This window comes from Monodelphis domestica, chromosome 4 (genome assembly GCF_027887165.1).
Source record: "Monodelphis domestica isolate mMonDom1 chromosome 4, mMonDom1.pri, whole genome shotgun sequence".
NCBI lineage: Eukaryota > Metazoa > Chordata > Mammalia > Didelphimorphia > Didelphidae > Monodelphis > Monodelphis domestica.
This window is the reverse complement of record NC_077230.1, coordinates 146,718,211-146,862,389: the sequence shown is the minus strand read 5'-3', so window position 1 is coordinate 146,862,389 and position 144,179 is coordinate 146,718,211. Positions and strand designations below refer to the sequence as shown.

The following is a 144,179-nucleotide window of genomic DNA, read 5'->3' as shown; positions in this document are numbered from 1 at the left end:
AATTCAACAAATACTTATTAAGTGCCTACTCTGTTAAAAGTCATCATGCTATGCATTTGGGATACAATATAGAAAAACAAAAATGATTCCTGCTTTCAGGAAGTATATGCTTTGCCAAGGAGGACTAGGCTTTGCTTAGATAAATGTAATATAAAGTAACATGGTATATGAGCAACAGAGAGATCCAAGCAAAGTGTTCTGGGGAAATATGAGAAAGAAGATAATTTTAGCTAGCAGGATCAAGAAAGGTTTCATGAGAAAGAGGGCACTACCACCTCTGTAGTAGGAACAGAAAGAGTCTAAATGCAGATTGAAACATTCCACTCAACTTTATTTCCTCCAAGAATTTTTCTCTCATGTAAACATTAGGTGTCTCGTTTCACAATATGACAAACGTGGAAATACGTCTTATGTGATAATATATGTACAAGTTACATCATATTACCTGCCTTCTTGGGGAGATGGGAGGGAGGGAGGAAACATGAATTGCAAAATGTCAGAAAACAAATATTAAATATTGTATCAACAAGTAAAAAAAAGAAGAAGAAAAGAAAGGGGCACTTGATCTAAATCTTTTAAGAAGGAAGAAACTGTAACTGGTGGAGCTGGAGACAGAGTGAGTTCCAGGCACAAGAGACTAGCAAAAATAAGCTGATATATTCCTATCTCATCCTTTGCTTCTCTCTTCTTTACATTCACATAGACTCTAGGGTACACATTCACATTTACTCTAGGATGGCCAAATGCTTCTGAAATATCAAGAACATGAAAACTAAAAAAAGGTAACTGAATTTAGCAATCGAGCAGTTGTTAGTAACTTGGAAAGATTATGAGTAATGGGATCAAGCAGTAAGTGAGTAGTGCACAAATGAAGTCACTGGAAACAATTCTTACTTGAAGAGAAAGAAGGAAAAAAATATATATATATATATATATTTATAGATGGGAGAATCAAAGGTTTGTCTTAGCAAAGAGTAAATCTGAGTTTGCTCAGAGGCAAAAAGGAATCATCAGATGATGTTCAAGGTCAATTCAATTCAACAAAAAATTCATTAAGCATGCAGTAGGTGCCACGTGGGTGAGGGCATAGTTGATTCAGCAAGATAGCAGTGAAAAGGGGGGCGAGTCTGGGTGGCTCAGTGGATTGAGAGCTAGGCCTAGAAATGGGAGGTCCTAGGTTCAAATATGACCTCAGATACTTCCTAGCCCTGTGACTCTGGGCAAGTCACTTAACCCTCATTGCCTGGTCCTTACCATTCTTCTGCCTTGGAACCAATATACAGTATTGATTCTAAGACTGACGGAAAGGATTATATTAAAAAAAAAAACAAAAACATAGCAGTGAAAACAGAAGTAGGGAGAGGGATCAAACTAAGGAGTTGAGCCTAGAGAGAAGCTGGAAGTAAATGACCTTTCCTGTTCAGATATTCTTTTTGAAAGGGTTCTAATGTTCTCTACATCTTATTTTGCCTTTTAGTCTGGGAATTCCTGGAAAACCTTGACATGTGTATGGATGTCCATGTGTGTGTGTGCATGTATATCTGTGTTTGTAAATCATTAAAGCCCTTTCGTAGCAATGTGACTATATTATTTGAGCCAGAATATGGCATATTTAAGTGGCTCCAGCTTCTAAAGGGTGAATTTTCCCAGTGGCTCTTGAATTAGTATATGTTTTTTGATATTTGTAAAGAAAAAATATTTTTGCATTTGGAAGCAGGAAATTTAGATTAAAATTGGTTCCAATACTTATAATTTGACTATGGTCTCCTTTTGCTACAGTTTCTCTCTATATGAAATTGGAATGAAAATAATTGAATTGCCAGTGTCAAAGGTAATGAGGAATATATAATATAAAAATTAGGGGGCTATAGAAACTTGGGCACTAGTTGGCACAGTGGATAGAATGCCAAACCTAAAGTTAGGAAGACTTATCTTCATGAGTTCATTTCTGACCCAGCTATTTACTAGCTATATGACCCTGGACAGGTCCCTTAACCCTGTTTTCCTCAGTTTCCTCATTTGTGAAATGAGCTGGAGAAGGAAATGGCCAACCATGGCAGTATCTCTGCTAAGAAAGTCTCAAGTGGAGTCATGAAGAGTCAGATGAAACTGAACAATAGAAATAAGATATTATCAATTATGCTAAAACTATTCCTTCTTTCCATTTTCATATTCTTCCACCATATCCTAGCTTTGTTATATATAGAATATAATTTCCCCCAAGCCTCATTGCCCTAAACAAGCAGCTAAAGAAGCTAGAAAAGACTTTTTTTGAACATAAAAAGACAAAGTTTGCCTTGGTACAAATAGAATGTAAGGAAGTAAAGGGCCCAAAGTGGGGAAGTAAAGGAAGAGGAACTGAAAAAATAAAACAAACTATTAAGAAGCAATTTGTTCATGTAGTAAGATTCCTTGAGTCTTTTTTGCCATTCATTTTCATTAACAGTGGTGTTGTTTATTATATTATGTCATAGTCTAGAAAAGGAAAAATATTTTTATCATTTCAATCTTAAAGCAGATTTTAAATCAAACTGGATAAAAGAGAAATTAAATTGCATTTTTTAAAGTTGCCACAGAAAAGGGCATTGAATGCTTACTTAGAATATGTTGTCCATGCTTTATAGATGAAAGCATACCCAAAATATCCTAGACACAAAAAATTCCATCAGTATAACAGCCTCATCTATTCCATTCATTATCACTAATAATATTTATTATAGTTCTCAGGGACTATGAAGACAACATAGAATAGATGTTAGGTTTCAGGATTGGAATCTGGATAATCATTCAAATATAAAACTGAATGAAGAATTGATAGCTTGGATTCACTTTTAGCTTTTATTAATTCAATGCAAAGCTATGAAAGATTTCTGGTGATTTTTATGGCTAAAAGGCAAAATGCATAAAACTTTCCCAGTTGTTGGTCTATTCCTCATGGTATTTTAATTTAGAACAGGTTTATAAAAATACAGATAACATGTTGTTCTGTAAAATTATAGAATAAAATTGTTCAGAAAAACAATAAGGGCAAACCTATTCATGTTGGATCTGTATTAAAATTAATGGCACACTGAGAACTTGGACTGAGCCTTTACTCATCCACTGGTAATTTTCTTTCCTTTTCTTCCACTTCTTCTTTATAAGAAATGTTCAATTCAAATGACAATGTCAGCACAAATTTTTAGATCTTTTATTTTTAAGATTGGTGTATATGTATGTATTCATGCATATGTGTAAATATGTAACACATCTATTTTATATTTGAAACACTACTTATTTATCTTTTACTATGACAGAATGATATTTATAAAGACCCAGACAATAATACTGGACTTCTTTGGAAGCATTAAAACAATCCACTGTACCTTTAAGACCAGTTGTTTGTCTGAAACCTTAGCAATATTTATACAGAGAGATGCCTCAATTCTCCAAGTTTGCATATATTCCTATGCCCATAGAACCATAAAGCATTGGTTATATGAGTTATTCCATTTCACTGTGAATAGAGACTTTTTCTTTTCTTCCCCCAAAGCATACTACTATAGCCGACATTTGGTCAAGCATCAGTGAGCTGCTCTTAAGCTATGCCCAGTTAATCACTATTCATAACCGGCTCAATTCTCATTCCCTCCTCATAGCAGCAGATCCTCTCTATATGTAGAACTCCTGCTGATCTCAAAAGGAGTTCCCTTATGCAGAGAGCAGGGAAATCAGGTCATATATTCATAAGTAGTGCGTTTCAAAAAACTTGGCACATATTAACCTGCTTGCTCACTCATTTGTCATCCTGCATTTTTTTTTGGTTGTTGTTGTTGCAATTACTGCTTCTTTCCTTCCTTTTAGCAAAAAACTACATTTAATCCTGCAAAAGTATTTTTAGGAGCCACATAGTTCTTTCAGTTCTTTTAAAAAGGGAAGTGAGGATGTATAAACAGGAATGTAACCTGTAGGAACCAGAGATAAACAAAGTTAGAAAGCATGTTACATTATATCAAGTTTAAGCCATACCACTCTAGAGAAATGGAGAATTCCAGCATTCAAATAGTAGGATCAAGAGGAGAAAACTAATCTGATTAGAAAGTTGGTAAATAAGACTCCTGAAGGAAGAAGCTAGCTACCATTGCTTTTATCTAGGGATGAAAATGTTCAATGGATAGTATAACAGTTATAGCAAGAGAAGTATTATTATATAAATAATTATGGCCAGTTCCTGTGTATGCTCTATGAAGATAAATGAGCTGAGTGTTTTATGTTAAATCTTGAGACTTCAAAGACTTAACCTACAGTTGAAATACTCTATCAAGAGAGGGGATTCGATGATCTCTAAAGGCCTTTCTAACTCTAGTTTTGATCCCAAATGATGAGGTATTTCAGAGGGTCAAAAAGACAAAATGATTTTAGAAAGAAGAGTTAAATTTTTTTATCATAATATTGCTGATACGATTAAAACCAAAGGTCAGGAAAATAATTTAGTTTAATATATCAATGTATTATAAAATAACAGAATATTACTATTATCATGTAATAGTATTTCTATAGTGTTAAACATTTTACAATGTATTTTATGCAGGTAGGTAGATATTATTATTGTCCTCCTTTTCCAGATGAGGAAACTGAGCTAGACAGAGGTTAAATGACTTGTTCAGTGTCATACGACTAAGCAAATGGCTAAAGTCAAATTTGAACTTGTCTTCCTGACTCTAGGATTGATTCTATCCACTACACCATCTAGCTGCCTCCACAAGCATCTTATAGATGATCTATGACATCTCCATTTTACAAATTATTACCTAAAATGCAGAAAAAATTAAAATGTATATTGCTCAAAGCAATACAATTGCTCAAAAATTGACTTATGAATCATATCCAGGTCCCCTGATGCAGCATCTGATACTCTTTTTGTCCTATCCTACTACTTTTTCAATTTCTTTCTTTTACCATCACACCTGAAATTTCACATCTGGATCCTTGGGAATGGGATATTTCCCCATCAAATACAAATGTTTCTGGAAGGGATTACATTAAAATATTACCAGTTATTAACATTTTTATTTATTGGATGAATTCATTTGTCATTCCTTCAACTGATATTGAGAACAATAAATATTAAGAGAATGGAAGTTTAAGACCAAGATCAAGAGCAAAAGGATATTAACTGTTCAGGCCAGACTTAAATTGTAAGACCATCTATTAAAGGACTTAGAACTGCATATTACCTAGCTGTTTTCTTTTTCCAAGGAGGAAAATGAGGCTCAAATAGGATAAATAATTAGAACACAGTAATCTAGATAGTAACGATGGAGATATGGTATTTAAAATCAAGTCTTCTTATTCCAAATCCCCTCTGTATCAAGGCAAAGAAAGAGTGCCATTAATAGGGAGAATATAGAAAGAAATCAAAGTGTTTATATGTCTCATTTTACATATTCATAGGGATTCCATAAAGGACGAAGCAAAACCTTTAAAAGGGATTATATTCAGGGGAGGTCACATAAGCAAAGAGAACTTTGAAGACAAAGGTCTATGGTGGAGAAAAAGGGTGTTCACCTTTGTGAACCTTAAAATCTCTCAGACTTGTGAATGTTAAAAATTTCCCCATCAGGGAATTCTTAATTGGAACAAATTCCCTACTGAGAAACATTTCCCATTTTGATGTGAGAACTCGCCAGGATCAGAAATGGGAGGACCTCTACTCCACCCGTACTTAAGACTGCTTTAGGGGAGAAAACTCCTTGCTAAACAAAGAAAGTACTTTGATCCATGCTTATGGTGGGGCAAGGAGTTCTTTGAGCCAGGCCTGTTTTTAGAATTGATACAATGGGATGCTAGGTACCTAAAAGGGTCGGGCAAGTTTTCTCTTAATGAGATTAGTTGACTCAGCTTTGTTTTCTCTTGTTCAGACTTACTGAGGATCTTAGTCAACTTAGCAGGAATTTAGATGGGCAGTCCTTTGGAAAGCATCTACAGTGATTGGTAGATGTAGGGACTTAGGGGAGGTGACATGGGAGAAAAACCCCTATATAAGAAAAAGCAGAATCTCTTGAGGAGATAGATTCCTTTTGGAGAATTCCTTTTGGAGGCTCTCTGATGAGGACTGCTTGGGAAGAATCTCTTGAGAGAGGCTCTGGAGAAGGGAAACTCTTGGAGGACAATCTCTAAGGAGGTCTCCCTGGGGCTCCTCTAAGGGGACTCTGTCCCTCTGGAGGCTTTGGAGAGAGGCCCATTGGAACAGTCTCTGGCTGGAAGGCTCTCTGGTGAAGTCAGCTGAGATGGAACTAGCCTGGTGTTACTAGAATCCTTGTTTAGACAGACCTTGTGGTGAGTGTTAAAAAAAACTGACTGATTTTTCTTTTAAGACTCAGGTCTAGGCCATATTGGCTTGAGGCCCTTCATACTTATTCCTTTCTTACTCTCTCTCTCTCTTTCTTTGATTACTCATTGTATTGTTAATTAAAATCTCTATAAAACCCAATTGACTTGGGTATTTGAATAATTGGGAATATTTCCCTGGCGACCACCTTATATTTGATTTAAAACCCGAGACACTGTAGTGAAACATATTTCTGCGGTCAAAATTTACTCACCCTCTCTTATATCTAACACAATTTATATCTTCCATCATTTTTAACTCACTGCAGTTTAAAACCTCAGCCATTTTAAATCTCACACCTTCTTCCTCATTTTTACCAACTCATTTTCCCCAATCCCTAACTACTACTAAAACAAAAAAAAAACAACAAAAAACAAAAAACTTCCTTTTTAGCCCACCCAAAGTCATGTAATTTGGAGGCCACACCAGTTGCTGACTTACTTCCCTTTCCTTGAACTTGGCATTCAGGTTTTTACTTCATGTCTTTGCACAGGTTATTCCCATAGACCTTAGATGTATTCCCATTTCACTTGTGTCTCTTAAAATCTTTCAATTCTGGAGGCAGTTGGGTGGCTAAGTGGACTGAGAGCCAGGCCTAGAGATGGGATGTCCTAGGTTCAAATCTTGCCTCAGACACTTCCTAGCTGTGTGACCCATGGCAAGTCACTCGACCCCCATTGCCTAGCCCTTACCATTCTTCTGTCTTAGAGCCAATACACAGTATTGATTCCAAGACAGAAGGTAAGGGTTTAAAAAGAATTTCTCTAATCTGATAATAAAAATGATTACAACCTTAAGAATTTATAAAGTACCTATTATATACCAGGTATTTTGCTAGATATTTTATAATTATTATCTCAGTTGATCTTTATAACAACCCCTGGAAGGTAAGTTAAGTATCTCCTCTTAACAGATAAGGAAACTGATTATAAGTGATATATATCACTTTAAATTATATATATATATACATATATATATATATATATATGTATATATATATAATTGTTGTTCAGTCATTCAGTCACATCTGACTCTGACCCCATGGACTATATCACATAAATACTGTCTATTTGGTTTGCTTGGCAAAGATACTGTAGTGGTTTTCTATTTCCTTCTTCAGTGGACTAAGGCAAAAAGAGATTAAATGATTTCCCCAGGGTCACACAGATCGTGTCTAAGCCTGGAATTGGACTTAGGTCTTTCTGACTCTAGACCTGTGTGTGTGTGTGTGTGTGTGTGTGTGTGTGTGTGTGTGTGTGTGTAATCTGTGCCCCATCCTTTCAAGAAGAATAGACTCACTATTTTGATAGATGCTGATTTTGATTATTCCTTTGTATATTAGGTCATTCTTGTTGCCTTTCATAGGGTAGGTGTTAATTAGATTGGACTTTTAAAAAATCATTTTAACTATAACAATGTAATTTTTGAAAGTAAAAATTATTAGAATTTATAATAATGTTTTAGGATCCCAATAGAAGAAAAAGAGTAAATCTTAACATATAAACATTTATGTGTGCATGTATGAATTAATGTCCAGTGAATATATTGTTTTATATGCCAATATGTATAAACTAACTTCCAATGAATAGAAGATAATTTTTAAATTGGAAGGATTGAGCTGACCCAATATTTTATCTATGAGATACAAAAGAGTGAAATACATAAAAGTACAAATGCATTTTATATTTTTCTTGTTATTTGGCATTAGAAAAGATAAAGGCTATAATTCACTTATCTCTTTAAAATGAATATGTTTACATCTTTCTTAATAAAGGTGATGTGTTTTCAAATCAAATATGTCAACTTCCTATGAATTGCTTTTGACTTTGTAAGAAATTATTATTCTTGATCCCAAGGTCTCTCTTAAACCTCAAATTCTAGGAAATCAGTGTCTTTCTAATCCTTAGCATAGATTAGTAGAGTATCCCAAATTTACAAAGGTTGATCATTTGTAGAAGGTGTGCTTGGTGACAAAAGTTCCTCTGAATAAATCCAAAATGGATGTTATAGTTCCATTGTTATGCCTCTGCTTAGGTCAATCAATGCCAGCACCATCCAGTTCTTGTGGCGTTATCACCTTAGCTTAGTCATGGAGGGCTTGAATTGAGAGCTGGAGGTGCCATGCTCAACTTCCTACACCAACCATCAATAGCAATTCCTATGATAAATACTTAAACAAAGCAGAGTCTACAACCCCTGCAGCAATGTCATCTCTAGCAGAAAACAGGAGTAGAGCCACAGACGACATTGAGAGTCTGACAACTGACATTTACAACAATGTTAATGATTCACAGTTTTCAGATCTACACCATCATGAGACTCTCCAGTGATGCTGCCACCTGCACAACTCATATGTTGTCTGCCCTAAGCACTATATATGGAATAATGTTGCTTCATGTTGTTTGAAGATCAGTAATTATTTACTCTGACATTTCCTTTTGATTGGCAATTGTCTATCAAAAATTGGACAGAAATAACAAATTTACAATTGTTTTGCACCTTCCTTCTTGTAATAGAACACAAAAAGCATTGTGTAAGTGTGTGTGTATGTTTGCATTTCTATATATGAACATTTGTATGTGTGTTTAGGAGAACGAACATTTAGAGTGATGAAATTAGAAAATAATGTGGCTTGGAGCCATGAGCTTTTTAATGTGAAATGATTTGCATTCTGTTGAATGTTTTGTATAGTTTTGGGGAAGAGTTGCTTTGCATTAAGGGTACATTTCTGGGCATTGTCTCACTCCACTCCCAATTTCTCCCAGAAGGGAAATGATACTGAAATAATATGCCAGAGTTTCTAGGCTACAACTAAAAGGGTTCTGTTGGGGGTAAAATCCCCAAAATATAATTACAGAAATAGAAGAGAGTATTGATTAATTTAATATGCATTTAGAAATCAGAAAGCCAACAGCTAAGGAAATCCAAAATAAATACAAAAGAGGAGATACTGAGACTTAAAGAAATAAATTAAGACCCCCAAAAGCCTAGAGAAAATGTAAACAATAAAGTTATTTTCTTGTATGCTTGTATCTATTTTTGAATGTTCCTTTTAAAGATTATGGAAATTGATAAATATTCAGCCAACCTTATTAAAAAAGTGAATAAAATAAAAATTACAAAAGATCAAATGAACAAAGTGAAAATGCAACTAAACCAGAAGAATAAAAAGAATGATCAGAATATTATACACAGTTAAATAATAGCAAAACTGAAAACATAAAACATATCTAAATCATAACTTCAAAATTTAAAATGTCCAGTCTAACAGTAGATGAAATAGGAATATTATATAAACTCATCTGGGAAAAGAAAATTGAACTAGTTATAAGAGAACTAAAAAAAGGTGTTGTAGAGTAGGGGGGATTCCTTGTTCTGATGAGACTTCTAACAAATTTTTAAGGAAAAATTAATTTAAATACTCCATTAACTAGTTTCAAAACTAAGAAAGCATATCATCAAATTCCTTTTCTGAGATAAATGTAATCCTAATCTCTAAACCAGAGAAGGATAATGCAGAGAACTATAGACTAATATTATTAACTAATATCCATTTCACATTTTTAAATAATGTTCTCTTAAATAGTCTAAGCAATTGATTTAAAAAACATTAAGTTTGAGCAAATTTTTATGGCAATCAGGTAAGAATGGTTCAACATTAAAAATACTGTAAATACAATTAATCACATTAAAAACAAAAATATTATCTCAAATCACATAGTTATCACAACAGAAGTAAAAATATCTTAGGCACAGCACAATACTCATTATGCTAATAATCTCTATGAAGTATAGCCACAGAAGGATCTTTTTCATATCAATAAAAATCTATATTAAATCAATATAAAACAGCTTAGGCAATGAAGATTCATCAAAGGATTTTTCAATAAATATACAAGAAATACAAGAATACTTACTCTCTGGCTTGTATTTGATAGTCTAGAAATTCTAGCAATGGCAATAAGTGAAGAACAAGAAATTAAAGGTGTAAATTTGAGCAAAGGAGAAATAAAACTGCCCTTATTTGTTTAATGAATGATTATTTATTTAGAGAATTCTAGACAATCAACAAAAATACACTTTTAGATAATAGATTCACTAAAGTAAGTTATAGTCTACAAATTAAAGTGAAAAATAAATAATATTTCTGTACTATAATATCCAAGTTCAAGAAGCAAAAATAAAAAACTGAATCCTATTCAAAATAATGATAAAAATGCATAAAATATTTGGAGGTCACATTACAAAAATACTAGTATAATTTAAAGACCAAAAATTCCTTTTAGAAATGAAAAGTTTAAATAGCTAAACAACTTGAGAAATATTCAGTGTTTATGACTGGATCATGCCAACATAATAAAATACTTCAAAATTAATAACAATGTAATTGCTAAGTAGATAATTTATCATCTCTATAAAATAATAAATTAATTTGAGAAACCAAAGATCTTACATATCATGTAAAATAATAAAAATGGTGTCAATGAATAGGTAGAGAGTACTTTCAATCTTTATAATGAAGCAACATCAAAAGTATCTAATATTAGTTAAAAACATAAAGAATGTACAATAGAATAATCTAGGAAAGGGAAAACAAGTAACAATTGAACTCAATAACCCAATGTGCAATAAACCACAGAACATGTGATATCTAGGAAAGAGGTTCTTTCTTATAAAAATGCTTGGAAAAATGGAGAATCTGTAAGAAATTATACATAGACCAACATTTGATTCCATGTTCCAAAATGAATATCTATAGTGAAAAAGAAAGATAGATATGATTATAAAAGAAAATATTACTAATTTTGTTACCTGAAACTGAAAAATTTCTTCACAAAGCTGGTTAAAAATGGAGTTGGGTCCATAGTAAAAGTAAATTTCCTATCAATTTTCTCAAATAAAACTTTTACATAAGATGTAGAGATATCTAATGGACAGTCACAAAACACAAAGAGAAATTCACATGTATGTGTCTGTGTGTGTACATATGCAAAAGCCATTTCATTTCCCAATAGATAGTGGGTAAAAGGATATGACCAGTTTTCAAAAATTTTGAACTATTGATAATACTATGAAAAAATTGCCCAAATTGCTAATGATATCAATTAAACTAAAAAGAAAAAGACCTCCCAATTTTCAACTCATATGCAGCAAATTGATAGAGATAATGAAAAGATGGCAATAGTCATTATTAAAGGGCTGTGGGGTAAAGATTGGCACACTATTACATTGTTGGTGAAGCTGTGAGTTCATATAAAAATTTGGAAAAGAAATGTATAATTATGCAAAATAAAATGACTAAAAGATCTATAGCTTTTGACCCAGAAATACCACAACTATCTCATTTACAAGGAGAAAACACATATCCACCAAAATATTTATAACAGCATTTTTTTGTGGCAGCAAAGGCCATGAAATTAAAATAGATAGCTATTGATTAGAAAATTGCCAAACAATTTATGTAATATGATGGTAGTAGAGTATAGTGGTATATAAGAAATAAACAATATGATTAAATCAGAGAAGCATGGAGAATACTTGCACAAACTGATACAGAAAGAAGTAGCAGAGTTAATAAAATAACATAAAATATCTACAACAATGTAAATGGAAAGAAACATAACCACAAGACCATTGCAATATTATCAAGAACAGATATAGAATCGATATAGAGATGTTAGAAGACACATCTACCAAACTTATTTGTAGAGATATAACATTACAATTGCTGAAAACCTTTATTTAAGGGAATAATGGGACTCCTGAAATGCCTTTGGTATTCAAATTTGCACTGTATATATTTCCATTGGTCTGGAGCCAATTATCTTATTTTGCATAATTATAGCTTCAAATAGTGCAAATCTGAATATATGCCATCACTTCCCAGGGGTAAATATTCACACTAATCAGTACCTTATTATATTTTCAGTCTTTAAAAATATTATTGGTCAAATGGAATCATTGTCTAGAATGGAGAAAGGGAAAGGATACTATGAGTATGTTAGCCCATGAAAAAAAAGCAAAAAAATTATAACATTAAGATTTTATTTTTTAAAAATAAGTCATTGGTGACCTTTGAGAGGACAGTTTAAATAGAGCAGTAGAATCATTAAGTAATTTAGATTAGCTAATTAGGTGTTAAATAGTGAATTCAGTGAAGTGGAAATGGAGGTAATGAGTTTCTATCTACTCTTTCTTTAAATTTGGCAGAGAAAAGAATATTAAGATAGCTTGAAGTGATAACAGGTCATTGGAAGGTTTTTGGTTTGTTTTTGTTTTGTTTTTAAAGCATAATGGAAACACAAGTTTCTAAGCATCTAGGATGGCTTTAGATGAAAAGGGAAAGTTTCAAATGCAAAATAGACCTAAAATAACATATTGCAACCTTCTGAATATGTATATGAATCATATAAAGGAAAAATAGAGGGCTTAACTTTATAAAGGGGATAGGCCAACTTATCCTGAACCTAGAACAAGAGGTGAGGCTAAATGTAAATATAAAAGAGTTTTGTAGTTGGCTTAGAGAGAGAATATTGGAATAAAGCTGTAGACTTGATAGAGGAGTTTTCAAAAGTTACCAGAGTTAGAAATAAAGTAATTCAGTTAAAAATAAAAGGATTGCTCTGCATCTCTGAGAGCCCAGTTGAGGTTAGCCAACATGAATTTCTTATGGACCCATTTCTTTTTTTTCCCTATAGGTCTGGAAGGGGCTATAGAGGCTAGCCAGCCAAAATCCTAATTAAAAAAAAATCTCTCTCCCAAATCTTTATTTATTTATTATGTAACCATATTTTATTTTTACCAATTACATGTAATGGCAATTTTTTGTACAAGTTTTCCAAGTTATATGATCTTAATTGTCTCCCTCCTTCCCTTCTCTCCCCCTTTCCAGAGATGGCAATTTGAAATGGGATATATATGTATTATAATGCAAAACATTTTCCATATTGTTCATTTTTGAAAGAGAATAATCACATAAAACCAAAATCCCCAAATAAAACTCAAATAAAATAACGTAAAAAATCTTATTCTTTGATCTATATTCCAACTCTAACAGTTCTTTCTCTGGAGGTGAATAGTATTCTTTACCAGGAGTCCTTCAGAATTGTTCTGTATCATTGTATTGCTAAGAGTAATTAAGTCTTTCACAGTAATCATTCCACAATACTGCTGTTACTGTGTACAATGTTCTTCTGTTTCTGTTTATTTCATGCTGCATCAGTTCTAAAATTCTTTCCAGCCCTTTCTGAAATCATCCTGTTCATTATTCTTTTGAGCACAAGAGTATTCCATCACTAGCATATACCACAATTTGTTCAGTCATTCCTCAAATGGGGGACTTCCTCTCAACTTCTAGTTCTTTGCCACCACAAAAAAAGAACTGCTATAAATATGATCATATAAATCAGCTTCTGACTCATTTCTAATGATTTTTATATCTTAATTCAATAGCATTCAGTGGTTTACAAATAGAAATAGGAAAGATTTATATTTAAAGGCTAGAAGCACAAAATCAGAAGGACACTGCACAAGAGATTCAAAATTAATGGCAATTGCATTGTTGAAAATAGAAAATATATATAAATATATATATATACACACATATATGTATACTTTGAAAAATTTAAGGTATATTAATAAGAAGCTATTTTGTTGTATTTGTTATTCTTAATAGCATAACTTTAGAGAGAAAGTTGACCATGAAGCTAATACAATCTCTGTTCACATATTTCTGACACATGGTGGCTGTGTGACCCTGAGAAAGTCACTTTATGTTTCTTAGGCTACTAAGATAGAAAGTTGAAGAGAAGATGCTAATCTGCATAGAGTAATAAATGGTCTCACCCATAAAACATATGTACCAAATAAATCACAGGTTCTAATCCTATCCCAACATCATCAGTTAGAGCATTAGTAGCATTGGTAGTGGTGATGGTAGTTATGGTAATAGTATTAAAATCGAAATAAACTTTAAATGTATTATTAAATTATTATTATTACTTCTTACAGACTATGAACAAAGAAAGTGAAGCCAGAATTTGCCAGGATAAGAAGTAAGAATTCCATGACTAGAAGATTCGTTTTAAGAGAATTGAGGGAAAAAGAGTGCAAAGAACAGGGAATATATTCAATATATATTTCAGAAGGTGGGTTCTGAATTCAAGACCTTAGAGGTAGAAAAATTTGAGGAGATAGTAAGATTTGTAGTGTGATCATTTAATTTAAGGAGAGTCCAGAGGTCTTGGGAGTTAAAGAAGTTGATGATGCAGGAAATTAAGATGTGGAAGGGGTATCAGTGTGACTATATGAAAGTCACTAAGGTTAATGGCAAAGGGTGAGGTGGAGAGGAAATCTGAATCAAGGAATAGCCTTCTAATTGGTCTCTCTGCTTCAAGTCTCTCCCCAATCTGATTTATTCTCTACTTAGCTGCCAAAGTGATTTTCCTAAAGCATACATCTAACTATATCACTCTCCTATTTAATAACCTCCAGTTGTTCCCTATTGCCTCTAAGATCAAATATAACTTCCTCTACTTGGCTTTTAAAGCTCTGCACTACCTGCCACCTTTTTCCCTTCTCAGTCTCATTATGCTATATATTTCTTTACATACTCTGTGATCCAATTACATAGCTGGATTTGTGCTAAACAAAGTCCAGATCATTCATAATCTTAATTATAGATACCTTCTGGTTTATCCCTTACCTCAATAAAAATTCCCTATGTAAAAATTTTGGAATAAGTTTATGAAGTGATACCCAGGGAACTAACCACAAGGAAAAGATGGTATGGCCACAATGAGGTATAGTGAAAGTCTTCAGAATATTCTAGGAAGAAACATCTCCTTTCTTTTGGCAGAAAGAGGTAGGCAATAAATTATATATATTGTACATCCCACACACATATAGAGAAGACAGACAGAGAGACATGCAGAGAGAAAGAGATGGCCAATGTATTGATTTGTTTTATTTGATAGTACTTAGTTTTTATAAGAAAGGGTTCAATGTGTGGAAGAGAGGGACAATAAAGGGTAGTCATGGAAAGTGACTCATACTCACATGTAATATGTATATACGTGTGAATCTTTATATACACATGTATACATGCATATGTAAATATATATATATACACACATATATAGTGTGCTATGTGGTTACCATTTTGTTTTTTTTTTCCTCTGTAAGTTATGTATGTCTGCATGAACCTTTCTAGAGGTAGTTCACAGAAAGGCAAGAATAGACATCTCAAGCATTTCCTCCGTCTCTCCTTTTCCAAAGGAGACTTTATTTCTCTCCAGGAGGTATGATAAGAGGTTGAGTTCAGAAGCTGGCCACTCTGCTTTTTTCAGAGAGAAGGAGCATCAGATTAGAAATGTGTCTATGTGTATTATCCGTCTAAAGAAGAATTTTTTTAGGCTCTAGTTAAGCTCTTGATTACTGTTCTTTAATGAAGGCATGTACCAAACTTGATCCCTTTCCCACCAAAGACCAGATTCATAATGAACACACAAATCAAATGGCAAAGAAACCCATTTATATAAATTGATAAGCAAACATAAATCAGAAAAAGTATACATAGTAGAATATGTATTAGACAACATGAAAAGAAAATGAACTCTTGGATGGAGAGTAAGATTATTCAGTTATATCAAGAGAGGGCCTCATAGCTTGCCGGATGGGAAATTCTTCTAAGGATATGATAAACTGATTACTTCTCTCTACATGTTGACCTCTTCAGATAATTTTTTCCCCTTTAATGACCAGATGAGATCTTATAATCATTTTATCTCCAAGCTAGAAGCCAAAATAACTGGGATATCTCTTCTCTCCCACTCCCACCAATTCTGACCCCCATCAAATTGTGGAGAATTTAATAATCAACCTTCCCTAATGAGGAGAGAATGTCATGTAATTAGCCCTTTTGGATAAGGGATATATGGTGTTATCCTGATAAATGCAGAGGAATAGGTAGAGACATATTTAATAAAATATTTAAAAGGTGAGACCCTCTCTACAATATAACCAAAATGTGAGCTACTACTCACCAAAACAAACCATTCCACTTTGAGACATCAAACTCAGATCTGGCTCTCGGGAATTTCCATTCATTGTCTTCAGTCCTGATATCTGGTTTGAAGCATAACACATTTATCCTCTCCTCAGTTACTCACCAATTTTTTTCATTAAATGATGGTATCACTGAGCCAGCAAAGAGCAAAAATAAAATGGTCTTGTCTTTTAAAAATAGCACCTTTTAAAACCTGTTGTCCAGAATAATAAGGACGGAGTCAAGATGGCAGCTTAGCAAGCAACAAAAGTTCAGACCTCAGTGGAAGACCCTTCCTTACCGATACAGACTGAATGCTCCTAGGGCACTGAAATTCAATCTGAACAACAGGACAGAAGCAGGGAACTCTCCTTCTAGACTCAAATCAAAAGGTAAGCTCCCCAAAAGGCGGAATCTGAGAATACTCAGGGCTAAAGGGAAGGCAGAGGGTAGGTCCCAGGACACCTCCCCCACAACCCAGAGGGCTGAGCCCCCAGCAGCAGTGGGAACCTCTGAGTGGGCAAAGGTGCTGGTTTGCAGGGTCTACTTTGTGAGCAGAGGGGTGCCAGGCTCAGAGCATCCACCTTGGACAGCAGGGAGGAAGCCAGGGAGAAATGGGCTGTGGCTGGGGCCCTCCATTGGGTTCTAGTCTCACCATTGCCTTGGGGCACGTCCAGACTAATCCAGTTAAATCTAATCCCATCAGAACTCCTCAGAGTTTAGGGAGGTGGGCAAAGGCACTTGCGGACAGCAGAGAAGCAGCTGGAGAGAACTGGAGAGAGCCTGGGCGGCCCAGCCTTCCAGGAGTCTTCAGAGCCTCAGAGCTTCATATCACATACAGCCCAGCCCAGTTGAACTCAATCCAATCAAAAGCCCCCAGAGGACAGGGAAGCTAACATTCCTCCCCTAGAGACTGTACCAAAAGATCTGACAAAGCTCCAAGAGGGGAGACTGACAGCTCCAAAACCAAAACAAAATGAGAGGAGCAAGAGCGCAGCCAAATACGGGGAGCAAAGAAGGGGTAAACTCGAGCAAACAACAGAAAAAGAAGAAAAATTACAATAGACAGCTTCTGCACAGGTAATGAGCAAAGAGCAAATGAAACAGAGGGGGAAGACCCAGCAAAGGAAAAATCAGAAATCCCAGCAAATTGGATACAGGCTTTGGAAGAACTCAAAATGCAATTCAAAACACAATTAAGAGAAGCTGAAGACAATTAGGAAAAGAACTTAAAAACTAAGATAAGTCATCTGGAAACAGAAAATAGTGTCTTGAAAGCCAAAATCAACCAGCTGGAAAATGAGGCAAAGGAGATGAAAGATGAGGCAAAGCAGATGAAAGATGAAGTGAAGATGAAAGATGACCTCCAAAGAAAATCCGACCAAAAGGAAAAGGACAACCAAAAAACTAAGGATGAAATCCAGTCTTTAAGAACCAGAATACAACAGCTAGAATCGAGTGACCTCACAAGGCAGCAGGACACTATAAATCAAAACCAAAAGAATGAAAAAATTGAGGAAAATATGAAGCATCTCATTCACAAAACAGAGGATTTAGAAAATCGTTCAAGGAGAGACAATTTAAGAATTATTGACCTATCAGAAGACCATGACAAAAGAAAAAGCCTGGACATTATATTACAGGAAATTATTAAAGAAAACTGCCCTGAAATCCTTGAACAAGAGGGAAAAGTGGAGATTGATAGAATCCACAGATCACCTGCTGTACTTAATCCCCAACTAGCAACACCCAGGAATGTTATCGCCAAATTCAAGAACTATCAGACCAAAGAAAAGATATTACAAGCTGACAAGAAGAAGTCATTCAGATACCAAGGAATCACAGTGAGGATAACTCAGGATCTGGCTGCATCCACACTGAAAAAAAGAAAGGAATGGAATATGATATTCTGGAAGCAAGGGAACTAGGTCTACAACCAAGAATCAACTACCCAGCAAAACTGACTATATTCTTACAGGGGAAAGTATGGTCATTTAACAAAATAGAAAAATTTCAAGAATTCTTAAAGAAAAGACCAGACCTGAACAGAAAATTTGATGTCCAAGCACAGAACTCAAGAGAATCATCGAAAGGTAATTAAAAAAGAGGGAAAAAGAAAAAACAAAAATAAAAAAAAAATTTTAAGAGACTCAATAAGTTAAAATGATATGTATCCCTATAAGAAAAGAGGTCATTGGTAACTCTTAAAAACTGTTGTTATTACCTGGGCAGTAAAAAGAAGTATACTTAGAGGGAACAGCAACAAACTGTATAGGATGAAAGGACAAGACATAAATAGGTATATAGATATATGCATGCAAAAATACATATGCATGAGTATGCATATTGCATATATATAACTAGAGCTTAAAAATAGGTTAATATGAAAAGAAATGGGAAAAGAAACAAATGGGGGTAAATTTATATGTCATAAAGAAGCTCATGGTGGGAGGGGGGAAAACTTCAATACACTGGAAGGGTAAAGAGGTCAGAGACAGGAAATACTCAACTTTTACATGCTTTGAAAGTGACTCAAAGAGGGAAAAACAATCCAATCCATTGGGGGCAGAGAATAGATTTGCACCCTATAGGGCAGTAGAAGGGTAACAAACAGTCTGGTGGGGAGGGAAGCAGTACAAGAGAGGGAGGGGGCGGGGGGTTAATTTTAGAAAGAATACAGGGAAAATAAGGGGGGGATAAATAGGGAGGGGGGTATAAAGGGAAGTAAAATAAGGGTGGGAACAAGGGGGACTGTTCAAAAGCAAACATTGGTGTAGAAGGAAATAGTGAAAGAAGAAAAGGCAGGAAAAGGAGCAGAAATCAAAATACTGGGAAATACACAGCTAGTAATCATAACTCTGAATGTAAATGGAATGAACTCGCCCATAAAACACAAGCAATTGGCAGAGTGGATTAGAGTCCAAAACCCTACCATATGCTGTCTACAAGAAACACATATGAGAAAGGTAGATACACACAGGGTGAAAGTAAAAGGGTGGAGCCAAATCTATTGGGCATCAACTGAAAAAAGAAGGCAGGAGTCACAATCATGATATCCCACAAAGCCAAAGTAAAAATAAATCTAGTTAAAAGAGATAGGGAATGTAATTACATCCTGATAAAAGGTAGTATAGACAGTGAGGAAATATCTGTACTCAACATTTATGCACCAAATGGCATAGCATCCAAATTTCTAAAGGAGAAACTAGAGGAACTCAAGGACGAAATAGATAGAAAAACTATGCTAATGGGAGACCTGAACCTTCCTCTATCCGAAATAGATAAATTAAACCAAAAAATAAATAAGAAAGAGGTAAGAGAAGTGAATAAAATCTTGGAAAAATTAGAGTTAGTAGACATATGGAGAAAAATAAATAGGGACAAAAAGGAATATACCTTCTTTTCTGCAGCACATTCACAAAAATTGACCATGTATTAGGGCATAGAAACATTGCAAACAAGTGCAAAAGAGAAAAAATAATAAATGCAACTTTCTCAGATCACAATGCAATGAAAATAATAATTAGTAAGGGAACATGGAGAGGTAAATCGAAAATTAATTGGAAATTAAACAATATGATTCTCCAAAACCAGTTAGTTAAAGAACAAATCATAGAAACAATAACTTCATTGAAGAAAATGACAATGGTGAGACATCCTTTCAAACCCTATGGGATGCAGCCAAAGCAGTACTCAGGGGGAAATTTATATCCTTGAGTTCATATATTAACAAATTAAGAAGGGCAGAGGTCAATGAATTGGGCATGAAAATTAAAAAATTAGAAAGTGAACAAATTAAAAATCCTCAGATGAAGACTAAATTAGAGATCCTAAAACTCAAAGGAGAAATTAATAAAATTGAAAGTCAAAGAACTATTGATTTAATAAATAAGACTAGAAGCTGGTACTTTGAAAAAACAAATAAAATAGACAAAGTACTAGTCAGTTTAATTAAAAAAAGGAAAGAAATAAACCAAATTGACAGTATCCAAGATGAAAAAGGAGACCTCACCTCTAATGAATTGGAAATTAAGGCAATCATTAAAAACTACTATGCCTAATTATATGGCAACAAATATGGCAATCTAGGTGATATCGATGAATACTTACAACAATATAAATTGCCTAGACTAAAAGAAGAAGAAATAAATTACCTTAACAACCCCATTTCAGAAAAAGAAATTGAACAAGCCATCAAAGAACTCCCTAAGAAAAAATCCCCAGGTTCAGATGGATTCACAAATGAATTCTATCAAACATTCAAAGAACAACTAATCCCAATATTAAACAAACTATTTGACAAAATAGGCCAAGAAGGAGTTCTACCAAATTCATTCTACGACACAAACATGGTACTGATCCCAAAGCCAGGCAGGTCAAAAACAGAGAAAGAAAACTATAGACCAATCTCCCTAATGAATATAGATGTAAAAATCTTAAATAGGATACTAGCAAAAAGACTCCAGCAAGTCATCACAAGGGTCATCCACTATGACCAGGCAGGATTCATACGAGGAATGCAAGGATGGTTCAATGTTAGGCAAACCATCCACATAATTGACCATATTAACAAGCAAACTGACCAAAATCACTTGATTATCTCAATAGATGCAGAAAAAGCCTTTGACAAAATACAACACCATTCCTATTGAAAACACTAGAAAGTATCAGAATAGAAGGGCCTTTCCTAAAAATAATAAACAGTATATACCTAAACCATCAGCAAACATCATCTGCAATGGGGATAAACTAGAAGCCTTTCCAATAAGATCATGAGTAAAACAAGGATGCCCATTATCACCTCTATTATTTAACATTGTACTAGAAACACTAGCAGTAGCAATTAGAGAAGAAAAAGAAATTGAAGGTATTAAAATTGGCAATGAGGAGACCAAGCTATCTCTCTTTGCAGATGATATGATGGTTTACTTAAGGAATCCTAGAGAATCAACCAAAAAGTTACTCAAAATAATCAACAACTTTAGCAAAGTTGCAGGATACAAAATAAACCCGCATAAGTCATCAGCATTTCTATATATCTCGAACCCATTTCAGCAGCAAGAATTAGAAAGTGAAATACCTTTCAAAATCACCCTAGACAATATAAAATACTTAGGAATCTATCTGGAAAGACAAACACAGGAACTATATGAACTCAACTACAAAACACTTTCCACACAGCTAAAACTAGATCTAAACAATTGGAAAAATATTGATTGCTCATGGGTGGGATGAGCTAACATAATAAAAATGACAATCCTACCCAAATTAATTTACTTATTTAGTGCCATACCCATTGAACTACCAAAAAGTTCTTTACTGAATTAGAAAAAACCATAACTAAGTTCATTTGGAAGAACAAAAGATCAAGGATATCCAGGGAAATCATGAAAAAAAAAATGCAAAGGAAGGAGGACTTGCAGTCCCAGATCTCAAACTATACTATAAAACAGTGGTTATCAAAACAATTTGGTACTGGCTAAGAGACAGAAAGGAGGATCAGTGGAATTGACTTGGCTTAAATGATCTCAGCAAGACAGTCTATGACAAACCCAAAGATCCCAGCTTTTGGATCAAAAATCCATTAGTTGATAAAAACTGCTGGGAAAATTGGAATTCAGTGCAGGAGAGATTAGATTTGGATCAACACCTCACACCCCACACCAAGATAAATTCAGAATGGGTGAATGACTTGAACATAAAGAAGGAAACTATAAGTAAATTAGGTGAACACAGAATAGGATACATGTCAGACCTTTGGGAAGGGAAAGATTTTAAAACCAAGCAAGACTTAGAAAGTGCCACAAAATGTAAAATAAATAATTTTGACTACATCAAATTAAAAAGGTTTTGTACAAACAAAACCAATGTGACTAAAATCAGAAGGGTAGCAACAAATTGGTAAACAATATTCATAAAAACCTCTGTCAAAGGTTTAATTACTCAAATTTACAAAGAGCTAAATCAATTGTACAAAAAATCAAGCCATTCTCCAATTGATAAATGGGCAAGGGACATGAACAGGCAGTTCTCAGCCAAAGAAATCAAAACTATTAGTAAGCACATGAAAAAATGTTCTACATCTCTTATAATCAGAGAGATGCAAATCAAAACAACTCTGAGGTATCACCTCACACCTAGCAGATTGGCTAACATAACAGCTATGGGAAGTAATGAATGCTGGAGGGGATGTGGCAAAGTAGGGACACTAATTCATTGCTGGTGGAGTTGTGAATTGATCCAACTATTCTGGAGGGCAATTTGGAACTATGCCCAAAGGGTGATAAAAGACTGTCTGCCCTTTGATCTAGCCATAGCACTACTGGGCTTGTACCCCAAAGAGATAATAAGGAAAAAGACTTGTACAAGAATATTCATAGCTGCACTCTTTGTGGTGGCCAAAAATTGGAAAATGAGTGGATGCCCTTCAATTGGGGAATGGCTGAACAAATTGTGGTATATGTTGGTGATGGAATACTATTGTGCTAAAAGGAATAATAAAGTGGAGGAATTCCATGGAGACTGGAACAACCTCCAGGAAGTGATATAGAACGAAAGGAGCAGAACCAGGAAAACATTATACACAGAGACTGATACATTGTTGTACAATCGAAGGTGATGGACTTCTCCATTAGTGGCAATGCAATGTCCCTGAACAATCTGCAGGGATCTAAAAAACACTATCCACAAGCAGAAGATAAACCGTGGGAGTAAAAACACTGATGAAAAGCAACTGCTTGAATACAGGGGTGGAGGGGATATGACTGAGGAGAGACTCTAAATGAACACTCTAATGCAAATACCAACAACATGGAAATGGGTTTGAATCAAGAACACATGTGATACCCAGTGGAATTATGCGTGGGCTGTGGGAGAGGTGGTGGGAGGAGGGGGAGGGAAGAAAAGAAAATGATCTTTGTTTCCAATGAATAATGTTTGGAAATGACCAAATAAAAATTAAAAATTAAAATAAATAAATAAATAAATAAATTAAATTTTAAAAAAGTAATAATAATTAAAAAAAAAAACCTGTTGTCCATAATGAGACCTGATAGGTTTTGAGCAGGGAAATGACATTATTAGATCTGTGTCACAGGAATATTATTTTTGAAATAGTGTAGATGATGTATGACAGAGGGAAGAGGTTAGATACATGATGACTAATTATGAAATTATTATAATAGGCCCAGTGAGAAATTATTTGGATTTAAACTAGAGTAGAAGGTAGAAGTGCAGAAGAAAGGAATGTCAGAGCTGCTGTTGAGGCAGGAGTGAGGAGACTTGTCAACTGATTGAAAATGAAGTATTAGATAAAGAGAAGAATTAAAGATAACTGAAGTTATAAACTTGGTATTTTTTGTAAAATCAAACCAAATTTTAAAAAATCTTGGATATTGACTCAAAATAATTTGACTTGCCAATATATCCTCAACATTGTAATTAATAGCATCTTGACTTTCTCCACTAAAGTCCTCAGATGTGTAAAGCTTACATTTAATGGTTGCATTTAATTTATACGAAATAATGTGGTCACCAAAATTATTATATCTCAGGTCAGAAGTTTATTTACCAAAATAGAGGGGAAACAATAAAGTAGAGAAATGGGAGAGAAGTTAGAGAAAATACCTATACTAGTCCTCAGCCAGAAGGGCTAGTAGTGAGTTACTATGAGACCTCCTCCAAGATGGAAGCTAGGTTCTTAGGAAAATAGGAAAGGGGTCATTTCACTCACCCAAAAAAGTAGTCCAGGAGTCAGAATCTAAGTTGAAGCCCAGCTCCAATCCCATGATCCAAGCAACAGTCTCTAGTGAAGCTCCCTCAAAGACTCTCCTCAGTCAGAAGACTATCTCCAGAAGATAATCTATTCAGACAATCTTCTCAAGGACCATCATTCAGACTGAGTTTAGGGCTTGCTTTTATGGTGAATCCTTGTCCCTGACCCTCTTCATAGGTGCCAATCACAGTTTCCAAAATTGTCTAGCACTGCCCAGGAGGTTCACAGTTTCCTGACTGAACAGTTTTTGAGGGTGTGAACTCTTGTATGAATCCTTAAAAGAATTTCCAAGTTTCTGACTGATTGAGTTAAAAAAGGGGCGGAGCTCTTCCAAGTATCTTGCTGGCTTCTCACCTAGCATTAAGTACAATGTGAATTCACTAAATGGGTCCTGAGCTCCTCCACTGGCTCAAGCTTGTTTTGATTCAATCAAAAGGTAGACAAAAGAGAGTTTAATCCTGTCTTCACAATCTTGTGAGGTACTTAAATTAGTGTTAACTCAGGATAGATAATAAAGAAATCTCTTTCACAAAAAAAAAAAAATCCCCTGTGATCCTTTGGGAGACTAGTCTCCCCAATGGATAATTAAAACTAAAATAGTTAGAGATAAGAGGGAAATGAAAGAGATAGAAAGAAATGGAGAAAGTGCATGTGTGAGAGAACAAACCAATATTTACTCCATGCACTGACAATAAATCAATTAGGAGACAATTCCCTGTGGCATACATGTTTACATTCAAAATACTTGTGTTCAATCCCACAAAGTTCAATCAGTTATGCTCCAAAGTTTATGCTGGATCTTCTAATGCTGTGGAGGTTTCTTCAGGCATCTTCATGGCATCTTCTTCAAACAATTCAAAGAGTTATTGAGCTCTCTTTCCTGAAATGCTTTTTTCTCAAAATATTTTTTTTTAGTTTTATGGCAATTATACAATCCCTCTGGCAATTATACAGATGCCTTTTTGTGGAGTGGAAGAGACCTAGAATTCTGTCTTAGAATGTGCAAGAAGTGGAAATAATTTGATAGAAGACATCAATCTGGAAAAGCACAGACTAACCTAACATCAGCCTTTTTAAATTTAGAGAGATTAGGTCAGAAGGTAGGTCAACAGACAATGAATTTTTTAATTACAGCAACTTAGGAAGTCCTTTTTACTTAAAGATAATCTGATGATTCCATATCTTTTTCAGTGGAGAAAATACTCATATTAATATAATCTCTGATCACAAAGAAAATTTTCAATCCCACAAATGTTTAAGTACCTACTATGTCCAAGTTATGAACACAAAGAAAATAAAAGGGGAATGTATCCTTGTTGCAAGAACTCCCTGCCAATAAGTGAACAATCAAATGCAAGTTATCCTGAGAAGGGAGAGATCACTGAAGACTAGGGCATCAGGAAAGACTTAGAAGTGACACATGATGTGAGTCTCGAAGATAGAAAAGGAGCCTCAAATGAAAAGATGAAGACAGTGTGTAGTGCTCCACAAATGGAAAAAAAGCCTGTGCAGAGGAGGGAAGAGATGACATTCAATGAAACAATGGCTGCAAAGTGTGTGTATGTATATATGCATATACAGTGTGTATACACATACATACAGACATATATACTTTACACTTATTCATATAAGAGTACATGTTTTATACATTAGCTAAAGCACATATAAAACAATGCACACATGTATATGTACGTAAATGCACGTGAAGGTATATATATATATATATATGTCTATGTATACATATTTATATATACTTAATATTTGATATTAAGTATATACATTTGACTATAAGCAAAACTTGTTTTTAAATATATATAATACAATGCACATGCATAATATACACATAATATAACATATGCATATTATTCTATAAACATGTCTTTGTGTACATATACATACATAAAGTATATATATTATATGAATAATATAAATTGGGTGTTTGTGTGTGTAAGATTAACCTTAATACAGGGTCAGAACTTGGAGTTATTACCTTTCTATCTGAGACATAGAGAGCCTTCCTGCATCCTTTTGTTCCTCCTTCCCAACCACCTTATTATTGTCGTTTCATCTAAATCTCACTCTTTATGACCACTTATGGAGTTTGCTTAGCAAAGATATTAGAGTGGTTTGAAATATCCTTTTCCAGCTCATTCTACAGATGCAGAAATTGAGACAAAGAGTATTAAGTGACTAGCCCAGGGCCACACAGCTAGTAAGAGTTTAAAGCCAGATACAATCTCAGGACAGTGAATCTCAGAGCTCTATCCACTTCATCAAATAGTGCATTCTATCCCTCCATCCCTCTCCTCTCCCAGGGCACAGCAAATAGTAACTCAGCACTAATCAAGTCTCATCCGTGTCTCCCTAGACCCTCAATCTCTGTTTTTGTCAAAGGATTCTCTGCTCTAGTTTTTCCATTTTTTCTTTGGACACCATCTGTATATTCAGATTGGTTTCTGGGTTCCTGAATCTGATGAATAAAGTGTTTTCACAAAATGAAATTCCATTTGGGGCCAAGGTTAAACTCTTATGTTTCAACATTCTTAATTGTGTCAGATTTTCAAAGCATATTCCTTTCAACATGTGATAGAATCATTAGTAAATATAGATTTAGGACTGCTGTGGAAAGTTAAGCTAAATTACCTATCACAGTACAGCTGCTTGAAGAACCTCTCTAAATGAAAGCCTTTAAACCTGACTACAGCCCTGACATGAGCTAATGATGCTGTTATCACCTGATAATGCATTTCTAGGTGAGCTAAGTTGTCCGAAGGCCATTGTTTCCTGTGGTGATGATGGCCTTCAGTAGCACAGCCCAATGGGTAGTCTTCAGAGAAATTGGCCTATACTTAGAAAGAGGACCGCAATTAATGTGCACTGTTGCTGAAAGGCAAAGAAAATGTGGATAGTCGATGGTTTTACAAAAGATACATTTCCCGGGGCTAAACATTTGTTCTATAGTCAAGTTTTTTTCCCCTTATTCCTTAAAGCCTTGAACCAAATTATTCCTTTTATAAGTACAGAATCAGAAAGTAAACCATGAGAAACCAGATCAAGGAGAAAGAGAGTAGGATAGGCATACATGATGTCATCCTGGGTCTCTCCCACCTGTTTATTGACTTGGAAACACACTTCATTGTCTTTACCATTGCCCAAATTTTGCTTCATCTTCTATTTTTCTTGGCTGCCTTGTTTTGCTATCTTCTCACTGGGTTTTGTATGACTGTTGCTGGAATTCTGATGGCTCTCATTTTATGTCCAAACAGTTCTAGTTTCCCCTCACCATATGGTCATCCTGATGTTACCATTTGCCTCAATCATCCTTTTTGTAGCTGCTTGAACATCTTAATTGATCTCATGAGCTATGTTAGGGATTTATAACGGGCATCTGTGTAATTCATCTCACACACAAGTCCAGAGTCCTTTTTATTCCTGATTGGATGTGTATTTCTTATGTACACATATATATGTTCCCTGAACTAGATTTCACCATGGTGATAACATAAATTAATTTTGGTATATCACAACCTCCAGGATCTTAGCATGGTCTAGGTAGATATCTGTTTTCTGTTATTGGCTAACGTGATACCTTCTAGCTCTCTAAACTATTGAAAGCCATTTATTTAAAAAAAGAAGTAATCAATGGAGAACTTAACTGTACATTGTAAGGTCACAGGGAGGAAGGTATAAAGGAATTTCTTAAAAATAATGCAAAGAAGGTGAACAGAAAAATCCACAATCCTCTCAGTCTTCAAAAACATTGACTATTTGGAGTAGGGCCAATATATTCTGACTTTGAAGAGTTTGGCATTTGGGGGTGATGCAACAAATCCTGGGTTCTCCCCTCAGATTGCAATAGGGGTAAGGAAGGGGCCTTGAAAGTCACTGAATTTGTCTTTCTGTCACTTTGTCTGTATCTTCTTCACTTTTTCCTTTCCTCCCTTCCTCCATCTCTCCCTTCCCTCCTTCCTTTTTTCTATCCTTGCCTTCGTTCCTTTGTTCCTTCGTTCCTTCGTTCCTTCGTTCCTTCCTTCCTTCTTCCTTCCTTCCTTCCTTCGTTCCTTCGTTCCTTCGTTCCTTTCTTCCTTCCTTCCTTCCTTCCTTCCTTCCTTCCTTGCTTCCTTCTTCCTTCCTTCCTTCCTTCCTTCCTTCCTTCCTTCCTTCCTTCCTTCCTTCCTTCCTTCCTTCCTTCCTTCCTTCCTTCCTTCCTTCCTTCCTTCTTTCCTTCTTTCTTTCTTCCTTTTCTGCTTTGGCTTCTTTCCAAGCCTTCTGAAAATGAGGAGGAATTCACCTTCTTTTTGTCTTCCTGTGAGATGCCTCCTCCCACATCCCTAGTAATTTGGAGGCCTTTGAACACATAGGCTGCCTAAGCCTGGACTTTGGACCCCTGGATGTATCACTTTGCTTTGTATTTCTTACCCTGAGAACAGGTGACCAAATAATAATCAAAAGGGATAGTTTGAGTGCATGGATACCTTGGGAATTTGAGAGGTCAGGAAATTCTGGGTCCCTCAATTGGTACCAGATGTGGTAAGATTTAGGTGTCTACTATAGCTACTGCAGTTTTTTCTTGATGAAGATGATCACTGACAGAAAGAGGAGAAAAATCCCTGGTCTGTCTTGCCAGAAGTCATTTATTTACCTTGAGGTATCTATCCAGACAGTGAAACCCCAAGGTAAAATGCTTATTCTGTAGTCTCACAAATTTTGATGTTTTATGTATCGACTTCAGTGGAAAGTATATCATCGTTTTACTGCTTCATTTTTTAACCTTTATCAAAGCAAAATTATTACTCTTGTGTTTTAAGTGTGTTTTTTGTGAGGGAGAAATAAGTAGCTGTCCTATACCTGAGCTACATTTTATGTCAAATACTTTTTCTACTCTACTTTTTGGGAAGACTTTCACTTGAGACAAAGATAAAGTGTCTTTCCCTTGGGCCCCAGATTGAGTTTGTGAAGGGGCAAAATTAAACATATGGAGACTAACTATTCTCTCCAGGAACCTGGAACTAATACTTGGCCTTCCAGGACTAAATTCAGTCTCTTATCCAGGCCCAGATAAAGAGGATCCTTTGGATGAAAAATGAAAATACTTTAACCCCAGGGGATCAACAGTGGTTCTCATGTTACAATTATCTAATGGTATCAATTTGTACCACTCTCTGCCCATTCCATCCTAATTCCTACCTTATTCATTTTATAATGCCAGGAATATACTAAAACGATCACACAATGGCTGTTATAGATTTTATTCCTCTCCCATTATGTTTCACTAAGAATAATAATCCATCTTTCCATATATATTAATATATCTTTGTTTTTTCTATTGTAGGCCTGTTTTATTTATACTCAGAAATCTACCACTGCATCTCAGCAAATGCAAAGCAAACATCCTGAGCCAATTGCCTTAGGGGAAAGGGGAAGAGTCCATAGTAGTATTTTCTGGACAAGGGCCACCATGTCTGGAAAGAACTATAGGAAGCAATATTATTCTGTACTATTTTACATTGCTATCACTTGAATATCTTAGAATGTGGGCACAATGTAATATGTACATTTATTTATCTAGTACATATATGGTTACCTCTTGAAATTTTGCTCAGGAAAGCCTTACCATGGCATAGAAGAGACACTGGAGTGTTATAAGCAATGCCAGCAGGGGCACAGGCTCTGACAGACCCCACAACCTGGTGGGGTTTAAGTAGAAGCCTGGAGAATAGACTTCATTACTATTTTCTGAAATCTTGCCTAGCCAAGTTTAGAGCAGCTCATCACCAGGTTGGCTAAAAAGGAATGACATTTTTTTGGCCCAAGCAATTCACAAAGCTTGGGCCAAAAAAAATGCTAGCTATTATAAAATGGGAAAGATTTAGAAGGAACAATGAATGAATGAAAAGTATCTATTAAGTAGTTACTATACGGGAATTAATGTCCTAAACCTAGGATGCAAACAAAAATGAAACAATCTCTGCTCTCAAGGAGCCTCCCTTCTAACTGGAGAAATGTTTCCATTTGAAAAGTCACGGGGATGGTTACTAGTACCATAGAGGTCTTAGTTAGCTCACTCGTTTCAGAAACAATGGAAGCATCAGTTTGATTTTGGACCCCAGATGAAATGGGGATATATGTGAGAGAAACAGGCATTGGAGAGTGGATTTCATATACTCCTTGGGGCTGTTTTCATTTAGTCAGTTATGTCAGTATGTACTTACTTACTAATCTGGGTGACAGTCTGGATCCAGGGCAAGAGTTTAATTAAAGTCAAGTTGCAAAGTTTACTCCTCAGCCCTCTGGAATTATATTTTCAAAAGTATATATAATAATCTTCATATATATGGATAAAGCTATTTCTGACTAACATGATATGAAGTTATAGGCTTCCATTAAGGAAAAATAGAATGTACTGTGGCTAATAAAATACCTGTTTTTCAAAGAAAGGGTTGTTTCATTTTTAAAAAAATGTGAAGCCCTAATAACTAGCTAGTGTCTGCCACATAATTAATGCTTGTTGGTTAGGCTAATTTAGTCTCCTTTGAACTCATTCAGTGAAGGATATGGAATGGCAATGGGGAGAAGAAGACTAGAGAATGGGATGAAAAGTATTGAGTGATACAAGCCTCTACCCAAAGTGCTGTAGGCAATCCTCTCTCATATTTTGCAGAGAAGATACCCATTTGTGTTTCTAAAGGGATTTTCTTCATGTTGTTGTTCCTAATAGCATTGAGATGACAGCTATAGTTTCTTTCCCAATCCTATCAGAGGTTATTGCCAATTATTCCTTTAAAAAGGCTCTGCCTACTTAATAAAAAAGAAAAAAAATTGAAATATAACAGAAAATTAACTGTGGAAAATAAAGAAAAAGGAGCTTCCTTCTTAGAAGGAAACTCTAGATTCCCCCCAAAAAACACTTAGAAAAAATGGGGCTCTTCACACAAGTATTAGGGAATTGGGTTTGACTGAAAGTCACCTCATCAGCTTCAGCTGAAAAAAGAAACCTATCCTGGCTGAAAATTCCTGCATACATTCCCTGAGTACATAGGATGATCCAATCAGAGATTCTGATAAAACTCTTTAAGTATCTCTTCATATCCAGGCACATTAACATTTCTTTCAGGATAATAATATTCATTGGGTGATGCCACTGGAGATACAGATCAAAAATGAATTTAAAAAAAATAAAATCTTCTGGGTCCTTGCAAACATCAGATCCAAAGCTTCTTCAATGAACCTTTGATAATTCTCTAATGATAGGACAAATACTCTTGGTTCAAAAGAAAATAAAAGAAGTCTCATGAGTTCCAAACCAATGTGGAGACTGCAAAGGGAATTAAGCACCTGGAATTGATTGGACTCAGCCCTGCAAATCTCTCACAATTAACATTTAGAAAACACTGAGGGGCCTAAGAGCAGAGGTGCCCTCAAAGAAGGACCAATCTATTCTGAACCTAGGTGCACTGTTCAACTGCCCAGACAAGAGGATCCAAACATATGGAAAGACCAGATGCAATCCATAGCCATCCTGACAATGGCCCAAAACCAGATTAAAATGCAATAGGAAAAAATAAACTACCAAAAAAAATAGATCATGTGACATCTTAAAACTAAAGTAATATGTGGCCTACACAGATCCTTTTTTTAGGTTAGTGGCCTCCATTTGTATTTGAGTTTGACACTACTGGTCCAGATCATGTTCAGTCTTGAGGGAGCCTGACCTCTAATGAGAGGGTTTAGTTTGCCTTTTTCTCATACTCTCTGGTACATTCTACTTCTACCCAGAACTCTAGGGATAAATGGCCTAAAGATCAGATTTTTGGCCTATGTCTAGATCTCCTCAAATAAGGAAGTGAGAAATTATTTAAGGTACAGTGTAAATAATGTAAGGGACCGGTATGTATTTCCTTCACACAAAAGGAAACTGAAGCAGGAAAGACTCCCACATGTATGCATTGATACAATTTAAACAAAACAGGATTTAGTAATTTAAATGATAGGAAATTGGCTACTTAGATCTCATCAGAACCTTAGGTAATATATGAAGTTGCTGATGAAGCATTTCTCATTTCACCTAGATTCTATATTGTCCAAACAACTCTGGTGTGTCTACTGTTAAAACTAAACAGGCTCAGTCGAATCTTCACATTGGAGGTTGTCTTCTTTGATGAAAAAGTTTACTTTATGATATGCAATCTTGACAAGAGGTTAATTTTAAAAGGGTTGGACTGGATTATTTATGAATGTGGTTGCCAAGAATTTAATTTTTTCCAAAGAGATTTATTTATAATTCATTTACAAAATGTAGAAAGAGTGAAATAAGAAAATCAGAACTGCCAGTCAAACTCACTCAGGAAGTTATAACTCCCTTTTAAAGACACTTTCTCTAGCATCACTTTCTGTCTTCCTCTAATTTTATGCCTACCAATCACAGTTGAAGCTTTGCTTTAAGACTGCCCAGGGGCAGTTAGTTTAATTCTGATTTGTCACCCACTATTGTACATGTGGGTCACAGACCTCCCACTTAATGATTAAGTGGGATGTTTACACTTTTGGTGATTAGATCTAAAAATGGGCAGGGGTTACAATTTTAATCTTCACAATCAGGGGAGAGTTAATTATTTTCATTTTCACAATCAGGGGAAAGTTAAATTTAATCTTCACAATTCATTGGACCTAGGACCTCCAGGTCTCTCAAATGAAGTGGCCTTCAAACCTTTACATAACTACCTAGAAAATATTTTGGATAATCTAATCAAGAATGGAAATAAAAAAGCCAAAAAAGTAACTGAAGACCTAAGCACAATTGATTTCCTATTCTAAACAGGTTTATTGTTGGTCAAGAGGTTAAAGAACTGGACCCATAACATTAAACTACCCTTGGGAAGTTTGTAGAATGGGCACATAACTTGTCACATAGGAGAGTAGAAGCAATACACTGACATTTTTATTTTTTTAAAGTCTACCAAATTGTTGAATCCTCCATGCAACTCAGCAACTAAAAGGTTCTCACTTTGTCTTTTGAAAAAGCCTATTACTAACTATTATGGGACCAGCAGCTAAGGAGTTTCTCATTTTTTATAAGATAGAAACAGGAAATGCAATTCTGAGAATCATTCAAGGAATGGCCTTCATTACATTAATAATATTAATGTGAATCTAAGGCCTGTAGAAAGCTAGATTTCTTCCTTTACTCTAGTCCATTTGGGTATTTTATAAAATGCTTAATAATTAAGTTTTCATATTAGATTGAATTCATCAATAAAAAGGCATTTATTGCTATATTATAGTAGTCACTATAATGGTCACTATTTTAGCTATTATGGATTCAAAAACAAAGTGATATTAAATATATAATGAAAATATAAAACATATATTGTTTACATATACAATTATAAATACATATAATTCCTCATGTTGGAATTTGAGATTTTGGTCATGAATTCATTCTGTAATTGTTATTTATTTATTGTCATATATATTTACACACATATATGTTTAATGTCTACTATAAGTATCCTCATTAATCTATTCTATCAGTCTAGATAGAATAGACATTAAAAATATACACATTCCATATATTCACATATATATGTATGCATGAATGAATATATACACATGAATAAATGGAAATATATATGAATATATATAATGTCCCTATATACAATGGACATGAAAGGTACTTGGAAAAATTGAAGCCAACAGTAGATCAATTGTTTTCTCTTCCATCAGACAAAGGAAAAGCACATAGATATATGGTATATAAATAAAACAGGTAAATGGGTAGTAACTGAAAATTATGAACATTTTTTTCATCTGATGTCTAGCATATCTAGGGTAGATAAATGGTGCAGTGATAATGCACTAAGTTTGGAATCAGGAAAACGCATCTTTATGAGTTCAAATCTGGCCTCATATACTTATTAGCTGTGTGACCCCAGGCAAGTCACTTGACCTTGTTTGCCACAGTTTCCTCATGTGTAAAATATACTGTAGAAGAAAATGGTAAAACACTCCATTATCTTGACTAAAATATCTCCAAGTGACATCACAAAGAGTTGGACATGACTGAAACATTTCAACAACATGTAGGATTGAGAAACAAATTATGTTTTCCCTGTTGCAGAGGATTTGCATTAAAAACAAGAACAAGAAACAAGTCCAAGAAGGAAATGGGAATCCCAGTATAATTATCAATATGAAATTTAGTTTGAGAAAGAAAATGGTCATTGTAAAGAAGGGAGTATAAAACCTTACACTGACTTCTAAGGTGGGGTTTGGTGTGGGAGATATATAATAATCCAAGCAAAAAGAAAACAAATTAACCAAATGAAAAAGAAAGTGATATGGCCTAAAGGAATAAAGAACATTTGCTGCACATTTGATTTAGTGCTATCATATGACAACACTTGCAATTAGATAAATTGTTCTTTATAAGGCAGCCATGCTTTGTTCTCTCCTCAACAGTTTTTGCCACAGGTGAAAACATTTCTAGTCATACTTCTGTTTCCTGTAGTTTATTAGTGATTTATTTATTATGTACTTAGACTTATCATTTCTAGTTTCTTTCATGGACTTTCTTCATTCCCTTACTGCCTCTCTTCTTATCTGTTTTAATATTTTCGCTTCCACTAGAGCCCGTTTTTGACCAAGGTAACCTGTCCTTGACTCTATTCTAAGCAACCTGAGTAAAGAGTTGTCTTCACAACTCCAATTCGGAAGCTGAGGCATGGAGATATTCCAAATGAGGCATGTGAACTTTTCTCTTCTTGCTCTTGATTAATATTCTTGGTAGCTAACCCAATATATTTTCAGACACCTCTCTTTTGGTTAAGTGAGGGGGTCTTTTTTTTTATTGCATTTTCTCTTACTCATCCTAAAATTAGTAGTGGTAGTCTCTCCGTGACCGAGAATGACGATTGTCTTTGTGCATTATCATCTATTGATATACCCTCATGTGGCTTTGGAGTCCAAAGGCTGAGGCGCACAGTGTGTGGCACATGGGGCCTGGGACGCCAGTTGTTACGGGAGGTGCGGCTGTGGCCTGGTGTCGGCGTTCATGCGCAGCAGCGAGACGTCGACGTCGCTCATCCTCAAAGGTGGTGGCGGCATGGTGAATGTGGGCTCGCCAGCTGCTTCTGTCAGAGGCAGCGAGTTCTAGTTGCTTTGGTGTCATGCTGGCCCACTTCAAGTTGGACTTTAGCTGATCCTTGAATCTCTTCTTTGGTCGGCCTTGTTTCCTGAGTCCAGCTGACAGCTCACCATAGAATACCTGTCTTGGTATTCGCTGTGGGTCCATGCGGATGACGTGTCCAGACCATCGTAGCTGGGTTCTGAGGACCAGGACTTCGATGCTGGTGGAGTTGGCTCTGTCGAGGACTTCCTGGTTGGTGATTCGGTCCTGCCATCGGATCCTCATGATTGACCGGAGGGAGCGTTGGTGGAATTGCTCCAGCTGTTTCATGTGCTTCCGGTACAGTGTCCATGTCTCACAACCGTACAGGAGCGAGCTGAGGACCCCTGCGTTGTACACTTTGGGCTTCATCACAGTGCTTACACTGCTGTGTTGGAGGACTTTGGAGCGCAGCCGCCCGAGTGCCTGGCTGGCCTTTTGGATCCTGGCATTGATCTCGTGGTCTAGGGACCCGTCGTTGGTGATGGTGCTGCCCAGGTACTTGAAAGTGTTGGCGTTAGAAAGCTGCGTGCCGTCGATTGTAATGCACGGCTGGTTCATTAGCCTCCCTGGTGCAGATTGGAACAGCACCTCTGTTTTGCTGAGGCTGATAGTCAGGCCAAACAGTTTTGTTGCGGTGGAGAACCTGTCCACAATGGTTTGGAGATGATTTTCTTGGTGGGCCATGAGAGCACAGTCATCTGCAAAGAGAGCTTCCAGGATGAGTCTCTCTGTTGTCTTTGTTTTTGCAGTCATGTGGCGAAGGTAGAATAGTGAGCCATCCAGTCAGTATTTGATGTAGACGCCCAGGTCTAGATCCATCACAGCATGTCGTAATACTTGGGTGAAGTATAGGTTGAATAGTACCGGAGCAAGGATACAGCCTTGTTTCACGCCATTGGAGATGTTGAAGTGATTGGAAGTCTCTCCACCAGATAGGACTTCCCCTGTCATGTCGACATGAAAGAGCTGGATCACTTTGACAAATTTTGCTGGGCAACCGAGCTTGCTGAGGATCACCCACAATGAGTCCCTGTTCACTGTGTCGAATGCCTTTGTCATGAAGACAATGTAGAGACTCAGGTTCTGCTCAAGCCATTTTTCCTGCATTTGCCTCACCGTGAAGACCATGTCGATGGTGCTGTGATCTGGTTGGAAGCCACATTGTGATTCAGGCAGGTTCTGCTCTGAAACAGATGACAGGAGTCTATTGAGTATAACATGGGCAAGGATCTTTCCAGCAGTGGAGAGTAGTGAGATGCCTCTGTAGTTGTCACAGGCTGCTCGTGAGCCTTTGTTCCTGTATAGGGCTACGATGGAGGCATCTCTGAGTTCTGGGGGCATGTCTTCCTCTTCCCATATGCTGGTCAGCACTATGTGGAATGCCTGGAGCGCCTTTCCATTTAAGGCCTTGTACACCTCTGTTGGGATCCCATCTTTACCGGGTGCCTTGCCTGCACTCATTTGTTTAATGGCCTTTTGGACTTCTTCTATTGAAGGAGGGACGTCAAGTTGTTTGATAGTGTGGTTTTGGGGGATCTGGTCAAGGGTGCTTTGGTCGACTGAGAAGGGTAGGTTGAGAAGCTGACTGAAGTGTTCTTTCCACCTGTTGCTGATGCCTTTTTTGTCTTTTATGAGAGTTAAAATTATATATATATAAATATATATATATATATATTATATACAGATAGATAACAACTTCAACCTTGATTGATTCAATCTTGTTTTGACTTGCAAATGAATTGAAGTGAGAAAGAATTGCACCAAATTAAGTCTTACTCTCTTTTAGAGGCATAGAAAGTCAGTGGAAAGACAAAAATCAAGAAGACTGTCAATGGCCTGGGGATGTAGAGGATGGAAATATATAGGAATATTCCCTGAGATTTAAATTAGATGCCCAGGTATCCATAATATTTTGTTTGAATTATCTGATTGCTGAAGGATGAGATAAAAACAACTTTTGAACAACCTTTTGTGGCTCATTATAAACTATATCTTAAGTATCGAAACAAGGTACCCAGTTCAATTTGTGAGGTAGAGTTCACATCATAGTCTGTCAAGGGCCAAGGATTTCATTGGTGTGAAGACTTCTTCAATGGGGGAAATGGTAATCTGCCTATAATTTATAGTTTTAGAGAGTTGCCCCAGGCTCGGAGAGGTTAGATAACTTACCTAATGGTCACAACACTAATAACTTCCAAAGAAAAGATTTATATCTTGGTTTTCTACTCTAGCACCTTTCAGCAATGAAATGTTGTCTTTAATTAAGGTATAAAGCACATTGTGGCCATATTTATAAGATAGTTACAAAGTGCAATTGGTTATTTCTTGAATACTACAAATATTTTCCACCTGGTTTTGTCTATTGAACTCTTATTCAGGAACTCAGAAGAGCAAAATATTGCACACATGAATGATTTGGAGAAAAGAACCAAACAAAGGACCTCCTACTTCAGGCCAAGAATTGTCAGAGTTGGAAAAAAAAATACTGGAACATAACAGAAGGGGCCAGGAAAGATCAGTGGGTGGATTCTGGGGCCAAGAAATCATCCTTCTTTTGGAGGAGGAAGACAAGGAAGATGGTTTGATATAATACATGCTACAAGTATTATTTTTATTAAAAAGCCTTAAGTAAAAAAAAAAATGAAAGCAGCCAGGGACATGCTTCATGGTTTGGGTCGGTCTCAGGAACTTAAAGCAAGAAGACTCAAAAGATAATTTCTGTCATTTATTATGTTCAGGATAAAAAGCCAGGACTAGTGATAGACAAATTTGGCAAATATTGAATATAAAATGCACAGGAATTCACAAGGGACACTTTTATTTCTTTAAATAATAATACAAATACATTTGATCTGAAAAAATATACTCCTCTAAGGTATATTTGATAATTTGATAATTATTTTATAACACATTAAGTCACCTGGATTGAGATAGGAGTATGAGAGTTTGGGGTAGGAAGAGTCTCTTAATTGAGACAACATATAGACTCTCATCTTTATTAATATACTAACTACATGAGATTATGCTTTATCAAGTACAATGAGTATCAGACTTTAAAGGAATGGTCTTCAGCATGCTAGAGCACTAAACTTCCTCTTCTCCTCTTTCTATCCATTGGGACATAATTAGACCTCTGCTCCTTCCTGTGGGAGGAGTGTATATGCATGAATGAAGATGAAGCAACCCAAAATGACTAATTCCTCATTCACAGTGACCTATGGTGATCAAACTTGCTCACATGGAGTTCAATTTTTAGCCCTGTATATATTATTCCCTAATTTTTATGTCTAATAAATCTGTCAATGCATGCTCAACATATCTACCCTATGTAAAGGAGAGTATATACATGCATGCAAAGGACATCATATGTCAGTCAAAATGAAAGCTCCTTTTGGAATGTTACCAGGAAAAACAGTTGGAGTTAAGCCAGTGGTTGAACAGGGCTGAAAGGCTTTTGGCTTTGGCTTGGTGTGGCTGATGGTGGTGAAGACACTAATTTATATCTCTGATACTTACCTGGCTGATTGGCAGAAGAAGAAAGAAGACAGACAGTTGTCCTTATATCTCTAGGACTGACTTTGTTTCACAAGAGTGACTGGATTGTCATTTCCCCCAATATCCTCCTAACCCACATTTTAGAGAATAGGGAAACCTATCCCTCTTACCTTATCCTCCATCCTTTCCTGTCTTCCCCAATAAATCCTTACTTGAGTTAAAGAAGAGAAAAGAGTATTTTTGCTAAAGCATCATAGTTCACACTGAGTGAAACTGAAGAGAAGGGGGAAGGGAACCTGAAAGGCTTCTGAAGAGTAGAGGAAGGGAGATTGAAAGGGGAGAGGAAGGAAAACATAACGGGAGGAGAGTAGGCAAACTTGGACCATTAGTCATCTAGAGAATCCATCAAATATACACCCTCAGGAATATCTATCTATTACATCTGTCTGTTTCATTGGCCTTCCAAAAATATTATGCTCCAAATGAATTTTTTTATCCTTAAATCTTCTCCTTCTTCATGATACCTATTTTTACTGAGGGTTGTAAAGGGAAAGTAAGGGTATATTGTAAAAAAAGTTTGGACTGGATTATATTTAAAATAGGGTAGCCAGGAATTCAATTTATTCCAATGAGATTTATTTATAATTTATTTACAATGTATCAAAAGAGTGAAGTAAGTAAATAAGAGAGAGGTTGAGCCTTGTAAACCTTAAAATTTCTTAGACTTATGAATGTTGGAAATTTCCCCATTGGGAAATTTCATACTTGAAAAAAATCTCCTACTGATAGTAAGAACTCTATTGGAATATGAAACTCTTTGGCATGGGAGGATCCTTCTCCTCCCTACTTAAGACTACTTTAGGACAGAAACCTTTTACTAAACAATGGAAAGGGCTTTGACCTATGCTTAAGCATAGAACAGGAAGTTCTTTGAGCCATGATTGATTTTAGAATTGATACAATAGAGATACTTGGAATGACAGAACCAGGTCTTGGAAACTACAATCTCCACCCTACTCAGTGTAACAGGATTTAGGAAGGGCTGCAGCAAAGATCAAGATTTAATTATTTGAGAATATGTCCTTCAACAGACATGTGCAAAGGGGACAGGCCTCTGGGCGGTCCTGGGTTAAGCTAGAGCCACCATTGGCACAGGGGAGACATCGACAGTGATTGGTAGATGTGAGAACTGAGGGGAGGGAACTTAGGTTGTTTGCTTAAAGATAGCATCGGAAGGAGGTCTGAGAGGAGAGAGGTCCTGGAGGGAGAGCTCCTGGAGAGGTCTTGAAGGAGGCTGTGGAAGAAGAACTCATGAGGAGTCAGGAGGAGAATTCTCTGGAAACATTTCTTGAAAGGAGGCTCTCTTGAAGGTGGAGCCTGAGGTTGGCATGAGAAGCCTTACCTAGACAGATCTTGGGTGAGTGATAAAACCAACTGACTCTTAGGACTGAGGTCTAGGCCTTATTGGCTTGAGGCCCTTCATTCTTATTCCTTTCTTACTTTCTCTCTTTTTCTATTGATTAATCAGTGTATTATAAATTAAATTTCTCTATAAAACCCAGTTGGCTTGGGCATATTCATAAATTGGGAATATATTCCCTGGTGACCATTTTATATTTATATAGAACCAAGACACAGTAGAAAACATATTTCAGGGGTCATAATTGTTATATATTTCCCTTGCCCCCAAACATTTTAATTATCACATTTTATGGCTCCCACTCTCTTATCTACAACTATTTAACGCTCAAAACTATTTTAAATCTAACAGCCTAAACACTAGTAATTTACTCTGAACCCTGGCGCAACCCAGGCAGGGGAATTTAGTCCTTAACCAGAGAGGTCTTGACCTTTGTAACTGAGAACCTGGGGATGTCTCTCTTAAAAGGATAGGTCTCTACTAAGGCTAGTTTCTTCAGAAAAATCCAGGAAAGAGTCAGCTTTTCAACTCACCCTGTGTAAGTTCAAAGGAAGAGATTCATGGACAGGCTCACCAAGAACAGGGTCTCAGGTCCAGTTAGCAGATTCTTCTCCAGTCTCAACTCCAAGAATGAAGAACTGCCTCTAATAGGAAGCTCAACTCCAAGTAAAATGCCACTCAGGAAGTTGTAACTCCCTTTTAAAGACACTTTCTCTTGTGTCACTTCCTGTGCCTTCCCCTAATTTTTGTCTATCAATCACAGTTGAAGCTTTGTTTTAGGACAGGCCAGGAGCAGTCAGTTTAATTCTGATTTGTCACACACTGTTGCACATGTGGGTCACGGACCTCCCCCTACTCACTTGAGAATGGGGTGTTTACACCTTTAGTCCTTTAGTGATTAAATCTAAAAATAAACAGATCTTCCCACTCAACATTAAGTAGGATGTTTATACTTTGGGTGATTAAATCTAAAAATAGCCAGGGGAGTTAATTTAATTTTTACCATCAGGGGAGAGTTTATTAATCTCATTTTCACACTCAGGGGAGAGTTAAATTTAATCTTCACAGGGTGACACAATCTCACCAATAATCCATGTTTATAACCACAGCCATCTTTGACTCTTCCATCTCCCTCATATTGAATTAATTGGCAAATCATGTCAATCCAGTGCCTCCTCAGCACTCACCAGCTTCTACCCAACCTCAAATCCAAATTCTGTTGTTATTTGTCTTTCATTTTTTAAAAACCTTTATCTTAGGTATTAGAATTAATACTGTGTATTGGTCCAAGGCAGAAGAGTGGTAAGAGTAAGGCAATGTTAGTTAAGTGACTTGCCCAGGCCACACAGCTAGGAAGTGTCTGAGGCCAGATTCAAACCTAAAACCTCCCATCTCCAGACCTGAGCCAGTTACTTCCCGTTGTCCTTTATTTTTAAAAAATGACCAATGACATTAGGAGCTGATGTCTTGCATGACTTGACTTTAAGTGAGGTTGAGTTGTTCAAAGTCAAAAGTCTTTCTCTTCCACAGTAATAGAAGGCCAGTTGCAAGACAAAAATCAAGAAGCCTGGCAATAATCTGCAGTGATTAGATGACCTTGGACTACAATAATTCCATAATTGAACTATGATAATTTCCAAGATTTTTTCCATTTTTAATTCCTTCACTTTTAAATCTACTCTCTGCATAGTTACAAAGATAATATTTCTATAGCATGAATCTGACCATATTATTTACCTACTCAAAATCGTTCAGTGGCTTACTATTGCATCTGGGATAAATAAACAAACAATAAACAAAAAATCACTTCAAACTGGTGTTTAAGGTCCTACACAATCTGGCTCTAGCCTCCCTTTCCAGATTTATTTCATATTATTTTTTTCCCTTTTGCTGTGGCTGTGTTATAGACAAATTAGACTACTAGAACACTAGATCCGATCTTTAGATTATATATTCTACTTCTATATATTTGAACAAACCATTTCTAATTACCTGAAATGTGCTCCCTCCTTTCTTTGTCTCTGTTCAGTTTCCATCTTTTCTGTGAAACCTTTCCTGATAACTACTAGTTTCTATTGTTTTCTGCCACCTTAAAGAACTTTCAATTTCCTTAATTATATACAGCCCATTGGTCTCCTTTAAAACTTTGCTTCTTCCCAATTAGCTGCTCCAGGTGTGTTTTGGTTCTCTCCCAATCATAGTTCTTGCACCCCTTTCCTTATAATATATAGTTAGCTTTACCAGTTATAGGACAAAGTTCATTTTGAACAATAGCATTTAAATTAAATAGCCATCTAACTAAAGTAATAACACAACATTTTCTCCTTAAACCTTGGGCTGACTCTCCGTACATATTTAATGGGAAAAGTAGAAATTTATAGGGATCAGGTGTGGGGCATCTTCACCCCAGAATGTGTATAGCAAGGACACCCCTGTGAAAAGATAAATCCAAAGAGGTCGCACTGGGCCAGGACCCAAACATGACCAGGTACCTCATGCCTGTGATGACACAAAGCTGCTGTGTGTTCTGCTGATGTCATGATGCTTCTCTCTTCTCTACCTGCTCCCACTATGTGTTGTTCTTTAATAAGAACAAAAGCCATCAGTGAGCTCCCTCACCCCAGCCCAACTGCTCCAGGTCCTGAACCTGGGCCCCAAGCAACCTTGAGACCCCTAGATCCTTCCTAAGCCAATAGCAGAGGACATCCATGATCGTCCCTTGAGGTCCCAAGCCCCAGCACAAGCCTGCAATGAAACTCCTGCCCTAACACAAGGGAGTCCTTACTGTGACAGTGAGGGCAATTCTAAGGGGAGGCCTATAGCCCCTTCCCAAGCCTGCAATGAGGACCTGAACCCCAGCATAAAGCAGTCTGCAGTGTGACTAGCCAGTGTAATCCCAGAGTGAGGAGCTCCTACTCAAGCTTGAGGTAAGGCCCTGATTTCAGCACAAGGTAGTTCACAGTCCTCTGAGCCATTCAGTCAATCACTCTTTAGGTTCACAAAACAAAATCATAGGATAACAAAGGCAATGGATTAGGTTGAAATACAGTTACCAAAATATTTTTTTAAATGAAATTCAAGGAACATAGATTAAGAACTCGTGCTCTACCCTCTCAATGGGAGACACATGACTGTGCCATTTTCTTAATTAAAATTTTTTATTTAATTAATTAATCTAGAATGTTTTTCCATGATTCATGTTCTTTTCCTTTCCTCCTCTCCCTCTTCCTCCCCTCAGCTGATGCAGAATTCCACTGGGTTTTACTTGTGTCACTGATCAAGAACTATTTCCATATTATTGATAATTGTACTAGGGTGATTGTTTAGAGCCTACATCTCCAGTCATATCCCCACCAACCCATGTGATCAAGCATTTGTTTTTCTTCTGTGTTTCTATTCCCACAGTTCTTCCTCTAAACATGGATAGTCTTCTTTCTCGTAAGTGCCTCAGAATTGTCTGGGATGATTGCATTGCTGCTAGTAGAGAAGTCCATTACATTTGATTGTGCCACAGTGTATCAGTCTCTGTGTATAATGTTCTCCTGGTTCTGCTCCTTTCACTCTGCATCAATTCCTGGAGGTTGTTCCAGTTCACATGAATTCCTCCAGTTCATTATTGCTTTGAGCACAATAGTATTCCATCACCAACATATACCACAATTTGTTCAGCCATTGCCCAATTGATGGACACTGCCTCATTTTCCATTTTTTTGCCACCACAAAGTGTGTAGCTATGAATATTCTTTTTCCTTATGATCTCTTTGGAGTATAAACCCAGAAGTGGTATGGCTGGATCAAAGGAACTATACCATTTTCAAAGAAGATACAAGGAACATCTTTAAGTAAGACATTTAGTGATGCTACAACTTAGACCCTTTAGGAATACTGATTCTCTCATAGGTTTCCATATTTATGTAGTTGGGACAGAGAAAAGAAGACAAAGATAGGAAGACTTTGGCTCTGCCCTCAAGGATCACAAAATGTAATAGGGGATACAAAGATATACAATAATTCTAATACAATTTATAGAATTCTAAATTTAATAAATTACCAAAATCAAGTAGAATAAGAAAGTCGAGTAGGGAGAAACCACATAGCTGGAAAGAAGCCTTCATAAAGTGCCAACTGAGCTGGACCTTGAAGGAAGATAAGAATTTCAATAGATGGAAATGTATCAAGAACCTATTCCTAGCTTGGAAGGGATGGATGGGATAGAGTGCCTAAGAAGCTATTAAGGAAAGGTAAGAGTGAAATAAGATCAGGGAATGGTGCATCATTGAGCTTGCCTGTAATTTTAAATGGATGAAAAGAATTCACATTCATTTGGGCTGGAAAGAATATTTTGAGTCATATTGTTAAGGACTTTAAATGCCAGAACTGGGCATTTATGATTTATTCAATAAACAATGGGGGCCATTGAAAATTTTGAACAAAGGAGTAGCATTATCATTTCTATGAAATAGAAAGACTATTCTGATCATTGTGTGAAAGATGGGTTGTGAAGAGTACAGATGAAAATCATGAAAATTAGTTAAGAGGTTATTACAATAATTTAAGTGAGGTACAACAAAGGCCTGAACTATCATGATTAACAATCAGAATAGAAAGCTTATAGGAGTTGGAGGGAAAGAGGGACTGTGATTGTAATAGATGCATGGTCAAGATAGAATTCACAGTACTTGATAAATGATTAAATGTGGGACATAAAGGCAAGGAAAGAACCAATAATTATTCAGAAATTTCATGATTAGGAGATTTGAAGGATGGTGGATATAACAAACTAAATTTATTAATTGGGGAGATTATTCTAGCAAGGCATTCAAGGAGTAATATTCAATAGGTAGCTGGGTCACAGTTTGATATAGTATATAATGATGAATTTTTGCTCATAAGAAATGAATTTGAATCATAGATTTGTTTTATTAAGTGTATTAACTTGATCAAATCACCTTGTGCTAGGCATCAGATTCATCCTAGAAATATGGAATATGTTACCCTATCTAATCAATTTATGGGATTGCAGCTCAGGACAAAATTCAGGGCTGGAGATAGAGAAATCATCTGAGCAGAAATCAGGACCAAAGGTAGTGGAATGGATAAGGGGGCCAAATTAGAATGTAATAAAAGATCAGTGACAAAAATCTTGGAAGGAAGATGCCCACATTTATACTTTTGAAGATGAAAGAAGATTTAGTAAAAATGACAGAAAACAAGTAATTTGAAAAATAGTAGAGAAAGGAAAGCTTAGTGCTCCCGAGTCTAATGGAGGAGAAATATCAAAAAGAAGAGCTGTCAGTAATGCCAGAAAGAGATGAGAAAGAGGAGGAAGAGGATTAAAAAGAAGACATTGAATTTAACAATAAGGAGGTCATTTTTAACTTTATTAGTGTTAGGACAGAGACCAGATTAAAAGATTCACAGATTGATCGCTTGGTGAGGAAGTAATGCAGCTAAAGTGGATCATTCTTTTTGGAAGATTAGAAGTGCAGGGGAGGTACAAAAAGGAAAGAATGTTTCTGGTTAAATAGGAGGAGGAGAAGGAGCCCATAGAGATGAGAATAAAGGTAATAAAGAGAAGGGATAATTGAAGGAAGAAGATCAGTCAACTGATAATCAATAAGCATTCATCATTGCTACTTGTCTTTTGGGGGGCTTTCTCAGAGATATTGGGAAAGACAAAGTAGCATTCCCTCATGGTCCTTGTGGAGCTTGTCTAATTACCTGGCATTTGGCATGAATGCTTGGTGTGGATATCCTAAGAGGGGTAAGGGGAAAAGGGAAGAATTTTTTCCTTTAAATAAATTAAGGCAGGAATGTTCATTTTACATGAATATGAACATTTAGCTCTATGCCTTCATTTGCTTCATGGGATACAAACTGAGGCATCTGTTGAACTGAGAAGGGCTCTATTTGCCCTGATGATAGATGTCCATTGCATGGAATACATTCACATAGAAGACAGGAGTTTTTCTTTGGAAATTGTTTTCTCATTTTGGACTTAGCTAGAGTTTAATCAAACATGATTTCTAATAGAAGAAAATAAATGTTTTCCAGATATATTCAATCAATCAATAAACAGTTAACAAGCACCAATATGTGTCAGATAATATGTGCTAAATTTGGAGAATGCAAAGATCAAAAGTTAAACAATTACTACTCAGGTATAATTCACTTACTATTTGTTTTTAATGGGAAGGTATTGTGAGCCTCAAAAAAAAATACCCAGTGAAAAATGTCATCCTCTTTCCAATGAAATTAAAAAACTCTCTAATTATAAAACGTAACATTGCAACTCTGTAATATCTGAGCAATTTTGTTGCAAATAAGACTTTCCACCCCCTACAGAATGGTGAAAGAGAGCCCAAGAGCATGAAACGGAGGTAAAGGGAATGAAGCTAAAGACTAAGGCTATGTACAAATTACTGAGACAGCTGGTTTGAATTGGAAAAGAAACATCATTTTTTATTAGAACACCGACTCTTGTTTATCTTTATTGATTTTATTGGGTTATTATTGATTAACTGTACCCCATGGGCCTATTAGTGAAATGCTAGTAATGCATTAAAGAAAGACTGAGCTTTTCCAAGATTTTGTACTCTGAGCACTGGTTTCATCAGTGCCATCTGACTTTGTTGCACTGAATCAAATATTTTTCCTTTCAATTCAGAGCTTCAATACTCCTTGGGGGGGGGGGGTCTGAGAACAAAAAAAATGCATTTCCAACATTGGAATATATTATGATTCAAATAATTCACTCACAATTTCTGATGTCTATCCCACAACTTTGAGAATGTGCTATCGCATCTATTACTTGGTTTTCAGTAAAGACACTTTCTCAAATTCTCGATGCTCTATTTTAGATGAGAACACTGAGGAGCACCAGTTAAGCAATTTTCCTAAAGTAGTACAACTAGAAAATCATATATCAATAATTAGAGCCCAAGTCTCTTTGTTCAACTCCAACTAAGGCTCTTACTGCAAGACAATTTGGCCCATCTCCCACTTTTTCATTTCTCTACCCTCTTCTCCATCCCTATACTCACAGGATGACTGCCCGACTTCTTCTAGATTATTTTTTATTGAGGGGGGTTTCCTCAAGTAATTTTTTTTGGCTTGGGCAGGGGGTAAAGAATGAACTACTAATTTCCTGGGTTTACTCCAACTCCACCTCCTCTAATTTTGGCACAATATTGAGATATCAGTACCTCTCATATACTTCCTTTCTGAATATTAGCAAGTCAAATCTTGAAAACCCTTTAGATGGATTTTTCTTACTTATTTTTATTTATTAAACTGTATTTCCCCAATGAGCAAATTTCTACAAATTACTTTGCGTCTGTGTTTTTCCATAGCAGGTAAATTAGGCATCTATCTAAATGAAAAGGCTGATTAGACGGAGACACAGAGTAAGGTGAATGTGTGAACTTCCCCACATAAATATTTAGTCAGATAATATAAAACTTGAGTATCTGTTATTTTGTTTCATTTAAAATAAATTGGCTATATTTCTGAGGATCCATGATTTAACTACACATTACTACCCTGACCTAAAATGAGCTAATTTCCTCTACCTGGTTTGAAATTGCTAAATCTATGTCGCTACCAAGCAATTACTTCTGAGCATCCTTTATTACTTGAGACCAAATATTATTTATTTTGTTTCTCTATGTATTTATATCCACATTTGCCTGGTTATATTTTTTTTGGATTTGGTTTTACAATAAGCTGTTCATAATATATGTTGATCAACTGTGAATGACTTAATGATTATCAGCAATGCAAGGATATAGGACAAATCCTTGGGACTCAAGACAAAAATTTTTGCCATTTAAATAGAAGTAACTGACAGAGTCTGAATGTAGATTGAAGCATGTCATTTTTTGCTTTATTTCCTCCATTAATTTTTCTCTAATGTAAGCCATATGAGTCTTGTTTCACAACATGACAAACTTGGAAATATATATTGTGTGATAATGCATGTATGGAGTCTCTTCCATAGGTCTGCTTAGGGAATGCAGAGGCAGCTGGGAGCCAGGAACCCAGGCAACTCAGTTATAGAATAGTGAAAAGATCAGGCCAAGATGGCAAACTAAGAAACACTCAAAGCCTATCAAATACCTTCTAAATGACCACAGAAGAACAAAAATCCCATAAAATGAATACTGGAGCTAAAGAACCAATAGAAGGAGTGAAGCAGTTCTTTACCACAGAACAACATGAAGCAAGACAACAAGGAGGACTTATCTCTCTGGATTATGAGGATTATGAGCACTGAACAAGTTTCAGTAAGACCCAAATAAAATACAGTGTAATTAGCTGGGGAAGGAGCACAGCTAGTTCAGTAAAACCCCAGCAGGGTAAGAAACCAATACAAAACATAACAAAGTGCCATAGGAGGAAAGTTGCCCTGCAAAGTCCAGCCAGGAACAGAGGTCAGACATGACCAGCACAGGCAGCAATGGGAGTAACTCATCCAAACAATGTCCAGCCTCTGCAAGACTGGGCAGAACCCAACTAAACTAAACAGTTACACATCTCCACAAAGCAGTCTAGCCAGGACACCTCTGGAGAGTGCTTAGTCTGAGATCAAGAAGTCTGAGCTGATTCCAGGCATAGGACAAGCATGGAACAATACTCCCTCCATCCCAGCAAAAGAGCTAAGCTTCAGTGTATAGCAATATCAGGGTAAAAATACCCCCCCCAAGACATAAAAAAGCCTGACACTAGAAAAATATTTTAACAAGAAAGATGACCAAAATACAAAGCTAAAAAGGGGACAATGATACAAAAATTGAAACATTTGAAGCCTCAAAGGAAAATGTGAAAGAATGTCAAGTCCAAAATGAAGCCCTGGAAGAGTTCCAAAAAAAGATAGAAAAACAAATAACAAGAAACCTAGAAGAAAATTTCAAAAAGAAAATAATAGATAAAATCAACAGCTTAGAACAAACGCTTACTAAAGGAAACAGTTGCTTAAAAATAAATATAATAACAGGAAGACAATTCCCTAAGGAAATTCAAAGCCTCAGAGAAGAAAATGCCTCCTTAAAAATTAGAATTGGAGAAATGGAGGCTAATGACTTTATGAGACAGCAGGAAAAAATAAAAAAAAAATCAAAAGAATGAAAAAATAGAAGAAAATTTTAAATCTGTCATTGGAAAAACAATTGACCAAGAAAATAAGCACAGGAGAGAGAATTGAAGTATCACTGGATTGCCTAAAAGTCATGATAAAGAAAAGAACCTGGATACTATATTGAAATAAATTATAAAGGAAAACTGCCCTGATATTCTTGAACAAGAGGGTAAAAGAGAAATTGTAAGAATCCATTGATTGCCTCCTGAAAGAAATCCTAAATTTAAAAATTCCAGGACAATTATAACCAAATTCTAGAAATCCCATCCCAAAGAGAAAATACTTTTAGCAGGCAGGAAAAAAATCAAATACTATGGAACCACAATCAAGATTATACAAGACATAGTAGTTTCTATATTAAATGATTGAAAGGCATGAAATATGGTTTTCTTTAAGGCAAAGGATCTAGGTCTACAACCAAAGATCATCTCAGTAAAATTGAGAATTTTACTTCAAGGAAAGAAATGAAAATTTAATGGAGAGGAATTACAGCAATTCCTGACAAAATGACCATGGCTAAAAACAAATTCAGGGACTAAAATTGACACTCAAAAGAAGCATAAAAAGGTAAACCCCCCCAAAATTGAGACATCGGTGGGGTTAAAATAATCACATCCCTGTATGGGAAAATGATAGCTAGAAAACTTATGATTTCTATAGTACAAGAGATACCCCAAATACTTACTAAGTAGTCAAGAAAAACAATGCGGTTAAACTGATTATATTACTACCAAGAAGGTGACAACTAAGATGCTCAACATATGTATGGTACTTGCTTATGCTTTAGGTACTGAAGATACTTAAGAACTTTAAAACTATTAGGGAAAAGAATGGGAGCATATATAGATATAGAGAAGGGAATAAGCTGAATATCAAGGGATAATACAGGTACAACCTATACTATAGTACCTGCCATCTTGGGAAAGAAGGATGGGTGGGAGGCAGGAAGAAAATATAGATTGCAAAATGTTTGAAAACAATTATTAAAATTGTATTAAAATTATGTAATCTGGGAAAATTAAATTAAAATTTAAAAATTGCTCAGCACTAGGGAGGACAAGCAAAAACCAGTAAATTGTGTAAACTTGAGCAAATTGAGTTCATTGTAAGTTTATGGTGTTGGTAATGGAATATTATTGGGCTATAAGAAATGATAAGCAGGATAATTTCAGAAAAATCTAGAAAGATTTGCATGAACCGATGCAGAGCCAAATAAGTAAGAATAAGAAAATCTTTAAACAATAATGCCAATATTGTATGATGATCAACCGTGAAAACTTGGCTACTCTCAGCAATGCAGTGATCTGGGACAATCTGGAAAGACTTAGATAGGGAATACTTTCTAGCTTCAGGGAGATAATTGTTGGAGTTAGATGGTTATGTATCAAAGCATACTATCTTTAACATCACAGTATTTATGGTTTTATTTGGGGGTTTTGGTTTTGTATGAGGATGTTCTTATAACAGTGACCAAATGGAAGTGTTTTGCATGATAATAAAAATGAAAAAAATAATATGGCATTCAAAAGTTTATAAATAATTCAGATAACTATATTAGAGGGACATATACCCTCCAATATATGAGATATCAAAATTTCTGTAGAGCCAGTTCTCAAAAGAAGAAGCATAGATTACTGATAACCACCTACTATTGTTTATACTTTATAATAGAGAAACTCAATTAAACTGATTTGACAAAAATATTTAAAATTATAAAATTCAGTCAGCATTGTAGAAATGTAGGCATGTATTTATACTTTTAGGTGAGCTTTGTATTTATGTGGTCTTTTTGAAATGTTCTGTACCATTTATAATCAGAACTAAAAACTATATTCTTTGAATTCATGATCTACTAGTAGGTCATTTACTCAATTCTACTGAGAGATTTTTTTTTATAATCTGTACAAGTCTATAAGCTTCTATTTTTTTAAGGCAGACACTATGCTATGAGCTATGAATACAAATATAAGAAAAAGAAAGGCATTATCTTCCCCCTCCCCAAAGAGCTTATAGTCTATTATTATAATACAGTATATAAAACAAAGGTAAATTTTGCCAGGAGAGGAGAGGAAAAGAGGTCTGGAGTATCAGGAGTGGAGCCTATAAAAGAATGAACGTGACTAACCTGAACATTTCTTTAAAATAGAAATTCTAGGAGGAACTGAAAAATCATAGGGAGGGACTTCAAAGCAAAGAGACCTTCCAGGACCAGAAGACTCCTGGGGAATGTTGAAGAAAGAATTCTGAAGAATCACTAACAGAACCCAGATTTAAAGAATCTTTTATTTATTTAATGGAAAATTAAACCAAATGGGAGTATCTAGGTGGATAAAGAGCTGGAGCTGGCATCAAGAAATTGATTTTCCTAAGTTCAAATCTGACCTCAGATACTTATAAACTGTGTGATGCTTGACAAGTCACTTTCTCTTGACCTCCGTTTGTTTCTCCATTTGTAAAATGATCTGGAGAAAGACATAGAAAACCACCATATTATCTTTTCCAAAAAATCTGCAAATGAGGTCACAAAGTATCAGACACACTGCAAATACCTGGACAAACAAAAAAACAAAAAACAAAAAATCATTTGATTTTAATATTGTAGAATGAATAAACAAGCTAAAGGAAATGAGCCTGATGACGTATTATTGTATCATAAAATAATAGTTTTAAGATTTTAGTTTTTAGTTTTTTTGTTTTTACCTGGAGGGGAATTTAGGAGTTAAGAAAAATGAGACCAAGGCAGGTTAATTGATTTACCCAATGTCTCACACATAATAAGGGACAGAGGTAGAATTTGGACTTGCAATCTCTAACTAAAAGTTCACATCATTTTTTCATTTACACCATGCTGTCTCCCTCTAACTGGCTATTGTAAAACATCTATGACTAGTTCAAAGGGAAAAAAAGCAGAAATCAGAATGACAATATTCATATTTACCCTGAGTATGTCTTTTAATAGTCAGTTGTATTTAGAATGATATAATCAGAAGAAAAACAATTCAGAATGGGACATTGTTGGAATCAAGATATTTTGTAGCTGCTTTGTTAAGTTAGTTGAAAACCTGGAAAAACAAAAACAGAAAGGAAATTCATTGCTTTGTGCAATATCTTTTTTAAATTCCTGTTTGCATTGTTTATGCTAATAATCTATTTATAAATTGATGGGGCCACGAGTCTTGCTCTGAAACCCTTCATTTGCTTGCTACCCTACTCCTCCACAATCTCAGAGGATGAGATAAACTCACTCTTTTCCAAGTAAAACTTCCACTTCAGCCCTTCATTCTATCCTCTTCTATCCACGCTGGGACTTTAAGTCAAAGTCTTCATAGACTTTGACTTAGCAAAAGCTTAAAAAAAATCTAAAGGGTTTACACTGGCCCTTTAGCAACAGCCTTATTGATCTTCTTAAAGATCTCCAAAACAATTAGATATAAGTAGCAATGTAGAATTGGCCCTGGAAAGGCAATGAAAAGATCAATCTATTTAAAGTAATAGATCAATAATTCAAACCTGACTTCTATTACTTATTAGGTGTCCAACCTTAGAAAATTCATTGATCCATTCTGATCTGTTTTTTTGTAAGATGAAGAGTTGGACTAGATAGCCCCTATGGATGCTTTTAGTTCTTAATCATAATTCTTGATGATCCTGTGCTTTAAAATTATAATGTAGATTTCACATTTCCTTTCCTATGATAAACTGTTTTGAATAGTTCAGTGCCCTTGCCCTATATTATGAACTCTACAAGCTTGGATCAATGGCAATCATCAGATACTAATTTCCTGAATTTGGAGTTCAAAAAATAATTTTTGAGTCCCCTCAGAATCTTATTACATTTATAGAGTTCATACCAGCACCCTGTGGTTTGTTAGGGGCTTGTATTTTTTTAAACCCTTACCTTCCATCTTGGAATCAATATTGTGTATTGGTTCTAAGGCAGAAGAGTGGTAAGGGCTAGGCAATGGGGTTTAGTGACTTTCCCAGGGTCACACAGCTAGGAAGTGCCTGAGGCCACATTTGAATCCAGGACCTCCTGTCTCTGGGCCTGGCTCTCAATCCACTAAGCAATCCAGCTGTCCTGAGTGTGACAAGGAAATCACTTTAAAAGACTGATATATATTAATTTAAGGTCACCAAGGAATTCAGCTATGTAATTCCTAAATAAAAACTCAAGTCAGCAGTCAATCTTTTATGGAGTTTAATTACAATAGGAGGAAGAAAGGAATTAGAGATAGAGAGAGAGAAAAAGGGAGAGAAGGGAATAGGGCTTAAATACCCCTTCTGTTTAGGCTGGGCCAAAAGGCCCAAGCCCTTAGATAGCTGGGGCAAAGAAAAGAGATCAGTCCCTATTACTCACATGACCAAAATGGAGAAACAGTCTCAGAGGCCCCCACCTTCAGCTTCCTTCAGAGCAAGCTTCTCAGAGCACACTCCCACCACTCAGACAAACTCCTCAACCACCTCCAGTCTTCAGACCCCCCTATCCTTAAGGAAATCATCCAAGTTCCCTCCCCTCAGTCCTCATATCTACCAATCACCTGTCCATCAATTTCCCTGTGCCAATGGAGGCTCCAGCTTAACCCAGGACAGCCCAGAGGTCTCTGGCTTTGCACATGTCTGTTGAAGGTCATATTTTCAAATAATTAAATTTTGATCTATGCTGCAGCCCTTCCTCAATCCTGTTAGGACTGAGTAGGGTGGAGATTGATTCCAAGTATCTCCATTGTATCAATTCTAAAATCAATCATAACTCAAAGAAATTCCTGTTCTATGCTTAAGCATAGGTCAAAGTCCTTTCCATTGTTCAGCAAAAGGTTTCTGTCCTAAAGTAATCTTAAGAAGGGAGGAGGGGGAAACTCTCATGCCAATGGGGTTCACATTCCAATAGCCAAGACCCACTATCAATAGGGAATTTTTCAAGTATGAAATTTCCCAATGGTGAAATTTCCAACATTTATAAGTCTAAGAAATTTTGAGGTTTACATGAGACTTGCATTTTTTTAAAAAGATAAGTAAACTAAATAATGAAAAGGCATTTATTTAGTATTTACATAATAGCACAAAGTTCTGTACTAAACACATCCTGAGATATGAGCACTTACTACCTACATATATGTATATATACATGCATAAAAGCATGCATATGCATACATATAAATCTATACAAATAAATAAATGGATATAGATAACTACATTTCAAAATAGTTGGTTTTCCCATATATTTTATTTCATGCATTTAGAAATGCTATTTTGGGAAGGGATCTACTGGCTTTACTAGCTGGCCAAAGGTCTCTATCCATGACACAGAAGTAGTTTATGAACCCCTGACTTAGAGAAATTAATTCAGTTTCCCTGGAATGGGAGGGGAGATAAGGCTACTGTATGAATGCTATTTCCTTTAATGTCATTTTGATGGATAAAACCATATCCATTTTCATCAGTCAGTTACCATTTATTATGCATTTACTATTTGCCAGGCACTGTGCTAAGCAATGAGGACAAAAAGGTCAAAAGCAGAGTCCCTGCCCCTTAGGAGCACACATTCTAATGGGAACACAATATGCTGCTGAATCATTTAAGGGTGCCAAGGACTGCAATAGCAAAAATTTTCTTTTCTGCCATATGTAATGACGAGAATGGCATTTTGTTTTTAATACTGTTTTATTTTTGGCATGGATATGATTTAATAAAAATGTATTGTTTTAAGGAAGAGAGAAACATGAACATATGAATGAGCATATCTTTAATTACATGACCAAACCAATAATGAACATATGATATAATTTCTCTTTCTATTTGGTTTGCTATGACAAACTGCTCGGTTTGGGACATCATGGTGTTTGGCAGCATTATCAGCTTTTAAATTATAAATTCACCCTCCATTTTCCTAAAACACGTCCATCCTTCAGCTAGCTTTCCTTCTGTTAGTATGCATTGTGCGAAAGCCACTATTGACCAGGAATTGGCCCTTTCAAGTCCCCGTGCCTTCACTCAAAAATAAAATAGTCATTATTCAGGCAGCTATCCATACACATGGACACATATATATGAATACTAGTAATTTATTCCTTACATTAAAAGTATGTATTAAATATTTTTGCATGTAGTTTCACACCTCTTTAGAGTCTACTTCAGGTATTCTTTCTACCAACACCCCTTCCTTCCTTTTCTTTTCTACTTCATCTTTGCTTTTATTGATTCCCTTTTTGTAACAATTCTATCCTCTCTTCTCTTTTTTTATGTGCTGACTTCCTTAGTTGTCTTCATATTTTTCTTCTCCATGCTCTGTTCTGCAAGTTTCTCTTTGCCAATTTTAATGGTCCATGACTTCCAATGGAAAATCTGCCGCCAGAGCCTTCCTTCCCCTAGTGTTAATGGCTGCTCTAGAAATCCTGCCCTGCCCTCCATCATCTAATTTGAGTTGTTGAGGGGGCAGACAAAACAGATGGTTGGCACAGAATAGGATGATTCACTGTTTGAAATCATGGTGAAACATTTTTTGAAATTGGTAAGGGAGAAGGAGGCCTGACATTTGACAGAGCCATGTAAAACCAGCAGGATCCAGACAAAGTTCAGTTTAATTTTCAGTGTTATTTTCCAGATCTCCCGATCATATGATTATAATGAGAATATACTTTTTCTCAAAGACACCACACTGATCCCAGCCCAGTTAGTTTATCATCACATATCAATCTTGGAACTCTCACTTAAGTTACAATGCCACTCCAAGTGATTTCTTTGTTCTGATTGAGTGTTATCTCTATTCCCCTTCATTTGAAGGCTCGCTTTTCCAAAGCCTGTCTGCTCTCTTCTCTCCAAATCTTTGCCATACTGAAAAAGCAATTATCAACAAAAGCCTACAGTGGACCAGAAAATTCCAGACTGTAGTATAAGTTGCTTTTCTATATCTGAAACTTACCATAAGGCATCCTGTAACATTAAAACACACATATTAGGGGAGAGAAACCTTGATGGCAATGAGTTCACAGGAAATCTAACAGAATACAATGAAATGTAGGCTGTGCCATATGGCACATAAGTTGACCTTATAGGCGTGCCAGGCCTTCCATGAATAAATATCATGCTAGTCAGATTCATTACCAACTAACTAGCCCAGTTCTCTGCACCTGCAGGGTTAAAAATGGTACTTTGCAACTATTCTAATAAACACAAAATCACAGAATCTTAAAAGTTGGAAGGAATCTTAGAGGCCATTTGGTCCAACCCATACCTGATCATGATTCTCCTTAAAATGTACTTAGCATCTGGTCATCTGGCATTGGATTGAAGTCCCTGTGAATCTTTTAATATAACCAGACAGTCTAGTCCAGTGTCAGTTCACTGATCTTTGTCCTGCCCTCTGGATCTAAGGAAGCCCCTCCAGAAACATCTGAGCATTTCTTTTATTTAGCTTTTATCATTCTTGACAATATTGTGCCTTCGTTATTAAAGCAGTTGTTTCCATAATGGCAAATGGTTTCCTGACCAAATATAGACAAACAGAGAGTAACATTCTAAAATAACTAGAATATTAGCAGGCTCTGAAAGATTCATATTATTCCATGTCTGAAAGTACCTACACTTCTGAGGAACAAAGAATACCAGTGGGACATGATTAAACATAATTATAACACCTTCCAGATTTTAAGGATCTCCATTGCTTATAGGATAAACTCAAGGCTTGGTAGACATCAGGATTTGGGGAGAAAGGTTGATATGAGCAAGCTGGTATTTTAGGACAATTAATGTGGTATGCATTAGGATAGATTGGAATGGAGAATATAGGGGATCAAAGAGACAAATTGGGAAAGTAATGTATTCTTCTCTCAGGATATAAGGGTCATAAGTCTCTGGAAAGTATACCCAGAGACATTTTGAAGGAAGAAATCCTGGAATGTCTTTGTCGATTGGATATTGGGTTTGTATGATAGTAGGAGGCTTAATATAGTATGGATTAGTCAAGGTCATCTCCTTATATGTCTGACATGATTGAAAGAATATTGGATTTGGAACGAGAGGATCTCATTTTTTCTCCCATTTCTGCTGCTACCAAGAAACAGGTATGTTACACCATACATAGAACCCTGGACCTAGAATTAAAATAACTTGTCAGAACACCTGAATAAGAAGTCAAAATCAAATCTCAGATGCTTACTACCTAAATGACTTCAAGACATCTGACCTCCATTTGTCTAAATTTTTTTTTCAGTCATGTCTGATTCTTCATGACCCCAGCTGGAGTTTTCTGGGTAAAGACAATGAATGGAGTTGTTTGCCAATTTCTTCTTCAGCTCATTGTATAGAGGAGGAAACTGAGGCAAACTTAAGTGACTTTCTATGGGTCAAACAGCTATTAAGTGTCTGAAGTCAGATATTAACTCAGATCTTCCTGAATTTAGGCTTGGAATTCCATCCAATGTACTGCTTAGTCCAAGTTTTCTCATCTATAAATGAGGAAAATAACACCAACTGCTTTTCAAGGTTGTTGTGAAGATTAAAAAAAAGATAATTACAAAGCATTTTGCAAACCTAATGTGCCATATAAGTGCTAGGTATCACTACTAATACTACTGGCTGCTGCTGCTGCTGCTCCTTCCCCTCCTCCTCCTCCTCCTCCTAATACTACTATTGCTATCACTATCAACTACCACTGCAACCACCTACTTATCTCCCATGTGATCATGTCCCTATGCAAGGCACTTAACCTCTCTGTGCCTTCCTGCTTCATTAGTAAAATGAGGATAATACCATTTGCCCTTCTATAGATGTGCTGAAAGAAAGTTTACTGATTATAGGGGGGAAACTATGTCTAATAGGTTTTAAGGTTTTTCTAAATATACTTACTGAAACTTGAAAATATCCATTTTTAAAAATCTCAGTATTATGGTATATCTTGGGTGGAAGTATGGTTTGAGAACGATCATAGGAATTTAGAGTTCATTTGATCCATCCTGTACAAGGATGTTTAAAAACTAAAATCTTCAGAGTAGGATATGTCACTGGTGGTATAAAAGAAAGAACAATAGACTAGAAGTCACTAAATCTGCTTTCAAGACCATTCACTACCATGTGTCATAGCATCATAAGATCTTAGATTTAAAACAGAAGACAACCTTAAAAATCATCATATCAAACACATGTGTGTGTGTGCGCGCACACACGCAAAATGAAGAAATTACTAGCTGGTGACTCAAGAATTTTCTGCCTAGGTAACAAGAAGAAGGATGGTAATTTTGAAGTGAGAGAAGACTAGGAAGGATAGTTGGTTGGAAGGAAGGGTAATAACTACCATTTTAGACATTGAGTTCTAGATGCAAAAATGCATAGAGGTTTGCTTTTCTGTCAAGAATTTGGAGATGTTTACATAAAGAACAGAAGAAGGTAAGATTGAAGATGTATAAAAAATCAATTTTTGTAGAAGTTTTACAGTCAAAGAATATAAAGTTTTTGAGGGAGAGGAATTAGTTTTCCAAGGACTGGACTTTGGGATATACTCATACTGAAGGAATGGAATGAAGATTTTTATTTTAATATATTTTATTTGATCATTTCCAAGCATTATTCATTAAAGACATAGATAATTTTCTTATCCTCCCCCCCACCCCCCATAGCCAACGCGTAAGTCCACTGGGCATTAGATGTTTTCTTGATTTGAACCCATTGCTTTGTTGATAGTATTTGCATTAGAGTGTTCATTTAGAGTCTATCCTCTGTCATGTCCCCTCAACCTCTGTATTCAGGCAGTTGCTTTTTCTCGGTGTTTCCACTCCCATAGTTTATCCTTTGCTTATGAATGGTGTTTTTTTCTCCTGGATCCCTGCAAGTTGTTCAGGGACATTACACCGCCACTAATGGAGAAGTCCATTACGTTCGATTATACCACAGTGTATTAGTCTCTGTGTACAATGTTCTCCTGGTTCTGCTCCTCTCGCTCTGCATCACTTCCTGGAGGTTGTTCCAGTCTCCATGGAACTTCTCCACTTTATTATTCCTTTTAGCACAATAGTATTCCATCACCAACATATACCACAGTTTGTTCAGCCATTCCCCAATTGATGGGCATCCCCTCGTTTTCCAGTTTTGGGCCACCACAAAGAGCGCAGCTATGAATATTTTTGTACAAGTCTTTGTGTCCATTATCTCTTTGGGGTACAGACCCAGCAGTGCTATGGCTGGGTCAAAGGGTAGATATTCTTTTGTCGCTCTTTGGGCATAGTTCCAAATTGCCCTCCAGAATGGTTGGATCATTTCACAGCTCCACCAGCAATGAATTAATGTCCCTATTTTGCCACATCCCCTCCAGCATTCATTACTTTCCTTTGCTGTTATGTTAGCCAATCTGCTAGGTGTGAGGTGATACCTCAGAGTTGTTTTGATTTGCATCTCTCTGATTATAAGAGATGTAGAACACTTCTTCATGTGCTTGTTAACAGTTTTGGTTTCTTTATCTGAGAACTGCCTATCCATGTCCCTTGCCCATTTATCAATTGGAGAATGGCTTGATTTTTTGTACAATTGATTTAGCTCATTATAAATTTGAGTAATTAAACCTTTGTCAGAGGTTTTTATGAAGATTTTTTCCCAATTTGTTGTTTCCCTTCTGATTTTAGTTATATTGGTTTTGTTTGTACAAAAGCTTTTTAGTTTGATGTAGTCAAAATTATTTATTTTACATTTTGTGATTCTTTCTATATCTTGCTTGGTTTTAAAGCCTTTCCCCTCCCAAAGGTCTGACATGTATACTATTCTATGTTTACCCAATTTACTTATGGTTTCCTTCTTTATGTTTAAGTCACTCACCCATTTTGAATTTATCTTGGTGTAGGGTGTGAGGTGTTGATCTATTCCTAGTCTCTCCCACACTGTCTTCCAATTTTCCCAGCAGTTTTTATCGAATAGTGGATTTTTGTCCCAAAAGCTGGGATCTTTGGGTTTATCGTATACTGTCTTGCTGAGGTCGCTTTCCCCCAGTCTATTCCACTGATCTTCCTTTCTGTTTCTTAGCCAGTACCAAATTGTTTTGATGACTGCTGCTTTGTAATATAGTTTTAGGTCAGGGACTGCAAGGCCCCCATCATGTGTGTTTTTTTTCATTATTTCCCTGGATATCCTTGATCTTTTGTTCTTCCAAATGAACTTTGTTATAGTTTTTTCTAAATCAGTGAAGAAGTATTTTGGTAGTTCAATGGGTATGGCACTAAATAGATAAATAAGTTTGGGTAGGATGGTCATTTTTATTATATTGGCTCGTCCTATCCATGAGCAGTTAATGTTTTTCCATTTGTTCAAGTCTAGTTTTAGTTGTGTGGCGAGTGTTTTGTAGTTGTGTTCATATAGTTCCTGTGTTTGTCTTGGGAGATAGATTCCTAGGTATTTTATTTTGTCTAAGGTGATTTTGAATGGGATTTTTCTTTCTAGTTCTTGCTGCTGAGCTGTGTTGGAGATATATAGAAAAGCTGATGATTTATGTGGGTTTATTTTGTATCCTGCAACTTTGCTAAAGTTGTTGATTATTTCAATTAGCTTTTTGGTTGAATCTCTAGGATTCTTTAAGTAGACCATCATGTCATCCGCAAAGAGTGATAACTTGGTCTCCTCCTTGCCTATTTTGATGCCTTCAATTCCTTTATCTTCTCTAATTGCTACTGCTAGTGTTTCTAGTACAATGTCAAATAGTAGAGGTGATAATGGGCATCCTTGTTTCACTCCTGATCTTATTGGGAATGCATCTAGTTTATCCCCATTGCAGATGATATTAGCTGTTGGTTTTAGATATATACTGTTTATTATTTTTAGGAATGACCCTTCTATTCCTATGCTTTCTAGTGTTTTTAATAGGAATGGGTGTTGTATTTTATCAAAGGCTTTTTCTGCATCTATTGAGATAATCATGTGGTTCTTGCTAGTTTGCTTGTTGATGTGGTCAATTATGTGGATGGTTTTCCTAATGTTGAACCAGCCCTGCATCCCTGGTATGAATCCTACTTGATCATGGTGAATGATCCTTCTGATCACTTGCTGGAGTCTTTTTGCTAGTATCCTATTTAAGATTTTTGCATCTATATTCATTAGGGAGATTGGCCTATAGTTTTCTTTCTCTGTTTTTGACCTGCCTGGTTTTGGAATCAGTACCATGTTTGTGTCGTAAAAGGAGTTTGGTAGAACTCCCTCTTTGCTTATTATGTCAAATAGTTTGTGTAGTATTGGGATTAACTGTTCTCTGAATGTTTGATAGAATTCACAGGTGAATCCATCAGGCCCTGGGGATTTTTTCTTAGGAAGTTCTTTGATGGCTTGTTGGATTTCAATTTCTGATATGGGATTATTTAGGAATTCTATTTCCTCTTCTGTTAGTCTAGGCAGTTTGTATTTTTGTATATATTCATCCATTTCTCCTAAATTTGTGTATTTATTGCCATATAATTGGGCAAAGTAATTTCTAATGATTGCCTTTATTTCCTCTTCATTGGAGGTGCTGTCCCCCTTTTCATCTTTAATGCTGTGAATTTGCTTTTCTTCCTTCCTTTTTTTAATTAGATTGACCAGTACCTTGTCTATTTTGTTTGTTTTTTCAAAGTACCAGTTTCTTGTCTCATTTATTAAATCAATAGTTCTATCACTTTCGATTTTATTAATTTCTCCCTTAATTTTTAGGATTTCTAATTTGGTTTTCTGCTGGGGGTTTTTAATTTGATCGCTTTCCAGTTTTTTCATTTGCATTTCCAATTGATTGATCTTTGCTCTCCCTTGTTTGTTAATATAAGCATTCAGGGATATGAATTTACCTCTGATTACTGCTTTGGCTGCATCCCAAAAGGTTTGAAAGGATGTTTCGCCATTGTCATTTTCCTCGATGAAATTATTAATTGTTTCTATGATTTCTTCTTTAACTAAACGGTTTTGGAGTATCATATTGTTTAATTTCCAATTGGTTTTAGATTTGGTTTTCCATGTACCATTACTAATCGTTATTTTTATTGCCTTGTGATCTGAGAAGGCTGCATTCATTATTTCTGCTTTTCTGCATTTGTGTGCTATGTTTCTGTGACCTAATGTATGGTCAATTTTTGTGAATGTGCCATGTGGTGCTGAGAAGAAGGTGTATTCTTCTTTATCCCTATTTATTTTTCTCCATATGTCTATTAATTCTAATTTTTCTAAGATTTCATTCACTTCTTTTACCTCTTTCTTATTTATTTTTTGATTTGATTTATCTAAATTTGATAATGGTTGGTTTAAGTCTCCCACTAGTATGGTTTTATTGTCTATTTCTTCCTTCAATTCTCCTAGTTTCTCCATTAGAAATTTGGGTGCTATATTATTTGGTGCATACATATTGATTAATGATATTTCCTCATTGTCTATAGTCCCTTTTAACAAAATATAATTACCTTCCCTATCCCTTTTGATCAGGTCTATTTTTGCATTGGCTTTATCAGATATCATGATTACCACTCCTGCCTTCTTTCTATCAGTTGAGGCCCAGAAGGTCTTACTCCATCCTTTAATTCTGACCTTGTGGGTGTCAACCCGCCTCATGTGTGTTTCTTGAAGACAACATATGGTAGGGTTTTGGATTCTAATCCATTCTGCTATTCGTCTACGTTTTATGGGTGAGTTCATCCCATTCACGTTCAAAGTTATGATTGTCATTTGTGGACTCCCTGGCATTTTGATTGCCTTCCCTAATTCTAACCTATTCTTCTTCGGCTCTACCTTTTAGTCCAGTGATTTACTTTGAAACAGTCCCCCTTGTCCCCTCCCTTGATGTTTCCCTTTTTAGTCCCTCCCTTTTTGTTCCCTCCCCCTCCCCCCTCTCTTTCCCTCCCTTTTTGTTCTCCCTCTCCCCCTCCCCCCCTTGGTTTTCCCTTCTCCTTACCCTTGTTGGGTAAGATAGAATTCAAGATCCCAATGGATCTGGATGTTTTTCCCTCTCAGAGTTGATTTCCCTGAGATTGAGGTTTAAGTACCCCCCCCTCTCTTCCTCTCCTTCTTATAGGAGTTTTCTTCCCCTCCCCTTCCCCTGTGAATCTTTGTGTGAGAACCATTATTCTATTTGGTCTTTCTTTACCCCCTATTTATACATTACATTTTCCCCACATATTAGTATACATAGGTTGATATAAATGTAGTCCTTATAGAAGAGAGTTTGAGTAAAAGAAGAAGATAACATTTTCCCCTTTCCTTAATATTTACCTTTTCAGGTATTCCTTGCTCTTTGATTTTCGGTATCAAACTTTCCACAGAGCTCTGGTCTTTTCTTTGCAAAAAGTTGGAAGTCTTCTATTTTGTTGAATGCCCATACTTTCCCTTGGAAGTATATAGTCAGTTTTGCTGGGTAGCTGATTCTTGGTTGGAGACCCAGCTCTCTTGCCTTTCTGAAGATCATGTTCCATGCCTTACGATCATTCAGAGTAGAACTTGCAAGGTCTTGTGTGACCCTGATTGGCATTCCTTTATATCTAAATTGTCTTTTTCTGGCTTCCTGTAGGATTTTTTCTTTTGTTTGATAGCTTTGGAATTTGGCAATTACATTCCTGGGAGTTGTCTTTTGGGGGTTTAGTGTAGAAGGTGTTCTGTGAGCTCTGTCAGTGGCTGTATTGCCCCCTTGTTCTAGAATCTCTGGGCAATTTTCTTTGATTATATCTTGTATCACGATGTCGAGTTTGGTGTTTATTTCTGGCTTTTCTGGGAGTCCAATTATTCTTAAATTATCCCTTCTCCCCCTATTTTCCAGATCTATCACCTTGTCGGTGAGATATTTTATGTTCTCTTCTAATTTCTTGGTATTTTGGCTTTGCTTTATTAATTCTTGCTCTTTTACACGATCGTTGTCTTCCAGCTGCCTGATTCTGGCCTTTAAAGCCTGGTTTTCCTTTTCAGTTTCATCATACCGGTTTTGTAGATGTGTGAATTTCTTTTGCATTATTTCCAACTTTTCCTCCCAGAAGGCTTCCATCTTTTTGGTCATTTCTGATTCAAATTCTTCATAGGTTTGTGGAGAGTTTCCATTTCCTTTGGAAGGTTTTGGAGCATTTTCTTTTATATTATCTTCTATCTGCTCTGTATTTTGTATTTTGGCTCCATAGAATGTGTCCAAAGTCGCCCCTTTCTTCTTATTTTTCTTGGTATTTTGGGGCTTCTGTGCTTCTGTGGAGTTTTCCATCTCTGAATGTGGAGGATTGGCTTTTCTTGTCTCTGTCTGGTGTTCAGGGGCTTTAGTCCTGGGCAGATGGTTCTATGACTTTCCCTGGGTTAAACTGAATATGCCTCACTGGAACTGGAATGGAAGGGTCGGACCACGTTGCTTTCAGGAAGTTGCCTTCAGAATCGCTGGCCCTGAGGCTGTTTCGTCGGCCTGCGGGGGGGATGGGCTGCAGCTAACCCAAGCTCCGAGGGCAAGGACTTTCACTGAGACTTGGATAGCAGGATCCAGCCCGTGAGGCTGTCTTGCCCGCCCTGAGGGTTGCTGTTGTTTCGACCAGCTCTCTGTAGCGGGAGCCCCAGGCAGTAACTTTCACTGGGACTCGGGTAGAAGGCCCTGAGGGTTCTGCTATCTGAGCCCAGCCCGGGCTGCGGCTTACGGGAGCCTTGGACTCTGCGCTCCTACCCCTGAGTTCCGAGTGATCTCGGGTTCTGGCTTTTGAGGGGAGCCGTACCTTTTGAACCGGGTCCAGGTCCAGGAGGAGGGTTCCCAGGGTCTGTGCTGTTGATCGTTTTGAATTTCGGCGCCTTAGGAGCTTATAGTTTGAGATCTGAACTTGAGCTTTCTCTAAGCCGCCATCTTAACCGGAAGTCCCTGGAATGAAGATTTAAAGGTAATAATTGACTGAAAAAAAAGCTCAAGATATAGAAAGGATATCAACCAAATGTTTTAGAAGTAGAGGCAATTTAATGCTGCAGTGAACAAAACACTGGACTTAGTCAGAAGGTCTAGAGTTCAAATTTGACTTCAGTTATTTAGTAGTTGTATAAAGCAAACCCCCAACCTCATCTACCACAATTTCTTTGCCTATAAAATGAAGACAATAATAGTACCTCTCTCCAAAAGTTGTTGTAAGGATCAAGTGAGATAATATTTATAAAGCATTTAGCACAGTTTCTAGTGCCAGGTAGGTATGAATAAATATTTGTTACTTACCTTCTTTTGTAATTATAAAGAGTAAGAAGCCAGGAAAAAGAGGCACAAATATACTTTTTTTCTTTCCAGAGGTTAGAAATGGTAGCTATGGAATATTGCAGAAACTGAAAGACACAGTGAGTGTATTCCTAGTTTTGGTGATTTTCTTTTTTCTTTCTTTCTTTAAGTAAAAAAAAAAAAGGTTTACAGGGGCAGCAAGATGGCTCCATGGATTGAGAACCAGGTTTAAACATGAGAGTTTCAAATATGGCTTCAGACATTTCCTAGCTGTGTGACTCTGGGCAAGTTACTTCACCCTAGTTGCCTAGCCCTAACTACTCATCTGCCTTGCAGACAATGCACAGTATTGATTCTAATAAAAAAGATAAGGGTTTTAAAAATAATTTTAAGAGATTGCTCTCTGGATAGTAACCAGAGGGTTATTATAAAGGTATTAAAGTAAATAAAGGTGATGGGAAAATAAAGGATATAAATACATACATTTATAAACCTAAAAATGAAAAAAAAATACTTGGGAGCTGAGTATTCCAGACATGTATGAATATTTTGTAGTTGGATATAACAAAATATTCTTAATAAAAATAAGAAAATTTAATTTTTATGGTTGTGCCATGCCATATCAATATAATTGAATACTTAAATATTCTACATTATGTGGAACAATGTAACTTAAAATATAGATATGCTTTTTGAACTACAGGAATAGTAACAAAATATCCAGAAACTTAAGGAAATAATGATAAGAAGGGACAAATTAAGAGTACATAGAATTATTAAACTTCAAATTATATTATGAAGTAGAACTAATCAAAATTGGTTTTACACTGGTTAACAAGAGGGAAAATCAATGAATAAGCATTTATTAATCATCCCTGTGCTAGGAACAGTACTAATTGCTAGGATTGATTAACAGAAGGACTAGATAAACAAGAAACAGAAGAAAGTTACACTTTGGCAAATTCAAGAATATAAATTTAATGTAGAAAAGACTCCTTTTATTATAATATTGGAAAATGGGATACTGGAAACTAATTTGGCAGAAATTGGGATTAGATATATTATCATCTTATAGAAGAAGAAGAGAGTAATTTGAAATGGTAATTAACATGGAAGTATTTTTCAAAACTACAGGTTGGTTGAGAATTCCTAACCAATCAAGGTAGAGAGGAGATTATTTGAATATATAAAATCATTTACTGAAGAAAAATAAGATAGGTAGTAGAAAGGGGAAGGTATTTGTAAGCAATAGATACTAGTCTTATATTTGTGATTTCATCAAAATAGAAAATTTACATATGAGAGTTCCACCAATGCAGGTTGCCATGTTGTTCTCTGCAACTTACAGTTGTAGAAAGATGTTTAGAGAACTTTAAAGTTCAGTGAATCAAAAAGGATTATATATCCACTGTATGTCAGAAGTAAGCTTAAATATAGATCATCTGACCGGTAAGCCAAATCTATTCTGACTCTTCAATATAGTCTGAATAAAACTTCACCAAAAATTACAATATTCAAAATATAAAGGGGCTTGATTTAACTATAAGACACCAAAGTCATTTTCTAATAGGTGAACATTAAAATGTTATAAACAAAGTTTTCAAAAGACTGTTTTCAAACCAAAATGACTACATGAAAACATGCTCTATTAATAGTAAGAGAAATGCAAATTAAAGTAACTCTGAAGTTTTACTTTTCTTCATGAAAAAGATGGAAAAACAGGGAAAAATCAATGGTGAAGTAGATGTGGGAATACTCAATAATAATGTACACTTGGAAAGTTTGTCAAATAACCAACTCATTCTAGATTTCAATTTGGCCTTATACAATAAAAGTGCCTAAACTTTTTATACTTTGACAACTACAGTATTGGGCATATAACCCAAGGAAGTCAAAGATAAAAACAGAGGTTTAATGTATACAAAATATTCATAGCAATACCTTTTGTGTTGAGAAAAAATGAAAATAAAGTAATTATCCACTATTTGGGGAATAGTTAAACAAAACTAAGCTGTGTAAATGCAATGGAATATTATTTTCAAGTGAAAAATAATGAATATAAAAAAATTCAAAGAATCATGGGAAGATTTGTATAAACAGATACAAAGGGAAATAAATAAGACTAAGAGACCATTATAAGCAATTACTGGAATAATATGAATGAAAAGATTCTGCAAAGGAAGTTGAACTCGGACTCAGAGAAAAACAGGAGACATAGAGAAAGATCAACTTTCTCATATGTAATTTTTCACAAAGAAAACATAGTGTTGACTGAAGCAAAATATTTTATACATTGTTGAAAAAAATGTTTCTCTATTATTTTTCCTTAATTATTTTCAGCAGGTTGAAGAGTTGAATATGATGTGGGAGATGATGGTAATGACTCATATAAAGGCAAGTGACAGCAAAAGAAAATATTAAATCATTATCTCATTTGATCCTTATAATTATCTTGAGAGATTGATGGCACAAGTTTTAATGCCTTTATTTTATAGATGAAGAAACTGAGGCTTAATAATGTTAAATGACTATCCTATCATCACACAAAAATAAGAACAAAAAGTGGAATTTGAACCAGCCTCCTTAGCTCCAGGTACAGAAAACTAGTCTTAAAATTAAGAATGAAAGTTATATCACAGCTTCAGGGGTTGGTAGAATAGAAGAAAATAATATTTTATGATAAGATAAATAGAATACAGGTTCAGTATTCAGAGAACTTGCATTTAAATATTATTTCTTATGCTTAAGGGGAAAATGACTGAATCTATCAGGGTCTAAGTTTTCTTATGCATAAAATGAAGATTCATTTTGTTGTTTAATCATGTCCAACTCTTCATGACTGCATTTGAGTTTTTCTTGGCAAAGTGGTTTGACATTTCTTTTTCTGACTCATTTTACACGTGAGGAAACTGTGGCCAACAGGGTTAAGTGACTTAGACAGGGTCATATAGCCAGTGTCTGAAGCCAGATATGAACTGGAATATCCCTGACTCTAGATCTAGCATTCTATCCACTATGCCACATAGCTGCACATAAAATGAAGATACTAATACCTGTACTATCAGTCTTGATGACCACTGAGACCCCCTTTTATTTCTAGATCTATGCTTCTATACTAATTGAAAGACAATACATTTATACATAATGAGAATGGTGATGTAGATGGCACAGTAGATTGAGAGCCAGACTAGAGATGGGAAGGTCTGGGTTCAAATATGACCTCAGATACTTCCTACTTCTGTGATCCTGATCACTTGACCCCCACTGTCTCATCCTTAGCACTCTTCTGCCTTGGAACCAATATACAGTAGTGATTCTAAGGCAGAAGGTATTTATATATATATATATATAATATACATATAATATATATGAATTAAATTATTTTGTCCATGTAATTTATTGTATTATTGTTTCCTTTTACATAATATATGTGGTAATATAATAATATATAAATATAAATAAATTATATATAATAAGAATGATGCATAAAATCACTATTACCAAATATAATTAAATGAGACTAAACTCAGTTTTATCTTTCCTTTCCAAATAAAAAAGCAGTAACACATTATTGGAAATGGAGAATTATTGGTACACTCAAGGTTAACATCCTTATTCATTTTTCCATTACTCTGGCAGATAAGCATGGAGTAAATATTCCATTTTCCTTTCTTGAGCACAACTTCCCTTATGCAACGTTAGTATGACTTTATTTTTCTTACCATTTAAAATGATCCTTTTGCTTTCTGAGTTTAGTTGTGATGGACTATCATGAATAGAAATTGCTATATTTAGTAAGCAGTGGCTTACTTTTAGAAGGTTTGGATAATTTTCTTTCAATTCAATTAAGCTCAAATCAGTCAAATTATAGAACATATTGGCAGGCATAACATAACACATGGGAATGTCAAATTTGGAGTTAGAGGAAATGTGTTCAAATTCTAGGACTTCCATTTCCTATAACTGTGACTTTAGGTAAATAATTTCACTATTCTGGAACTGTTTTCATCTTTATAAAGTAAGGGAAATGAATTGAAGTTTAATGTCCTTTTCAGCTCTAAATCTTTGATCCCAGCATCCTATAACTTTAGCACAGTCTTAACTCACTTCATTAGAGTTTATATTTGTTGTGCTTCCATCTAAGCATTACAATAGGTAGAAATTCTAGTTTTGGGCAATTCATTTTATTTATTTTCTATATCTTGTTTTCAATCATACAATATAGAATATAATATTATCCTAACAAATAGAAAGAGTTCCAATAGAGAAGGAACAATGTCTGATACAAACTTTGAATCTCTTTCCATTGCTAACAATGCTTTGCTAAAATGAAATACTTTATAAAATATCTTTGTAGTGAATGAAACTTCTTGTCTCCTAAGTAACTTTTCAGTATTCTAGGTATGGCAGCTGTGTGGTACAGTGTATAGAGTGCCAGGCTGGTGTTAGGAAGACTCATCTTCCTGTATTCAAATATGGCCTCAGATGCTTACTAGCTATTTGACTTTTTTTTTAAACCCTTACCTTCCAAGGCAGAAGAGTGATAAGGGCTAGGCTATGGGGGTCAAGTGACTTGCCCAGGGTCATACAGTTGGGAAGTGGCTGAGGCCAGATTCGAACCCAGGACCTCCCATCTCTAGGCCTGGCTCTCAATCCATTGAGTCACTCAGCTGCCCCCTACATATTTGACTTTGAGCAAGCCATTTAATCCTGTTTGCCTCAGTTTCCTCCAGTGTAAAAATGAGCAGGTAAAGAAAATGACAAACTACTCCAGTATCTTTGACAAGAAAACCCCAAATGGGGTCACAAAATTGCACACAACTGAAATGACTCAATAACAACCATTCAAAGAATAACATTTTCACCTTGACCTTTACAGAAGGCTAACTTGCAAAATTTGGTGAGACAAAATTAATTCCAAAATCATATTAATTAGTTGATAACTTTGCTCAAAAGTTAGAATCTGAAAGATGTTGATTATCAATTTTAAATTAACTTGTTGGAACCTTAATTCATTTATTCTATTAGACCATGTACATTTTTAGTAGTTCTGAGTTTTTTAGTATTTGAATTACTGTAGAATTGTAGTGTAAAACTACTATCAAAGTGATAAAAGATCTAATTTGTACCTCTAATTTACTCTAATTTGATAAAAATTTGTCAGTATAATTTTAATAAATATGGTTTTAAGTGAATTGTCTTGTTCCCTCTAATTTGTTGAAAACTTTAAGGACTAAGCTGGCAGTGACCTGACAATGCAGATAATTCTTTTTAAAAATTTAATTTAATTTTCCCTCATTATTTTTAAAGTTTCCAAAATTTTTCAAAGAATGTTGAGTCTCATTTTCACACCCACTAACCCTTTCCCCCAACTTTCTTCTATCTCTTCAGATGGTAAACCATCTCATATAAATTATACATGTGGAAAATTTAATAGAAGAAAATATAAAGAAAGTGATTCTTTTTTGGTTGGTTTAGATTCAAACTAAGTTATTTTTCTTGAGAAGTAGTTTTTAAATTTTGTTAATTTTAATTATTAAATATTTTTCCATGTGTACATAATTCATTTTCCCTCCCCACTTCCCAGAGTTGACAAGCAATTTCATTGTGTTGTAAAAATGTTATTGCTTGATACCTATTTCCATATTGTTTATTTTTGCTACAGAATGATTTTTTAAAGCCTAAATCCTAAATCACATCCTCTATCTGGCTGATTTTTAAAAAAATCATGATTCCTTTGGGATAGTTTTCAATCCTTGTATTGCAGAGAAAAGCAGTTATTCATAGTTATTCATTGTAAAGAATTCTTGTCACTGTACAATGTCTTCCTGGTTCTGCTTATTTCACTCTGCTTCAGTTCCTGTAAGTCTGTCCAGGTTTTTCTTAGCTCTTCCTACTTTTTATTTCTTACAACTCAATAGTATTCCATTACAATCATAGATTATATCTTACTCAGTCACTCCCTGGTTTATGGGTATTCCCCTCACTTTCCAAATCTTTACCCTCCTGAACAGAGCTGCTTTAAATATTTTTTATACATATAGGTCTCCTCTCCACCCTTTTAAAAAAAAATTCTTGGGATACAAAGCTAGTAATGGTATTGGTGGGTCAAAGGATAGCAATTTTTAATAGGCCTTTGGCCATAAGTCCAAATTGCTCTCCTGAATGACTGAATCAATTCAAAATTCCATCAACAATGTATTCATGTCCCTATTTCACCACATCCCTTCCAAGTTTTGTCATTTTCCTTTTCTGTCATATTAGCCAATCTAATAGGTATATGTAGAGGTACCTCAGAGTTCTTTTAATTTGCATTTCTCTAAATAATAGTGAATTAGAGCATTTTTATGTGTCTATTGAGAGCTTTAATTACTTTGTCTGAGAATTGTCTGTTCATATCCTTTTACCATTAAAAACCGGGGAATAACCCATCTTATATAATCTACTCATTTATGTATTTGAGAAATGATGTCTTTATTAGAGAGACTTGTAAAAAAATTGTACCATTATGATTTCTGTGTATTACTTTCCATCTTATTTACTATTTATTCCCATTTAGTTTCTGACCTCCACCCCTCCAATTTGCCTTCTTTTCTATCAGCCCCATCCTCTTCTATTATCTCTTTCCCCTCCTACTTTCCTATAGGAGTAAGTTCTTCCTTCATTGAACCAATTCTGAGAATAAGGTACACATGGTCTCCTCCCTATTTCTGCCATGTTGCCTTTCACTATGAATGCTCTTTCATGCCTTTTATGTTCAATAAATTGCCCCATTCTATTTTCCCTTCCTTCCATTCCCAATTAATTCCTCTTTATCATGCCCTACTTTAATTTATTTTTATATTATTACATCATATTAAACTTACTCCTTCTAAATTCTCCAATAATAACAAAGTTCTTTGGAGTTATAAGAATCATCTCCCCATGAACAGACATATACACCTTAACCTTATTGAATGTCTTTTGATTCTCTTTCTTGTTTACCTTTTTATAATTTTCTAGAGTCTTGTATTAGATAAAATTTCCATTCAACTCTCATCTTTTTCATGAAGAATATTTGAAAGTTCTCAACTTCACTGAATATCCATTTTCTGCCTAAAAGATTATGCTCAGTTTTTCTTGCATAAATGATTCTTGGTTGAAGTCCTACCCCTTTTGTTCTCTGGAATGTCATATTCCACGTCCTCCTGTCATTTAAATGGAAAATCTCCTAAATTGTGTTATCCTGATTGTGGCTCCATGATATTTGAAATATTTCTTTTTGGCTGCTTGCAATATCATCTCCTAAAGTGGGAGTTTTAGAATTTGGCTATAATATTTCAAGGTGTTATGCTGTGGGGATCTTTCATTAGAACATATTAGATAGAGCCTTTCAATTTGTGTTTTATTCTCTTGTTCTAGAATATCAGGGCATTTTTCCTTAATGATTTCTTAAAAGATGATGTCTAAAACTAATTTTTTGACCATGGTTTTCAGGTAGCCCAATAATTCTTAAATTATCTCTCCTGGATTTTTTTTTCAGGTCAATTGTTTGTTTTTCCCTATGAGATGTTTCACATTTTATCCTATTTTTAAAATTCTTTTGACTTTCTTTGTTTCTTAATATCTCATAGAGTCATTAGTTTCCACTGGTCAATTCTAATTTTTAAGACATGATTTTCTTGAGTGAACTTTTGTGTCTTCTTTTCCATTTGGCCAATTCTACTTTGTAAAGAGTTCTTTTCCTCAGTGAATTTTTTTTTTATTTCCTTTTCCAAAAGGCCTTTAGAGAAGTTTTTTTTTTTCTTTAGTGCATTTTTGTATATATTTTTCTAGTTAATCAATTCTTCTTTTTAAAGAGTTCTTCTCTTTTGGACATTTTTGCCTCTTTCACCAATTGTCCTATTCTGTTTTTGAATGTATTTCTCTGGTATTTTTTTTTTTGGTCAGCCTCCTTTACCAAGCTGTTTATTCTTTTTCATGATTTTTCTACATTACTCAATTCTTTCTCAACTTTATTCTACCTCTCTTACATGATTATTAAAATCCTTTTTGAGTTCCTCCATTAATTTTTTTTAGCTTGAGAGCAGTTTAATTTTTTTTCTTGGAGGCTTTGGAAGTATCATTATTGACTTCATTGTTTTCTGAGTTTGACTTTACTCTGTCACCAAAACAACTTCTTGAGTTTCTTTTTCTTTTTGCTGTTTGCTCATCTCCTTGTCTTTTTTCTTTTCTTTTAGTTTAAAAAAATCATTAAAGTTGACCACTGTAATTATAGTGAAGGGAATAATAGGGTTAGAAACTTCAGGTTCTTTGTGCAGGTGCCTTCAAAGCCAGTCCTGGGGAATCTATCTGCTCTCAGTTCTTCCAAGGTGGTATGATGAAGGAGAGGTATGTTTAATACTTTCTTTACCTCTGCCCTGCTCTGTGAGTAACCCTAAGCACTATTTTAGCTCTTGCAACTGTGATCATGGACCCCTGGCTCTCTGTGACAGCAAGTGCTAGTATATGCTGTTGTTCCTTCTTCCTTGTGATCATATCCCAGGATTGCAACCTGGATCTATACATGGTCAATGAGATAAGAGTCTTGGACTCAGAGCCAGCAAAGGGACTCCTAGAATCTCCTTCTGGGCAGTTGTCCAATCCCCTTATGATTTGTATCTGAGAACTTTGGAAAGCTTTGGCTGCTGTCTTAATAGAGCCTGCCCTTGTGTGCTTAGCTCTACCTCTTCCTGGTACACTAGATCCCCAATGCTGACCTTTTAAGTTGCTTTGGACTAAAACATTACTTGATCTTGTCTTTTTTGTGGGTAATGCTGCTCCAGAATTAATTTTGAGACGTTTTGGAGTGTAATTGGTAGAAATTAAATTGATGCCTCTACATTCCCCACCATCTTGCCTCTGACCCCCAGTGCAGATATTTTTCATAATTATACTACAAACAACATAAAGGACTAAGATATAAATGGGAAAATAATTACCTCCATGCAATCAACTTTTGTTTCTATGACTAATCCAAAGTCAACAAAAATAGCTTATTTTATTTTAAGCAGTATGTTCATCATGTTTATAAGGCCTTCATCCACATGCCATGTATAGCCTTCAAAACAATACATAATTATAATTATTAAGAAAACTACAATATGTTTGGTCATTGTCTATCAATTGAAAATGTTAAAATCTAAATAACATATTACATGATAAACAAATCAATGATTTTTATCACTCAGCAGATTCTTAAAATCTTTTCTATGTGATCCCACTATGACAAATGAAAGACTTCCTGTACTCTCCATCAGTGCTACTTAAAATATGCTATAGAAATAAAGAGAAGTCTTTCTATATTATTGTCAATTCACATGATCCTCCCCTTTTCTTTCTTTCCTTTTTTGTTTAAAAAAATTCAATTCTAATAAAAGGTGGTGGGTTCTCTCAGTATAGAAGCTAAAGGATTTTTTCCACATTCTAACATATTTGGCAGCATTTCATTCAGAGTTTTGAACTTGCTGCTGTTTGCAAACTTGATACATATATGGAGAAAAATGTTATTTCTGAAGTCTGGTATTGGTTTAACCATAGAGAAATCGGAGAATGAAATGCCTAATGCAATGAACTTTGTCTGAGATTAAGTTAGAAAAACTAAAAATGGAAGAGTTCAATGTTAAGCTATTTTAAAATTCTTTTTTAAATTTTGTTTGGTTTTGATAGGGAAAAATATGAATCCCAGTCTGAAATTAGGTAACATTTGAACAACCTTCCAGGGATATTCTTTTCTTCTCTCTTCTTTTGATAGAAATTCTACTAAATTGTTTCTGTTGGCTTAACTCTTAACAAAAAAGTTTGTAAGTTGTGATGCATAATGTGTATAAAGATGTGGGTAATGTTGCTCACAGTGAATTCAGTTCACTGAGCCTACATTGAGTTCTTTCTATATACGAAGTTACGTGCTTGGGATCCCAAGACAAAAAGTATTTTCAGGGACTTTTTCAGATGTTAAAATTGTGAGGTAGCTTAGAGTTAGCTTTTACCAACATCATTTTCTGTTACTTTTTCTAATGTGTCATCTTTCAAATTGATGTTGGAAGATAATTTCCAATTTAGAAATCACTTACATTTGGAAGACAAATATTTTTCCAGCCAGCCGCTCCTTTTTTTCTTAATTGACACTGATAATGAAAAGTATCTCTAGTTTCATTTTGGTCTATCACTGAACCAGCCAGATACCTGTAAGCTGAGGACACAAGAAATGGAATTCTTTGCCACTCTCTATTGTTTGCCTGCTTTGGGGGTTCGTCCTGAATCCATAGTTCTCAGATTTCCTATTTCAACAGCAGAGCAAGGCACACCAGGACTTTCATCTACGCCCCCTCACCTCACTGAGGGACAATTCTGTTTTCACTCTATTCTAAATGTTCCTTCCCAGCAAAATCTGAAGCTTGGAGGGCATGTTTGGGTGTCTGGGTGGGGTATTAATAAAAAGGTACCCTGAGTTACAAATATGAATCAGATATGAAAGACAGTTTTATTTCCTTGCAGAGAGGAAACCACAGGCAACAGAGAATTCTAGAATGATTACATTCCAGTTAAGTGACTAATATTTAGTCCTCATTAGGACATTTGAAAAAGGGTTACTCTATCAATTTTATATTCGTCTCCCAAAAATACAGCTCAATCCATTGTTCCATGGACTTCTTTCTTTCTGGTATCTATTTCCTCTGCAGTATCTATTTCCCTCTCAGTTGTTCTGATGCTGCAATTGCTCTAATAGCCAATATTTCAATGTTCAGGTGCCCAGGATGGGAAAAGGCACCAGTTACCTACTGAGATCTCACTAAGCCCAAAGCAAAGTAGTCCTTGAACAGAAAGGGAACTCCTTCCAGAGAGAGCCTTATCTAGGAAGTCATTCCCTTAGAGGCTTGGGCTCAAAGCAGAGGAAAGGCAGCTGTCTACTGATTCTCTGGAGCTGGGTCATCCTTTTACCTTAGGGGTTGTTGGAAGAGTCTGAAAAATGGGATTGCATGTTTATTATTTCTACAACATTCTGCCTGAATGGCCAATTCAGCAGACGGGACATAATCAGAGAATATCTGTGCCTCCTTTTTTTTTTAATTTTGCTTTAATTTAATTATTTTTTTAAAAATTTAAAATTATTAAATTAACTAATTTAGAATATTTTCCATGGTTACATTATTCATGTTCTTTCCCTCCCCTCCTTTCTCCTTTTCTCTCCCCCTCTCCCTCCCCTTCCCCCAACAGATACACAATTCCACTGGGTTTCATTTGCATCATTGATAGAGACCTATTTCCGTATTGTTAATAATTTGTGCCTAGTTTTAAGTGTGTTTTTGTGAGTGGGAAGTGCGAATTAGAGGAGTGCCTTTCCATCACTAGACTATAAATAAGAAACAACTACTGAATAATTTGGCAAATTGTAACAAAGTTCCATGGTCTATATGAGGAGCAAAATATGAATGAAATGGAAAAACTATCTCTTCAAAAGAAAAGTTTGATAATATTTGTCTTTTATGGAAAAATAAGAATTTGAACTTCAAATACCTTAACGTTCTCTGGAGAGTTAGGGAATCATACAATTTTTTGGTTTGTTTTCAACATTGTTTCTACATATGTGTCTTCTGTTTAGGTGGTAGGTCTGCCAAAGTTGCCAAAGTGAGATTTATGAACTAGAAACTAGACTATGACATTATCTTAGTAAATAAATCCTAATATCTCCTTATATCTAGATTCAAATACAAACAGTGCTGCTTGTCATTTCAACTCCTTTCCAACTTGGCTTCCACCTACCTTTCTGATTTTTCAGTGTTCCTTTGTTTTTGTTATATCCAACTCTTCATGACCTCATTTGGGCTTTCCTTGGCAAAAATATTGGATTGGTTTGCCTTTTCCTCCTCTAGCTCATTTTACAGGTGAGAAAACTGAGGCCAAGGGGATTAAGTGACTTGACCAGGGTTAAATAGCTAGTAAGTGCTGGAGGACAGATTTGAACTCAGACCAACTTCAGGTCCAGAACTTTATTCATTGTGTCACCCAGATACTCAGCTTTCTATGCCTACTGTACAATTTATGATTCCTTTTTATACCCAGTATGTCTCAACTAAACTGGTTTGCTTGCTGTTCCTCATACCCGTCTCTTATCTCATTGTCTTTGCACAGGCTATGACCCATGTCCAGAATGCACTACTTTCTTAAATGCCATGTATCAGAATCTTGTTTCCTTCATAATTTATGAGCTTTGATGAATCATTTCCTAATCCAAGCTTTTAGCAACATTGCCACCAAAACCACTTTACATCTAATTTGTATATAAACCATGTTTGTATGTTGTTTCTCTCAACCAAATCTGAGCTCCTTGAGAGCAGCACAGTTTAAATTTTGTCTCTGGTCATCTAGCATTCTGCCTGATGTATAAAAGGCAATTATTAAATGTTTTTAATTGGTCATTTGGACAATTAATGAAAAACTTTTAAGAGACATTTTGTTAGAATAGGAAGAGTTCTGGATTCGGAATCAGGAGAGACCTAATTTCAAATGTCACTTCTGAGACTAAACTGAAAGTGAGGATAATACTTGTTTTTGTATAGTATAGGGTTGTTGTAAGGATCAAATAAAACATGTTAAGCACTTTATATGATTTATAGCAAAATGTAACCCCCCCTACAGATTAAAAAAAAAAGAATTATTTTGATGAATGAATAAACCTGATCCTACTTTGAGAACCAAAATTTTTGATATCTAGTGGATGTTCAGCTGATACAATGAAGGGGAAAAAGTGTTGGATTTAGAGTTAAGACCAAGGTTTAAATCTTGGATCTGCTCTTATTACTAATGTGGTCTTTGTGAGCCGGAGAATGTCTTTGTGCCTCAGTTTTGTTGTTCAGTTCTTTCAATTTCGTCTGATTCTTCATTATCCCATTTGGGGTTCACTTTGTAAAGATAATGGGGAGATTTGCCTTTGCCTTCTCTAGCTCATTTTACAGATTAGGAAACTGAGGTGAACAGCGTTAAGTGATTTGCCCAGAGTTACATAGTTTTAAGTGTCTGAGTCCATATTTAATTACAGGTCTTCTTGGTTCCAAGCCCAGTATTCTACTCATTCCTAGCTGTCTGAGGCTTTGGATTATTCATTTACAAAATGAGAGAGATTGGACTTGAGGCTCTCTAAGGCTCCCTTGAGCTCTAAATTCTGTGATCCTGTATGTAATACTTTCTTATAACCAACTTAAACTGTCTGATAGAAACATATTTACCCAAATTCAGATTTGATACTTACTCCAGCTTAATTATTCCAGGACCTTACCAAAATGGAAAAGAAATATATTATAGAGTGTTACTTTTTAATAATGCATTTAATAATGACTGCTTATTTCCCCCTCTTAATTCTGTCAGTTACAACAGTTTTTGAATAGACTGTTATCTGCCCACATTTGGGGAAGGGAGTCTGAATTGGTGGAAAATCATGGCACCCACATGTGCTTTTTGATACTGTGATTTCTCCATTGAGAATGTGTTTACTAACAGTACTAACCCAAGAAAACCAGCTGAGGTTCCATTTCCAGTGTACTTTCCTCACAGTGTGGTCAGTGATTCAGCAAGTGTTACAGGAGTTCAGGGTGAAATGCCAGGTGCTATTTCAACAGTCCTTCTTTCACAACTCATCAGGGTGGAGCCAGCCCTCAGAATCCTGATAAGGTTACTGGAACTCAGTTCCTGGGGTGACCAAGTTAACATCCTCTAATCTCAGGCTTTCCAAATGCAGAAGGTAGTCACAGGGACCTGCTTCCTATTTTTGGCCATAGGCTACTCAACCACAAGCTGCTTCATAAATCCTTCCTGGAAGATATTGTTCACTGAATTCTTGTTTTAATATTACCAGGTTAAATTTGCAATTGGCTAGCATATTCTGTCATTTGCAAGACAGAGTTCAAGGAACCCAACTGAAAGGAGTGCTGTTCATTACACTTACCAAGGTGTGTGTATGTATGTATATATCTGTGTGTGAAAAACAGAGACAGAGAGAAAGAGAGAGACAGAAAGACAGAGAAGAGATAGGAGAGAGGAGGGAGACCAGTTACTGAGACAGACAAAGACACACACACACACACACACACACACACACACACACACACACACAGAGAGTCAGAGAAAGAGTGTGAGAGAGAGAGAGAGAGAGAGAGAGAGAGAGAGAGAAAGAGAGAGAGAGAGAAAGAGAAAGAGAGAGAAAGAGAGAGAGTGAGAGAGAATGGGATCACAGGATTATAGATTCATAAAGATGGAAATGCCCTGAGAAGTTCAGCATCCTTTTTATACAGGTGAGCAAAATAGAACTGGAAGAGGTAAAATAACTTGTTCAGTGTAATATAGGTTTAGCCAGGATCTAAGGTCTAAATCCAGGTCTTTAGCCTCCAAATCACTTCACTCTGCTCCTTTCATTTGTAGAATTTTCAGTTATTGTCATTGTTCTTGATGAGTGACTATGACATAGAGAATATACACATTTCCATTGAAAAGCTACTGCAGAAGATAATTTTGTTATACCTTTAGTCATTTCCCTGCTTTAAGAAGTAAAGGTCATTTGAACATAAATGTCGCCATAAAGAACTACCTGATGGTGTTTTCACTGAACATGATCAGGGGAAATATGGGACTGAATATTTGGTACTAATGGATTAAATTCCCAGCAAATTAATTTTGTTTAGGACAAGTAGATTAAATCAGTTGACTTTGTTAGGCTTTCACAGGATTGTCATGTTGTTATTGCTGATCCTATATTGTTTTATTTTTCAACTGATATGAATACCATTCTTTATCAATTATAAATATTTAACATGAAAAATGCAAATAGAAGTACAGAAGAATTTAAAATACTACCAAAATGCATATAGTTCTATCTCATGGATTTATTAAGAGAAAACACCATTGTATAGATTCTTTACTTTTGCTCCAACACTTTTTCTCATACATAATTAGCCTCTAATGCTGCTCATCTCTCTTAAAAGACTAACTGTCTGATCTGAGAGTCAAGGGTGCATGTTAAAGATATATCAGTGATTTCCATTTTAAATCTAGTTAATATAAAACACCATACATCCTGAGTAGTCTCAGAATGATATGTACTTACTTTTTACCTAGTATATATATGTATGTATGTATGTATGTATGTATGTATGTATACACACACACACAAACTAGGGGCAATAGTCAGGAAATTATATAGAATAATCCTGCTTGGTTAATCAATTTCAAATCAAATTGGTATTTTTCCTTTTGCTGATAGAGTTAATACTATATATAATAGAATTGTATCTATATCTACTTCTATATAATGTGTGTTTGTAGTAAAGTACAAAGACTGATGAACTTGATGTCAGAAATTGCTGAATTAAAATTCTATCTCAGACACTTTGAAACTCTATGATGCTGGGTGAGTCGTTTAACTACTCCTTGCTTCAGTTTTTTCATCTTTAAAATGAAATATCTACCCAATAGTCTTGCTGTGTCTTAAAAAAAGATAAAAAGGGGAAGTATGTACCCCATGAGGGAAGGTTGGACTTTCAATATGGGAGGGGGAAAGCCTCTGTCACAGTTTTGAGGAACAAATGATAAACAAATAGAAAGACAACTTCATAAAGCTTAAAGCCATATATAAGTGTTAATTAATATTATTGTAATTTCTATCATTATTATCATTATTAGGTGGTGGTTGGTACTGATGTTTCACAAAAGAAAAAAAATCCTATTGAAAAGAAGCAAATAAAGAAGTAGTTACCTATAAGGTGATTGTAGCATATGCATTTTAGGTAGTAAAATTCCTTTGGTGAAAGCACAATTTTTAGACTACATAGAGTTTACTTTAAGTAAGTGGTTAATTGGTTTCAAGATTAGGTCTGAGCTATAGTTTTAGTAGCAAGAAAAGCTGATGAGGATAAGATGCAAGGCAGCACAGTGGATTGAGAGTCAAAAGATCTGAGTTTGAATATCACATCTACCATTTACTACTTCCTTTATGAACTTGGATGAGTTACTCTATCATTTTGGGCCTTGGCTTTATCATCTGTTAAATGAGATGGTAGTGTAGACTAGAAAATCTGTGAGGCTGAGGTCCCTTCTAACACTAAATCTGAGTCAAAATATATTAAAAAGTACCTATAAAGGAAATAGAAAGCATATATCTTGGACCCAAACCCATATCACAGAGAGCCCCCTATGTTGGAGATATAGCATCAGTAGCAAGAGACCAGCTCTACACTCTGAAAATGCTCAGAATTCCTTGGCTGACTTCTTTCCAATGAGATCAGTCTTGTGGTGCCACCTGCATTTGGAAGATTGGTCCCCAGGGCGAGATGACATCATTATGCCAACACCGTCATGTCTCCCTGTTGTGATACTGAGTCAGTCAAACTGGACCCCGCCTTGTCCTGGTTCCCATTCTTCTGACTCAAATCCATGCCATTTCCATTGATACTCCTTTTAAAAATAAGAAATTCTTTAGCTCTAATTAGCTTCTTACACTTATTTATTTTAACACACTAACTAGTGAGAACAAATATTAAGTAGGAAACACACCCACAAAAATTACATGAAATTTTGCCACTTAAATATAAGCTTCACATCTAGAATTCCATTTGTAAATTCTCGTCTTCTGTGTATTCCATATGTGAAGTTGATCTGTGTGTCAGAAACAGGTGCCAGAAAATTGTCACCACAATCTTGGACAGTTACCTGGAAGTACACATTACAGATTGCCCTAACTCTTTTGGGATCTGTGTTCTAGGCAGCCAAAAAAAGAAAGAGAGAAAGAGAAAAACCTGTTCTGGGACCATCACTTTTCCTCAGACTCAAAACATTTGAAAGACAAAACTTAGCATGTTAATTCTAGCCTTTTCTGATATGTGCAGTGGGGGTTTCACTACTACCATTGAATATACTACCAGAGAACCACTTGAACCAACCACAACATTTAGAGTACTTTCATAGCCTTTCTATTTCATTATTATTTATTCAATGAAATGGAACTGACTACTGACGATTCACATATACACAATTAAGCTCTTCTATCTATTTATAGAATATGCAGCATAATTTATATTTTTCAATGTTGTACTCAGATATCTGATTTTAATAGATACCTGATTTTAATAATTGAATTCTATTTGAATGAAAAAATCTGATGAAATAATTTTGACTTGCATTTAGTCAAAGCACATTACTATTACCAAAAGGGCATCCACTCTGAAAAAGGATGCAACTAGGTTTCTGTTTCTCCTACTACCCCAACCTCCATTTTGACAAGTTCATTATCATTTGATAAAAGTGCTAAGTGTAAAGAAATTTTAGTTATTGATGTCATATTTTAGAAAAGTTACTGATAAAATGGATATCATCAAAGGAGTATCTACTTTTAAAAAGCATTAGTTGTCTTCAAAACAATACAAGCAAATTAATTTCTCAATCTCAGACTTGGATGCAATTTCAGATTTCATTTAGTCCAACAAACCCATATAAAGGATCCCTTCTATAAAATTCCTGGCAAGTGGTCCAACAAGCTTTGTTTGATCACTTATAAGAAGAGGAAGAGAGCAACCCATTAACTCTAGATGAAGTCCATTTCACCTTTAAATAAATCTGTCATAAAAAGGCTTTTCAATCCTACATTGACTTGTCTATTAATTTTACTCTTTACTCCTACTTCTGTACTATAGGGACAAGTACAGGAGTATAAGTCTAACATCTCTTCCATATGACATCTTTTAAAATATTTAGCGATATCATTATATCCCTCTAATTCCCTTCTCTATACTAAACATCTCCATATGAATCATACTGCTTCCTCCCTGGTCAATGATTAATAAATGTTTTTTCAGCTGATTTTTATAACATGATTTCAAGACCTTTCAGAATCTTGGCCACCTTCCTCTGGATGATCTTCAGCTTATTGACAACCTTTCTAAAATGTGATTCTAAAAAATAATTATCTCTTATATTTACCAATGTAAGCAAATGATAGGATACCTAGGTGGTTCAGTAGATAGAGTACAGAACCTGGAGTTAAAATCTTGAGTACAAATCCTGCCTCAGTCATTAACTAGCTGTGTGACCCTGGTAAGTCACTTAACCCTGTTTCTTCATTTGTAAAATGAGCCAGAGAAGGAAATGGCAAACTATTACAGTATATTGTCAAGAAAACACCAAATGGGGTCTTGAAGAGTCAGATATAACAGAATAACAACTGAACAAGAAGAAAGAATAATGACAAGGGGGCAGTTGGGTGGATCAGTGAATTGAGAGGCAGACCCAGGGACAGGAGATCCTGGGTTCAAATATAACTTCAGACACTTCCTACCCATATGACCCTGGGCAAGTCACTTAACACCCATTGCCTAGCCCTTGCCATTCTTTTGCCTTAGAACCAATACATAATATCAGTTCTAAGACAGAAGGTAAGTTTTTTGTTTTTAAAGAATAATGCCAAGTCCAGGTTAATAGGTAATATTTAAACTTCCATATACATGAACTCCTAGAAAATACTAAACACATTTATATCTTGTTTTACCCTTGAAAAAAATGTTTTGCTACCTGGAACTCAGTAAGTGAAAAATCCAAGATTTCTGCAATGTGGATAATCCCTTGTATCTAAACTCCTCCATTAAGGCAGTCCATCAATGCTTTGGTAGACAAATTCTAGGGAGTTGCCTAAGACACAAGGAGATTTGCTTAGAGATATGAAATGAGTAATCTCAGAGGCAAGATTTGGGTCAGACATTTCTAGATTCCAAGCCCAGAAATCTATCCACCATTCATCTTATATATAACAGGAGAATTATACTCTCATTTCATAGGAGAGGAAATCATATGGCTTGTCCATCATCATTCATCTAATAAATGTCAGAACTGAGACTCAATTGCTAGTTCTCTGATTATAAGTCTACTGCCATTCCACTATATAAACTTTTAATAGTAAAGATAAATGGAAAATAAATGGAATGCAAATGTATTCAAGGCTCACATGTAATTTTTTTTCATTGGTCAAAGGAAATACATTTTCACCATTTTTAATATTTCTTACTTCATTTTAGAAGGGTATATTTGAGGGAAGGAGATGATAATAAGTTAAATTATTCAACAAGTGAAAGGGTCACTTAATATGAAGAACAACTCCAAATGACTTCCTTAGAGATCCCCTAAATATATAGTATTGAATATCTTGTGGACAGCTGAATCACCACTGGTTCTGAGATGCTATTTCAAATGACTCAGAGCAAGGCATTCTTTTGAGAAATAATATCTGGGTATGACATGACTAGCCAGCAAAGCTTCCTAGGTAAGGACCAGGAAAACCCAGAGCCAGATAGCTATCTTCAGGAACTGTCTGATCCTGAATCACTCTTGCATAAATGAAAATAATGTTTTCCCACCTTGTGTTCATTAATGAAGAATCAGATATGGATTTCTGTATTTTTTCAAAAGAGTTACTGAATAATAACTTAGTCTATTGAATAAAATCCATTGTTGGATGAATGAATAATTAAAAAAAAACATTTATTAATCATTTACCAGAGAGGAGGCACTATATGAAGGCCAGAGGATAAAAATGCAACAAAGAAATAGTTCCTGTCCTCAAGGACCTTACATTCTATTTTACGAGGGGAGATTGCATGTTGTGGGAAAAGTGGAGAGAGAAGATTTAAGTCTCTGGGATGAGAGGAATTATAGGATAATTCAATGGCAGGCCTTTTCTAGAAGGAAGGAAAGTATTAATTTGAATCAAATAGCAAAGGGAGGAAAATGGGCAGGTTGGAGAAGGGAGCATGCATCCAGTCCAGTGACAAGAAGATGATATGATCACGTGGATAATTATGGCTGGATGTATGGACTTTCATTAATCAACATTGGTTTTAGGTTTTGAAGAATTATTTTTCAAAGTATTCTCTGGAAAACTTTATAATTTAAATATATATGTGCACATGCCTGTTTGTAACTATGTTGACAAATACAAATCTATTATTATTCATGGTTATATATTCAATGAGGAAGCTTAGTGGTACAGTGGATAGAGCACTGGGCCTAAAGTTATGAAGATTCATCTCCTTAAAGTCAAATCCAGCCTCAGACACTTAATAGCTGTGTGATCCTGGGAAGGTCATTTAACCTTTTTTTTTTGCCTCAGTTACCTCATCTGTAAAATGAGATGGAGAAGGAAATGGCAATTCCAATATCTTTGCCAAGAAAATCCCAAATGAGATCCTAAAAAGTCATATATTACTAAGATATATTCAATAAAGTTGAGTTTAACACTAAATTAGCAAATACTGAACTATTGCTCCTAGGAGAAATGAAAAGTTAGGTTTCTGTGAACCTCTGGTCATGTGTTTTTCATCAATTGATCAATATACAATCTTATCTGATGTGTTTCTGTTTGAAAAAATATATATATATATATATTTGTTATAAAAAATGTGAATTTCTACTTTTCCTAGGTATAATGTATTGATGATTCATTAACATTGAATTCACAGCCAAGAACACTACAAAGCTTACCTAATGCAAGTATCTTATCTGAAAAGCACATCATAGCCTTCTTGTGCTTAGGAGCATTAGATAGCACTTCACTATGATGTTTGGGGGCCATTTTAAATAGTGAAATCACCAACAAAAAGCATAAAAATGCAAAAAATGTGGCACTAAGTTGAACACAAAAAAGGACACTTGTTTATTGTATGAGACCTAAAACAAGATGGAAGTCTGAGCATCTCTTTACTCAAACTCAATGGGTAACATGGCGTGGTTGAGTCTAATTTTTCCACATCTTTGTACATGTCTGCAGAATGATGGCAAATGCACACAAAAGCACCATGAGTATTGATATGGGGGTTATAAATACATGTTAGAAATTAGGTGAATTTCCAAATATGGAATCCTAGAATGAGGATAGGCTGTACCTGTAAATGATGACATTCGTTGTTCATGACTTTTATGAGTTATAAAAAACTTAGCTTATATTATGCCATTTGACATGGCGGATAACATTTTACAAATAAGTAAACAGAACAAAGAAAAATTAAGTGACTTGCCTATGGTGAGTAAAAAGTGCAGGAACTTGTCTGTTCTGACTTTGAATATAATACCCTTTTAATCATATCATATTTCCATATTCTTTGGCACATATTGCAATATAGAATAGGAAAATCTGGTACTATAGTAAGCAATATTTGGGGACTTAAAATTGCAAAGTGTTTGATATGCTGACATTCATATATATACATATACAAACATATATGTATATATATTAAACCTTTACCTTCTTTCTGGGAATTGATATTAAATATCAATTCCAAGGCAAAAGAAAATTAAGGCAATTGAGGTTAAGTGATTTGCTCAGGGTCACATAGCTAAGAAGTGTCTGAGGTCAAATTTAAAACCAGAACCTCACTTCTCCAGGCCAGGTTTTATCTATTAAGTCAACCAGCTACCCACTTCCATGCCTAATATCATTTTTGAATTGAATATGATCTTTAAAAAGTTTTCAGAATAAAGCTAGCTTTAAAGTCTGAATAATTAAAAATTAATTTTCCAACCTGTCTTCTTTTAAGAGAGAACAAAAGAAATAATTTATTTTTTCCCACTCCAAGAATGGTAAGAAGAAAAGAATAAAATATTAGCTAAATATGAAATATTTATAAAAATATATAAAATATATAAAAATAAAATATTAGCTAAAAATTAAAAAAAAAGCTTTTTTTCCCCTTCCCCTCCCCTCCTTTACCAAAGGAACACCTCCACCTCTTACACAACAGCAATCCTTCTGGCTCATCTTGATCAGCTTGTAGAATCAAAATTAAACACCTGTGTGTGAGTTATGTTTCAATTGATAACAGGTTTTCTCTTCTGAAGCAAATAAAACATATGGCATCTGATTCAGTAACAGCACACCCTCAAATATTTTAAGTAACTTCTTGATTTTCATAATTCCAGGCTACTCTCGTGCTTCCTTTTTTCCCCCTACCTCAATTTCAAAATCACTAGGTATCATATGATTATTGTAAAGCTGTGCATTTTGCAAATTTACCTCAATTATTATTAGCCTTTGCTTTTTCAGCATGAAAAATAAATTCCCCACAGTGGCCATTCATTTGCCTCTCAGCACGTTTGAGTCCCTTAAGAAACTTGTACATACTTCCCCTTTGCTAGGAGAGATGCAGTTGCTTTCTTCTTCTTCTTCTTCTTTTTAATGTGGCAGCAAAAAAAATGCAGAAATATATATTTGGGTTCCCAGGAATGTGGATTGTTTTCACAGAAAAGAAAACCACTAGAGATTAGTAGGTAAGTATCTTGGGGGAGTGAAGAAATCCAAGCATTCCCAGTAACTTGCTGCACTATGCCCTCATTCATTCCCTCTGGCTAGAAATACTTGGGGGAAAGATGCCAACCCATTAGCATTTCCAGGACTGTACATACGTTCTTGGAAATACTTTCTCTTCCAGAGATAGAACTTCTGGAATGATCACAAGAAACATTGGGTACAACTTTACTGGCTCTCTTTAGGGACCTGGGGGGATAGTTGCACAGATGCTCTCTCTGAGCCACCTCAGAGATACTCTGAAATGCTTGAGCATCTGTAGTTTAGGGATGGTGTCATTAATTGACTTTCATTTGCTGAAGAGTCTTTGCAGAAAGGCTTCTGCCATAAAAATGACAGTGCTTACACCTTCCTTCCCATGGAATCTCTGAGGCCTCTCCTTACTTAACAGATTGCTAGGAGCTGTAGTTTTGCCACTGGATCAGGACAGTGAAAATTCTTGGCAATGCAAGCAATAACTGAAGAGAGGAGGAGAGGAACATCAGATTCAATTGAAATAGCAGGGAGAGCTGTATGTGTGCAGTAGAATAAAAAAGTACTTGTCAGCCCTGTGGAAGGGATGATTCAATTGTGAAATCATTGAGACTTAAGGGACTTTTAGAGGTCATCACCTTTCCCATCCCACCCCCCACTATTCCCCTCATATACCTTCACTAGAGCCACACATGAAAAAACCTTTCTAGACATTTAAGAGTGTAATCTATTTTAAAAGAACTCCAGAGAGGGAGATGCTAAAATAGCATATTTTTGTATGTGACAATCCTTCATGCCAGAAAGTTCTTTCTATCTCAAATGCCTGTCAAACTATCTTCGTTCACTAGCTAATCTTTAAATTCAATTGGGGATTATCCATTAATATGGGGATCTGAACCTAGATTTTATAAATAATGTCTTTAAGAATTTATTAAATATCTTCTATGCTCAGGCCTAATTTTAAACACAAATTCCATGAGTATCCAGTCTTTGATAATAGTATGGCAGCATGGATGGTGTGGTAGGGTTGGTAAGAGATTTTGTTGTTGTTATTCATTCAGGTCCAACTCTTCAGGTCTCTGTTTGGAGTTTTCTTGGGAAAGATACTGGAATGGTTTACCATTTCCTTCTCTAGCTCATTTTACCAAAGAGGAAACTGAGGCAAATAGGGTCACAGAGCTACTAGGTGTCTGAGGCCAAATTTAAACTCAGGAAGATGAGTCTTCCTAACTCCATGCCTGTCACTATATCCACTGAATGACCTAGCCATGATGGGTAAGAGACGATTTGAGTTCAAATCTTGCCTTAATACTTATTATGGAAAAGTAGGAAAACAATGAACTCATGTAGTTAGAACTGGAAGGAAATAGAGACAATTCATTTCAATGTCTTCATTTTGCAAGATGAGGAATTGAAGTCCAGAAAAATAAAATGACTTGTCCAAGGTGATAGAAAAAACTTTGAGCATAGGTCTCTTATTCTCAGTTCAGGCAGTTTTCCACTGCTTCTCCATGTGCCTAACTCAAGTTTGGAGGATTTACCTACTAAATCTTAATTATGTTGTGTCCTTCATTCAGGAAGGGAGTTCCCTACTCAGTTCCTGAAATTACTCTATCCTCAATCTCTAGCTCAGAAGTTCTTAAAAAAATTTTTTTTGTCTTGAAAAATTTTATTTAGTCAATTTAGAACATTATTCCTTGGTTAAACGAATCATATTCTTTTAATCCCTTCCCATAGCCGACACACAATTCCAATTCATTTTACATGTGTCCTTGATCAGAACCTATTATCATTTTGTTGATGTTTTCACTAGGATGATCATTTAGTAGCTCAGGAGTTCTTAACCCTTTTTGTGTCATTAAGCCCTCTGGCTATCTGGTAAAAAAAGTGTGTTTACTCCTCAGAATCATGTTTGTAAATACATAAAATAAAATTATAGGATAAACCCCCAAGGGAATACACATATATATTCATACACATGTATGTACATATGTATACAAAATAGACATAATTTATGAACTGTGTTGACAAACTCAGCTCTAGTTCAAGAATTCTAATTTTTATGTGACATAAAATGTTTTATAAGTACCCAACCCTTCTCATGACTTAACCATGAAAATTCATCCTATATTTTTACTTTAGATCTCAGATTCCCTCTATTTTATGTTTAGTCCCAGGAACTAGAACAAGGCATGAACAGAAGATAAGAAGCATAAAAAGTGATGAAATTGGAGCCAGGAAATCTGGTTATAACTGTGGTCCATTATCTAAGTCATTTAACACTTACTTCTGTTCCTCAGTTTCCTCATCTTTTAAAATAGAATTTGGGAAGTTGACTGAATAATTTCTATCATCTTTTCAAGACCTTAATGTAGGCTCACTAATCAATAGCAGACAAGTATGTTTTAGACACTAGACTTAATGGGAAATACAAAGACAGAAATGGAAGAGCCCTCTTTGATAGGGAACTTGCATTCCATAGTATCAGAAAATATATACATATATGATAGAGATGGTGAACCTTTTAGAGATGGAGTGCGAGCCCCCCACCCCACAACCACCCCACCCTTCATACTGATTGCTGTACCTTCTGCTCACCAAATGCTGGGAATTCTTTCCCTCTCCCCCTTACCCTATGCAGGGGAAGGAGGAAGCATTTCCATTGGATTGCTGGGAGGAGGGATGGGTGAAGTGAGGAATGTTCTCAGCATGTGTAGAGAGAGGGAGGGGAGTAACCTGAGAACTCTACTCCCCTCTAGCTCTGCTGCCTATGAGCTGCCCACCTTATCCCCAATGAACTCTGATTGGGCTGCCATACAGAGCAATGGGTGATGTGAAAGAATGTCAGAAGGTTTGGTGGAGAGAGGGAAGGGAGAATCTCCACTCAATTCCTTCTGTCTGTCTAGTAACAAACTGGGGGGAGGGAAGGTGGCCAAGTTGCTCATAGAGAGCACTCTATATGCCATAGATTTGCCATCACTGGTATATGAGTACATAGAGACTAGATGCAAAGTGAATACAAGGTCATTTGTAAAAAAGACTAGCAGCTTGGAAATTCAGTAGAAATTTTTTTTTAGAAAGTACTTCTTGAGTTGGGTATACAAGGAAGTAAACAAGTTGAAGTTGAAAACAAAGGTCATTCAAATATATTAAAAAGTGAACCCTTAAAGAAATATTGTATACCCACCATATAAATGTTGATGACTAAAAAATTCAAGTTCCTTTCTTGACATATCAACAAAGTTTACATTCAGTGAGATTATCCTTTCCTTTCAATAGGGTAAGGTAATAGGAAGTTGAATGGGATAGTTAGAATGTTTTAAATTATAAAATTTTCTATTATTGCTTGCATTGGCTTTTGATGCAAAAAAAAGAATAACTCACAAACAAACAAATCATTGAATGCACCATTAATTTTTTTAATTTCAGTTTTATAAATATATCCTGTGAAGGAAAAATTGTTCCTACCTAAGAATTCATTACTAAATGAATGCTAAGAATGTCAAGAAAAATAGTGTTATCAAATGCATGTATCTATGATATTACTATTATTATGCCCATAACTTAATGTCTTAGAACTATATCAGCATTTTTCCTTACCATGGATGCTCTTACATAGCATCCTTTGGTTTACACAATATTCACCCCTGCCATAGTATTGATGCAACCCCATCCTCAGAACTAGCACAACCAAAGGGACTGTCCCAGGACAACCCTGTGACTTACATGGGTGGGATGTGGATTCAGCTACTATGGTAGACCTTGATAAATCTATGATCTAGTCCATTTAGTCACATTATTGTTTTTATTTGCAACTATCTTACCAATAGTTACACTAATTCAAACTGAGCAGTGTACAGAGAAATCTTCTGTGAACGATTGGTATAAGAGGATTCAGCAGATCATTTAAGGAAGCCCAGTATGTTTTGTGACATCATCATGACATGATGAAAAACATCATGTGACAGGCCATACTGCCCAGATGTCCTCACACCTTGTGTCAAAAACCTGAAAATATCTTTTGTCAGATTGATAATTAGCTTTTGTCTCTGGTTGTTCTCAGTTATATTATCTTGTTGAACTGCATTCAGAAGACTAGAGATGGGGCCATTCTGCTTCCATCCACATCTATTTTTAGATGACCTCCCATTATTGTCATTAATGGTGAAGTATATCTTTGCCTGCATTTCAAGACTCTCCACTTTCTCAAACATATAGAGTAACTTATAAAGTCTAGAGCAATATTACTGGAACTAGACTATTAGAATGTACAGCTGAAAAAACTTATGGAGGGTCGAGGTATTAAAAAAACACACTTTATATTGTACTTAAGAAAATTAAGGTATTAGATATGTGAAATATCCAAAAGTCATACTTTCTCCCAACTAAAAATTCAGATTTGATTCAAATTCCAAATCAACTCACAACTAAAATCATTATTACTCTATTTCTGCACAGATATTCTTCTTTTTATGTTTTTAAGTGATTACTTCTAATTTCTTATCTTGTTATTTACAGACTGTGAACTTGCCTGGGAATAACTCAGTCATAACCAATCATGAGACTTGTCTAGAAAATTTTCAATAAGTCAAAAATACATGTTATTTTAGTAAGGAAATAATACTCACAATCAAATGCCCTCATTTACATCTTCCCAAAACATTTGTTTGATGAAGTATTACGATATCCTGTAGTTCTGGCATATTTTCCTAGTCTTAATTCTCCCACTATTTTTAAAGGGAATTTTTCAAGTCAAAGGAAGTGAAACATACCAAGACTCTGACTCAATCGGGTTCAGGATTTGAGCAGGTCCAATGGGAAAATAATTATAGTGTAAAGAATAAAAAGGTTTCCTTTGGGAATCATTCTATAATCCAACATATATTTGCAAAAAAAACCTTTACTGATATTTAGTCTAAACTTTTCATTTTTATATTTATTTTTCCCCAAAAAAGGAATAAAACAACTGACAAATTTCACTGTAGTCCACACAAACTTCCGGGATCTTTTTCTTCTAGTCTCTTATCAAACAGGATGCGATAATTTACAGAATCAGAAGAAAAGCCTATTTTCATGATCCCAAAAGCCACACAATCACTTACATTTCATGCCCACATATCTTTATTTTATTTTTTTGTCTCAAATGAAATTCAATTCAATTGTTTTTTCAGTGGTGTCCAACTCTTTCTGACCCTATTGAAGTTTTCTTGGCAATGACAGTGGGGTGGTCTGCCATTTCCATCTCCAGCTCATTTTACAGATGAAGGACTGAAGCAAAAAGGTTTAAGTGACTTGCCTAGCATCACATAGCCATTAAGTGTCTGAGTCTTCCTGACTTTAGGCCTAGCACTCTAGGCACTACACAATATGCTTTATTGATACACCTTTTTTCCCTTTCTAAAGTATCTAAAGAATACTTTCCTGAAAAATCCTGAAAAAAAGTGGTTATTCCAAATATTGTCCCTGGTATCTCATATCAGTTTTCATCATGGAAGATAGCATTTACATTCATCTTTCAATCATTATTCAGCAGTCATTAATTATTGTACAAACCAACCAGGATGTCCTATTTTGCTCATTGAAGGGAAAAATATTGTCTTCTCCTGGAAAATAGTATGCTACATGATTAGTGGGAAGCTGATTAATTCAAGCCCACTTCAACTGAGAGTATGAGGCCTAAAGGAAAGATTCATCAGATTCATCTCTCTCTCTCTCTCTCTCTCTCTCTCTCTCTCTCTCTCTCTCTCTCTCTCTCTCTCTCTCTCTCTCTCTCTCTCATATTTTATTTCTACCATTGTATATGGAAACACAGGTGGTAGGAGAAGAAATAAAATTGCCTCTTGAATTTGAGGATTTTTGTTCCATAAATCTAATTTTTCTTTTATTGGTCACTTCCACAAAGTGACTTCTCTTTTATTGTTTTATACCTATGGGGCATTTCCCCCTACTACTTGCCTTACAAAAAAGATTCTCATCAAATAGCATGTATTCACCAAGGCATGCCATATCTCTACTTTGTACAGAAGAAGGATAATCACATTTTATGCTCTCTGCACAATGTAAGAACAAAATACTGGCAAGTGTTTGGTCATATTAATTCTTCCTCATATACCTTAACCACTCAGTTCTCCCATGAGTTCCTCCTCCAAACTACCTCAGACACACAAAGATGGTCATACCCTTGATCCTGACTTCAAGAACATACCTCTATAGCTTCACAAATTATGAAATTCCCTTAATCAATAATAATTTATTGCCTTTTTCAATCTGTTCCTCTACCTTTCCTAATAAAACTTTAATATTAATCTGCATCATGACTGCTAATCCTTTGACCATTAGGTTCTTTCCCAGGCCATCTTCTCTTCTCCATATCTTGACCCTTTGTGGAAGCAATTCAACTCTACAGTGTCCTGTTTTCTTGAATCTTTAGCCTCCTTACCATATCAAGGATTGAGATCAAACAAGTCTCTACCTTTGGTCACTCCCATCATTCTTCAGAGAAAATTATGCAATCTTTCAGACCAGGTCCACTACAAATTCATTTTATATTACTTCCTCTGGGTCTTTACTGCTTCTTGCCAATCCTATACTATCTGCCTTAACAACTCACTATTCCATCCACTTTTCCAAAACTTTTCATCACTCTTCAAACCTCCCATGTCTCATCTTCCCCTCCTCTCTCAGCTGATAATCTTGCTTTGCAGTTTACATAAAAAATCAAGACCCTTTGTTGTGAATTCCCCCTTCTCTCCTCTCCCTTACCTCTTATTGCCTAGCTGCCTTCTGCTTCCATTTCTCCTTCACCCTGCCTCTAATGATAAAGTGACCTTACTTCCTACCAAGGCCACTTTTTTCTTTTTTCTTATTTGTCATTCCCCTCAATCCCATCTCCTCCAACAGAGAGCTTCCTCTATCATCCCTAATATGTCATGAATTCTCTTGTTTTTTCTGAGAATTTTTGTCATGCAAAACACACTTCCATATGGGTTATGAGAGAAAACTCATACAAACCCCCCAAATAAAGCCATGAATACAGTGATGTGAAAGACAACTCCAACAGTTCTTGCTCTGGAAGTGGATAGCATTCCCCTCACAAGTCCTTCAGGATTGTCCAAGATCGTTGCATTTCTGAGAGTGACCAGGTATGCGCAGATAATTAATCATTGTATAATATCGCTTGTCTTGTGTACAATGTTCTCCAGGTTCTGCTCATTTCTCTCTGCATTAATTCCTGCAGAACTTATCAGCTTTGTCTAAAATAATCCTGCTTATCATTTCTCATAGCACAATAGTATTCCATCACCAACATGTACAATTTGTTCAGCCATTTTCCAAATGGTGGGCATCCCCTCAATTTCCAATTCTTTCTTATTTGCCCTTATTAAACATTAAAAATAAATAAATATAATCCTTATCAGAGGAATGCAAAGTGCAGAAAAAAAATTCCCACATTGACTGTGACTGAAAATTAATCTCATTCTATATTTTAAGTCAAACACCTCTGTTAGGAGGTGAGTGACATGTTTCATTTTTCAGACCTCCAGAGTCATGGTTTATCATTGCACTGATCAGTTCTAAAGTTACTCAAAGTTATTTATCTTTATAATATTGCCATCATATAAATAACAACATTATCTTACTTCTATTCATTTCACTCCACATTAGTTTGCTGAGGTATTTCTAGATTCCTCTGAAACTGTCCTTTTTGTCATTTTTTTCTGGCACAATAATATTCTTTCACATTTATATGTCATAATATCTTTAGTTATTTTCCAAATGATACTTACCTTTACATCTTTATTTAATAGTATTATCTTACATACATCCTGTTCCTGCAATAGAAATAACTAGTGGTGTAACATTGTGCCTCTACATAGATTTCTGCTAGTCCTGCTCCCTAGAATGCACTTCCCCTAGATCTCCATCTTTTTGATCAGTTTCTTCCTTTAAGGCTCAAATAGCATGCTATTTCCTCCATGAAGATTTCTCTAATCCCTTCCAGATCTTTTTTTATCTTCTTTAAATTTAACAAGGTCTTCTTGTTCATATCTCTTCTTTGTTTAAGTATTTTCTAGTTTGTATTGTACTTATTTGTTCAATTTTCTGTTCTCCTTTAGTATTATACAATCCTCCTACAGGTAATGAATTATGACATCATTTCATTTTTTATATCACCAGTGCCTAGCACAAAATTTGTCCACATTATAAGCTTATCAAATGCTTATGAATATAATTAAAAATAAATTAACATTTCCCAACATGTTTTTCCCATCCCCAATATAAAATTATGCTCAGAAAAATCTTCCCCTACAAATATGGCCCTAGAACTTCTCAGCAAAAAGGAAAAGTTCAAATCATTGCTCAGGCTTTTATTTAGGCCACGACAAGTATTTCAGAGTAGATAGAAGCTTTCTTTAAGTGGTATGAGTAATACCCTAAGTCCATATATTATTCAGGATAATATATTTTTCCCTTAAAGCATATTGTAGTTACCCTGAAAATATAATGGATTCATGCAAAAGACTCTCAAACCATTGTTATAGTCTTTAGATAATCTAAATAAAAAAGAAACAACAAACAAAAAAAGTTAGAGACCAAACAATCACCGTGTCCAATCATTTGTTCCTTGCTCAGACTTGTGGTCAGCAAAGCATAGACCATAATGGACAACACAGAGAAGAGAAACTGTACACAAATAAATCAATATTGTATCTTCTGAAATTGTCCTTTCTCTACTCTGTATAAAGTTCTGATATCATCCCATAACTGCTAACTGATATACGGAGGTTTTATCTCACCCTAGTTCTGGACCAGAGAGCAGCTGGAGTCATTCCTGGCCCTTATTACATCTTTGAATTAGAAGAGTTGGGTATAAAACTCAAGTATATTCACTATGTCCCTGGGTGATTCACGATTTCTTTCCCCCACCCCCAATACCTCTAGAAGATTAGGTGTTTACAAAATAGTTGTTGATCTGTGTTTGCAAAGAGAACATTTAAACTATGAGTTCCCACCTACTAAAAAGAATCACAGATATGGACAAAATTTTTTTTAAACTTTTTAAAAGAACTGAACAATTAAAGCTATACCGCTGACTTACAACAGACTACAGTACCACTTATCAGGATTTACTGGAATCATGGTGTCAATCAGTGGTGGTTAAATGGAGTCTGAGCCTACTGACTATTGGTCACATGAATGGAAATAACTAAGGAGTGTTAGGCATGTGGCAAATATAGCCCCAGATTAACCAATACGCATCTGAAATCATTGCTTACATTATAATAAAATAGCCTTTATATGGGCCCTTGTCGTACATTGCCCAAGGCAGTTCATGATAAAAATCAGTACAGTCAACACAATAAATATAACAATGTATTTTTAGAAATCATTTTTAAGGCAGATAATATTATAAAATGGAAATGAGCTAGAAGCTAAATTCTTGCATAATAGCAAGTTATATGAAGGGAGTTAGTGCTCTTCAGAAAACAACCACATTCCCAAACGTAAAAAGACAAGGATTTAGAGAAATGTTGCTAAAATAGCAATTATAAATTTCTCATGCAAATGTTTAATTATTGTGTAGTCATTTTTCAGTTGTGCGACTCTTTTTGACGCTATTTGGAGTTTTCTTGGTTAAGATATTGGAGTGGTTTGCCATTTCCTTTTCCAGCTCAATTTACAGATGAGGAAACTGAGGCAAGTAGGGTTAAGCAACTTGCCCAGGGTCACAGACACAGTGTCTGAAGTCAGATTTGGAATTCCTGAAGGTGAGTCTTCCTGACTCCAAACTAGGTCTCTACTGTGGCACATAGCTGTCCTATATGTAGATGTAGAATCATAGGTTTCAAGCTGGAAAGGGCATTAAAGATCATCTAGTTAAGTCTCCTTATTTTACAGATGAGGAAATTGAGGCTCATGAAGATAAATTGACTTGAGGAAGGTCACCCAGGCTAAGTGGCTAAACTAGGATTGAATTCAAATCTGTGTGACTCCCAAATCTGTGACTCCCAGTCTAACATGCCCAGGTCAGTGATCTTTCTGCTCATTATTAGTTTTTCCACAACCTCAAAACTCACAGGGAAATCATGGGAAACTTTCTTTCATGTACCATTCAAATAGGTCTTAGACTTTCAATCAGGTTGATGATGAAGCAATATTATTTGTGCCACTCTCCCATAGTACCTGGGTAGTATATGCTTCAGTGATTTCTATAATCCTCTTTACATCCTGACCTCAAAGTCCAAGGGTGGACCTCTTCTCTCTTCTTCATTCATTGCTATTCTAGGTTAGTCTAATTGCTAGGACATATACAATGTGGGAAGGTTAGGACCAGCTTCTAGTGTGGACTGATTGGTAGAATCACACTAGAGAATAGTTATTGTTCTAGGTATAAACAGATAGTTTTATGTGAATTTATATATGTGTGTATATATATTATATAATATAAATAATATATTACATAATATATTTTCCCTTAAAATATCTTGTAGTCACCCTGAAAACATAACTGACCCATGCAAATGACTCTCAAGCCATTGTTAGTCTTTAAATATTCTAAATAAATAAAATATTCTAAATAAATAAATAAAATATATTTCATAATAATCAGAATAAAAGTAGAGACAGTGCAGTGACAGAAGCAAATTTATTTCATTTTATTTTATGTTATTAAATCCTTACCTTCTGTCTTAGAGTCAATACTATGTATTGATTCCAAGGCAGAAGAGTGGTAAGGGCTAGGAAATCGGGGTTAAGTGACTTCTCCAGGGTCACATAGCTAGGAAGTATCTGAGGATAGATGTGAACCCAGGACCTCCTCTCTCTGGACCTGACTCTCAATCCACTGAGCTATCCAGCTGCCCCCGAGAAGCAAATTTAGACCTGAACCTAGACATAGAGAAACCTGTAGAGTGGTTTAACCAAACTGACTTCAATCATCCAATAGGATTCTTCCTAAATTCCAAGGCTTCTCCTAGTGAACCCAAAAACTTCATGTTCACCTATAACTATAGAAGATGATACACAAGCTTGCTGTAAGAGGCAAGCTTTAGACATTTCTTGAATCTCACCCCCATTAAAGAAAATGACCTATTCTATGTCTCAGTCCTTAAGGTCTTGCTAAGTGATTGCATTAGAAGTGATAAAATACAGTAGAATGAATACACTGGTTTTTGATTCAGATTAACTCTCTTGAAGTGTTAGCCCTATCTATATGAACTGGGATGAAGTCACTTTAATTCTTTGGACCTCACTTTTCTCACATATAATGGTGAAAAATAAAAAAAAGACAAAAAATAATAGCAATACAAGAACAACAACAACAACAAAACATACTGTCTACCTCACAGAACTGTTGTAAAAAAAGGGGTATAAATGGAAAAAGTGCCTGAAATTTCATTGTTTTAGTAATTTCTTGAGTGAGGAAAATAGCTATATTAATAAAGATTAGGACTGCCTCTGCATTTTTACTGTCTTAGAGAGTTGCCTTGAACATTGAAAGGATAAAATAATTTGACCAAGATTACATAGCCAATATATGTCAGAAGGAAAGAGTGCATCTTTCTTGGTTTTAAGTTTGGCTCTCTACACTAACCAGTACTCTCCCTTTCTGCAAAAGACAAACAACATTGTATGAAAAACTATTGGTTATAGTTAACTGATAAATTTAATTAAGATAGGATATTAACCTCTTTATGCATTAACTGAATTTTCAGGGGATATCAATGTTTTTATTCCAGAGGGGTAGAGGAGAAACTTCAGTCAGGTTTCTGTTTCAGATACTTTGAGGTAGTAGGTGCTTTCTCTGTCTTCCAACTCTGTTTTACCCAAGTCCATAAAGCCAAACCCAATTGAAACTAAATATATTTAAGGGATACAAGAAAAGATAATTACAAAAGTAGAATGCAGATTGAAGAGAATAGCTATGTGAGTGCCAAGATTAGCTCAAGTAGGGTGAGAGGAAAAAAAAATATATGTATATATATATATATATATATATATATTACTTCCTTAATGATTCATATTCACATAGGTAAAATTTTAGAAATCTTTTCTAAGGAATATTTTCAAATCTAAAATCTTATTTCATAAAATGTCCATGTAACATCTCTTGATAAATAATGAGCTTAAGCAATAACATCTTTATTTTTGTTTAATATTCTGTACTCTTGCATTTTTTGTAGGTAAATTCTATAAGGATAGAGTTGATTCTTCAAATCCTAGTCAGGAAAATTCACTTGAAAGCTTTGGATTAGAGGACATAAGGTAGTTTTCTGAGCAGAGAGCTGATGCCCAACTCATGAGGAGGCGGTGTGATCCACAGTACCAAGCCACATGGACATGAACAGATCTTCCTCCAGGTGTCCACCACAAAAAAAACGCACAAATGAGGAACAGGAAGAAGGTGTCCCCAAAGGAGAACAGGAATGATTCTACACATTTGACAGAACCAGAGAGTTCAGAATGAAAATTTGTCTAGATTAATAAAAAAGAAAAATAAACAACAAAGTAACTCAGTTATCTATCTATCTATCTATCTATCTATCTATCTATCTATCTATCTGTCTGTCTGTCTGTCTATCTGTCTATCTGTCTATATAACAATTATCTGCCTATCATCTCTACTTATCTATGTTGAGAGATGCATATGGTTATATATATATATATATGTGTATATATATATATATATATATATATATATATATATATACACGCTATATGCTTATTCCTCCCCAAACCTTTAAGAACTAAAAAGGTCATAATTAAAAATTATTCATTCAGAAAAAAACTTGTTCAATGCTTCTTATAAGTAAAGCATTGTGTTATACACTAAAATAAATGTAACCCAATAATTCCATTATTCAGGAATTGAAGTTATAAATGTGATACAAAAGTACAATATGGAATTATCAAAAGTGAATCTGATAAATCTCTGAGGAAATAAGGAAGATGGACTCTCTGTGTGTTGGAGGAGATTGGAAAGATCTCTCAGAGGAGACTGAAAAAGTTTGGTCCTAAAGGATAAATAGGGTTAGATAGATGAAAAATGCCGTTTAGATATAGAAAGAGAAAGAAGAGAACTAGATTAAGTAAAAATTTGAAGTAAGAAAAGAATGTAAAATGTTTGTGAAAAACAGTGAAGAGACATATTTTGGTTGAATTGAGAACTCATAGATGGCTGTAACAGAAATTAAAATTGTATAAGTATAGTGGAAACAGATTATTGACAATCTTGAATTCTAGTCAGAGGAGTTCAGATTTTATTATGTAGGCAATGGGTAATGACTTTTAAGAAAGATTAATGACAATATTAAAAGACACCATTTAGGAAGACTAATAATTGTGAAAGATAGAATATTGCCCGGGGTAGATTAGGGCAAATAATTAGTAGGTCATTGTAATTAATAAACTCTGAGATGGAATACTGGTCTCCTAAGATACAAGAGGACATAAGAGGTAAGGGGAGAAAACATTGAAAAAGTTGATTCAGCAATATTGGATGTATGACTTGATGTGGAAAATGAAGGAGATAAAAAGTACTAAGAACTCAGGTAACAATAATGCCATTGGTAGGAAGTACTAATCAGGAAGGAAAGTCAATTTGTGGGTTTCAATGTCAGCTATAATGAATAGAAAGCAACAAAAAGTATTTCACACAGAAATATAGTCTAAGCAAATAAATATTATTATACTAGAGCCTGAATGAGAGAACAGAGTCAACATAAATGTTCAAGGATCATTTTTAAACAGATGAATTGTAAAGTTAGAGGAAAATCAGTTCACTGAAGAGGCAAGTGTAGGTAAAAGGTGACTAAGTAACAAACCTTAGAGAAATCTTGAAGTTAAGAGCCATGAAAAAGTCCATCAAAAGATGGATTCAAAAAGAGTGTAGAAGGGAAAATAATATATTTCCATTAGAGAAAAAAATGTCAAGATGAAGATACCCAACGTGATCAGAGATAAGGAAAAAGGACCTAATTGTACAAAAATATTTTCAGCACTTCTTTTTGTAGGGGCAAAGAATTGGAAATGTATGGGATGTCCACTTATTAGAGATTATACTCCAAGCTATAGTATATGGTTGTAATGGAAAACCACTGTGCCATAAGAAATGATGAAGAAGATGAATTCAAAGAAACCTGGAAAGACATATGAATTGATGCAAAGTGAAGTGAGCAGAACCAAGAAAACGGTATATACAGTAACAGAAATATTGTACAATGGTCAACTGTGAAGGAATAAACTAAACTATTATCAGCAAAACAGTTTCATCACTAAGGAATGCATGATAATAAAAAAAGAAAAATATTCACAGCCAAAGAAGAAACTGTTGGAATCTATTGCAGATCAAAACACATCATTATTCACTTTATTTCCTTCATGAATTTTTTATTATATATGTATTATATGTATATGTAATGTAAATATATTGAATGAAAACTCTCATAGAGCTGATATTGGACTATTTACCATCTCTGAGCTGTGGGAAGGGTGAGAAAGAGGGAGGGAGAAAATCTGAATCACAAAAGGTCAGAAAACAATTTTCAAAAATTGCTTCATGTAATTGAAAAATAAAATTAAATTTAAAAAAGCCAATACCAAGGGTTATATAATTGAAGAAGGATGAGACAAGATTGTGTATCAATTTCTCTTACTCTACTCCCTCAAAAGAAAGAAATCTATGGTGAATTTCAAAAGTGCAATTTTGATAGCATTTTAATGAGACAGCACAATTATAATTAGTTAGAAGGGAATGATTGGTGAGAAGTACGAAAGAAAAATAGAATACTTATTAACAGGTACCTAGAAAAGGAGAAATCTATACAATTTCAAATATCTTGTTGAAAAGTAAAATTTAAATTTCAGTGAAATAAGCAAATATTTGACTGCATGATGTCAAATAGCAAAAATCTAAAAATATCCAAATTATTGACTGAAATTTGCATTATGAATTGATTTGAAATTTTGTAGTCAGCCATAGTTCTCAATGCATTAACTAACATGTAATTAATTTTCCTTATATAAGTTTCTTGCATGTCTATATAATTAAAATGTTAAAATAAACTTTAAAATTTGTACATATAGATTATCCATATACTTAAATTCCAGAAGGACTTACTCCAGTCTCTGAGCAAATACTCTAGTGTTTGCCTGGTATATGCTGCCTCCCCTTATAATCAGTTTTAGCTATGCTAAGAGAATGAAAGCCAATTTTAATATAAGCTTAAACAAAATGTAATTAGGTAGTTAATTCTGCTGGGAATAAAAATCACACATTTTAAAATAAAATAGAACTATCGAAGATTCCTCTGTGTAACTGGGTAGACTAGTCAATCGAACACCCAGTCTTTGAAGCAGGGGCTGTGTTTCCTTCTCTGTTGCATATCTACATGGAGGCTTCTGACACTGTTTCCAAAAATTCATGGTGGAATGAAAAAAAAAAGGAATTTGGTACCCTAACATGATTCAGATATTCTGGGTTATTATTCTGTTGGTTTACTAAATTGATAAAAACATATAAATTATAATTTTTAATTAATTTAAATTTTAAATTACTAAAAAAGTAAAACATTTTCATTGGCTTCTGAACTAGAATCTAAGATCACATACAACAAATCCAATGGAGGTACTCTAACTCCTCCTCTCCCTTGCTATAAACACCTGGGTGAGGAGCCCCACTGGATCTTGGTCACAATGTAGCCATGAATGTGTTAAATGTATATTTATGGTTGGACTGAAATATTTAATTAGTGGTCACCAGGGATTTAATTTCTAATTCCCACAATGAATTACTAAAGTAAAATGGAATTTATAGTAGTTTATTTTTACAATAGAGGGAAGATAATAAGAAAGAGAGAAAAGGGAGAGAGAGAGAGAGAGAGAGAGAGAGAGAGAGAGAGAGAGAGAGAGAGAGAGAGAGAGAGAGAGAGAGAGAGAGAGAGAGAGAGAGAGAGAGAGAGAGAGAGAGAGAGAGAGAGAGAGAGAGAGAGAGAGAGAGAGAGAGAGAGAGAGAGAGAGAGAGAGAGAGAGAGAGAGAGAGAGAGAGAGAGAGAGAGAGGGAGACTTCTCTGAACCAGTTAGGAATTCTAAAACACCAGTCAGGGGAAAGGAGTCTCAAGACAATGGGCCTTTCTCAGAGGTTTACACCTCCAGAAATGGCAAGGGAACTAAGTCAGCCTTTAGCTCACCATGGTGACCCTCTAAAAGGAAATCAGTCTGAAGCCTTCTTCAGGAGCTCCTCCAGGGGTCCAGTTCTACAGCCAAGTGTCTTCACTCCAAGTCTAAGTGTCTGTCTTCCAGGCTCTCCTCAAGTGACTCTCTTCACTTCAATGCCGAATGATCTGTCTTCCAGTCCAACTCTGAATGACAGAATGATTTTGATTGATCACCCCTTGTGTTCCTCTGTTTCCTCTATTTAAAGACCTTTTTTCTCTTGCGTCACCTCCCCTAAATTTTTACATCTACCAATCACAGCAGATGTTCCTCTCCAGGACTGCCCATTCAATGTATTAAATGGGTGTTCACACCTTTTTTAGTTAGTTAACACCTTTTTTAATTGGTTAACATCTTTTTTTGTGTTAAAATGGGTAGATCTACTTTAATTCTGAGTTAACACTTGGGGATTAAAATCTAAAAATAGACAGGGGATTACATTTTTATCTTCACTCTCAAGGAAGAATTAAGTATCTTCATTGTTACAATCAGGAGATAGCCAAATCCAATCTTCACAAATGTGATGGGTTTTTTTTTGTTGTTTGTTTGTTTTATGTTTATTGAGGTTATTCTTTAGTGATCTTAGATGAATGAGTATCAGAGAATGAAATGACCAGGTTAGGCCTGACCTCATGAGCTTCAAATGGTGAAAATAGCTTACTAGAGGTCCAGAGATATGAATTGAAAGCAGTCATCCATTATTTACAGCAGCCAGTTTTGGAAACAACACAACCCTAAAAAGCCACCTTGCTTGACCTAGCCCAGCTATGAATACCCTACTGCTAAGAAAAGAGAATGTCTAGTATGATGCACCCACCCAGGAGTGAACTTGTGGGAGGAATATTTTGTAGCAATTATTTTAAGTACAAGACCATTCTTTCCAAGGACCTGAAGTCAGTTAATCAATAAATTGAGGTTTTTATTAACCACTTACTATGCAATAAGTAGCTCACTAAGTTCTATGAGAACAAATAGAAAGGGACAACTCTGTACTCTTTGTGCTTAAGTTCTAATGGAAAAAATAACACAAAAAAGGAAGCTGAGGGTGAATTTGGGGGAGGGTAGCTGGTGAAGTGGGATTAGTAGATAAAGTTTAAAGTGCATTTTAGAGAGGAATAAAGTATGACTCTTGGGCATGTCTCTTAAATAGAGATGTTTGGAGAAGCCTTCTAATCAGAAGAGAAGAATCAGTGGTGGAAGGTTCTTCAAAGGTATAAATACCATGGAGTGAGAATTTGGAATAAAGAGTAGGTGAATGGTAGAGAAAGTATGGAGCATAGCCCAAGGTGGCAGAAGGAAGTAGGCTCCCATTATCTGATTTTTCTGAAGTTTGGTTCTTGTGATATCTTCTCAGGGAAGTACATAGAGCACCAGGCCTGGAATAAGAAAAACTCATCTTCCGGAGTTCAAATCTGGCCTCAGACACATAATAACTGTGTGACCCTGGGCAGTTCATTTAAACCTGTTTGCCTCAGATTCTTCATCTGTAAAATTAGTGGGGGTGGAAATGGCAAACCATTCCAGAATCATTGTCAACAAAACCCTAAATGGGGACATGAAATGTAAGGCATGTCTGAAATGAATGAAAGATGAAAACAATGTTTCCTCAGTAAATATCACTTTGTAAAAGCTAATTGATAATAATTAGTTATCAATGATAGTCAAGAAATATCAGCTGGCAAATTATATTGAAATTGAAATTCCTTAGATGAAATTAGGGCAATATTGACTGGTGATTAGAGGGGAGATATAGTGGATGGGGACATGTGAACTACGGTATTAGAGAACTCCAACCCTTTAGGTTTGTCCATGTTCTCAATGGGAATATGGAACTAACTAAACTTTAGGAACTTGACCCCCCCAAAATCACTAAAAATAAATTTCATAAATTGTGCAATATATTTTGAATGGTCTGTGACTGTTCTTTTATATTGAGAACTGAAAAATGGACATAGTTATCATGAAAAAGATTGGAGCAGAGAAGGCAGAGTCTATCCTAAGCAAGCTTATAAAGGCAGAAAAGTATATATTTTAAGTCTTCTTTCTTCTCGGAACACAATAACAGCCTCTTTTTATTGCCTTTTCACTTTTAGTGCTTCAGTTCTGGATCCAAGTCATTTTGCATCTCCCACATCCCATCTTGATATCCCTATATTTTAGACATGTCTCCTCAATCAAGATTTGTCCTAGCTTCTTATCTCTCAGGACCCTTCTCTCTACAAGGATAGCTAATCTGATTATTTAATCAGCGCAAAAATATTAATGACATTAACAGATTAATTTCTTTTCCCTCCCAGAAAAAATGTTCATTTTAACATGTTTTCTTTTGAAACATGTCTTAACCCAGAAGAATTACTATAATAGCATTAATTTCAAATAACATAATAATCTGATAGAGAAATATTTGGTATTTCAACAATTTACCACTTTTTTATATCCCACCTTCTGGATATTTTTCATTGATACTTAGTTACTTTATTTTTTGAGGAGAGAGGGGTATGAAGTTATAGATTCTAGCATTGTTTCTAGCTGTCTTTTTCCCCCAGTTATCTGGTCTTCTTGACCAGAGGCCATTTTTGATGTCTTAACCCTTTCAATTCTATAATTCTTGTATCTAGATTTGATTCAACTATGTTTTACTTTACTCTCTATTCAACTTCTCACCAACTTCATTGCTGCCAGATAATGGCAAACAACTCCAGTAGGTTTGCCAAAAAAACTCAAATAGGGTCATGACCAGTCAAGAGGACTGAAAAATGACTGAGTAACAAACAGGTTTCCAGATGCAACTCCTTCACCCTAGTCCTGGAACTACAGTTAAATCAATACTGGCATAACTACTAAAAAATCCCCAGCCACTAGTCTCCTCTGTATCTTGTCTCTTACTAGATAAATGTAAGATCCTTGAGGGCAAGGACTCTCTTTACTTTGATATTTGTATTCCTAGATCATATCACCATACTTGGAATGAAATAATAACTTGATAAATACATTTATGAAATTTATTTTTCATGATTTTTATTTATCCATAGTAAGTATTTAATCAATGTTAGTTGAAATGACCTAAATATTTGAGGAAATATAGCAATTTTAGAAATTCTAAGGTCTATAATGAAATTTTCAAAGATATGTGTTCTTAGAAAAAGCACTCCATTTAAAACACAGTCCTTATATAAGAGTGTAGATAGAGAGCTTGAAGAGACTTTAGAAGCCTCTTCACAGGCTGCCATAGTTACTGCTCAATACCAAAGATCTGGGATGTCTTAAGCTTCTGGACAAAGAGACAATATCCCAATTTATAACACACTATTCTAAGGATGCTTATTCCTCTATCAGCCACACTCTATGAGACTTTCTCTACAAAGTTCCCAAGTATCTCTTCACTCTGGAAGCTCACTCCATCTCTGGATTTTACTCACATGGAAGGAAGTACCTTCTGTTCCTGTGTCCTCTCCTTCTAATTGACTGGTTTCCTCTAGAACCTTTATTTTTATTTTCATTCATTCATTCATTCATTCATTCATTCTTTCATTCATTCATTTATTCATTCATTCATTTACTTGCTTGTTTGTTTATTTGTTTGTTTGTTTGTTTGTTTGTTTGTTTATTTATTTGTTTGTTTGTTTATTTGTGTTCCAACTAAATATCCAGTAAAGTTTATTGTGTCTACTCTATGTGTAGGGTACTGTGCTAAATAACAGGGACACAATTTTTTTTTGAATTTTTATTTTTAATTTCAAACATTGTTCCTTGGTTATTTTCTTTTTTAAAATTTTATTTTATTTCTATTTCTATTTATTTTTTATTTTATTATCATTTTCTTTTCATTCCTCCCCTTCCCCACCCCTTCCATAATCGATGCGCAGTTTGACTGGGTATCCTATGTGTTCTTGATCAGAACATCTCTCCAAGTTGTTGGTAGTTGCAATTGGATGTTCATTTAGAGTCTATTTCCCCATTCATATCCCCTTCGACCCATGTCATTAAGCAGTACTTTTTCTTTAGAGTTTTTACTCCCAAAGTTTTTCCTCTGGATGTGGATAGTGTTTTGGTTCTTTGGGTTAAGGATCAATGCATTACCACCAATGGAAGAGTTCATTACATTCGATTGTACCACAGTGTATCAGTCTCTGTGTACAATGTTCTCCTGGTTCTGCTCCTCTCACTTTGCACCACTTCCTAGAGATGGTTTCAGTCCCCATTGAATTCTTTATTATTCCTTTGTTTACATTGGTTTTGTTTGTACAGAAACTTTTTAATTTGATGTAGTCAAAATTACTTATTTTACATTTTGTGACTCTTTCTAAGATTTGCTTGGTTTTGAAATATTTCCCTTACTAAAGATCTGACATGTATACTATTCTGTGTTCACCTAATTCACTTATAGTTTCCTTTTTTATGTTCAGGTCATTCACCCATTCTGAGTTTATCTTGGTGTAGGGTGTGAGGTGTTGGTTCAAGCGTAATTTCTCCCATACTGTCTTTCAATTTTCCCAGCAATTTTTATCAAATAGTGGATTACTGTCACGAAAGCTAGGGTCTTTAGATTTGTCATAGACTGTTTTGCTGTGGTCCCTTACCCCAAGTCTATTCTATTGATCCTCCTTTCTGTCTCTTAGCCAAATTATTTTGATGACCAATACTTTATAGTATAGTTTGAGATCTGGGATTGCAAGGCAGCCTTCCTTCACATTTTTTTTTCATTATTTCCCTGCATATCCTTGATCTTTTGTTCTTCCAAATGAACTTTGTTATTTTTTTTTCTAATTCCGTAAAAAATGTTTTTTGGAAGTTCGATTGGTATGGGACTAAATAAATAGATAAGTTTGGGTAGGATGGTCATTTTTATTATGTTACCTCATCCTACCCATGAGAAGGTAATGTTTTTCCAATTGCTCAGATCGAGTTTTAATTGTGTGGATAGTGTTTTGTAGTTGTGTTCATAGTTCCTGTGTTAGTCTTGGCAGATAGATTCCCAAGTATTTTATATTGTCTAAGGTGGTTTTGAATGGGATTTCTCCTAATTCCTGCTGCTGAGATGTGTTGGAGATATATAGAAATGCTGATGACTTATGTGGATTTATTTTGTATCCTGCTACTTTGCTAAAGTTGTTGATTATTTCCACTAGCTTTTTAGTTGATTCTCTAGGATTTTTTAAGTACACCATCATATCATCGGCAAAGAGTGATAGCTTGGTCTCATCATCTCCAATTTTAATGCCTTCAATTTCTTTTTCTTCTCTAATTGCTACTGCTAGTTATTCTAGTACAATGTTAAATAATAGAGGTGATAATGGGCATCATTGTTTCACTCCTGATCTTATTGAAAATACATCTAATTTATCCCCATTGCAGATGATGTTTGCTGATGGTTTTAGATATATACTGTTTATTATTTTTAGGAAAGACCCTTCTATTCCTATGCTTTATAGTGTTTTTAATAGGAATGGGTGTTGTATTTTATAAAAGGCTTTTCCTGCATCTATTGAGATAAAAATGTGATTTTTGTTGGTTTGCATGTTTATAATGTGGTCAATTATGTGGATTGTTTTTGAAATATTGAACCATCCTTGCATTCCTGGTATAACTCCTACTTGATCATAGTGAATGACCCTCCTGATCACTTGTTGGAGTCTTTTTGCTAGTATCCTGTTTAAGATTTTTGCATCTATGTTCATTAGGAAGATTGGTCTACAGTTTTCTTTCTCCATTTTTGACCTGCCTGGCTTTGGAATCAGTAACATAATTGTGTCATAAAAGGAATTTGGTAGAACTCCCTCTTTGCTTATTATGTCAAATAGCTTGTATAGAATTGGGATTAGCTGTTCTTTGAATGTTTGATAGAATTCACTTGTGAATCCATCAGACCCTGGGGATTTTTTCTTAGGGAGTTCTTTGATGGCCTGTTGGATTTCTTTTTCTGATATGGGACTATTTAAGAATACTATTTCTTCTTCTGTTAGTCTAGGCAATTTATATTATTGTAATTATCTGTCCATATCGTGTAGATTGCCATATTTATTGCCATATAATTGGGCAAAGTAGTTTTTTAATGATTGCCTTAATTTCCTCTTCATTGGAGGTGAGGTCCCCCTTTTCATCTATGATGCTTTTAATTTGCTTTTCTTCTTTCCTTTTTTTAATTAGATTGGCCAGTACTTTGTCGGTTTTGTTTGTTTTTTTCAAAGTACCAGCTTCTAGCCTTATTTCTTAGTTCAATAGTTCTATCACTTTTGATTTTATTAATTTCTCCCTTAATTTTTAGGATCTCTAATTTGTTTTTCTTCTGTGGGTTTTTAATTTGTTCGCTTTCAAGTTTTTTGATTTGCATATCCAATTCATTGATCTCTGCCCTCCCTAATTTGTTAATATATTCACTAAAGGATATGAAAAATTTCTTCTGAGTACTGCTTTGGTTGCACTCCATAAGGGCTGAAAGGATATTTCACCATTGTCATTTTCTTCAATGAAATTATTAATTGTTTCTATGATTTGTTCTCTAACCAATTTTGGAGTATCATAGTATTTAATTTCCAATTGATTTTTAATTTGGCTCTCCATGTACCCTTACTGGTATTTATTTTTATTGCCTTATGATCTGAAAAGGTTTCATTTATTGTTTCTGCTTTTCTGCATTTGTATGCCATGTTTTTATAACCAAGTGTATGGTCAATGTTTGTGAATATGCCATATGCTGCTGAAAAGGTGTATTCCTTTTTGTCCCTATTGATTTTTCTGCATATCTCTATTAACTCTAATTTTTCTAAGATTTCATTCACATCCTTTACCTCTTTCTTATTTATTTTTTGATTTGATTTATCTAAATTTGATAGTCTTTAGTTCAGATCTCCCACTAATATAGTTTTACTATCTATTTCCTCCTTCAATTTTCCTAGTTTTTCCATTCGACATTTGGGTGCTATACCATTTGGTGCATACATGTTGATTAGTGATATTTCCTCATTGTCTATACTCCCTTTTATCAGGATATATTTACCTTCCCTATCCCTTTTAATCAGGTCTATTTTTGCTTTGGCTTTGTCAGAGATCATGATTACAACTCCTGTCTTCTTTCTGTCAGTTGAGGCCCAATAGGTCTTTTTTTAACCTTTAATTCTGACTTTGTGAGTATCTATTCACCTCATGTGTGTTTCTTGAAGACAACATATGGTAGAGTTTTTTATTCTAATCCACTCTGCTATTCGTCTACATTTTATGGGTGAGTTCATCCCATTCAGGTTCAAAGTTATGATTGTCACTTGTGAATTACCTGGCATTTTGATAGCCTTCCCTAATTCTGACCTTTCTTCTTTTGCTATAACCTTTTAAACCAGTGGTTTACTTTAAATCAGTCCCCCTATTCCCCTCCCTTGATATACTTCCCTTTCTGGTCCCTCCCTTTTTGTTCCCTTCTTATGTTTTTTAGAGTCTGTTAATTTCCCCACTTCCTCTCCTTCCCTCCCTTTTTGTATTCCCTCCCCCATACCCCACCTTAATTTTCCCTTCTCCCTTACCCTGTTGGATAAGATAGAATTCAAGATCCCAGTGGATCAAGATGCTCTTCCTTCTCAGAGTTGATTTCACTGAGAGTAAGGTTTAAGTAATACCAATTAGCACTCTCTACCTCTCCTTCTTACAAGAGAATTCTCCCCCCCCTCTATGTGTGACAAAGATTATTCTATTTAATATATTTCTATTTCTTCAAGTATATCTTGGTACCATCATCGATTCCCTCCCTCCCTTTTACTTTTTTTCCTCTCCATATCATCTTAATGCCCCAATCTTTCCCTATGAGTAATTCTTCTAATTACTCTAATAATACATACCATTATTGAGAGTTACACATAACATTTTCCCCATATATATATATATATATATATATATATATATATATATATATATATATATATAATTTGATCCAAATGTAGTCCTTATAGAAGAGAGTTTGAATAAAAGAAAAAAAATTTTTCCTCCTTTTCCCTTTCTTTCATATTTACCTTTTCATGTTTCTCTTGCTCTTTGTGTTTGGATATCAAACTTTCCACTGAGTTCTGGCCTTTTCTTTACAAATACTTGGAAATCTTCTATTTTGTTAAATGTCCATACTTTCCCCTGGAAGTATATAGTCAGTTTTAATGGATAGGTGATTCTTGGTTGAAGACCCCGTTCTCTTGCCTTTCTGAATATCGTGTTCCAGGCCTTGCGGTCTTTTAGTGTGGAAACTGCCAGGTCTTGTGTGATCCTGATTGGTGCTCCTTGGTATTTGAATTGTCTCTTTTTGGCTTCTTGTAACACTTTCTCCTTAGCTTAGAAGCTCTTGAATTTGACAGTCATATTCCTGGAAGTTGTCTTTTGGGGATTTAGTATAGAGGGTGTTCTATGAACCTTTTCAATTTCTATTTTGCACCCTTCTTCAAGAGCTCCAGAACAGTTTTCTTCGATGATTTCTTGTAGTATGGTGTTAAGATTTTTTATTATCTCTGGATTTTCAGGTAGACCAATAATTCTCAAATTGTCTCTCCTTCCTCTGTTTTCCTGGTCTGTTACCTTGTCAGTGAGATATTTTATGTTTTCTTCTAATTTGTCCATCTTTTGACTTTGCTTTATTAATTCTTGATGTTTTGCAAGATCATTCTCTTCCAGTTGCCCAATTCTGGTCTTTAAAGACTGGTTTTCCTTTTCAGTTTGGCCTGCCCTTCTTTTTGGATCTTCCAGCTGTTTCTCCAATTGAGAGTTCTTGTCTCTCAGACTTTTGTTCTCTCTTTGAATTTTCCCCCATTTTCCTTGCCAGAAGGCTTCCATCTTTTGGATAAACTCCAATTTGAGTTATTCCAGAGCTTGTGTACAATTTCCATTTTTTGCGAAGGTTTTTATTTTGGTTTAATTTCATCCTCTTTTTCCTCTGTAGCCTGAGCTTTCCCTCTGTAAAAGGTTTCAAGAATCACTTTCTTACTGTTTCTCTTGGAGGGTTTGTCTTGGACACAATGAGCCATCCCTTTGGTTGTTTTCCCTTTCCTTTTTATTCAGAAATCTGAGTGAGATGGGCAGGTTTTCTGTGGAGTTATGGAGCAGGACTTTTGCCTTAGGCAAGCTCTGGAGTCTGGGCAGCCTCCTCTGTTTGTTAGAGTGCCTTCAGTCTGTGCTCTCCAGTGTGTAGGAGTCTCCTGTGTAACTACTCTCAGGGATAGATCCCTGGCAGTCCTAGTCCATTCCCCAGGACCCTGGTGTGCCCCCCACTCACTCCAGGGACATCCCTTGCTCACTCGCTGTCTCTGGTGGGCACTCTGGTTCTGACTCTGGTTCCGTAGGTGAGGTGGGGTATGTAGCTCAGTTCACGGTTGGGTGAGAGCTTTTTCTCCTTCTTATAGTGTGGAAATGCTCAACCCCCATGTATCTTCAGTGCTGCGCCCTACTGTAGAGTCCCTCCATTCTTCTGAAGATGGTTTTTATGTTCTTTTAAGGTATTCTATTTCATTGGGTGCTGGGGAGAGGAAGTGATTCATGTCTAGATTGATGCCATGTTTACCCAGAAGACTACAACCTTTATTTTTAAAAAGGATGGACAAGACATTTATGTCTTTATTCCTCCCCACATATACTCCTGAGTATTCCAGATATTTTCTATCCTGTCTTCAAGCTCTGATTCATCTACTCTCCTTTATCTTCTCCTTTTCATCTTCCTTTCATGAGTTGTGTTCCCTCATTAGAATTAATAACAATAAGTGAGACATAGTTTTATATATACATATATGATGTTTCATATGATTCATATGTTTCATATATGATTCATATGTTTCATATATGATTCAAATGATACCTTCTCTAAGGGGAGGAGTAGAGGGGAGGAGTAAGGGAATTACCTGAATGTCGAAATCTACCAAATAAATAAATGTAAATTTAAAATGATTAATTAATTAATCTTTCAAATAAATAATAAAGGTTTCTTGACTATCTTTACTTTTTGATTGTCTTTGTATTCCCAGGGATTATCACAATGCCTGAAACATAGTGAATGGGTAAAAAATACTTGATTATTACTAGTTGACTTGATATAATTGAGAAATGAAGTCATGAGAATGGAAGACCGAGAGGTTATTTTGGCAAATAATTTATTAGGACTTTTTGGCCCATCTTTGTAGAAGTAAGAGATTAGAGGAAGACATCAAACTGGTAGCACCAGATAATAATTTAATTGCTGTCACTTAAGTGAATGTATTCCTGGAATCAGCATTCTTCTCTGTTGATCTAGCAGTGTGTCTTTTAGAAGAATCCTCCTAAAAGAGAGCAGTTAACATATTCCGCTTCCTAAAAATCATCATATTCAAAAATAGGCATATTCCTCAGTTTCCTAATCTGACTTTGATTCTCTCCTTAATAGCCTTAGGCATTCAAATTTGCCTGGGGTAAATCTTGACCTCCCTAGGTGACCTCAATGGTTGTGTGTAACAGTTTTGGCTTCAAGTCTTGATATCTTTGTTTTCTTTATAGAGCCAAAGGTACATGTCATACTAAAATATCCTCCACCCCACCCCCATCTGGGAATAAGGTCTGTGATCTCAAGGGGCAGTTGAGTTGAAGGACAGAAAAGCATGGAGGAAAACTCAGAGAGCCAGAACTTGCAGGTAACTAAAACTTAGAAAAGCAGCTTCCAGAAAAACTCATGTTTCTGAAGACACAGAGATCTTAAATTCACTTCCAAAAATAAAGCCAAAAGAATGACATCAACCTGGGAACTCACCATGAGAAAACAGCTAGAACCCTGAGTGCTCAACAGGGCACTCTGCATCATCTCTAAGATATCTCTCTCAAAACTGTCTCTAACCTGCCACAGTCCTTCATACTTCTATTTCTGCAGGCTACCAGTCAGCTGGAGCCAATTATTCATGGCACATTGGAGGTGATTCTGTTAGTAATGACATTCCTTTTCTGCCTATGGGTGCTCAGAAGCCCTTCTAGGGATTGTGGGGCAAAGGAGTAGAAAACTGAATCAGAGAAGAGTTCCATGGACTTTCTCTAGGATCTGTTCAACTACAGATGGAGCTGCTCTTGTGGGAAAGAAACATGCTTTGTGGTCTTATAGATCATCAAGCAGAAGACTGAAATTAGTGCTCCAACTTTAAGGTCATAAGTAATCTTAGAAAAAAAATTAGAGTAGGAAGGAAACATAGAATACAATACCTTTATTTAAAAAATAATTAAATCTTGCTTTATATGACTTGCACTTTCCAACATATCGCTCTACTCACTTTTCCAGAATGAAAATTTTTTTACAAAGAACAAGAGAGTTCTTGATGAGAGAGTCAGAGAGAGAGAGAGAGAGAAACAGAGAGAGAGAGAGAGAGAGAGAGAGAGAGAGAGAGAGAGAGAGAGAGAAAGTGAGTGAGTGAGAGAGAGAGAAGGCTAATATTGGATATACTGATTGATACATCTATTAGTTTGAGTTACCCCCACCCACCCCCACTGCAAAGAAGTGAGAAAAGTGATTTAACTTCTCAGATCTCTTCATTGTGTTCAAACTTTGTTATTATAATTTTTTATTTAAGAAAAGATTATTTCTTCTACCACTGATGCCTCTATTCCCATAGGGGAAAAATAGGACTTTTGTCACAAATACATATAATCAAGGGTAACAAATTATTGTAATGAATTTATATATAATTCTTTATCCTAAATTCATCATTCCCTTCCAGGAGGTGTGAGTAGCATAATTCATCTTCTATGCTCTTGAATCATGGTTTGTCATTTCATTGATCAGACCTGTTAAGCATTTCATAGTTACTTGTTTTAATAGTGCTTTTGCTATAGTAAGAAAAATAAAATGTTCTCCTTGTTTAGTTCGCTTTATTCTCCATCAGGTCATAAAGATCTCTCCAGAATTCTCTGAAATCATTCCTTTGTTCATTTCTTATAAAGATTCTCAGACCCTTCTTTCCACAATATAAAATTCCCTAACAAAATCTAAAATGGCTCCTTATTTGTAGAAAAACATAGAATATTTAAGTTCAAAGCATAGTCATTGACTCATCTGTGCTAAATTAAATCATTATAGAAAAAATAAATTATTATGAAAATCCTGTAATTATAGGGCTTATGATTTTTGTCAGAGTATTATGTCCTCTAAAGAAAGCTTCAACTGGTCAATAACTTAATAGCAATCTTTTTGAGATTCACTGTAACCAAGAAATCCTATCTATGTCCAACATGAAATTAGCCTCGCTGAACTTTGCCTGGCCCTGAGATGACAAACATACATTGCATCACTAGACTTATACTTCTAGATTCTTTAAATGGTCATGGGAGGAGTAGGGACTATTCTTTGTCCAGGGAAAAGGTGAACACAATGACTGGCCAAAATGCCTTAGGATGCCTTAGGATATAAACAATCCAGTTTCTACTAAGGGTTAATTTTAGTTTTCAAGCTTGTTTTACCTATTCCTGATATTTCTAGGCAACTATAGAAATATTACCCATTACAGAGTTGATAAACCTCAATAAACATGATTTAAGACTCAATTTGTACTAATTGAAACACAATAAAGACATTAAGTTCAATTAAATCTTTATTTGTGACACTTATATGTAGCTAGGAAATCTTTAAATCTTTAATTTCACTTTCCTTAGAAAGAATTGACTTTGAAACATTGTGAATTGAATGTGAAAAGACCAAAGGAGTCATTAATTGATGCTAAGAAGCAGGATGGGATTCATTGGAAGTATATAAATGGACTGGGGCAATTTTAGATAGATTTGACAAATAATATCAGTTGGAAATATCTATTCAAATAAAACAATTGGGGCATTACCTCCTATATTCATGCTTTGGTGTCTCATTGGAGTATGGAAGCAACTCTGAGTTCTAAAATTCTATGTCAAGGAGTTTAAAGACATTAAACCCAAAATGAAACCCTGGAAGAGCTCCATACAAGACAGAAAAACAAGTAATAAGAAACTTGGAAGAAAATTAGAAAAGAAAAGATAGACAAAACCAATAGTTTAGAACAAAGTCTTATTTTTTGTTTTTAATTACAATTTATATATTTTTAACTTTATTTAATTAATCAATTTAGAGCATTTTTCCTTGGTTACAAGAATCATATCTTTCCCTCCTTTCTCCCCACCTCTTCCCAAAGCCAACACTCATTTCCACTGGGTTTTACATGTGTCCTTAATCAAAACCTATTTCCCTATTGTTGATGTTTGCACTATGGTGATCATTTAGAATCTACATCTCTAGTCATATCCCCATTGACCCATGTGATTAAGCAATTGTTTTTCTTCTGTTTTTCTACTCCCACAGTTTTTTCCTCTGGATGTGGATAGTCTTTTTTCTTATAAATCCCTCCAAATTGTTCTGGATCACTGCATTGCTACTAATGGTAAAATCCATTACAATTGATTGTACAACAGTGTATCAGTCTCTGTATATAATTAGAACAAAGTCTTACTGAAGGAAACAGTTCCCTAAAAAGAAAAGGAAAAATATTACCTCAAATAGGAAGATAACTCCCTAAGAAAGGAATTCTAAAGCTTCAAGGAAAATAAATGGTTCCCTAAAAATTACAATTTGAAAAATGGAACCTAGTGACTGCATGAGAAGAAGGAAAAAATGAAACAAAGCCAAGTGGATGAAAAAATAAAAAAGAAAATTTTGAATTTTATTATTGGAAAAACAATTGAGCTAGAAAATAGATCCATGAGAAATAACATAAGAATCACTTGATTCCCTAAAGGCCATGACTTAAAGAGAAATAAGAACATCACATTGAAAGAAATTGTCATGGAAAATTGCCCTGATGTTCTTGAACAGGAGGGGGAAATAGAAATTGAAAGAATCCATCAATCACCTCCTAAAACAAATCCAAAATTAAAAATACCCAGAAGTATTTTAGACAAATTCCAGTTCTCCTAAGCCAAAGAGAAAATGATAGAAACAGCTAGGAAAAAAAAAATTTTGAATATTGTGGAACCACATTCCGTATTACACAGGATCTAGCAGCTTCTATATTAAAGGATAAGATAGCACAGAATATAATATACTACAAGTCAAAGAATCTAGGCCTGCAACCAAAAATCACCTACCCAGTAAAACTGAACATAATAATGTAGAGGAAGAAATTGATATTTAATGAAATAGAGGAATTCCAGGAATTCCTGATGAAATAAAGCTAAAAAGAAAATGTAATGATCAAATTTGACATTCAAAAGAAGGGAAAAAAATAAACAGAAAAAAACATCAAGAAATTAATGGATTTAAACGAATTACATTCCTTGCCTAAGAGAGAGGTAACTAAGATATTTACATTTCTATGGTACAAATATTTAACATATTAAAAGTAATCAAGAGTAAAATGGAGTTAAATTGATTTTGTTACTTGAAAGAAGGTGATAACTAAGATTCTTAAGATATCTCTGATACTTGAAGTACTAGGATAACTAAAACACTTAGAATACTTAAGGTACTGAAGATACTATGAACTTTATAACTATTAGGGCAGTGAATAGGAACATATATAGAAAGAGAGCAGGAAGTTGAATATGATTGGATGATATTCAAAAAAAATCTAGAGGGGGGCAGCTGGGTAGCTCAGTGGATTGAAAGCTAGGCCTATAGACTGGGGGTCCTAGGTTCAAATCTGGCCTCAGACTCTTCCTAGCTGTGTGACCCTGGGCAAGTCACTTAATGCCCATTGCCTAGCCCTTACCACTCTTCTGCCTTGGAACCAATACACAGTATTGATTCCAAGACAGAAGGTAAGGGTTTTAAAAAAATCAAGAGACAAGAAAGGGTATTACATTGGAAAAAATTAAAGGAGAAAAAGATAAGGATCAACTATCTCACATAAGAAAGAATGTAGAAAGACAGTATGGGGGGTAATGCTTAAATCCTAATCACATTGAATTTGGCACATAGTGGGAATACTGTGCACATTCAGTCAGGTAGAGAAATCTACCTTACAAGAAATTAGGAAAAAATCTTTGGAGCAAGTTTCTGACAACGACTACGTTTCTCAAAACTATAGAGAACTCCATCAAATCTATAAGGATACAAAGTATTTTTTCCTTTGTTAAGTGTTCAAAGGATTTGAACAGGCAATTCTCAGATGGAAAAATTAAAACTATCTTTAGCGATGATAAAAAATGCTCCAAATCATTCTTGATTAGAAAATTCTTGATTAGCAAATTCAAACAACTCTGAAGAACCACCTCCCTCCCATCAGACTGGCTAGCATGATGGGAAATTAAATTATAAATGTTGGAGGAATGTGGAAACATTGGGCACTAATACACTGCTGATATTGCTGCAAACTGATACAATCATTCTGGAGAGCAATCTGGAACCATGCCCAAAGGACCATTAAATTGTGCATATCCTTTGACCCAGCAATACCATTACTAAATCTGTATCCCAAATTGCTTAAAGATAGGGAAAAAGAACCTGTTTGTACAAATATATTTATAGCAGTTGTTTTTATGGTGGCAAAGGAAAAGAAACTGAAGGAATGTCCATCAGCTGGGGAGTGGTTGAAAAAGTTGTGATATATACTTGCAAGAGAATATTATTGTGCCATAAAAATGACATATAAGATGATCACAAAAACAAAACAAAACCTGGAAATACACATAAAAGAAGGCAACATGAAGTGAGCAGAACAAGGAAAATGTTGCAAACATTAACAATAATAATGCAAGAAAATCAACTGTGAAAAGGCAAGGATAAAGTACGATTCCAAGAGATTTATTAAAACAAAAAAGATATCCATGTTCATAGAAGGAACATAGGGACAAAAAGAAGTATCAGAGTCCACCTAATTTAACTCATTCTATTTAGAGACAAAGAAACTTATTCCTAGGAAAGTTAAATGATTTGCTTAGGGTTACATAGGAAATGATCATAAGAGGTAGAATTTGAAACTGCCTCATTTGAGTCCCAAACCTTTCTTCTTGCTACTGTTCCTACAGTATCTCTTTTCCCCATGAAATATGTAAGAAGTATTTTATTTTGGGAGCGGCTAGGTAGCTCAGTGGATTGAGAACCAGGACCCGAGTCAAGAGCTCCTGGGTTTCAAATCTGTCTTCAGACACTTTCTACATACGTGACCCTGAGCAAATCAGCTAACCCCCTTTCCTAGACCTTACCACTCTTTTGCTTTAGAATCAATACACAGTATTACTCTATTAAAAAGAAAGAAGCATTTACTTTTAATTTTAATCTACATTATCTATCAGAATTTTTGTGCATAATAAGCCCTCAATAAATGTTTCTTGAACTGGATAGAATTTATCATCTCAGTTGTTCATATCACTTGACTTTGAAAAGTATACAGGTTTGTTTAGCACAGTTTAACCATGAGTAAGATGTATTCTCACCCATCTAAACTATCAATAATAGAAAGATAAGGCAAAATAACTATGCATCCAGTCAGATCTAAAAGTATAATTAAAAAGCTTTCTATCTATCATAGAAAATGAATGGATTTTTCTGGTTAAGTACTTAAGACAGGAAAATGAAACATGTAAGATGAAGCAATGTTTAGCTATGAAAAGCTTAAAGTTCATAATTATATCAAAAGCAGAAAGAAATTGCCAGGGCTTCTGAGTCATCAGAGTGTGAACTGGGAGTCTTCACACCTCCATGCAGAGACTAACTGGAACCCAGCAAAATTTCATAAAACATATTAATGTATATGCCTTTACAGATTCAGACTCTCATGTCTCCTGAGCAAATGGAGATAGCCTTGGCTTCTCCAAGACCATGGCAATGGAGGTCAGGTACTAGTAGGTTCTCATATTCTGAAAAGACTCTCGATGGACTTCCTCTCCTACCACCCCCAATAGATTTAGTCCTTTTTTTTCTGAGAACTAACTTAAGTAGGTATAAAAAGGTACACCATCAATAGACTGGCTGTTGGTGACTAATTCTTTGACCACAGAAATCTGTGAAATGAAGAAAAATAGAAATTAGTCCTCAGTCCATTGTGACCCCTTTCCACTTCATTGATAGTGGCAGAATGGCAGAAAAGGGGACTGGGTGAACACAACTTTAGTTCTTAGATTGTCAATAAAATTTTAGTTGACTATTAGTATTATACATATGAGGTCCATATCTAATAACTAACACATGGACATTTTGCTGAAGCCATATGGACCTGGGGGCAGCTAGGTGGGCTTAGTGGATTGAGAGTCAGATATAGGAGGTCCTGGGTTTGGATCTGGCCTCAGATACTTCCTAGCTGTGTGACCCTGGACAAATCACTTAACCCCTGTTGCCTAGCTCTTACCACTCTTCTGCCTTGAAACAAATGCACAATATTGATTTTAAGATTGAAAATAAGTTTTTTAACCATATAGATTTACTTTTTGTAAATTTAAATGCATTTGTTTATTTGTTACATTAATTCCCATTCAATTCCATTCTTTTCTCCACTCCCCTTCCTCATTAGAGAAGGCATAATCTGATCAAAAAGATATATGTGTATGTGTGTGTGTGTGTGTGTGTGTGTATAACAATGTCATCTTGGTGAGTTCATATCAAGCTTCAGTTCAAACCTGGCCTCAGACATTTATTAGTTGTGTGAATATGGTCAAGTCACCTTATTTGCCTCAATTTCTTCACCTATAATATGAAAAACAAAAGGCAAATCACTTCAGTATTTTTGCCAAGAAAACTGCAAATGGAGTCACTGAGACAGACACAACAGACATGACTCCACCACAGAAGAGAGAAGCAATCTGTAGCTACAAAAGAGGGTGACTCACAACTACTCCTTAGGGAGAAGGAAATAAAGATTTGGAAAAATGGGTTTATCAAATGCTCAAAGGCAACGTGGAATATAAATTTCATGGGAGAGTTGAAATGAAAATGTTTTCAAAGGACTAAATCTGATTATCTCATGAATGGTATTAGAGATATACATAATGAGTTTGAGATAGAACCTTAAAAAAGGTAATAAAAGATAGCATCAATGAATTATAGGCTAGGAAGAAATGATAGGGCTGATCATCTGGTCAGACCAAGAGATCACACAGGTGCACAGCTAGTGTATTCCACTAGAACACTTAGAACGTCAGGAGAAAATAAGAAAATATTACAGGGTAATGTGTGGATTCTCTGTGTCATAACCTTGGGATGATTTGAACCAGATGGGTGGGAATGGATGTTTTGATGCTGTCCTCACTTGATAGAATTTCTCAAAGTAATGAGATGACAGATCCATTTGAGTATTTGGACATATATTTGGTGAAAAGAAGAATTGACAATACTGTTCTAATAAGGGTTTCTCTTCAAAAATCATTGACTAAGATATCCAGAAAATTGAAGGAAAAATCATTTAATTGGTGTTTTGACTATGAAGAATAAACTCAACTCTTAATTTCTCAATTAGGCAATGCCTGAATTAAAGGGCCTAATATTCATGATAGCACTCTAAGGAAGCATTTAGAGATATTGAATGAAATGGTGTGAAATGAGAAAATTATAGCAAAAAACAAGTGTCTTTCAGTGACCAGACTGACAGTCAGCAAGAAAAATCAGAAAGAATTTACAGTTTCACTAGAGTTGATGTGCTTTTACATGAAGAAAACAAAATGAGTAAAACAAAAATAAAATGAATATGGAAAATATTAGAGTCCACATAGGACATTAGATAGTCCAGTAATATTTCATGGTTAACAGAGTTGAAGGCAACTGAGATATCTAATAAGAAGAGTACAATCTAAGACCCTATTTCAGAGTTAATAGGCAGATCATTACAAGCTTTGACCAAAGCAGTCCCCATACTGACCTAATCAAAATCCAGAATGAAAATTATCATAAAGTGCATGATGAACCAATTAGCCTGAAGTTGGTTGCTTCTATCTGCTCAAGTATCTTAACTGGGAATGATAAATTAAAAACTGAAAAGGAAATGACGGGGAAAAGAAGAAGGCAGTGTCAGAACATAATTCTGGCCTCCCAAAATACATAGAAAATGCAGAAAATTCTATCTTATCTTTTGCCTATAGACTAATAATTAGATGTTCATCAGGGAGAAAAGGGAAGATCTTTCTTCAGTAAGATAGGAGCTACTTAGATACCGTTTCAACATGTTCAATACAAGGGAATAGATATACTATAACTATGGAGTAAAAAGTACACATGTTCAATGTATTTTATAGCCCTTTCCCAGTCATATGCCAAAATGGAAGAGGAAGAGGAAAAGACTCTTAAGTTCATGGATTTGGGAGTGTGGTAGGCTCTGGTAAAAGAGGAATGGAAAGGAAGAAGGGGAGATACCAACCATTAATCATTTTGGAAAGTAGTGAATGGAACAGTGAATCGTCTAGGCTCAGAGATGAAAAAAAACTACAGAACAAATATATCAAAATGAATGAGAATGGGCTTTATAAGTAATAACCTTGGGAAATGATGAATTAATGGCAACAATTGAACAAAATAATAATAACAATTATTATTCAAAACTATTTTGGAATCCTACTTAGGAATTGCTTTCAAAGCTAATTTATAAGTACTATGGTAACCAAACTAGCTATTTTATTGTTGGATTTTTACATTTTAATTACCAGGAAAAAAGTATTCCCCTTAGCTTAAGTACCCATATTATCTATCAAATGCCTCCCAATAACTTTTGTCTCTCTGAAAATCAGAGTTCCTTTCAACAGATCCATGGAGCATATTCAAAATTATTTTCCTCTGGCTCTGAAAGCAGTGCCTGAAGATGAGTTCCCAGAATATTTTGAGAATAGAATCCTTATGTATATGGCCTCTCAAGGTGACTGTTTATAAGGGAACAATACTCAAATCTCACAATGTTTGTGTGACATTGAGGGAATCCATTCTCTTCTCTGGACCTCAATTTTTTTCCATTTACAAATTAGATGTTAACAAGGTAGAACTTAAAAGTTGATCTCAGAGGCTCCCTCCACCAGGAAGTCTGTCCTGCTACTCCTTCACTGATACTCTTTCAAATTATATTGTTTATATTTATTTCTGTATATACACACACACACACACACACACACACACACACACATATATATATATATATATACACATATATATCTTTCACTTTTGTATCCATAGCACCTATAATATTACTTTGACTATAATAGGCACAGCAAATATTTATGCAATTGATTTGAATACCATTGAAATAAGTTCTCACTTGTCTTTTTAAAGAAAATCTATTATTACTTTCTAGCCACACTTTGTAAATTGAACTATATACTTGAAGAAACTCTCAATCCAGGAAAAATTCAGGAACAAACACATCAGCGCTGGACTTCTGAAGCCCTGACCAAATATTGCCTTATGTCTAGAGACTCACTTGAATAGACAGTTGGCGACCTGTTAAAGTGAGAAGATGAAATTGAACATGTTTACAAATGAAGTTGATGGAAAGGAGCAGGGAATATAGGTTATAATATGTACCTTTTACCTGGGGAGAGAGAGAAGCACTGAATAGAAAGAGAGGGTCAGAAGCTCTTGAGTATTGGCAGGTATCCCAGATCTCTGCCTCTGACAGGGAGTTGGGAAAGGTTTTAATTTAATATTTGATTTAAAGGAGAAACCCTTTTTTCATCAGTGCGGCAGATCATTTGGGAGCCATTGGAAGGAATTACAGTGCATCTGGCAACTCTATGCTTCATTTGGGAGTGGTGGGTGGGGGCACTTGGGTGGTTAACCTTTCCCTCCAAATCCAGAAAAGCTACCCCTGTAGAGACTATACAGAAATTAAAACCAGGAAGGATGATTTTGAGACAAATGATACCATTGCTTACAAAAAATAAATTAAAATTTGGATCCATAACTGAAGGATTTTGATTATTATCAGACAATTTGCTCATTGACAGTCTCATAAACCACTTCTAAAGAGTTATAAGCCATTTTGTAGATTGACTAATCAGTTGATAAACATCATAGATTATATTTTACAAAGATCCTTGTCTCCAAAAAAAGAATCTATGGTTGGATAGGAGAACTGACTATTTCTATGGCTCTGTTATTGACATTCAATTGCCTCCTCCTCTCTCATAGAGCTTTGCATAAAGTTTCATAGGTCTTTTTTTTTTTGTCAGAAAAAATTATGAAAGTGTCACTTTCCCTTTGCAGTTAATTCAGGAGAGATCCTCAATTCGAGCAGGGCACATTTTCATGCAAATACAGAAGCACAGTTTCCAGCCCCCTAATAGCTTCTTACAAATGATGTGCCATTACAACGAGGTTTATTTAAACAAATTTAATACATCTTTAATCAAGCTGGAGAGCATTTTCAAAGGTCACGCTCCAAATCAGGATCACTGTACAGAGCTTATCAAAGTATTAGCTTAAGGGGGAGGGAGAATTATTTCTTGGACAAGTAATTTTAGGCAAATCTTTATTTACATTTTTATTCAGTTATTAAATTTTATTCCTTTCCCTCCTCCTTCTAGTCTCCATTTATGAACCTATAAGAAAGTCTGCAAATGGAGCCATAAGCATATCATAGGAGTTAGTGCTCCCAGAGATGATTCCTTTGAAACCAGAGGGTTTCAGAGGCAAGGACAGGAGCCTAGGAATTTTCAATATTAGAGATAATATTTTAGTTAGTACTCCTTAAAAATCCTTGCCAAGGGTTTGACATTTATCATTCTCTCTATAGCTACAACTCTAATTCCTCATAATACCAATTGTTAAGTGAAAAGACAATGAGTTACTATATGCTTTTTCTTTTTTAATATATATATACATATAAGAAAAGGATCTTTACACATACAGGTACATGGTTATATTTATGCGTTTTTATATATAAATACTTAGGCATGTATAAATAAATGAATTGCTCTCTCTGCCTCAAGACTTTCTCTATTCTAATCTGTCCTCCACACAGTCATCAAAGTAATTTTCTTAAAGCAGAAATCTGATTTACTTAATAAAACCCAGTGGTTTTCCTTTGTCTCTAGTCTCACATATAAACTCCACTTTTTGACACTTAAGACCCTTTACAACCTTTTCTGCCACAGTCTGGTCCAAAAATTTGGCTGTCTTACTGTTTCTTATTCAAGGCCCTACAGGATCAATCTTTTTGCATTCATTCACAGTGTAACCTCACACCTGGAATGTACCACCTCCTAACTTCTTCCTGTTAGAATACTTAATTCCTTCATTGTTCATGTCATATTCTGCCTTCTTCATGAAGCTTTTCTCAATCTCTCCAGCTGATAGTGATGTTGCCCTCAAATTACCACCAGTCTCTTTTGTGTATATATACATACAGTTCCTGTGACTAACTTGTTGGCTCTTTGAAACAACAACAACAACAACAAAATCAGTTTTTGTTTTTGTTTATACAATACTTAGCGCAGGGCCTGACACATAAGAAGTACTTAAAAATAAATGCTCATCAATTGATCAATACATAATAAACACTTAAAAGTTATATAATTTAATCAGGTCAGGTACCCTCATGATTGGTGCATTTCAAAACCTCTCTCTGTTTCAATAGATTGTCTTCAAGTTTTGCTCTGGCCAAAACAAACAGACAAACAAGCAAACAAATAAGCAAAAACAAAAACAACCCAAACATATGATGGTTCTTTTAATAATGATGTTCTCCACAATTAACTTATTCTTGAAGCTTCTCTACCTTTATATATAGCTCATTAAAGTCTGAATTCTTAATTGTACAACCTGAAAGGACAAAGTCTGGTCTCTGTACCATTAATACAAATCAGAGTAGGACCAGAGTGGAAGATACATCTGTTCCAACACTTCTTCATACCTTTCCAGTGCACTTATTTTATTTTATGGTGTCCTTTCCTCTCTAGATTTTAATCTCCTGTGTGAAATGGATCTGTTCCTTCCACAGGGTCTAAAGTACTACTCAATATATAAATGATGTAAATAAAATAAATATTCATCCTATGTTGAATATCCTCTGCTTCTCTTTATCCCAGAGCCAGGTTCTTCATCTGCTCTTCAAAATTTTTAGGATACCATCAAGGGGTTGGGATGGCTCTTTGTTTCTACTATTAGCTCAAATTCCCCCATTTGTCTTCCTCCCCATACTAATAGGAGCTAGTCACTAGTACCACTTGACATCAAGTAGTTTTTAAACATAGATATTTAATTCAAAGGTATAACTGAAAGGAAGTACAAAATTTCCCTTAATACATCTAGGATATGTCCTATACTCTGCCCTTTGATTTGTGGGAGAGTGGGCTCAAGTTAGTTCAGATCCTACATAGCATTGATCCCAGCACATTCATATGCAAAGGCAGCATCTCTTCCAAATGAGTCGTTGTCAGATAGTTTTAGATTGGAGTCCCGAACATCAATCCTGAAGGTTACCTGTTGTTCCTTGAGACATTAATACTGCACTGGCTGCAGCAATCCAAATCTCTACAATGCTGGGATACTAAGGAATCCAGCAGACCTTTCAAACTTGCAAGATGGGAAAACTTAACCTCTTTACGGGTCAAGAACACTCCATACCCAGATAAAATGGCATTTCTGAAGGAGGAGACTATCAAAAACATTCTGAACATGTGTAATATTCCCTTTGCAACTGATTGCATTGCCTTATATATACTAATAATTATTCTTATAGTCATCTCAATGCCTATATTCCTTTAGATATTAAAAATATTTTCCTCAAAACAATCTTGTATTGGGACAGCTAGGTGGCTCAGTGGATAGAGCGAGGTCCAGGCTTGGAGTTGGAAGGTCCTGGATTCAAATCTGGTCTCAGACACTTCCTAGCTATGTTACCCTGTACCTGTAACTTGACTACAAATGCCTAGCCCTTACCACTCTTTTGCCTTGGAACTGATACATAGTATCAATTCTAATAAAGAAGGCAATGGTTTATAAAAAAGAAGAAATGGCTTATAAGGGTTAAAAAAACCATGCATGTTTTATTATACTCATTTTACAAATTAGGAAATTTGACTTTAAAGTGATAAAGTGACTTGCTCAGGGTTACGAAATTGGCATTAAGGCTATGATTAGAACCGATATCTTCCCAAACCCAAACTTAGTATTTTATCCATCACTGTCTCTATGCATATAAACATTTCTGAAATTACTCGTATTTTTATGATCACTAATGGATTTGGTGAAGTTTATCCCTCTGCAATATCTTAGTGTAAATATTTTAACAAACAGATCCAATTTATAACTCATAATGAGGAGGTGGACAAGACAGTCCCTAAGATCTCTTCTAGCTTTAAGATTTTATGATTTCACCTTAGGAAAAAAATATGTTTGTCTTTGGCACTGAAATCACTGAATGAATGTCAGTAATAGTAACTGCCACTACCCTGTTGTGACTGCTAAGTAAATGTCAGTGTTTTCACAGTCCAAGCTTGTATTCATAAAATTCAATCCTTTACCCTGTGTAAAAGTAAATAATGAGACCCCAAGATTAAAGGGGAAGTGAACTCTGTGAGCACACAGATACGGCTGATGGGAAAAGAAGAGTTACTCCTGAGATTTTAATGCTCATTAGACTTTGGAGCTTTCAAACTTCTCAAGAACCCAGAGAGGAAACTGAGCATCTGAAAAGACCAGCCTCAAGATAATGAAAAGATCTTGCCTTCTTGCTGTGGAATCTATTCTGGGGTCTCTGCTTAGCATCAGCAATTGCCTATAGGGTGAACAGGAGCTGCAGGAGCAAAACAAAGCCATCACACAGGAGATCATTATCGCAGGCCAATAGGTGGTGAAGCACCTCCCTCCACACAAACTACTTGCCTCTAGCACCCACACAGAAGGCTGGCTCTGCTAGGTAGGGGGAAAAGAGAACAAGTAAAGCCTGTTTATGTCTTAAAATGCCAGGAATTTGTATGTAGCAAACATCAACAGCATAAGCATCAGCATAAAGATCAGAGGGAGTTATGATCCAAGGGTTTGGGCTAGTCATATGTGTATATATATCCATACATATGTAAAACAGCCAATCACATCTGAACTGGAAAATATCACTCTTTAAACATTTTATTATTGCCATTGACCCCTGACCCTCACCCCTCTTTGTAAACCTGCTTCTCTCATTATTATGAAAATCACAGAATGCCAGTTTTGTATGAGTATCCAGTAAAAGTTCATCACTGCTATTTTTTAGCAGTTATTATCTACCCAATCCAATAGAACTGAAGTGAACCCCATGTTCTTCTAAATAAAGAACTTAACTTTTGCCTTTAATCTTTGGGTTCAGGGTCATATAACTAAAAATAAATTGAACCACTTTAAGAGTGATTGGTTCATAGTCGGTGATGAATAAATGCTGGTCGATTCCTGGATTCAAACTGCTCAGGTATAATAGATCTGTATCAGGCATCATTAGGTCCTTGAGAAAAAAATTACTGATTCTGATGTTCCTTCCTTGAATTGAATATATGGTCCCATACATTCCCAAGGGCCAAGTATGAGTTTCCTAGGATTGAAAGAGTGCATGTTCTTCCCTTCCTTTGTGAAACAATGGTAGCCATGCTCTTTGTCTTTTTTTTTACTCAAGGCCACTTTCTAGGACATGCTCAACTTTCTTTTACTCATAATCAAATCAGAAATAAAGGGGGAGAGAAGAGAATTCCAAAATATTGACCACCCACTAACATGCAATGGAACAGTTGAGTTTTGTCACCTTTTAAGAGTTCAGAAAGTGAGAATGTAGACTTTACGTTGTAGACCTGGAATGTTTCAGGGACCAAAAATGCGGACAGTACTGCCCAATTATCAGAGAGGATCATTGTTCCTTGATGGTAGTGAAGCCCAACATTTTTCTAAATCAATCTTAAATATGAGTTAAAAAGGTAAAAAAAATCTATAAGTAACAAAATATTTTTACATAGTTATATGTGTATATGTATGGATGTATACATATATGTATATGTAACAACTTTTTTCCAGTATATGCTAGTTAAACATTATAATCTGTCATTTATTTTAAAGAATACTTGGGGAACACAGTAGCTGTCCTTATCAAGGGGATGTAGTCTGGGAGAGGCATGATATTTTCTCTGTTTACCCTGTAAAGGAAGAATTAGGAGCAATATGTCGAAATCAAGAAAAGGATGCGGTATTAAAAAAAAAAACATCTTAACAATAAGAGTATACCAAAGTTTGATAGATTGACTAGAGGCATAGTCAATTTCCCCTTATTGGAAGTCCTTTAGCAGAGACTGCTTTAGTGTTTGTTACATATGTTATTGATTCTATTGATAGATGCATTGGAAAAGATTGATTACAATATACGTTCCAGCTTTAAATTTCTTACCTCCAAAGTTGACTGGGCAGGTACATATTTCACTCCAACTTCTCTGATAGATTGTCCTTCAGGCCCTCTTGAAGCCCTCTGTTCCTCCTCAATTTTAATATCTTCCCTGCTTATCAGGATGCTAGTAGACTGTCTCCCAAGCAGAGTCTTCACACACACACACACACACACACACACACACACATACACACACACTTTATTTGTATCTGCCTTCACATGGAAAATACTTTATAAATCCCTTTGGCTTTGACTCCAGGGAAGTATTTAATGAGGCAGTCCATTTCTTTCTAATTATCAGGATTTTTAAAAATTTTTGTATCAACCCAAAGTTGAATCTTTGCATCTTTTACCTATTCTTTGAATGTACGAAGGGCATTAACATGTTAGAGAACTTTTGAAGAGGGGAAATCATGATGATGAAGAAAATATAAACAGGTAGATTTAGGCTGAATTAAAGGAAATTATTTCTTAAATTTAAAATTACACTAAGTGAAATATTTCCCCTAGCTAACTCTTCAATCAAAGATAAGATGGAGACTTAAGAGAAATGGTGTAAAGGGTTTTGGTGTTAAAGTATATGTTGGACCAAAAGAATTAGAGTAGGGAAATATTTCACATTGGTATAATTTTAGATTCTTTCTTAACAGTTTCTATCCATTGCTCTGAGATATACCCTAGGGGAACATTATAATCCTTCTTGCACATGCAACTTTTTAAGAGCTTGATGACAATTCCCTCCACTTTTGAAACTTCTTTTCCTCTTTGATAAGATCTTGAAATGACTAGGACCAACAATTTATACATGCAATCACTGTAACTATAGCCTATGTTGGTCTCTACAGTCCCTTCCAGTTCTTAGTCTATAGTCTTCTCTGTTAGTATTTTTCTTCCTTTATCCTTATCTTCCAAGTTTTTATCCTCTAGACAATCTCCAGTTCATTAATTCTTCTTCCAGTCATCTCAGATGATGGCTATTATATCCCACTCAACTCTTCATTGCTAATATGTTGCAACCTATTTGTATCTTCCATATCCCTCTCTACTTCTTTGTAACAATTATTTTCTGGCAGTTGTACCATATGACTTACAACCATACAATAACATTAGAATAATTGTTTTCTTTAAATATATGGCGACAAAAAGAAATTATATAAATGTAAACTTTATCTTTCTGTGCACTACTGGACTCAGTCAGATCAAACAGATTATATCATATTTAAAGTGATAATTCGATTGTACTTATGATCTAGCTCTATAGGATGTCTGTTTAGTAGCATATCATAGCCTCACTTGTATACATTCTTGACCTGTTTATGTGGGAAATGAGACTGAATAGTTTTGGATAATTATGAGAAAAAGACTGACTTTTGCTAGGTCTTTCTAGCATGGGATAAACCTTCCAGTTCTTAAGTGTGAATGAAATATTCTTAAAAAACAAGGTCACCATCATGGCATGATAATGTATCAGAACAGGACATTTAGACTCATTAACTTATTATTGTAATACACTGCTACTTTATATATATATATATATATGTGCATATATATATATATATTAAGTTGACTCTATTCATTCTAAGTTACAGTATAGCCTTCAAAAAAGCAGATTCCAGTCATGAGATTAATTCTACCACATCTCAGTAATACCCATAAAGTCAAAGTTAACAGTGGCCCATTGGATATAATGCCAGCCATGCAGTCAAGAAGACCTGAAAAGGGAAAAATAAAACAAAAAAAATGCAAATACAAATAAAAAATAAAAAGAAGACCTGAGTTCAAACTGGTCTCAGAGAGTTATTGTGTGATCCTGAACAAATTCCGTAACTTCTATTTGTCTCAATTTCCTTATCTGTAAAATGATAACAAGAGCACCTACTTCTCAAAATTATTGTGAGGATAAAATGAAATCATAATTAATAATTGCAAAACACTTTGCACAGTGTCTGGCACATATTAAACATTTTTAAAGTATCAGTAGTTATAATATTTTCCTTCTGATATTAAGGGCTTCGGTGTACATTGTTCATTACCTCTTGTACCTACACTTTTGACTAGGCATCTAAAGTTATCAATTCTATTGCTGGTTATATCCTGGGATATTGTCTCAATTTATTATTATGTAAATATTAGTTATTATTATTATAATTGGCATATTATTCAAGTGACTTAATTATTCTTAAATTATATCTATCACTCAGGTTGACTTTGTTTATGTGTGTGTGCTGTGTATGCTTGTATGTAGGTGTAATTTTCTCTTTCCCACAGACTTACAGTTTTAAAACATTCTGAAAATATCAAGATATTTAATAATATTAGATTCTACTTTAGCTCTGACAAAACAGGAGAACTGTTTTGCTGATTTGAGTTGTGAACAGTCTAAACCTTTTTTAAAAAGCACTTGGAATTACCCAATAATCATTTTAAAATATGTATACCCTTTTACCCAGTTATCTGACTAATGAGACTACACCTCAAGGTATTATTGACAGAAAGAAAAGATCTATTCATATAAAAGTGGTCCTAGCAGCATTATTTATAATACCCCTAAACTGGAAGGCAAGTAAACTAGATATATGTCCACTAGGGAATGACTATACAAATTATGTAAATGTAGTGAGATTATTGTGAAAAATGATGAAGGGAGATTTTAGTCAATCAAGAAATCAACACTTTTTTAAGCACCCACTATGTGTCAGGCAATGTGAGATATGTTGCAGATATAAACACAAGGAATAAAGCAGTTCCTAATTATAAAAGGCTTTAGAAATATAGTAATTATATGAAGCAATGAAAAGAAAAAAAATATGCCATTAACTATACTTGTATAAGTCAGACAACAACCATTAGGAATTCATGCTATATCCTTACTGAAAGCTGAATATGATCAGTTTATCTTGGATGAGGGGCATACAACCATGTTAAAGGAAATACATTTGGGGGTCATTTAATCTATTAATATTGGAAATAGAGTACAATCAAAAAGCTGTCATTTTTTGTTGTAGTTGATGGGTTTCAGCTTATGTCCTCATTTTTTTACTAATTTCATTTTCTCATTCTCTTCTCCTTACATTTAAAATTTTCCATTTGTTGTGAATTAAAATAAAATATATATTTATATTTAACTCTTCTTTTATCTGGTATTCAATAAGAAATAGAAAGGTGCACCAACAGAATAGACTATGGATAAATGAACTCACCAATTTAGTGTCTGATAACCCCAAATACAGCAGTTTTTAGGATAAGAACTCACTATTTAGCAAAAACTGCTGAGAATATTGGAAAATAGTATGGCAAAAATTAGCTTTAGATCACATACCTTATACCAAAATAGATTTGTGATTTAAACCTAAAGAGTGTTATTATAAGTAAATTGGGGGAGCATAGAATAATTTACCTGTCAGATCTGTGAAGAAAGGAGGAATCTCTGACCAAACTAGAGATAAAGAATATTACACGATGTAAAATGAATAATTTTAACTATATTAAATTGGAAAGGTTTTATACAAACAAAATAATACAAAAAATGTTGCTACCAATAGCAAGGAGAGACAAACTGGGAAAATTTTTTATAATAAATTTCTCTGCTAAAGGTCTCGTTTCTCAAATACATAAAGAACTAAGTCAAATTTATTAGAATCCACATCAGTCCCCAATTGATGAATGGTCAAAAGATATGACTAGGCAGTCAAAGGTATTAATAACCATGTGAAAAAAAGTGTTCTAAATCTCTCTTGGTAAGGGAAATGCATATTAATTCCACTCTGACATGCCCCCTCACACCCATCAGATTGGTCCAAATGACAATAAAAGAAAATGATAAATGTTGGAAGTAATGTGGCAAAATTGGGACACTAATGCATTGCTGATGGAGTTGTGAACTGATCCAACCATTCTGGAAGACAATTTGGAATTATGCCCAATGGGCTATAAAATAATGCATACCATTTGATCTACTAATACCACTACTAGTTCTGTATCCCAAAGAGATAAAAAACAATTGGAAAGAATCTACTCATTCAAAAACATTTATAGCTGCTCTTTTTTTTGGAGGCAAAGAATTGGAAACTAAAGGAATGTCTCTCAATTGCGAATGGTTCAACAAATTATGGAAATGATAGTGATGGAATACTATTGTGTTATAAGGAATGGTGAACAAGATGATTTCAGAAGGAGCTGGAAAGACATAGATGAATTTATGCAAAGTGAAATAAACAGAACCAGGAGAACATTATACACAGGAACTGAAATATTGTGGAATGATCAAATGTGATAGACACAGCAATGCAATGATCCAGGACAATCCTGAGGGACTTATAAAAAAGCATGCTATCCTCCTCCAGAGAAAGAACTTTTGGAGTAGAAATGCAGATGAAAATATATGATTTATCACTTGTTTGAGTATATGTTCTGGAGTTTTGGTTTTATAAGATTATTCACTTATAAAAATAAATAATATGTAAATATATTTTGTATGATAATACATGTATAACCCAGATTAAATTGTTTTTCAGCTCTGAGAGAAAATATGCATTGTATACCTTCTGAAAACTTATGTGGAAATTTGTTATTAAAATTTTAAAAATTACCTTTTTAAATTAGTAAGCCATTCTTGTTTTTCATGAAATCTTTGCTAAATGTTTAAATGTTACCTATTCTCTCTCATTCTCATACACATTCTCTTCTCTTTTTGACTCTTTTTGGTTTTCACAATCGCTATCTTTTCCTTTATTTTGGGTTGTCAACATATCCTTTTCCTGACAACCTGATGTGGGTGCTTACCTTGTCCTTGATCCTCTTCTCTCCTCCATCTTTTGGCAATGAGTTCTTTTCTTAGTGTCAGACTCATATCTCTAGCTATTTTTAGGATATTTCCACCTAGATCTTCCCAAAGTCTCAAACCCAAGAGTTCCAAAAATTGTATTATCAGTTTTCTTATATAACTTCTCCTGATCAATTAATAGAATTTCATTCTTAAAGACATAAAGCACCTTCGAGGTCCCTGAGACCAACACATACCTGAAGAATAATCTCCTTTTGAACATCATATCTAATAAGTGATAATCCAGTTCCTCCCCTTTTGAAGAGGGCCAATTAACTCTAGTGGCCATTAATCTCAAGTTGAGATAGTTCTAGTCATCTTTTTCTTTTTTCCTTTTCCTTACATAACAACTTCTAACTATTGATCCTAGTTCTGGTCTATTGAATGAAGAAAAACAAACCTTTCAATGTGATATTACTTCATATTACTTGAAGTTTCCATGCAGGTCTTCTCTAAATCTTTCCTGCTTTTTAGAGGCACCTGGAAATCAATGCATTTGGTATTGGTCCTAGTGTTAGAAAGACCTGAGATCAACTCCAGCCTTAGACACTTACTAGCTGTGTGACCGTTGGTAATTAACTTCTTTTCCCCTCAGTTTCCTCCACTGTAAAATGGAGATAGCAATAGCATATACTCCCAGGATTGTTGTGAAGATCAAATGAGATCATGTGTATTTAAAAACAAAAAATAAAAAAAGGTGCTTAGTACAATTCCTAGCACATAGTATATGATATATAAATATTTCTTTCTTTTTTCTCTTCCTTCCTTCTTTGCATTTTCTAACTAAGTTTGCTCAGTTCTTTCATCTAATCTTACTACAGCATGAACATGAGACCTTTCTCCATCCCAGCTGTCTTCCTCTAAAGAATCACAGGCCTATTATTGTTCTTTCAAAAATATGTGGTTCTCCATACCAAATGCACTCACAGAAATGTGAGCTAACCAGGCCAGAGTGCCACAGAGCTATCACCTCCCTAGTTCATGATAATATACTTTTCTTAATGCAGTCTAACAGTTTATTTTGACAATTCCAAAAAAGTATATAAATTTTACAGGCTAACCATTTCATTGCCTAATCATGAATCACTTCTCCTATAATTGTGAAGTTTCTTTCTAAGCCTAACTGTAAGACTTTATGTTTTCTCTATTGAATTTTATTTTGTGAAACTTAGCCCAATGGTTTAGGTTGTCAAGATCTTTTTTTTTTTTGATGTTGAATATTTTATAGAGTGTTAGTTATCCCTTTCAGCTTTCATCCATCTACAAAGATATTGTGCATGAGATCTACATTGTTATTTAAGTCGTGTTCAAAAATGAAATAGAAAAGGTCAGACAGATTTCCCTGAGACACTCCATTGAAGACCTAATGTCAAATTGACATTGAACCATTAAGGACTACTCTTGGAGTCCAGTCATTCAATCAGTTCCACATCCTAATTGGTAATACTGTCTCCTCGACTAAATCACTCTATTTGCACATATTTCCATCTTTTTCATTAAGAGCAATAAGTCAGTTGATCAAAAGCTTTGATAAAATCTAAATATACTATATCTACTGTATTACACTGATGAACCAGTTTAGTAAATCTTAAAAAAAATAATGAGGTTAGTCTGGCTTTATCTGTCATTAAAGAAAACATGCTGTTGGTTTGTAATTTTTACATTCTTGACCAAATGTTCTCTAGCCACCTTATTAATGAGCAATTCTAGAGCTGTCCTAGAAATCAAGTCAAACTCACTCTCCTCTGCTTTTTGGCATCTATTCCCTTCTCTTTTTCTAAAGAGTTGACATTTGTCCATCTCTAATTTCGTGTAACCATTACCATTTTCCAGTCTTTCAAATTTCACTGATGGTGATGATAGAAATCATATCTGATATTTTTCATTATTTGAGAATTTTTTTGACTAAGCCAAGTGACTTGAATTCAACAAGGATGGATACCTGTTCTATTATCTTCTTACTTATCAGAGCACCTTTTTTTTTATTTTTTTGCCTTTTTTATTTAAAAATTTTTATTTAATTAATTAAGAATATTTTTCCATGGTTACATGATTCATGTTCTTTCCCTCCCCTCTTCCTACACTTTCCCATAGCCAATGAGCAACTCCACTGGGTTTTGCATGTGTCATTGATCAAGGCCTATTTCTATATTATTAATATTTGCATTAGGGTTATCACTTAGAGTCTACATCCCTAATCATATCCCTAATGACCCATGTGGTCAGGCAGTAGTTCTTCTGTGTTTCTACTCCCACAGTTCTTTCTCTGGATGTGAATGACATTCTTTCTCATAAGTTCCTCAGAATTGTCCTGGATGATTGCACTGCTGCTAGTAGAGAAGTCCATTACAGTCGATTGTTCCACAGTGTAAAGGTCTCTGTGTACAGTGTTCTCCTGGTTCTGTTCCTTTCACTCTGCATCAATTCCTGGAGGTCATTCCAATTCCCATGGAATTCCTCCACTTTATTATTCCTTTAGCACAATACTATTCCATCACCAACCCATACCACAATTTGTTTAGCCATTCCCCAATTGAAGATAATCCCCTCATTTTCCATTTTTTTTTTGCCAGCACAAAGAGCTCAGCTATGAATATTTTTTTGTACAAGTCTTTTTTCCTTATTAGCTCTTTGAGGTATAAACCCAGCAGTAGATCAAAGGGCAGGCAGTCTTTTAAATCCCCTTTGGGCATAGTTCCAAATTGCCATGCAAAATGGTTGGATCAATTCACAATTCCACCAGCAATGCATTAATGTCCCAAGTTTGCCACATCCCCTCCAACAGTTATCTAACCTTTTCTTAATCTCCCATTTCCCCACCCCTTTTTTTCCCAATTCTTGGCCTTAGGGTTATCACTGATTATTTCTTATCCTTTACTTCTCATCTCTAATCACTTATAAATTCTTATTGGGTTGTACTTAGGGGTGGGGAAGAAATGTCTTACAAATAAATGAATACATAAACCTAGAATAGCATATTCTTGTCACTTTATCACATTCTGGCATTGTATATGTATAAGAGTTGTACCCAATAAAATGACTTCTCTCTCCCTAGTGAAATATTTATTTTTTTTTAAATCCTCTTATAAGGCTCATGATTTGAAATTATTGTAAAATGTCCAAAATAACATTTAGTGTTTTTTTTTAATTTAAGGAACACCTATTCTTGAAATACATAAAGAATTAAGTCAAATTCATGAGAATACAAGTTAATCTCCAGTTGATAAATGGTCAAAGATTACAAAAGTACAGTTCTCAGAAGAAGGGGGTATAACTATCTTTAGTCATATGAAAAATGTTCAAAATCAGAATTAATTAGGGAAATGAAAATGAAAATGACTCTTAAATACCTCACACCTATTACACTGGCTAATATGATAAAAAAGAAAAATGATAACCCTTGGTCAGGATATGGGAAAACTTGCCACTAAAACACTGTTGATGGAGCTTTTCTGCATTTTTCATTTTTTATTTAATTAATTCATTTAGAATATTTTTCCATGGTTACATATTTCATGATCTTTCCCTCCCCGTCTCCCTTTCCCATCCTGGAGCTGATGAGCAATTCAACTGAGTTTTACATGTATCATTGTTCAAAACCTTTTTCCACGTTATTAATATACACAATAGTGATCCTTTAAAGTCAACATCCCCAATCATATCCCTACCGAACCATGTGATCAATCAAACATATAACCTTTCGGAGAACAAGTTGGAACTATGACTAAAGGGCCATAAAACTAAACATATCCTTTGACTCAGCAAAATTACTAATAAGTCTCTATCCTAAAAAAAATAAATCTCTATCCTAAAAAAAATTATCCTAAAATTCTCCAAATTTTGGAGAAAAAATGTACTTGTCCAAAAAAAATATTTATAGTAGCTTTTGGGGGGGGGGAGGCAAAGACTTGAAAACTGAAGGGATGTTCATCAATTGGTGAATGACGGAACAATTTGTGGTATATGATTGTAATAGAGTTCAATAGTATATTGTGACATGAGAAATGATTAACAGGATCATGACTAAAAAGTAAAACTTGGAAATATTTATATGAAGTGATGCAGAGTGAAGTGAGCAGAACCAGGAGATCACTGTACACAGTAATAATAATAAATTATGATGCTCAACTGTGAACGACTTAACTATTATCAGCAATGCCAAGATTCAAGACAATACTAAGGTACTCATAAAAAAGGGTATCCATCACCATAGAAGAAACCGATAGAGCCTGTTGCAGATTGAAGAATGACATTTTTCACTTAATTTCCCTTATAAGTTTTTTTTTCTCATATAAGCAATATGGGTCTTGCTTCTCAACATGATGGACATGGAATTATGCATTGCAAGATAACATATGTGTAATGTATATTGTATTACTTGCTATCCCAAGGAGGGTGAAAGGGTGAGAGAGAAAGAGAGAACATGTATAACAAAATATCAGAAAATTATTATTAAAAATTGTATTTATATTTAATTGGGAAAATATAATTAAAATGAATACCTGTTTAAAAAAACTGCATTTGGGAGACTTGGCTAGGCAGTGAAGGAGATAAAATATAGATGACTAAGACTTTGTAGTTACTTTTATAAAGCTGGCTGATTTTATGGTAAGGCTTGTTTACAGAAGAAATTTGAATGACACAAAAAGAGAAAGAAAAAAAAACACCAAATGTTCCCAGAAGGGACTAATTTCCTAGCCCTTTTCTTTCCAGCTCTACCAAAATGCAGTACTAAAATATTTGTTTCTGAGGTCTTATGAAACACTCACCAATACAAGTTCTGGATTTATAGTAATATGACATATTCTATTTTTAACTTTGAAATTTGTCACTACAGCTTGTCCAGTTTAAAACATACTAAAGACTGGACAAAATTTTGTTAGGAATTATTTCTCTTATCTTAATATTCAATAATCATTTACTACTTAACAGATCGTAAATGAAACTGAATATTCTAATGATACCATTTTCTTTATTTTTCAAAATAAAATTCTGTTTATTATTTCTTATTCATTATAATTTGGCCAATTTCTCTATTTTAGAATGAAATTATTCAAGTGTGACATTTTAAACTAGCAAACTATTACTAGGCTTTGTTTTAGACGTTGGGCATTTGCAAAATGTAAGAAATATTAAATTTTTGGTTTGATTGGACTAACCTTGACAAAACAGTTTCCCCCTTTCTTTCTTTACTTTGTTTTTGTTATTACTGTTTTTGTAAAATTATTTTCAAGTAGCTAAAATTGGCAAACAAGATCTTTCCTAATTTGCCTAGTGCTCTGAATTTATCTGATCTTTGGAAATGAATAATATTTCTAAAGCTCTCATGCAATCAAATAACCAATGGCTTTTAATTTCAATAAAAGCTTATGGCCAGATTTGACATTATATTTCCATTTCCTTATGGTAAGTGTCAGTAATAGTCAAATTCCAATTTATGAAGAATCAATGAATGAACTTCATTTTTAAAGAGATGGGGAAAATCTATTTTATTACAGAAATTTTTTTAATTCTAGATTCACAACATTTTAACAGTGTAAAAATTAACCTGAAATTATTTAATTATTTGGATTTAATTCTCTCATGAGGACAGAAAAAATGAGTAACTGGGATAATGAAAGGATGAAATTCAATTGAGATTTATACATGTTTACAATGAAGTCACCCTCCCCCACTCCATGTAATCATTCCTCTCTTCTTAGTACAAGGCTATACAACTTTTTTTTTTTTAATTAGTTGTTAACTATAGGAATATTTTTTCTATAAACATAAAAGACAAGAAAAACTTCAGGATGAATGAAAACAAAATTACTTTAAAATTCAGGAACATAGATTTAGAACTGGAAAATACCTAGGTGTCAAAGAGTCAGTTAAAAACACATTGCCTAATAGTACTGAACTTTGAAAATCAAATTCATCTGCTTCTGCATTGATTATCAACTAAACTGATTCTCTTTAATTTGGTTTCTATAATTTCAAGCATAACAAATTCATGAACATTGACAGAGTACTAATTGTGAGGAACAAATCAAACTAAATATTAGGTGTGATGCAAAAAAAATGCAAAATATAGTCTTTGCTCTAGAGTGACAAATTGAGTGAAATAGTCTATACTATATAGATATAAATATAGTTGAGAAAGTAATTATTTAATACCCCACAAAATAGCAAAAAATACTGAAGTGACAGGGAATAAAAGAATTATGAAAATGAGTAAATAAGAGACTACCATGTTGAGCCAACATTCTGTTTGGAAATACTAAAAATATTAATTGGTAAGCATTTTATTTTGTCTTTCCAAACCATATCTGGTTTGCTTCTTCACAACTAACCTTTACATGAAAAGGTAGCTTTTAGGAATGTGAAATCATTCCAGTTAAATGTAAAATACAATGATACTACTGTAGTCTACCAGCTTGTTTCCGATAGAAAGGGGAAATAAAAAGCTTAAGATCAGTTGTCATTTTTCCTTTGCTATAATAAAAAGAATATTTGTGATTGGTCTCACAGCAACAATAATATTGACTATTTGCTTTCTTTAAACTGTGGAAGAGGGGTCAAAATCTCTGAAATCTTCAGCTATTATAATTTTGTTGGCTTCCTTAGAATTGAGTTCCTCCATCTTACTCTTTTAAAATTTTAATCTAATCTTTTCAACTAATGAGAATTTATTTTCTCTTCCATCCTATACCTCCAGTTAAAGAAAAGAAAAGATGAAAAACTCTCACAAAATATATAGTCAACATTTATGCCTATAGAGACTTGCATAAAGAAATACTATAAATTTCATATATTGGAGAAAAATTGAGCACAAACAAGTAACTGTTATGTGAGTTGTGAATTCTGATCATATGTGTTAGGAAACTAGAAGAAAGATACCTTTATATAGGAGAATTCAAATATAGACATAAATGTTTATATTACACAGCACCCACAAAGTAATACTTCAGTTTACCTATTAATTTACTGAATTTTGTGAATAGCTTTACACTAAATGGCTTAATTCTAGTGCTCTGTATTTTATGATAATGATACCTGTAAGATGATGAAAATAACCTTATTTCCCTTCTCCCCTTTCTCTACTTCCTCTGATGTTCCATGCATGTAGCATGTGATAACTTCCAAAGCTAAATAAGCAAAATCAGGATAACTTCCTTATTATTCCTTAAACAAAGACCTAGATACAAAAATTTAGAAATAAAGGTAAAAATAGCACCTTTGTTTTTCTCCTTGCCAATTAAATCACAGGAAAGTTAAAAATGAAATGTAAAATCCATGAATCAAATATCATCCCCCAAAGTAAGACTTTATAAAATATAATAGCATAGAGGCTAGATCATCATATGTATATTTATTCTGACACTCACAGATGCCTTGAATATTGTAGTAGGGCTGGTGATGATGAGGTATATAGGTAAGGAAGATATGTACATAGGGGAGAACTTAAAGGAAAAACCAGTACATTAATTATGATTTTGGAAGCAGCCATGTCTGACACTTAATTAATGACTTGCCAAATGTGAGGTGTGAATTCTTTATTGGTTGCTAAATTGAAACAAACCAAGGACATATAAGTAGGTAGGTTGCCATTATTTGGATGATAAGGAGAATATTGTATTTCATTGAGGTACAGACTTCTGAAGTGGGAGGGACCAATCACTCTATTTACTTGGCAGTGGGTGAGCATGGTGCCTGCTCATTGGAGTCCAATATTCTCTTGCCAACGCAAAACACTTCCTTAGTATCTGAGTGTTCAAAGCTAAGAAATTGAAAAGCTTTTTAAAAATTTCTTTCCAAGAACTTGTAAAACAAATTTGGAATCTTTGGAATATGTTCTTACCTCTAGAACTTTGTGAAATATAATTTCAAGGATATAGTCAATGCATTCTGGTAATCTCTTCTTAGGAAGATGTTCAACTAAAAAGGTAGAGAAAGAAGTTCTTTGCATTCAATTCCACGGTTTTGCAAAATATATTTTGAATGTAAGAGTAAATGCTATGAAACATACTAATAATTAAAGTGAAATAAAGTTGAAATTAGATCCAACTCTTTAGGTAAAAGGAGTCAATTTGTTTTGCCTCAATTTGAGACATAAAGATTGAGGGATATGAGAAGGGTAAAGGAATTTTAAAATTCTAACCAGAAAGGGGGTGGAGATGCTCTCAGTTCATGAGACAAGTATGTCCCTATATTGAAATAGAATAGACCATTAAAGAGAATTGTGTTTTCAATATTATCTTGTGTAAATTATTTTGAAACCATGTAATATTAATGCTTTTAGATCAATAAAATGGAGATTCCTAGAAAATAATACTCATTTCAAATGTATCATTTTAAAGCAATACCTACGCAGACCATCAGCATCAAGAAGATAGGGACATCTGCTACTCTTTTCTGAGGCAGCCTAATTTACATATTTGTAAATATTAAACATAAATTTAGAAATTGATATTTCCTTTTCCTTTTTAAATGGTCAGAAATCATTGATGGGAACTGAATATTCTTGGAACATATTCATTCTTTCCTCATATGCCTCTAATACAGGGTTAGTTTTTACTGCCTGTTGATGCAAGAGATGAAATTTCTGCTTTGAAATCATAAAAGATAAACTATTAGATGTCATTTTCACTCATCTTGCTCATTCTCCTCAGCCAATGACTATGCTTTCTGAAATATTCTGCCCAGTTTCCTACTTAGTGAGTCAGTAAGGAGATTCCTGAGCTGATACTGACTCATCTTCTGGAGGCAAGTAGACTGTTTCATCTTTATTTCTTCAGTTGAAGTTTCTGTATGATAGTGGTAATTCTTTATCTCATGTATCACTATCCATATCTTCTAGGGAGATAATTCTAGACTATCCCCAAGGTGAAAACTATGCAGACAGGAAAACTGTCATGTCAATGTTTACTTTGACCACCTATTCCATAATCTCTGGGCTAACTGAGCATTTGTTACTACTCTTTCTTCTCTAGTCCTTATTTCTTTTTTTAAAACTTTAAAATTTCAAGTATTCTATAGTAACTC

The 144,179-nt window shown here is 35.0% G+C and overlaps 1 long non-coding RNA gene across 1 annotated transcript; it reads left to right on the top strand.

The window, feature by feature from the left end:
• Positions 1-68,035: 68,035 nt before the first annotated feature.
• Positions 68,036-100,387, top strand: LOC103096738 (uncharacterized). Its single transcript, XR_008911189.1, has 3 exons — positions 68,036-68,138; positions 97,770-97,897; positions 100,055-100,387. It is a non-coding gene; the product is annotated as an uncharacterized LOC103096738 (long non-coding RNA).
• Positions 100,388-144,179: the final 43,792 nt, after the last annotated feature.